This window comes from Phoenix dactylifera, chromosome 12, assembly GCF_051530095.1.
Source record: "Phoenix dactylifera cultivar Ajwa chromosome 12, Ajwa_hap1_PhDact_Kaust_v1.1, whole genome shotgun sequence".
Taxonomy (NCBI): domain Eukaryota; kingdom Viridiplantae; phylum Streptophyta; class Magnoliopsida; order Arecales; family Arecaceae; genus Phoenix; species Phoenix dactylifera.
This window is the reverse complement of record NC_143201.1, coordinates 5,387,217-5,504,248: the sequence shown is the minus strand read 5'-3', so window position 1 is coordinate 5,504,248 and position 117,032 is coordinate 5,387,217. Positions and strand designations below refer to the sequence as shown.

General features: G+C 39.8%; 5 protein-coding genes across 5 annotated transcripts; 3 read left to right on the top strand and 2 right to left on the bottom strand.

Annotated features, from left to right (window-relative positions):
• Positions 1-7,397: 7,397 nt before the first annotated feature.
• Positions 7,398-9,274, top strand: LOC103720368 (EID1-like F-box protein 3). The gene has a single exon (XM_039115882.3). It carries the CDS (start codon positions 7,845-7,847, stop codon positions 8,760-8,762), a length of 918 nt encoding a protein of 305 aa, XP_038971810.3. The 5' UTR covers positions 7,398-7,844; the 3' UTR covers positions 8,763-9,274.
• Positions 9,275-13,722: 4,448 nt separating this feature from the next.
• LOC103720361 (hyperosmolality-gated Ca2+ permeable channel 1.7-like) lies at positions 13,723-106,319 on the bottom strand. The gene is made up of 12 exons (XM_088708347.2): positions 106,006-106,319; positions 87,945-88,329; positions 87,273-87,419; positions 55,082-55,217; positions 33,381-33,482; positions 28,462-28,581; positions 28,246-28,326; positions 27,440-27,780; positions 26,524-26,772; positions 17,258-17,582; positions 14,876-15,109; positions 13,723-14,212 (listed from the first exon to the last, which is right to left on the bottom strand). Exons 2-12 carry the CDS (start codon positions 88,256-88,258, stop codon positions 13,982-13,984), a joined length of 2,280 nt encoding a protein of 759 aa, XP_088564473.1. The 5' UTR covers positions 88,259-88,329; positions 106,006-106,319; the 3' UTR covers positions 13,723-13,981.
• Positions 35,611-37,899, top strand: LOC120111851 (uncharacterized). Its single transcript, XM_089926574.1, has 2 exons — positions 35,611-36,418; positions 36,878-37,899. The coding sequence occupies exons 1-2, from the start codon at positions 35,611-35,613 to the stop codon at positions 37,168-37,170; spliced, it is 1,101 nt and encodes a 366-aa protein (XP_089782700.1). The 3' UTR covers positions 37,171-37,899.
• On the top strand, positions 47,388-51,667 carry LOC120113100 (uncharacterized). Its single transcript, XM_088708366.2, has 4 exons — positions 47,388-49,736; positions 49,813-49,943; positions 50,022-50,097; positions 50,196-51,667. Exons 1-4 carry the CDS (start codon positions 48,005-48,007, stop codon positions 51,437-51,439), a joined length of 3,183 nt encoding a protein of 1,060 aa, XP_088564492.2. The 5' UTR covers positions 47,388-48,004; the 3' UTR covers positions 51,440-51,667.
• On the bottom strand, positions 61,968-68,009 carry LOC148700364 (protein FAR1-RELATED SEQUENCE 5-like). Its single transcript, XM_089926549.1, has 6 exons — positions 67,746-68,009; positions 67,331-67,408; positions 66,074-67,245; positions 65,275-66,001; positions 64,520-64,993; positions 61,968-64,417 (listed from the first exon to the last, which is right to left on the bottom strand). Exons 1-6 carry the CDS (start codon positions 67,788-67,790, stop codon positions 64,250-64,252), a joined length of 2,664 nt encoding a protein of 887 aa, XP_089782675.1. The 5' UTR covers positions 67,791-68,009; the 3' UTR covers positions 61,968-64,249.
• Positions 106,320-117,032: the final 10,713 nt, after the last annotated feature.

The following is a 117,032-nucleotide window of genomic DNA, read 5'->3' as shown; positions in this document are numbered from 1 at the left end:
CTAACTTTTACGCTGTTTGGATGTGAATTTATGCCATACTGTGCTTTGCTTGGATGGGAGCAATGCATCGAAAAAAGCAGTATCTTCTACTACAGTGTGAAGAACTATACCATCATGAACAGTCTGTTTTTTTCCAGAAAAACAATGTTGCTGTAGATATATTTTGCAGTTTGAGTGGTCTCACTCAAATTAATTTTTTTTTAAAAAAATAAAAATTCTAACTTTGAATCCATAAGCTTCAGTAATCACAAAAACACCTTAGACATGCAATATAATCTCCGCCTCTAACACAGGTATTTGCACAGAGACTTTTTAGCAACTACAGGTCTAGATCGAGCATCAAGTTTGTTGGTGCAAACCGAACCTAATTGAGTCCTAACCAAATCAACAAAATCAAATTATGTAGCACAAGATCTAGAGGTGATTTAATGCAAATTGTGGACATCCATATGGAAACCTATGGAGATGATCTTCTCCTTTTCCATTTATTCTTTATTTAGAGGGACTAGTGAAGATCAAGCATTCCTCTGATATGTTGGCACAAATTATCCATAACAATTCACCATCATTGGTCTTAAGATAACAATGCATTCAAATGTTTTACAAGGAGCAGGATGACAAAACTCATGGTATCACTAATTTTGCACTGCTTTCTATATTAAAAAGAAGGATCATTGCATTGTGATTCCCCTCATTTGGTGATGCCATTGCCTTCCAAATGAGGAAGTTGGTGAGAGTTATTTGTCAAAAATGTAGATCATTAAAGCTCTGGTCCAATAAAGTTTTGATGCACTCTTTTCTGACATCAATTCAAGGGTGATAATTTTTTCTGAAACTGTGGTCCTCGGGAGCACTGCATGTGCAATAAGGGAATAAATAAAAGAAGCATGGTCGGTGCCCCTGCTTTGCCATTTCTTCTTTTATAATAATTTTTTTCTCCACTAATTATTTGAACTCTTGAAAGCTGACGGGATGGACCACATGGCTTGCAACACGTTACACATGGCAGCCCATTATCAGCTGACACGTACCCCCTCATGGTGGGGCCCTCAAATTGTACACTTTTATACTTTGATAATGCGAGAATGCATACGGGCTCGAACTTTCTATTTTTAGAATGAGGTATTTACGACATTCTCGTGAATGAATCAAATTTTATTCTATATTATTTATTTGATAAATTTTAAGTATTTATAAAGGATCAAAAAAATTAAATAATATCTTTGGATTAATTTTTTTTTTTAAGTTCTGAGTTGATACAAAGGATATCAAAATCAACTTGGCTCATAGGCCCATCGTGATATTTGTGGCTAAATTTAAATTATTAATCAGATGAGAGTTGGGGCTTAAAAAAATAATATTTTTTTTGCTATCTTTTTTGAGGTAGGTCGTGGATTGTTATCGATGATTTGATGTAACTGCTTCCTTATGCTCAACTGTGGACTAAATACAAACCTCAAATTTGAACTATGTTTCAAAAGCTTAAGAACTAGACATGTATACTAGCTTAGGCTTTACCCCACACCTAAAATGACCTTTACATAAAACCAAAAGAACTTGACCCATAAGTGAATGACACACATATCTAGTTTGCCAGAGGCCCAATCTAGCTTGACCAATTGATTGATGGTAACAATTCATCTTTCAAAGGAGATATGAATTCCACAAATATCTCACTTTAATGGGCGCATGTTTTCTTATATATATCACTGGTCTGGATGAACAAGAAGAATCCAACACCTCACTCCCACGGAAGGAACAGAAAGAAAAGGAAGTGATGCGGAGGCAAAGGTCGAGAATTCAATGGCTGAAATATGGAGACCTAATATTGAATTCTTCCATGCTTATGCCTATGCAAGAAAAGAAAATATTAGCAGTGTTCGCTATCAAGGCTGAACTTTCGATGAAAGAGACTTTTTGTTCGTTTCTATTTAGATTCTATTTAGATCTATTCAATGTAAAAAAATATAAAATATATAAATAAATCTATCTCATTCTATTGGCTTAAGCTTTTGAGACTAGTGGTGATTTTAATATGGTATCAGAGCAGAGATCCTGACTTCGAACTCTGTTTCTGCACTCTTTAATTCTATTATTAAAAATTTCATATGTTGGGCTCACTGGAACAAGTGATGTTTTAACATTCAGGATCACCCCTCAGCTAGAGTTAGATTTATATTGGTCAGCTCTCTATGAAGGAGATTAATTGAACCTGTTTGAGCTTATAAGCCTTTCTTAGAGGAGGTAATCAAAAGAGCAGCTTTCAGTTTGGGCAGAGATAAGGCACTTAGACCTAACGGTTTCCCAGTATACTTTATCAATGATATTGAGCTTTAATTAAGGAAGATATTATCAAATTATCTGAAGAGCTTCACAATGGATTTGCTGACCTTACCGACTAAACTACACCTATCTGACTTTGATCTCTAAAAAGCAAGATTGTACAACAGTAAGCGACTACAGGTCTGTAAGTCTGGTTCATGGTGTTTTGAAATTTCTCTCCAAAATCCTATGCACCAGGCTTGCTAACTTCATCAACATCTTGATCTCCCATTCTCACTCGACATACATTAAAGGAAGACAAATAGGAGACTGCTTCATCACACAGCTGCTGAGCTTGTCACTCACTGCAAGAAATCAAACCACCAAGGAGGACGTTCGACCACCTCAACTGGGATTTCCTCCTAAGCCTCGTAAAAGCAGGAGGTTTTAGCACTACTTGGTATTCTTCGCTGCAGAAGTCGCTTCATTCCACCGAACTATCTCTGCTTATCAAGGGGCTCCTCACAGATCTCTAGAGGTATCATCTGCCTCCAATATCCAGATGACACTTTGTTTTTTTGCAAAGCCTTGAAGGAGTTCATCAAGAGTTTGAAGTTTGCTATTTATTCTTTTGAGAAAGCATCTGGATTAAAGGTAAGCTTTGATAAAAATTCACTCATTTGTCTGAACATAGATGATAAAAGAAGTCAGCTTTAAGCCGAAATTCTTGGCTGCTCTACCTTCTCACCGCCCATCAAATACCTAGGTTTCCCTCTTCATTTCAACAAAGCCTAGAAGATTTGACTGGAGATTCTTGGAAGAGAAAATAAGAAAAAAAAATGGCACGACTCTTGGATGCATGACAAGCCTTTGAAGATGGTATTCTCTATCTCATTCCTCATCTCTTAGAACCAAGATACTTCGGTGGCCGACCTCATTCACGGGTCAGTAGATTGGTTTTCAGCAACCTCAATCACTTTTAACTCAAGCCAAAGGAGAACGGATGCAGCTGCATAATATTCTGAACAGGTTTTTGCTAACACATGAAGAGGACAAAGTGAAATGAAAGTGGAGTTCCTCAAATTCCTTTACTGTTAAAAACTGCTATAGATTCTTATGTCGTGGCGGCATTACATCTGAGTTCGCTGGCATCGACTGGAAGCTTCCAATCCCGGAAAAAATACAATGCTTCAACTGGCTGTGCTTTTGCAACAAGATATTGACCTCAGAGAACTTAAAATGGAATGCATCTATGGCATGTCTTTTATGTAGGAACGAAGAAAAAACGACCGATCACCTGCTGCTATAAACTGTACCTACACGACCACAGCATGGCAAAAAATTCTTGAAAAATCACCTGATGATCTACTTCCACAAAGAGAGCGCTAGTATGCTTGGAGAGCAAAAATAAAAAAAAAGGGAAGAAGATAGCGTGGGACTGCTTGTTCTCTACAGTGAGCTAGTGCCTGTGGATGGAAAGAAAGAAACCAGTGTTTCAACTCGAAGCTTTCACACCAAAACCGCATAACTTTTAAGGAAGCTTCCTTCCTTTTAGACTGGACATCGTCTTTTCATGGCGCAGCAATGAAGCAGATCCGTGATGTTTGCTGTAGCATCACAAGGTACCTAAACTCGTTTGGTGTACCGAACGCACTTGGGAGTTCAACTTGGCCTGCTTAGGACCTGGCCTGTTGGTTAAAGAAAACTAACCTCGAAAGAGTTTAGCCTCTCTAGGCTGGCAACTGTTCAGTCGAACGCCACTTTTCCCCCACAATTCAATCTTCTTCACCATCTCTCATTAGTCTTATCTACAAATAAGGATGGTACTTTGCTAGTTCATTTGAGCTGACAATTAATCCATCGTCTCTGTACATATTCTTAAAATAAATAAAATTCAGAGCGATACTATGTCACGCCCCGAACTTAAAGCATAGCAGGCACTGCATAACTGCAGAGCGGACCATACAAGCATGTATGGTTATAGATCAAATCATAATAATCCCAAAATAATAATGATAATTTTTTGATTCTCAAAAATTAATTTAATCAAAATCTAAATAAATTATTTTTATAATCTATTGTCCTAAAGTAATATAAAACAAAATATGCTTACTAATTATTATTATTCAGATCAAATAAAACGTTCACACTAAATTGAACGAGTCTATCTAAACTAAACTAAAAATCCAAATAATCACGAATATCTTTAGAAGAACTAGCGCAATTTCCCAAGTCTCAAACAATCATGACTCAGGATCTGAAAAATAAAAAAAAAGAATAATGAGCTACACCAGCCTAGCAAGCAACATAACACATCAAGTGGGGTCTAAGCAGGTCAAACAAATAAATAATCAAATAGCATAATACTAACCGAAAATAAATCAAATATTGAATAATATATATTTTTGTTTTAATTTATTATTTTTATTAACTAATACTAGACCCAACATCAGACTATGGCTATGTAACTTGGTGCATCGGTCAGATAGCAGATAATAAAGTGCACCAAGTGTTAGATAATATATACTACTATTCTAATCACCGATAACATATACCACATATACAAGGCTAAACTAGTTTCTCATATTACAGGTCGTCAGGGCCAATAAACAATTCTTATTGGCAGGACAGATCATAGTTGTGCTGAGAATATATATATAAAATAAATTTCATCAATTATCAAGTCATAATTTCCAAATTATAAGAGTATTAAAATGCATATTCTAGAATTATTGGAACAGTAATACTAACATGCTTGATCTATTTAATCAAATATATAATAGAGTTTATAATCATATTTTAATAAACTACTTATAATTTTTTAAAGACCATTAGAAATTACACTTTAAAGCATTAGGTTACTTACCTCTTCTTGCTTCAAAATCCTACTTTAGTTAGATAGTTCTATTTCACCTATTCAAACTCATTAAAATCCAACGTCAACAACCTCGAAACCCAAGAGAACTAAGAACAAGTTAAAATTGGGCAAAGCGATCCAATTTGGGGCACTGTAGCTAGGGTATATAGGTTCATACCCAAATTAGGGTGAAGAAAGGATAAGGCCGGCCAGGCAGTAGTGTCCGACTGCTCGAGATGGTCCGAACAAAGTGAACTTAATTAGTCAAGATCGGATATGATTTAAGTGACTCAACGAAGATCAACAGTGACCGAATTTTTGAGAAACTCGATAAGGATCGAGATAATGGGTTGGCCTACCGTCCGTGTATCAGGACGGTTCAGGGCCTTCACATTGGGGATGACTTGGATCCGAGCAAGGGGAGATAGGATCTTAAACCAGGATCCCTAGGACTGCTTAAAGAGAGAAAGATAGAGAAGAGGGAGAAATAAATAAAGAAAAATAAAAAAGAGAAAAAGAAGAAGAAAAAAAGAGAAAGAAGAAGAGGAGGAGGAGGAGGAGGAGGAAGAAGGAGAGGAAGGAGAGAGAAGGCCATAGCTTGGTGGCCATCAGTCATATGACTTGCGACAAGGGACAACTAATGGTCGGTGGTAGACAGTTGGCGATGGGGACCAGCCTGCGAGAATCGAAGGAAAAAAGCCTGAAAAATAGGAGAACTAGAGCTTTTCCCTATTTTTTGGCCATTGGCCGCTCATCAGTAGCCATGGCTCCTATGGGACGGGTCGATGGGGGCCAGAGGAGTCGACCAGGATTCCGGCATCAAGAGGCCGCGATGCAGGTGGCCCAAAAAAAAGAGAAAAGAGTTTAGAGAAAAAGAAAAAGAAAGAGGAAGAAGAATCGAGGCTCACCTCAAGTTCCGACGACGTCTCCGACTCTGGTTTTCGATGAGCACTGTGCTAGAAATCGACGAAGTAGAAGGAACAAAGGGGAAGAAAGAGAGAGAAAGAGGGAAAGCTCTTGGTGGTGGAATGCTGTGGAGGAGAGGAAGACCTTAATATAGAACAAACGAGAGGACAAAAGGATGCATGCTTTTCAAGTTTTGCCTTCAATGCGAATGTGCTCTCCACCATTCAAGACAAACCTATCTATCAACTTTCATTTGGCATGTGTTGCACATCAAAACTACGACTAATGCATGTGATATCAATCCATGGTTGCATGCATGTGACCAACTCCAAAAAAGAAGGCTCAATTAACCATTCGAAGAGCTGAACAAGGCGGGTGAACAACATGGGAGGCCATATATGGATGTGAGAGGCAAAGTTGCCTAGTGCTCTCTGGAATATATTGTTTTTTAATTTTTTTAGTTATAGCTATATACGTTATGTTTGATATTTCTGTCTCAAAAAAAATAATAACAATGACGACGACGACAACAACAAGGGAGAAAGAATAAGCGATACCATCCAATGAGAAAAATAAACCTGCCTTAGTGAAATCCTTAAAAGCGGGAACCACGCGGTGCCCATAGAACTATAAAATCCTTAAAAGCGCGTCACAAAAAGTAAAAATCCTTATTTTTTAAAAGCAAAAACGGATCACTTTAAAGCCTTAAAAAAACAAAAAATCATCCATTAAATTATGGAGACGTTGGGGGGGGGGGGGGGGGGGGGGGGAGCCTCCACTCATACGTGTACGCCCGCGATGCACCCACGTTGCAGGATTGATCACAATAACCTCGTCAGACTCCTGAGGCTCCGATTGAATGGCACGTGTACACCACCAACCAGAAGGGAACACGTATGACTGTAGATATTTCGGGGCCGGGAAAGAGACGTTGGAATCCCGGTTCTGGATTACACGTGTCGGGAGTGGAGCATCTGGGAAGGACGTGACGTGGTTGGTCCCGGTGATGGAACACCGGAGAAAGCAAGGAAATGTGATCGAGACACGCGTCATTCATCGAGGGGAATCAGACACATGGTAGCTGCTGGATAGATCTGAGCCGAGGACCTTGTTGCCGACTGGGCCTCTGACACGTGTCCCGTTTCTCTGGCATCTGGACAAAAGCTCCTCCGCCCCCCCCCCCCCCCCCCCCCCCCGCGTTCGCTTTGTCCTTTTCCTCCCCCTCCTTCCAACCGGGTTCGGTTTTAGTCTTCTTTGGTCAACCGGGACCGGTTCAAAAGTTTGCATCCCCAGAAGAAATAGCTGGGAAACGGCATTTCACAATTCATATAGACTCCATATTATCAAGATAACCAGTAGAGAGTTGCTTAGATTTCCCAACTTATACGCAGAGATATCTATTCTATGGGACCCGAGTTTCCTGGGTTCTCTCCAAAATAAATTACACACAAGGGTGTTATATGGAAAAGCATTTCTAGATAATTCATACATTCTTTTCTAGATTTCCATGCCATTTCTCATCATTTAGTACCCGTTATTTATTTATTTATTTATTGTTTTTCTGTTTTATTTCAAAAGTATGAGTATGTCCCAGCTATAAAAGTCCAAGCGGATTGAAAGGTCTTGGATCCGGTTTAGGGGCAGGAAGCATTTGTGACTGGGTGACCGGGAACCGCGCTGATCCGACCCCTTAGTTTTTCAAAACGAATCAAATCCAAGAAAGAAACCGGAGTCCGCGAAGCGCCGGACACGGAGCCAAGCGCTTTAAATATCCTGACCAAACCGCCCGCAGACCCACCCCGATCCACAACTCCCGGCCATGATCGACAACATCCGAAACCCCGAATCCACGTGCAACGACCCCAGCTGCAGCGGCGGCGGCGGCGGCGGCAATGCGGCAGGGGTGGCGATCCCTGGAGGCGGCGCCCGAGGCGGCGGAGGCGACGAGAACACGGGGCTCCAGGACGAGCGGGTGCTAATGCTGGTTTTCCGGTCTCTTAACTGGGACCCCCACCTGGTGTGCATCGCCGCCTGCGTCTCCCGCCGCCTCCGCGCCGTCGCCAACCGCGTCCTCTGGCGAGAGCTCTGCATCTCCCGTGCCCCACGCATGGTCTCCGCCCTCACTGCCGGCGGCGGCGCCACCCGTATCGGCGGCGGGTGGCACGCCCTCGCGAAGCTCCTCTTCTTCTGCTGCGGCTGCGCCGCCTCCACCCGCTTCTTCCCCCTCCCGGAGAGCCGCCTCCCGACCCCCGGCCACTTCGCCCCCGTCTCCCGCTTCTCCAAGACCTCCGGCCGCTCCTTCCTTTCCCGCCGCTGCTGGGGCGACCTCCTCTACGTCTCCGACCCCTGCGAGCACGCCGCCACTTCCCCGTCGGACGAGGCCGACCTCGGCGCTTACCGCGGGGTCTTCCGGGGGTTCATGCGCTCGAGGACCCGGGCCTGTCTCATCGGCCGGCAGGTGGAGCTGGAGTCCCGGGTGCGCTGCCCCTACTGCGGCGCCCGTGTCTGGAGCATGACCGCCGCCGGGCTCGTCCCTCGCAGCGCTTCCCGCCGCCTCGGCTCCCACGAGGGCGACCTCGAGTACTTCGTCTGCGTCAACGGCCACCTCCATGGCTTCTGCTGGCTTGCCCATTTATCCTCCACTGACGACGACGACGACGAAGATCATGACGACGACGACGACGACGACGAAGAAGATCATGACGACGACGACGACGACGGTCATGTTGCATGTTGAAACAGAGACAGAGATGTGTGCGTGTGTGTGTGTGTGAGAGAGAGAGAGAGAGAGAGAGAGAGAGAGAGAGAGGGAGGTAGGTTTAGGTGTTGATGCGTTTGGTTGTTTGTTTGGGAAGAGGCACAGTAGGTAGCCTGTTGTGTTTTTTTTTTTTTTTTTTTGGTTGGTCCACTGTTTCACTTGATCCATCCCCTGCTTCTCTCCTTCCGATTTCAAAATAAAAGGAGTATCCTGTACGCTCCCTGCCATGTTTACCGTACTATTTTGTACTGTATTCTAGCCTGAGCTTTGTCCAGTATGCCGAATCCGTGATCGTTGGCCTTTAGTTCGTTTTTTTGTCAAGACTTGGGAGGAACAGGGGATGCCCCTGTTCTCTCGGTTTAGAATTTGGAATTTTGGATTGGATACGGGGAGTGTTGTGCTGCTGCCGCGTGGGTTGATGTGATGGTTATGTTATCTGTGAGTTTTAGGAGCTAAAAGCTGAACATTATTACGAAATGAATCTTAAGAGTTTGAATCTGATTCCAGACTTTGTTACTATAGAACTACTGTTTCTTGTCGCCGTGGGCCGACAACAAACAAACTGGTAAGGAAACATTCATCCCTGAAAATCTTCGCAATGTACATGTGTCCACAGAATAATTTTTTGGATACTGCGTGCAAAGAAGTTCTTCAACTTATATTTCATTACCCTACAGAATAATATAGGCGAACAACTCGGCTTCATAGGCTGGAGCCCTGCAATCTCCGTCGCAATGAGATAATATCCTGATCCATAGTGTCAAGTCTGTGTGTTGGACTGCAACTTGACTGATTAGTGACTATATGCAAATATTAAATTCATTGAACACTTGTGTGCCGAGTGCCACCTCATTTATTTTCTACATCAAGCTTTAAGGAGGTAGGGTGGCAGACTTGGCCCTCAAGCTAGAAGTTGATGACTTCCTCTCGGTTTTGATAACTTCAATCTAGAAGTTGTTATAATAGAATCTAGTATCGAATAACCATGGGGTTGAGGATTTTCGGCCAGCATCAAGAAAGCATCGAAACCACTGAACCAGCTCCATGATCCTTGGCTCTCTCCTTTCATCGATTCATGGGTGCTACTTGGCATCATCTCAACTTTGTTTTTTTATTTTTTTTTAAAAAAAAATCAAACTTCATGATTGATTCCTCCCTCCTCCTCTATTAGTAGACTTTGGAGGAGAGGATTGAGCCTCTACTTTGCACGCACAACTTTTGGAACTATAGCTTAAAATCTGTTAGTTTTAGCTCCTCCCGCTCTTCCTCTCTTCTCCTTCCTATTTTCTCTTAGACCTAGATCGCCCAACCCAAAGAGTAGACTCATTTGAGATTCAAAAAAGCCTAAAGTAATGAAGAGTTCAAGTTAGGAACTTCTCCGAGGGGTCTCCTCCATGGGGAAGCATGCTTGATAATCTTGAAGCTAACATTTTAATATATGTTTGATCAACAAAAAATTCTTGCTCTCGATGATAGATCGGCTTGTTCTTTCGTTCTTTTACTTATTTTAGCTTAATCTGTCTACTTGCTTACGAGCTAGTAGATCTTTGATTTCACTTCATTTTTGAGCATCTATATGGGTGGATAGGGTCATGGCCAAAAAAAACATGTTAATTATCAAATTAGCTTAGCTTATGCATCCAATAATTAAAAAATATGTATTATTTTATGTTATTTAAACTATCCATTTTTGACCACTAGATGCATAGACAATGTATAGGGTAGAGATCTTCAAATCATAGGATTTATTGATATCATATACTTGAGAAATAGTACGACACTAATGCTTAGGTCATTAGTGTCAGCTTCATAACCTAAGACTTCATCTAAAAAGACTAGCCATAAGGTATTATTTTGGTTTCTTAGCTCTGTATAAGTACCCAAATCTATCCAACAAATAATCGATGTAGGATAAAACATACGCCTGCACAGATCCTCACATAACCCTCCTCCCGAATTAAAGCTTTAGCATATTCGCCAGACTAAGAATCCAAATCCATTCAAATTCAACCACAAACACCACCATCAGCTCGTGATCAGCTTTAATATATTTGTGCTGCAGTGTCCTTTAATTCATATAGGTCATAAGCCGAGTCCGCTCTGATACCATATTAATTGTTATGCCTCCGACCCGAGTTTGCGAGCCAGAGGGTGCAGCAACTGCCGCTTATTCATAAGAAACTCTCTCTACAAGCATGGAAGACATCTCATCACGATATCATAAAGGAAACGACGAAATAAACTTAAATAACTAATGTTCAAACTTTCATTTTAATAACTAAAATAAAATTTTAATATCTCACAAAACCAACAATATTAAAAAGATCTTAAATCAAACTCAAGTTAAATTCTGATCTAAATTAAATATTATCAAATTCAACCTCTAGTCACTCTCTCAATTATAACCCCATCAATCTTAGGTCTCAAAATCAGTAAAAATAATAAGATATGGAATAATAAACTAGACAAACTAGTAAGTAATGAACACTTTAACCAAACTAATCAGACAATAAATTAAACAAAATCAGTAAAAATAATAAGATATGGAATAATAAACTAGACAAACTAGTAAGTAATGAACACTTTAACCAAACTAATCAGACAATAAATTAAATAATTATTTAAAATGAACACTTTAACCAAACTAATCAGACAATAAATTAAACAAAATCAGTAAAAATAATAAGATATGGAATAATAAACTAGACAAACTAGTAAGTAATGAACACTTTAACCAAACTAATCAGACAATAAATTAAATAATTATATATAAAAAATATACATATGGAATTCATTAGTTCAAAACAAAATCTGAATATGCAGCATTATCAAAATATTATGCATATCAAATTCAATCTTTCTCAAAATCAAATTTCGTTCACAAAACCAAATTATTTCAAATCATCAAGTTCATCTCGTCAACCATAAGCTATGACTATAATTTTTTTATGGCAGGGTGATTATACCTTGTAACTTTTTACGGTGTGTCGTGCATCATCTTACAACAAAGTTCTTCAAGACTGTGTATTTACTTGCAGTATATCGTGCATCTTCTTGCGACAAATTTTTAGGACTAATCAAGTGCCAACGTATTGGCCTCCATTGGCGGGATTCTTAACATAGTCAGGCTGAGAGTTTAAAATAATCATGCAGTTCATATCTCAATTCAACAAAAATATAAAAAATCATGCGATATCGAAATTAATTAAACGAGTTCAATATTTCTGACCATGCATCATCGTATTTTAAAATAAAATATATTCAATAATAAAATATTATTCATCAAATTTATACATCATAATTGGTACGATTCAAATTTATTAATATAATAATCTTATAATTTGCCGATAAATCTAGAAAAAGGAATACATTTTCCACCTTGCGAGTGAAATCAAACCATAGATCCAACTAATTTTCAAAATCCCTCTCAGACTTTAAAACTCCGGCGAGCGCTCAACTAAAATCTCTAGTGAGCACCATGAGCCAAGGCCGCTGGAAGTTAAGAGGAGAAGAAGAAAGAAATTGACGGTGGTCTAGCAATGATGATCGACAAAACTAATCAGCGGTGAGGAGAAGAGGGTATGGGGGTTTTTACATAGTCGATTGGGGCTAGGTTTCCTAGCTCCTATAGAAAATCTGGATGAAGGAGGAGTTTATCTCTTACTCAAGTCGAATAGGACTCTTAACCCCTTTTTTTCTCCGTCTCCTTCTCCAACTCTTATATTTGAGCCGGTCAAATGGGCCAGACTCAATTCCTTATTAGATGGGCTGGATGTTACAGTCAACCCCTTAATCATCCAGTGAGAATCAACCTTATTAGGGCAATTGTGTGGACATCTATATATTAGCTCTACTATATATCAAAAAAATATTTGATTTGGAGATTCTTAGCCTATGCATCTAGTGGTCATATGACTCCTCAATATTTAAACAATATGTTGGTGCCCTCACAACCTAATAAGGTTCGCTTTGAATGGATGCCTATAAGCTTAATATTAATTATTTGAGTTATTGGATATGATCTACTATCTCTAAACTACTTTTTGTCAAAAAATCATATAATTTGGAAATCATTCATTCATGCATCTTGTACTAGAAGTCAAAAATATATATTATTCATATTATTAAATTTATCCATTCTTGACCATTGGATGCATTAGTGATTGATAGACTAGGGAATTCTAAATCATTTAATTTTTTGGATAATAAGCAGTTTGGAGATAATAAAACACATCAAATGATTTGGATCTACGATGCTGGGCCCTCGGTAGTCTGATTAGGACCGACCTTTTATAGGTTGTTGTATGGGCACCATATATTAGCTCGTCCCATGCACACACATATATACGCATAAATATATAGACATATAAATATATATAATATATAAATATACATACATATTCATATACATTACACATATTCATATACATACATGCGCGCGCACATATATGTGCAGATTATACCAGATGATGTTTCACATCAAACTCATGAAAAAAAATGAAAGATAATCATGCCAAAAGATTTCATTGGAGCTCTTTCCTTGCACTAAATTCTCTCAAAATGGTGACCATATCCTTTTCAAATGGGAACGAAAAGAACCCTCCCCATTGTTATATAGTGAAGGATGAGATAGGATTATATAGAGTCAGAATCCTATCAAAGATTGTTACATGAACATGACAGATCAACAACACTGGTGTTGACTATTGTTTTGGTTAGGTCTCGCAACATACAATGCACTGTTGAGCCTATTTAAGGGGCAAGTTATAACATTCTTTACGGATAAGCTTCGACATGCGTTCAATTCCCATTTTACAACAGAGCAAACCATTTATTTTGGTTATCATTACCAAATAAAACAGGTTAGGTCAAGCCATGCATAACTCAACAAGCATATTAATAAATCGAGAGTGCAGGAATTAGCTTGAAAATATGATTTGTAAGACCGTTGCAGTAGAGTTGCATAAACTGAGATAAGCATAACCGAATCTCACAGGATTTTAGCTCAAAGGCATTACTGAGGACAAGCAATTCCAGAATCAATTTTGGTGCTGATATCAGGATTTTGTTTACATTCTCTAGTTGTACTTGCATAAGGGCTTTGGTTCTTTTACAGAATCATTTAATAGAGTCAGCATAACTGACAGGTCTTAGAAGAGAATATGACTACAAGATAAGGTGTGACAAGTTGATTCTTACTATTCGATCTCGGACCCAGCCTCAGAACCATATTTGCTTCCTCCAGGCGTACTCCTATTAGAATTCCGTTTGGTGGGCACAAGTGGGTTGTTTTCTTCCTCATCAATGGCTACTAGCCGTTCGATATCTTTGCTATGAAAGACTGGGTGAACATATGCATCTTGGAGGTAACTTCTCAAATTTAGGTTTGGATCTTTAGCTCGCTCTAGCGTGTCCTTCACCACTGCTTCCTGCAAAATGAGTTCACCATATAAATTCAAAAACCACTTATTGGGTCGTATTCTAGCTCCAGCATAAACATGATGGATTAAATAAAAAGCAATCTGCTATAGATACAATTTTAGTTATATCCATGTTTGAAGGTCATTAAACTAATGTTTTGGTAATGTAACAAATTTGGCTCATAGATCTTATGATCATTCATCTGCAAGATTTTCTGTGGAGTATTAGATTGTAAAATGAAGGGAAGCTGAATGAAGTTCTTTTATTCCTCAATTGAATGTCAAATATAATTTCTGACAAAAATAACATGTCAAACTTTTCATAGGCAAACTAATGGAACTTCTAAAGATAGAGATCTTCCCCACAGGATCTAGTAGTTTTCTTGGATAAATCATAGTTTTCTTGGATAAATCAGGTGTTTATAATTTCAGATGATTTTGTATTGGAGCTTCGCTTTTAATAAGTGGCTCTTGCAATTATGCTTGATTCGGGACACTTTAGGACTATTGCATTCATTTTTCTGATGGGCAAGAAGCATAACAACCCCCCCCCCCCCCCCCCCCAACCAATCCCCAGGGATATCCTCTTTCTTGCTTTAATAAAATCTCCCTCCTACAATGGATGTTTGATTTTTCAAAAAAGTTATTGTAAATTATGGACTTCGGATATACCTGTAGTGGGAATTTCACAAAAGCAGGCTCAAATCGACTCTTGCAATATTTATGAAACCATATGGTCAATATAGGAAGAGCAATGAGTACTGGTGTAGCATGCTTAGGGTCTTTTGTAGACATCAAGCCCATAAGTGTAAGCTGTGATATTATCATTGCAATAATCAACCGTCTATGTACATCTGGCCAAAATGCTGCTCCGCTCTCATATTCTTGGTCGTATACATTTATGATCTTGCAGCAAGAAACATGAGAAGTGAACAAACAAGAATGGAAAAGAGAAAGAACACAAAAGTAAGACCCAGTATAATCATCATCAGTATAAGCCATGTTCTTGTAAGTTGTAATCAAATGTCAAGCACTGTAATGAAGCAAAAGAAGCATCCCAAAGAACCATATAAAAGCTAAAAGAGTTTACGAGTTATTCAACAACTATATCTACAATTCATAATTATTGAAAAGAATTTTCAGAATCAGAGCAAAGATGCCTTTGGAATCAAAGTAGACAATAATCAGTTTTCAATTAGAATGCATCTCTTCCTTCTAACCACAAAGAAAATTTGCAGTATTGATTTTAACTCCTTTTCTTTACAGGACCAGTGTTCTATGATTCAGTATTTAAACAGCTTAGTAATGTGTTGACTACACCTAAGCTTTCCCACCTTTTTTACCAAGGCAAAAAGTTTCCCCCCTTCCAATCTGGCAGCACTCACTGCCACATAAAACTATGTAGTAGATGGAAGATTGCTAAACATAAAGTTCATAACATCCTCAATTTATAACATATAAACATTAAAATGATTAATCTACTGGTCGTACCACATAGTGCATACTTTACTAGCCATTTTAGCAGTACCCAGAACCCCCTTGGGGCTGAATCATGGGCAAACTGACCTGAACCACCCCAAACTGGCCCCTCGGGGATTTAACATCATACCCTTTTGTCTCATTACTGGTCGGTACCATGTTTCAGTAATGCATATGCTGCATTAAATACCATGCAAGCCAGTGAGCATGAGGGGGGGTTCTGCGTCTGATTTTTAAAATCTTACATAGAAGGCAACTAATTTTCATTCATGCTTGTGGACAGAAAAGCTTTGGATGCATCTTAGCTCAGTGAGCATGCAATCATTTGGCTTCCCAGAGAACATAAAGCATCCCATCTCGAGGCCTTCATTGCAAGATGGAGTGGCAATTAGCAGGAAGATGGAGAAGTTTTCAATTGATGGATTTGGTTCAAAGCAAGGACTCTTGAGTCCCCATGGGACAGCGGGGTGTTACACCATCCCAAGTGTCAAGATGGGACAGGAAATCCCCTGTCCCAAGTGTTGGGACCCGGCACACCCTATTCTATGGAAAACCCGGGACAGTCCCATCTCACGTGATTTGAATCCTTGGGTTCAAAGCAAGTAATGAATGGAATTTATATGGTCATATTTTAAAAAACATAATTCTTGTTCTATTTCTACTTCTGGTGAGAAAGGCCTGCAACTCTGCTTGACTAGGTGGCTGTTGAATTGTTAACTTCCTTGCAAACAAAAGCTATCTAATATTTATGGCCTTGAATGGAGGATGATATGGCAATTAGCTACAAGATGGAGAAAATATCACCTACTGGAAATGTTGAAATTTCAATAGTGTTCATAAAATGGCGTGTTTGGTATTCTTGGACATTCATCTCATTCATACATGTGGAAACTTTTCAATAATCGATTTTGGGCATGAATAGAAAAGTTAGCTCACACTTAAAGTGTTCTGTTTTTTCTTTACTACTATGTTTTATCAAACAATAAAATATCATTTTGAGTTACGTGGGAGTGAATTAGATTCATATTCTTTTAATTATTCAGAGTTTAAATTTTCTGATGCCAAGATATGACACAGGTTCTGTTGTTTACAACTTTGATTGAACTTTATGTTCCTTTCCATTTTGTCTAATATCTGATACTTGACCAATTCTGGCCTTTCAGGTTAATTTAGCATATTGTCTCTGATCTGGGCCCCGGTTTTACATGTGGAATCCTTTTGTAAGAAATCACATTTCTAAGTAATTTGAGGTGAACATTACCTAATGAAGTATGTACTCCAACTCTTTCTCTCTCTTTGAAAACTTGTTAATTGTTAAGTTACATGAAAATCCATGTATCATGGGATGCAATGCAATTTCCTGGATTTCAAATTCTTCACTTTAGAATAATCAATATATGTCACAAAATCAATGCAATATAGCTAATAAAGGTAATACACATTACAATATTACATAGATCTCTTCATCAAAAAGAAATCAAATTTCAACAAGCATCAACTAGAAGTGATCTTTGAAAAGCTCAAGAAAGGTGACAGAGTAAGAAAAACTTGTTAAATCCATAATAAGCAACGTACCTGGTGACGAAAAACAACATAGGACAAACTGAAGAAGACAACTATGAAAGGAAGAAAAATCGGTGTGACAACAGAATAAACAAGGCCAAGCAAAAAGTACAGTTGTATTCTAGGTTCTGAGGAGGCAAAATCTAAGCTCCCAGGATCCATAGCCTGCTCCCGGTCTTGCTCAGTTTTAACCAAAAATGCATTCTTCAAATGGTAAATGATTAGCGGTTTCAATCTAACAATCTCTGAAGCAACACCAGCCCAGCCATCAAGCATTATATAAGTAATGAAAAATGTTGCTTTCGCTGGAATAGCCGTCCCAACAATAACTGGATATCTGCATAAGAGTCGAAAATCTGATATCAGAACTTCATGAGGCACAGAATGCTTTAATATGTAGTACATAAGCAGTTCCTTTTTTTCTAATTTCAAGGAAAATAAAAAGCATAATGTGCTGATAAGGGTGTTTATCTGATGACAAAAAAATATTTATGTAAACTTTGGTAGTTTTAAGTAGATGCTGAACTGGAAAATTTTGGTTGGAAAATTATTTCCAAATCCTGCAAACAAGATAAACTCCTTACTCCTAGCGAGGAAGTATTATCCAAAAACCCATTTTCTTCCTAAACTAACCGTAGACAAACATATTTTGAAAAATTGGTCTCCTGTTTCTGTCTCCCTAATCCCTAATGCCACCAGTCAAAACCTATCTCTCTCTGTATTAGGCTTTTAGTTTTGAGTGGAGAATTCAAATACTTTTCTGTGAAGATTTGTCCAAGAATGACTTGGAAAGATATTTTTTATCCAAGAACAAATTTATTAAGATTTGAACTTATATGGGAGGCAAGTTAAAAAGGAAAGTGCTAATCTGAATAAACACCATGAAGTTACTCATAATGTGGTGTGGAATGCATAAGAGTTCACTATAACCAAACTTACATCTCACGAGTATCCATCTACTAATGAACTTTCTCTAGTCAGGGCTGGGTGAAAGTATCAAGCTTTTGTATTTAACTCCATTGTACAAAACTTTAGTGGAAATCAAGGTACGCCATCTCAATATCAGGCCCCATACCAGTGCCACCCTATTATTATGTCGGTATGATGGTACAAAGGACCATTCGGCGTACCGAGTGTCGGTATATCTCCCGTATCGCATATCGATACTGAACCGGTATGGTATGATACGCCTCATACCGTCTGGTTCGGTACGGTATGGCATACCTTGGTACAAACTCTTTTTGTTATTTGATTCTTCTCCTTTCGGCATTTTGATGATAATAAAACAAAGTCTATGCCCATAGTCATGATCACCTGACAAAACAGCATACTAATATGTTGTTGTATCTAATTCTTTATTAATTGTTCCTTGAAGTTTTTATTTAGAAAGTTCTTTCTTTCTAATGCTTCCTCGCAACTCTAAGAGACAATCTCTACTAGAGCCCTACTTCAGTCTTTATTGCAAACGGTAGTAGTATCAGATAAATATTCATAATTTGACTAATTATTGGTGCAATTTTTAAACTTTTTTAGATTAGATATTTCTAACTCTGCAAGTTTTAGCTTTAAGAAACAACCATCTTATTCAAGGTAATCTCAGTATCAGATCTTGTACTGTTGCACAATCAATACACCTTGTACCAAGGTCCGCCGAACTAGTATCGGGATCTGTACCAGTCGGCGGACGGTTTGGTACGGTAACTGGTACCGTACCAACACACGGGATGTCAAGGCGTGCCGGTTTGGAACCAACAAGCCAATTTTTTTTCAATGCACTTTAGTTTTGATTTATTGATAATCAATTTTTTTAACTTTTTCAATGATTTTAAATATACTTTGATATTTTTTAATGTTTCTTATCCCAATATAACCTAAATCAAGAACTTTCGAACTGGGCCGAACTGTCCTGTTCCGGCCATACCGAGCCGACCCGACAGGACCAGGTCGATTCACCTGTGCAGTTCAGAACCAAACCGATCAGAATCAGTCCTGAACTGCACAGAATCGGTCCAAATCGACCAATTCCTCATGGAACCGGTGCGAATTGGCCGGTTCGCACCAGTTTGGATCGGTTTCGAATTGGTTCTCCCCCTCTCTCCTTTTCGTTTTAAAATTCCATCGTTGGAAAGGCTTGAGAAACTTCTCAGCTCCTCCCAGCATACTTCTTCACCCCTCCGGAAAAAAATGCGAAGATTCAAGACGATCAAGAATAATCCAACCTAAAATAAGTTATGCTTCCTTGCCTCTAACTCATTTCCTCCTCTCTTTTTTTCGACGATGAAAAATGCCTCAAAATTTGCAAAATGAAGGAAAATCATGCCAAAATTTTCATTTGGCATAATTTCATTATGTTGTAGATCTATGGATGATCTACACAATCCTACAAAAAAATTTTTAATGTTTGGATTATATATAATTTTAAAATTAAAAATATATTTTTGGATTAAAAAATAAAATTAAATAAAAAAATAAAAAAATAGAGGTGTATTTAGGGGCTTTCAAGCTACTCTTCAGCTAAATTTGATATTCATTTATTTAAATTTTAATGTAATCATGCGCATAGTGACCTAGGCTTAAATTTTAAAAAAATTAAGAAATAAATAGCCTTTGATGTATGACTACAGGTCTAGAAAAATATATGCAGCGTTCATATAGAATTCTACATATATCTGAGCTCAATAATTTTTTGAAATATTGATATTTAAAAATTATTTTTTAATTTAAAAAATGATTAAAAATATAAAATTAATACCAAAAATTATAACAAATTAATAGTACATATTATATATTTCTCAAGTAAAAAATATATTTTTCAAAATTTATGGCATTTAAACATATTTCTAAATTTTAAAATTATTAAAAAATATTTTTTTAATCATAATAAAATTTTACTATTTTTAGATAATTGATAGATCGGTATATTTGATAAACCTGCAGGAATGGAACCATTAAAAAAAAAGGCCCATAGCATGATATTGGTTAGGATCATGGGCAATTGCTCTCGGGTCGGCACTACTGAAAGTACAACTGGTGCAACATAGAGTTCAAGAAAAGAGGGCTAACTAGGTTGAAGTAGCACTTAGCTAGTGATTATCCCGACGTATCTATCTACCAAAAATGGCCACAGAAGTTCCGACAGCTGATGAAGAAGCACTTTGCTGATTTTAGAGCAACAAAAAAGAGGACAACAAAGAAGAAGGTGGTGGACTGCCGAGCGGCAGAGCCATCCTATCACTTCAGAGAGTCAGAGGCGGCATCCGCTCCAGATAACGAGAAGGCATAGATCCAAATTGTCATTCAAGCAAGCCTGGATGATCATGGCAACAGGATGAGGTGGCCAAACATAGGGCTCGATTTGGACTCTCACACTACGAGTCGAATTTTGGTTCTGCGACTGGTAGGGAAGATCCAGAGTTTAGGACTTTCTCAGTTAGGGAGGTCGTCAGTAGAGGCAAGCCGTATTGAATCTATGTTGAGGCTTTTGGTAGCATAAAGAAGTCCTCTAAAGAGATTCCACCATAAGCGACCATCTATGATTTAGATCTACATGTCTTTCCCCGCAAGGATTCGAAGCAACAGAGGGTTGACACAATGCTAAAGAAGGATAAGAAGAAAGATATATGGTGAGCTATTAAATCTTGGTTTTACTTCAGCCACATCCCAGTGAATGTGGCAGACAATACATACTATAGATCTATCATTTTCTCCATACAGGTTGCTGGTCTCGGTGTAGATCTTTCATGACCGAAGGACATCTATGGTGAGCTTCTTGACAACAAGTGGATTGCCTTATACTCTGCAAGTGGCCCACATATGGACTGACAGTGATGTGTGATGGTTAGACCGATCCTACCGAGTAGAGCATCATTAATTTTTTGACATATTGTGATACGAAGACTTTCTTCCATAAGTCGGTTGATGCTTCTAATCAGGTGCACGATGCCATGTATATCCTCACATTGATGGAGGAGCTGATTAATCAAGTAGGAGAAAAGAATGTTGTGCAGGTCATCACTGATAATGGGCCACAATATAAAGCCGCTAGAAAGATCTTGATAGAGCAGAAGCCATATATTTTTTGGACCCCATATGCTACACATTGTATCGACTTCATATTGATGGACATTGCAAAGATTCGTAGCGTATAACAGACAATGGAGACAGCTCAAACCATCACCAGATTATTTATAACCATATATGGGTCCTATCACTATTGAGGAGGTATGTAAGAAGAGAGATCTTAAGACTAGGCGTGACACGGTTTACTACCAACTACATTGCACTTTATAACCTTCTTGAGAGAAAAGCCGCCCAACGTCAGATGTTTGTCAATCCTGAGTGGCAGAAAAGCAGATTTGCGAGGGTCGGCACTGAAGGAAGCACTGTCGAGGACTTGATGACGAGGCAGACATTCTGGCGGCGGGCCGAGAAAATAGTGAAGGCTATCAAGCCATTGTAAACATGCTTCAGGTTGTGGACAGCAAGAGGTACCCTCAGATGGGCTTCTTGTATCATATGATTGAGAGGGCAAAGAATCAGATCAGGAAGGCAGATCCAACGCATGCCTAAGAGTACATCAATATCATTGAGCGATGGTGAGATTACTAAATGGGTAGAAACTTGCATCTAGTAAGAAAGCAAGAATATTGAAAATTAGATTGCTCTTGTACTAGTACAATTTTACTAAAATAATTACAAACTCTATATGCAGCTTACTACCTGAACCCGAGGTTCTAGTATACCATACCTGAAATCGATATAGATGACAAACTTCTAGCCGCTCTATATTATATGATTTACAAGATGGAACCTGATCTAGAAGTCACGACCCTATGTTTAGAAGAGGTAAATTAACTTAAGTAAAATGCATAACTTAACTCGTGTCTTCAACGATTAATATATTACAATACGGTTCTTTTTTACATACGAAAATATTTAGAGAGGGCACTGACAACTTTGGAGTCTCGATAGCTATTGTAAGTAAGAAAAGTATGAATCCAGGTATATTACATATCAACGATAACTATTACTTGACGTTAGATGGTTACTAGTATGATACTATCTTATATGTAATTTTCTTTAATGTTTTTACAACTGAATGGTGGATTCATTTTGATTTGTCCACGAAAAATCTTAAGCGGCTATCTATCTGAATTCTCTTCCAGACAGTTTCCTCGAGTGGCTATAAGTACAACTAGTCCACCTTTGCCTTCATCCACAGCAAGCAGAGGAACCATCTGACACGAAAGCGCCTCAACGACCTTACTACAATCTAAGGTTGAGGTTGAAGTGCATTCAGGAAGAAGTGGAGCTATAATACACAGCTCATTAACGATGAGGATGATCCTATGATCGGATGTCTTATCGATCAGCAGGAGGATCCAGAGCCTGATGAGCTAGGATCGCCTCAATGACCGACAAATTTCATAGCCAGCAAGTTGAGAGTCGATGTAGGGCAATGGGCAGATCACAACATTTCACGCATCTTTTCAGCTGACCGGCCACAACCATAGGGGTCACTAAGGAGCCGATCATCACATGACTCCTTGTTCGAGGCATACTCCTAGAGATATGATCCAGAGTTGCTTAAACAAAGCCACTATGCTACCCGGTCAACTCAGTCAGGAGGGCGACATTCATCCTTCCAGCTTAGCTAGGTAGAAAGAGGCACGAAGGGTAAGCAGACAGCTGCTTAGCACAATAAAAAAGAAAAAGAAAAGGCAGATGCAGCCCCGATAGAGAGTATGGAGTCAGTTCACTTAAATTTAGAGACCAGAAACAGCAACGATGATAGCACTGGTGGTCATAGATCTGCTGGCCAGGGAGAGAGTGGAGGACATGGACCACCGTTTATGAGATAAATTACAAGGTGATCTTCGATTCACCGGTGAGTCTAAATTTACGTATGCTACATAAGATAGTGACCACAGTGCACGATTTGGTAGATCCCACGAGGATACAATTGCACATAGGAGGCAGGCTCCTTGAGATTATTCAAGAGGACACGATGCAGCTACAGATAACCTTGCACGTGGAGTAGGATCTATAGATATATTAGGTTCCGAATTGTATACTGGATTTTATTACTCGTAGCCACATATAGTCTATGACCCATATGGATATGAATATGAATGTGTTTGAGGTATCGTCTTCCGGTGGCTACTATCCTACGCAGTTTGGAGCATCTTATGAGTCGGATTTTGCTGTCGACATATGTGGATGGGCCCTCCACAGCTGTATTATCAGTCAGAGGATACTCTCACAGCTAGAGCTTTAACGAGAAATCCAAGAGTAGTTATAACCCAGAGTGCGTTCCTTATGGGATGAGCATACAGAACTACAGAGCTGCTTGGTTAGACGGTTAGGTTGATGAGCCTCCTGATTATGCTAATGATCTGAATATCTACAAGAGGCATCACCACTCGATGAGATTTTAGATATCGGTATGTATGTTGTACTTTATACATATATAATTAATTATATCATTTTATATTTTGTATCTTACTAATTGATTTTAGAATATTTCATGTTGTTTTTTGTAGTATGCAATATCTTACTAATTATTTTATATTTTGTATCACTTTAAAATAACAAAATGTATTTCATCAGCTACTGAACCACCTATGGGCATTTCCGACACATAAATACGTCGGAATAACCACCAGCTAGGTTCTACTTCAACCTGGTTAGCCCCCTCTCTTGAACTCTATGTTGCACCAGTTGCTCTTCCAATGGTGTCAATCTGAAAGCATTTACAATCAATGTCATCCTCTGGATTTTTTTTCTTGATGATTTCATTCCTGCAGGTTTACTAAGTACGTCAGTTTATCAATTATTTAAAAATAAAAAATTTTATTACGATAAAAAAATATTTTTACTCAGAAATACATCTGATTTATCTAATATATATTACTAAATTTTTATGTTTTTGATTTATTTATATATTTTTAATAATTTTTAAATTTAAAAATATGTTTAAATATCACAAATTCAGAAAAATATTTTTTTACTTCAGAAAAGTTTTATGAAATATGTAATACGCACTACTAATTTTTCATATTTTTTTAATTATATATATTTTTTAAAACATAAATATTTTAAAAAATTAATTTTAGCTCAGATTTATATAGAACTTACCATGAATGCTATATATATTTTTCTAGACCTGTGGGCATGCATCAAAGGCTACTTATTTCTCTAATTTTTTTTCAAATTTAGGTTTAGGCCACTATGCACATGATAGCATCAAATATTAAATAAATGAATACTAAATTTAACTAGGGAGTATTTTGCATGCCCCTAAATAATCTTCTAATTTTACAGTCTTTTTTTGAATTTTATTTTATTTTTTTATTTTTAATCTAAAAATATATTTTTTAATTTTAAAAATTATATATAATCCAAAAATTAAATTTTTTTGTGGGATTGTGTAGATCATCCATAGATCTATAACATATCATAGAATCATGCCAAAATCAAAAATTTTGGCATGATCTTTCCTCATTTTGCAATTTTTGAGGTATTTTTCGGCTTTAAAAAAAGGAAGAAATGAGGTAGAAAAGGAGAAGCATACCTTATTTTGGGTTGGATCCTCTTTTAATCATCACATTTTTGGCTGTTGGAGGGGGGGCAGGGTGGTTGAAGAAGAATTGAACGAAGGCCAAGCCTTCTCAACAGTTCTCCAATCATATAAAAAGTGAGAAAAAGATGGAAAACCAGTTTGGACTGATCCACCGGTTCCACGCGGAACCGGCCAGTTCGCAATCCATCCTGACTGATTCAGGTTCGGTTTCGAACCCCACAAGCGAACCAACCCGGCCTCGTGCCGGGTCAGCTTCGTATGTGCCGAAGAGGGTAGTTCGGCCTAGTTCGGCGGACACTGCCTTGTACCAAGTGTTGGTACGAACCTCAATATTAACATGATATTAGGAGGGAGCACACAAATCTTGGTACCATGGTCTGCCGTACCGGTCCGGCCTGGGACCGGTATCGGATCAGCATGGAATCCGGTACCGGTAGTTTATTGTTGGAGAACTGGTTCGGACCGGTACGGGACCGGTTCGTACCGGTCCGGGCCACCACCGATACGCCGACCGGTACCGGTACGGCGGACCTTACTTCGTACACTACTGATACGATCTGGTACACCCTATATTGGGTAGTATGGTGCAAGATTACTAACCTTGGTCGTATTAATCATATTTACAAAGCTCCTCTTTATTGACCAATATTTGGACCTTAGTAGCTGGAATCTTGTACCTCGGATGATGCATCCACTTCAGAACCTTACTAGAATCTCAAACCAACACTTGCTTTCTAAGAGCTTCCTTACTAAAAGTGTTTCTAAAGTATGTGCTTCCCTACACCTGCAACACCACCCGCTCATGCGCCTACTCCTAACTCTGGCAACTAAAATTTGAACCATAAAGCATTAATAGAATCATGTTGTCACATAATATCCTCATTAATTTTTTCTACTGTAGAAATCACCTGAAAATTATGTTTCTTAAAAACAAGTATAGTTCCTTTTATAGTTTTATTAATCCTTTTTCACCTTCACTCTTTGTTTAGACTGTCACCAAGTCTAGAAGAATTTCAGGGGTTTGCAGTAGTTATAAACAAAACACTTGAACATACATCCCAATCTGATTATTAAGAGATAATGAAGCATGGTTCCAGCTTATATGCATAATAAATTTATCAGGTTAGGCTCTGATTTTGTATTTGTGATTTAATTCTTTATTGGCTGGATTTGGATATGGGTGTATCTGGACTTAGCAATATGACAACCTGAATAGTTAATCTAGATGATGGCTTAGTATTAACTGCAACCAAACTGTTTCTTCTCATAAAGTTGCAATTTTCAACTCTAAGCCTACTGTTCTAACACAACACCTCCTATTTCAATTCCCAATAATATCATCTTAAATTTCAGTCCAATCAAATATATATGCACATAAAAAAGTTATTAATCTGTAAAATAGCTTCCAGCATGCTAAAATCAATATTAATACAAAATGTATATCTATTATGATTATTCAATAAAAGAGTGGGGATATTGTTGATTGTCTCCTTATCTTTCCCTTATAACAAGAATTGGCATTACACGAGACAAAAAGGTCAAAACATTCTTGAGTAAATATTCTAAGTTTCTAACTTATCCAGAAATTATTTTGTCAACATCTGAGCCCAATATTCTAATTTAATAATTCATTTAGGTACTGAATTAGATATTTAGGATGTAAAATGTTAGAAAAGAAATAAAGAAACAAACATACTTGTTAGGTGTTTCCTTATTCACGAATGTGTCGAGCTGTTCAAATGCTGCTCCAGCAATTACATTCGCAAGAAACACATTAACCAGTATAAAAAGATAGTACTTTGCGGCTGATCTCCTCTCCAATGCCGATACTGATCCATAACCTTCTATCTTAGACATAGTCATAAGTATCGTCGGGAGAAAGATCAGGAAGATCTTTAATACAATTCCTGATAGAAAGCCCTTTATAAATGAACTTGCAACTTCCCTGCAAAATCATATACAACTGAGATCTTGATGAAAAAGCATAATGTTTCATCATGAATAATTAAAAAAGGATGTCTATTAGTACATAAAGCAAGCTGTTTAACCCTTAGTTGGTTAGCTAAGCATTGCAGACTGGCTACAATATCTCCTTGTATGAGTGTTGGTCTTGATAATTGGTAATTGAATACTTGAACATGTGCTATAGAATGAAATATGATATATGTACCAATAAAATTACAGATCAAAGCAGAGAATTTAGAAAGCAGGCACCAGGCTATTAGTGTTAAGAGATTTTGCACATAGTCTTATATCAGAGCAACTTTTTGCGGTGACATTTGTCAGGTGTGAGTCCTATGTTAACAGTTTAAAATTATTTCTACGACACATTGAGATCATATTCACTCTAGCAATTGCTTCTCAAACTTCAGAAAGCATATTCTATCCAAAAAAATTTCCCAGACTCCCATACATATAATATGTATTTTTCGATGGAATCAACTTGGTATAATAGTAAGACTGTAAGAGTATGTACTCTGAAAATTTTCATGTGGTCCTGTTATATATCAGTTGAACTATGGTTACAATGAATTTTGACTATCTGAAAGGATGTATCACAAGCGAACCAAGATTTTTGAGAAATTTTAAAAGCCAAACTAATAGATACTCACTTTTCTATTATAGGTTTTAGGAAAGGCGCAACTTTCTCAATGCCCTCAATGTTTGCTAGGGACTGCACAAATGCAATTGGAATCATAAAGAAAAATGTAAGGAGGAAAAATGCAACAGCCATCATCAACCTTCGCATTGTCTGCTCAACAAATGGGATTGCAAGATTGGACCAATAAACATCACGTGGCTCAGGAGCCCACTCAGTTAACCACAATGTTGGATTACTTGATTGCTGAGTTTGAGCACAAACAGCTGCCCCCCATCGAGTTCGGAAGGAGACAAATGCTGTTGGCATTATAGCTTTAGGATCACTGACTAATCTTTCTCTTTCTGTAGCTTCCTGCACCAACATTAGAATAACTGTAAACAATTGAATGTATAACAATGCTTCACAGGTTTGATGCACTTATTCAACAACCATACAACTGATGAGATCTGAAATTCTGCAAATCTGTGAATGGAAAAATGACCATGTTACAACCAAGCTGTCATCCCTCTTACAAAGTTGCAATTTTACTGAGAATACTGACCTGCCTATGTAAAAGAAATATCATAAAAGAGAGAACCAAGATAGTTTGCATATAGTATGTATCGGTTAATTTAGTTCATTTTAATTTGGTGTGTTCCTCGAAAACTTTTCATTTGGTGCATACTGCATACCAACCATAAAAGGGTTGTTTAGGCCCTTAATGTAGTTTCTCTGTGTATCTCCAAAAAGGTTAGTGGTTTAATAGTTTAATGGAAATAGCATAGAAAGTTAACAAAACTACACAATTTAATAATTTAAAGGATAATTAATTCGTACCTCTTTCGATAGCTTCTCAATCTCAGCAGTGTAATAGTCTATAGCATCCACAGTTTTTCCCCATAGACCTAAAAATCCTGTCTATTTATGGGGTCATACAAGTTAATATTTCCATCAAATACGGAAGTTATTTAATATTCTTAAGATAAAAATGTAAAACATAAAAACTGAAACTGAAAGAGTTAATGGGTAAATGAACTCATAATGTACAATTACCTTTGTTATTGGCCTCTTTTCGGGATTTCTAGTCTTCTTGTTCTCATAGTAGACCAGCCAATTTTGCAAACTTTTCCTTCGATCAACCAATTTTGCAAGATTATTTGCATTATATACAACCTGCCAATCAAAACAAGACAACAAATACGATTTATATCGAACAACATACGAATGAACATCAGAATTATTCTGTAAATAATATAAGACAAACAATTAAACAAGCATATGGTTAAGTAGCAAAAGTCTGCATAGAATCAGAAATTAACATAGTCACTGATAACCGTCTCTTGGCATATCAAAGCTCCCATAGTGATCAAGGATAATATTATAGGTCTCCAACTAATATTTTCTGGTTATGCAAAGGCCAAACAAGCATTATATATTCAAACTGGAATGATCAAGAGTCCTTTAACATCAATCTAGGGGCATATTCGACATCATTTTTATTTCTTATTCTATTTTTAAAAATAAAATTATAGAAATCAAGGCAAAAAGCATGTTCGGTGCCCTTGTTGTTTTTTTATATTTTTCAAAAAATATTTTTATTATTTCTATAAAATGAACGTAAGAAATCCTCACTATCAAAATTTTCAATAACAAGAAACGTATAATTTTTTACCACCACCACCACCACCATTTTTGCCTCCGCCATTACCACAATCATCACCTCTGTCACCATCACCACTTCTGCCGCCATTACCGCCTCCACTACCATCATCGACTTCACCATATTGCCAGCATCTCCACCACTATTGTTTCTGCTGCCGCCCCACCACCATCACCATCATCTATTTTCCCCACATAGCTGACACCCTGCCACCATTATTTTCGCCATCGCCTCCACTACACCACCAGCACCATCATTGCAGCCTTTGCCATATTGCTGGTGGTCCTGCTGCTACCACCACCACCATTATCATCACCACCTTGGCTACCACCATCACCGTCCATACCACCAACATCACCAATGCCTCTACTGCCTCAATTGCTACTGCCATCACCTCCACCACCATTGCCATATTTATGTAATTAAATAAGTATATTTTTTAAAAATTTAAAATATAGAAATGGAAGTTTTATTTTTCTATTTTTGCAAATAGAGAAAATAAAAGTGATGCCAAATGACACCTAAGTTGAAGACTTGAAGAGAATCCTAATGCAGCAATAATTCGAACATTCTTGGTGATGCACATGCCATGGACCTAGTAAATGCATGCTTCATTTGGTGCATGTCAAAAGAAATAAATCTTGTAGAATAGATGAAATAAAGCTGATATTAATCAATCTAACTAGAGAAAATAAAATATTGTTCGTGATAGGCATATAAGAATGAACTAGAGATGCTAATAACCATGATTTCAGAATTAAATCATGAAAAGATAAAATAAAATATTCCTTGTGAGAAGCATACGAGAATGAATAGAGATGCTGTCATGAAGAGATTATTTCTACCTTTGCTTTACACATCTTAGATATTTTTCTACAATTTATTTCTATATTTGAAAAACATCTCCTTTCTATTTAGCTAGAAGTGAATGTAGAGGAAGGTTTCAATGGAACAGTATGGTACCACTACGGTACCAATATAGATGTTAAGCACAGAAATTAATAGCTTCCAATAAATTGAAAATTTATCAATATTGATTGATATAGTTGACAAGGTACCTTTGATACACACTTGTACGGATCGATAAAAACTAGTATGGTTGGTCATGGTATGCCGTACTGGCCCGAATCGGACGACACAGAGTGTACCATACCATACCAATTCGGTACCGGTACTCGGTACGGGCGGTGTACCAACACTCGGTATGCCAAAAATATTCGTATCGTACCGTACCGACATTGTGCTAGCGGGGCACTAGTACAGGATCCGATACCTAGATGGCGAACCTTGTGGTTGGTACATATTAGTACAGCTATTTCAGCATCCTGGCACCTGTATTGGTGCTAATTTCGTACTGGAATGGTACAATACCAGTCATATCATCCTATTATGGGGGATTTTGAAACCATGATATAGATACATTCAAGGGTAGAATGGGGCTTCTATATCTCTATATAGGGATCCATGTCCAAAGTAAAGTGCATCTTGAGTTGAATTTAATCCTGGGTTCTTCTCCATCTCTTTTTGAGTCGTGAGTTATTCTTTATTGCTTCTTATTCCTCCTATCTTACTAATCCAACAGAGTGGGTAGATCTTCCTTTCCTAAAAGATAGCCACATGCACAAAGTGGGCCCCTAGAAGAAAAGCAACATACAAATGCAGCCATTTGAGTAGCAAATTTACTAATTAAAGAGGTCATTTGATGTTCCTCATAACTCTTAATGAAACAAGTTGATGTTTTTTCTTGAATGGTGTCTTGACCCTAAAACATTTCATTGTAATCTAAGATTGTTCATAAAAAAGCTTATTTACTTACTCATTGTTTCACTATATATTGTGGTGTTAATAATGATGATGCATTTGCACCTATGGTGATGCTATCTGGTTCACATGAACATGAAGAGTCCCCTTTTTTCTTAAGAAAGGTTTCAAATTTTGAGTTTAGGGTCCAAGGTTGTCAAAACACCAAGTAGTCCTAGGTGGTGGCTCCTTGAGTGGAAACCCTAAGCAGCCAGGTGGGCACCTAGAGTTACAAAAAAAATCTCCAAAAACTAATAAAGTTCATATTATAGCTTTGCATAATCAAGTTATCGCAGATCCATATAGTTGGATCATAGGAAACACATGAAAAAACATCACATTCATAAATTGTAGGTCATTAACTACTTAAGATATGCATAATATTATATAACAACAATCATTATCTTTGAGAGTAAGCAATATGGATGACCATGATCTAAAAGTGAAATGATCTTCAAAATACATTAACAAGTACACTTGAAACCTCATTAAATATAAACCAAACTATTAGGCAGTACATAAATTTTATAGTATATGTGAAGAAACATATCTGGAACTTAAATTGATAAATAATATCATAAATAGGTGCCTACTTTACAAAAAAAGCAGCCAGGCACCTACCTAGGACCAACATAGGTTCTTGAATGACAGCCCTATCCGATGCTTGTGGCAGCTAGAAAGCACCAGGAGCCTAGGAGCTGGGGTTGCCCAGGCACCTAGATCGCCAACTATGACAACCTTCATAGGGTTGTACTGATCCCTGGTCAATACAGTACATATTATAATGCATATTATACCAAGTTACCAACATTGTACCGATCAACATGGCTTGGGCTAGCTGATACACTCTTGGAAATTGGAATAGCTTATTTTGGGCACTCTCTTTTTTTTTTTTGCTTCCATTGTTTTAATGCCGAGTTTTTACAAAAATATAGAAAGTTCATTGATTTAAATGCTTGAATTGTCCTGTTTTATGAATATTGATACTTTCTCATTTCTATTTGACATGTTTGATTATGTAATACATTTATCAAACTGAATTTGACTTGAAATGTTGATAAAGAAAAGAAATTTAAAGTGCACATAGCAATTAACCCTAGGTGCAGGCGCAGCCTGCCCTAATCTGGTGAAATTTGTGCAGTTTGGAGACAATTCGCTAAAATTGAGGTATATTGAGCCCCCTTGCCGGTTTACTAACTGTACAGGACAGTACACATGGCACCCCAAACCTTGCTTCATATCAATCGGTCTGAGGAAAATTTCATGCATCTTCCTACTAACATTCTGCATCCTCCATATAGTATTTATTTCTTTCACCTTGAGGCTATGAATATATATGTCCACCTAGATATTCAACTCCAATGCCACTAACCAACATAAGATGCCTAAGTCCTCTAGAGTTGCAGAATCCCATTTGCCCTGATCTTATTAAATGTGCTATTCAAATTATTAAATACTTATCATCCAGCATAGATCCATTATACTTTCATACTCTTACATGTGTAACCTTGAAACTTGGGAAATTTAAATTTTATTGGTCAACATTTTGCTTTTAGTTTGATTACAAATATCAATATTTGTTCTTGATATTTGCATAATTAACATGCATGGACAAAATTCACAAAATCATCTATGTTTTTGTTTAGAAGAAAGAAATAACAAATAAGAGAACTTTTACAACAAAATCAATAGAATTCACAATAGAACTCTCCGCTACTTTTCGTGGGCTGGGCTCAGTGGGTACTTTTTTACCAAAAATATTGTTAGGGGATACCTCCAGTGTTGTTGAAGCTTTTCCAAGTGCTTTCTCATGGCTTCCATTAATGTGAGCTTAGACCTATTTTGAGCACCTTTCCATCTAGATCCTCCTTAATTCTTAAACACGCATGCCCTAACCAAAACGATTGATTCCTCCTCACTTTATCTTCAATTTTATGCAACTCTGCACTTCTCTACTAATAATTTTTCCTCACACTCACCATCTTAACTTTTTACCATAAATAATCTCAACATTCTCATTTCTATCATATTCATCTTATTTGCTTGTAAACTTCATTTTCTAACATCCAAAAACACAAAAATGTAGGTTTTATTCATAATTTATAAAATTCACCTTCAAATTACCAATAAATATGAGAGTCAAATAAAGTTTCCTCACATACAAGTATATTCCAGATTCATACTTTTGAATTTCAAAAACTAGAAAGAAAATTCTTGAAAAAATTGAAATAAATGGCATGGAGACACAAGTACTAAATTTCCTATTGTTTAAGTATTAATATCGATATTTTTATAGAGAAACATAATGCATTATTGAACCATTTCATACAAGTTGACTGATAATGAGATAAACATATATACATATCTCCAACCATGGAAAAAATGATAGAAAATTAGCTTCATTTGATGTAATATGTAGACTAGATTTCTTAATAAAATAGAAAGCATCTTTATTAATTGCAATATATAATAATAGACCCAGTGGCAGCATTCAAATCTTACAGATCCAAACCTGATGTGTTAGATAATGATCCTGATGATTCACAGAAAAGAAATGCTCAACATGCTCGCTAACAGATTCATCAGGATCTGGTGGAACATTTCTTAGAAGAACCTAATATCATAGGAAAAAGGGGAAACATGTAAGGGTGGAGTGAAAACAAAAAACATTATTGAAGATGCAAAGATAGTAATTTGGTACCTTAGGTAGAGCATACTAAAGAGCAAAGATAACTAAAATTTACTGATCAGATAAACATAAAAACAAATATTCAAGCAAACATCTTGGCAAAAGAAAGTTTCAAAGATACATCTAATATGTAAAACTTCAATATATAAAGAACACTTTGTTTGTAATAGCCATAATATACTTAGACAAATATGTATAGATGTGTATAAGATTGAAATATAGACCTTCTAAGGACAAAGGACCCAGTCTATTTCAGCCATGGTCTGCTGAACTGATCTGTACCGGTCGGTTCAGCCCGTACCGGACTGGTGCCGACTGGCACGGGTCCGGTACAAGGGTAGAAAACGGTTCCGACCCAACCGGCCGGTTTATGCCTCGTACCGGTGCGGACCGGCTCGGTCCGCACCGGTACATGTTCGGACCGGTGAGAACCGAGCGGTTCGCACCGGTATGAGCTCGCATCGGTATGAGCTCGAACCGGTGCGAATCGAGCCGGTTCGCACCGGTACCCCTCTAAAATTGAGTGCCAGCACTGTGGCACTTCAAAGTGCCACAGCGCTGGCCAGAGGCACTTTCAAAAGTGCCAGTGCGACACTTTGTGCGGCATTTCAAAGTGCCGGTGCGGCACTTCGAAAATGCCGCGCTGTGGCAAAATGTGGCAAACAGCAGTGCTACAGTGCCTCAACGGTTGGCTATAAAAGCCGAACAAATGCTAAAGCCAAATCCAGAATTAAGGTGAAGGAAAGGCAGAGAGAAAGGAGGAAAAGAAGAGAGAAAAAGACAAAGGCGTGAAAAAAATTTAGAAGGATTAGAGAGCGTCGTTTTTCTTCAAAAAAAATCCAGCAAAAACTAAATAAGGTAAAATTTCTTTCCCCTACATTGTTTTTTTAATATTTCATTTAAATTGCTTAAAAAAATAAGTCAAAAATTACCAAAAAATAGGAAATGATTCCATGATTCCATTTCGTCTTGAATTTTTTATATGTTGTCGATATATGGACCATGTTAATGAGAACATTAACTTTTGTTTTTACAGAATTTATATAATTTATAATTTAATTAAAAATTTAAAAATTAATTTTTAATTACAAAAAATTAGAAATCGAAAAAAATTAATGTGGTCGTAGGAATGGAGCCATCAAAGAGAGGGCAACCCCAAAAGCGTAATATTGGCTGGAAGCATGAAAAGATGCTCAGTGAACGATACCAGTTTCAGTGCAATTATTGCCACAAGTGCTTCAAGGGAGGAGGGGTAACCAGATTAAAGCAGCACTTAGCCGGTAATTCTCGTGAGATATCTACGTGCTCGGAGTGCCCACCGAACGTCCGTCAGCTGATGAGGAAAAACCTCGCTGAGATCAAAGCAACCAAGGAGAGGGCTGCCAAGCAGAAAGCAGAGATGGAACGCCAAACTGCAGAAGCACCGTCCTATCACTTGATGGAGTCACAGGAGGTCGAGGGTCCAGATGTGGAGGAGGCACAGATCCAGGCTGCCATGCGGGTGAGTCTGGATGATCGGTGGCAGCAGGAGGAGGTGGCGAGGCATCGGGCTCGATTTGGGCCCTTGTTTTTCGAGTCGGGCGCCGGTTCTGGTTGAAGCAGACAAGATCCAGAGTTTCAAAGGACAACCTCAGCCAGGAAGGGTGAGGATAGAGGACGTAGCCGGATTGCATCTATCCTGGATGGTTTTGGTGGCCGAAAGAAGTCTTCCGGAGGGATTCCACCAGGTGCGTCAATCCATGATGTAGATCCGCATGCCTTCCCCAGGAGAGATTTGAAGCAGCAAAGGGTAGACACAATGTGGAAGAAGGAGAAGAAGAAGGATATGTGGCGAGCTATTGGATCCTGGTCCCACTTCAGCCACATTCCATCGAATACTGCAAACAATACATACTACAAGTCAGCCATTTCTGCTATACAGTCTGCCGGTCCCGGTGTCGATCCTCCAGGCTCGAAGGACATTTACGGTAAGCTTCTTGACAACAATAAGGAGGAGCTACAGAATTGGATTGGCTCATATAAGAGCAAGTGGCCCACATATGGGCTCACTCTGATGTGTGATGGTTGGACCGGTCCGACAAAGCGGGCCATCATCAACTTTCTGACATACTGTGATACGAAAATCTTCTTCCACAAGTCAGTTGATGCTTTGGATAAGGTGCACAACGCCACATACATCCTCAAACTTATGGAGAAGGTGATTGATCATATTGGAGAGGAGAATATCGTACAGGTCGTCACTGATAACGGGCCGCAATATAAGTTGGCCGGGCAGGTCTTGATGGAGCGGCGACCACAAATTTTCTGGACCCCATGTGCTGCACATTGCATCGGCCTCATCCTGATGGACATTGAAAAGATCCGTAGGGTGCAACATACGGTGGAGATAGCCCAACGCATCACCAGGTATATTTATAGCCATACTTGGGTTCTTTCATTAATGAGAAAGTATACAGGAAGAGAAATTCTTAGACCAGGAGTCACACGGTTTGCTACGAATTACATTGCACTTGATAGCCTTATTGAGAAGAAAGGAGCCCTACGTCAGATGTTTGTCAGTCCCGAGTGGCAGGAAAGTAGATATGCCCAGGCCGGCACTGAAGGAAGCAGGATGGAAAACTTGGTAAGCAGACAGTCATTCTGGCAGCAGGCCAATGCGAGAGTCAAGACTATCAAACCATTATATAAAGTGCTGTGGGCCGTGGATAGCGAGAGGTACCCCCAGATGGGCTTTTTGTATCACATGATGGAGAAGGCAAAGGCTCAGATCATGGAGGCAGATGTAGCCCATGCCCAGGAGTACATCGACATCATTGAGCGGCGATGGGGATCCCAAATGGGTAGGAAATTGCATCTAGCAGGTAAGCGATAATATTGATAATTATACTGATTGATATATTTGTATAATTATACTAAGATGGTGTCATCTATGTGCAGTACACTATCTGAATCTCCGATTTCAGTACGAGAGTGGAATTAGTATGGATGATGAACTTCTTCATGCTCTGCGTAATGTTATTTATAAGATGGAGCCTGATCCAGAAGTCGCTGCGTCTTGTATAGAAGAGGTAACTATGATTTTGTAACATATGTAAATATATCGGATCTTATATTATTGATATACTACAACAAGCTTCTTTTCCCAGACCAAATTATTTAGAGAGGGCAGCCACAGCTTTGGACAGCGACCAGCTGTCATGAGCAAGACAACTATGAATCCAGGTACAATACAAATCTGTAAGACATTTTTGCATCTGAATTATTTTCAACTATGAGGCCATCATATATGTAAAATGTAATTATCTTCAATATTTTTGCAGCTAAATGGTGGATTCATTTTGGCGGATCTGCAAAAAATCTTAAGCGGATAGCTATCCAGATCCTCTCTCAAACAGTCTCCTCGAGTGGCTGTGAGCGCAACTGGTCCACCTTCGGCCTCATCCATAGCAAACAGAGGAACCATTTGACACAAAAGCGCCTCAACGACCTAGTTTATGTGCACTACAATCTGCGGTTGAGGCTAAAATACATTCAGGAGGAAGTGGAGCTCAAGTATGCAGATCCCATCTATAGGACTTTTACAGATGATGATGATAATCCTATGCTCGACTAGCTTGCGGCCCAGCAGCAGAAGCCCGAGCTTGATGAGCCAGGATCGCCTCGACGACCAGCCAGCATCATAGCTACCGAGGCTATGGTCGATCCACAGCAATGGGCTGAGCGCAACATTCCACGCACTCCTACAGCTGATAGGACATGGCTAGAGGGGAGCCAGTCACCGCATGACTGGTACGACGCTCCCGTTCAGAAAGATGATCCTCTCATGCGAGGACGAGGACGCTCTAATACCCAGTCGACTCGATCAGGAGGGCGTCAATCCCAGCAAACGAGGAAAGGAAAGGAAAGGTCCCCAATGGAGAATGTCGAGGAGGAGATTTGGACCAGCAGCGATGAAGGTTCTGGTGGTGATGGATCTACTAGCCATGGAGAAAGTGGAGGACAGTATGGTACTACTTATGAGACACAGCCGGAGGGAGGTTTTCGATACACCGGTGAGTCTCAGTTTACGCATGCTACATAAGATACGGACTAAGGTAGGCTGTCTGATATAGGCCGGTCGGATACCATTGCATATCGAAGAAGAGCTCCTCGAGGTCATTCAGGAGGCCAGGATGCAACTGCAGATGACCTCCCATGTGGAGTCGGATCCATTGATGTATCAAGTTTCGGGTCTTCCTATTATCCGCGGCCTCAGCCAGCTTATGGATATGGTGCATCGGAGTCATCTTCCGGTGGCTACTACCCTGCGTAGCCCGGAGGGTCTTACGGGTCGGATTTTGGTGCCGGCATATTCGGATGGGCTCCTTATCAAGACAGCTCTCAGAGCCAGAGCTTCAGCGAGAGATCTGAGAGTTCTTATGATCCGATGCGCATTCCTTGAGGATTGAGCATACAAGACTACAATGCCGCTTGGTTAGAGGGATGGGTTGATCTGCCTCCATATTATGCTGATGATCCGGATATTGACGAGAAGCATCGCCACTCGACCCGATTTTAGATATCCGAGAGTGCTTTAAATATATGTAATTGATTGTATCTTAATTTGAAGATATTTTATGTTCTTCATCTCATTATTTGAATCATTTGGAAGTAATAAGTTGCATCATCTAGTTTTAACCTTAAACCTAAACATAAAAACATCAAAAAATATCCAAAAGTGAAAAAACTCCAAAAAAAAAAAACGACGATGGAGTCGAAACCAGGCCGAATGTGCCCTATCGGTTCGGTATCGGTTCGGCACCGGTACCGTACCGTTACCGGAGCCGACCGCTATGTCGGTACGCTCGGTACCGCGAATCTTGATTTCAGCCCTAGTGGTACATACCAGACTGGAGAGAGACCAGATCCTAGGATTATCCAAGACGTAGGATCTCTTCAGACCAAGACCGTTGCAACCCAACACTCAGGGGCGGCCCAATACATCTGGGGGCCTAAGGCGAATTCAGTAAATGAGGCCTCTTTTTTTTAAATAATAATTTTTTTTAATAAATATAAAATACCTAAAAAAATGTTATGGAAATAGATTGCTGTCAAGTACACTATTTCAACAAAGATGCATGAATCTAATAAAGGTAGACAAAAAGTCTCTTCAGTTTAATATAATTTTTGAATGAAAATATTAAAAAAAAATACTTAAAAAAAAGGCCCATAAAACTGTTCTTGGCAATACTGTTTATCCTGTGAAGCAAGAGCAGAATAGGAAAAGGTCATCCCATGGCGCTTCACGGTCAAAGAATTTGTCCAGAAAGGAACCTCTCTGTAAGAGAAAGTAGGACCATTGTGAAAAATTCACTCTATCTAATTAGTAAAAGTCCCATCCCACCATCTCCCCTTCAAGTGAGTACCCAAGCAGCCACTGCAACATCACGGCACAGCAGCCATTCAACCCCCCCCTCCCTCCTTCTCTTTCTCTACCCTCCTTTTCTTTTGCTAAGGACCATCTCCCCCTTCAAGTGAGCACCGAAGCTGCAACTGCAACATCACGGCACAGCAGCCATTCAACCCCCTCCCTCCTTTTCTCTCTCTACCACCCAAGAGGGGAGAAGAAACCGAGAGGAGAAAATTAAAAGAATCTCCACCCTCCAAGAAGTCCATCTCCAATCCCCCTATCTTTCTTCCTGATGGCCCAGCTGGATCAGGAGTAATGACTTGTGAGGGAAGGAAAACCAAGACCAAAACCAAAAAAGAGAAGGGATGAAAGATAAGAGTGGCTTCAGGCGTGTATCAAGCCAACCAAATCCCTCCTCTCTCTCTCTCTCCACCCAAAACAAAACTATCGTCCCCAACTTCCCCAGTTGCCCCTCTGCAGGCCAGGAAACCCTCCACCTCCCTTCCATCAAGGGGGAAGACTCGTAGCCAACTTCTGCTCCCGGAGGCCTTCCATTGGCCCGAGGCCTTAGGCGACCGCCTCAGTCGCCTAGGGCTCGGGCCGGCCCTGCCAACACTTTGAACAGCATGTCATTCCGCTATGCCAATTTTTAATTTATTTTACATTTTTCTCTTCATTCTTAATTTCTTATTGTTAATGATTATTCTACTCCTTCCTTTGCATCCTAGTATTGTATTGACCCAACTTCGAATAGGGATCAGCCCCAGTAACGAGGATCAAGGTCGCCGTCTCGATACCGGATACCATACTGGTGCCATATTAGCACTGCCGGTACAATACGGTATGAGATTTTTTCAACATACCAAGTGTCAGTAAGCCACCCATACTGAGTATTGGTACCGAACCAGTACGGTACGGTAAGCTCTATACTGCCCGAGTCGGGCCGGTATGGAAACCATGACGAGGATTTAAACTCTTGCTTCTATCAATCAATAAGCATTGAATAGAAGTGAAATAGATGGTATGCCTCGGAAACTAATTTATAAGCAACCAAACTTGTAGGATTTAGCAATATCTGGATATAAAAAAATCTGTAAGATTTTTTAAGATTTAAAAGATAGCATTTTAAAGTTGAAATTTTCACCTGATGCCAAAAATTGGAACTTGAAAACTGAAAAATCAACTTTTTATTCCTATTTTCTTTCAAGTATTTTTGTTGACATGGAATGATATTTACTTGAATGATATTCATATAAATAAGCATTTTCTCTGAGGCCCCTGTTGCTAGGCTACATATTGAGCCATGAAACTATTTGACCACTTACCCCAACTGACCTACTTACTTTACCTAAGGAATCATCCTACTTAGGCAACCAGCCTAAGTAGGCGAATTCACCTAGCGGGCCTTACCTGCTTGGCCATCCTACTTTGCTTATAAAAAGGAGCAAGGATGATCAACCATGGGGAAAAGGAAAGAAAAAGAACGGGAAGAAGAGGAAGAAGGAAAAGAAGAACGTGGGCAAGGAGCTTAAGAGTCCTATTAGGTTTAAGCTATGATTTTTCCTTATTTATTTGAATTTAATTGTTGTTTTGAAAGTTTTGAAGTTCTTTTCAAGTTTAGGAGGATTTTCCAATCTAGACACAAATTTCTAATTCTAGTGTATCCCACATGCCAATCCAGCTACACCTCTTGAAATTTGAATAGGTTTTATTCTTTCTGAATTTTGTGTTCAATTTTTAAGCCTAGAGATACCTTTAAAACCCTGAACTTGGCAAACTCTAAGAGCTCCTTTGAAACTCTAGAACTCATATTTACTTTAGCCAACAAATTTGATGAAATTTGTGTTTTGAATATTTCCAAATCAACTATGAATTTGAAAACCTAAAAAATGAGTTAGTTCTCAAAAACTTAGGCTTTCATAAATGTTTTTGGATTTAGTATACTTATGCATTTTAAAATTTATAACTTATTTTGAACATCCTACCTTGTTGTTATTTAGAAATTGATACTTGGTTAACTTCAACTATGATTTTGTTAGTGTAGAAATGCTAAAATCAAATGAATCTTCCTAGTGATGTTTATATATGTGTGCATATCTACTTGAGAATTTGTTTATCTGCGAATCCCTTATAGATCTATTGCTTACATTAGGAGCTTTGTAATAAATATTTTGTATTACATTTTTCAAATCTTCTTTGAAACTATAATTAATATTATACCCAAAAGACATTATGTGGGCCCATGGTATGTCATACCATATCAAATCGGGCAGTACGGGGCATACTGTATCATACCAATTCGATTCTAGTACATGGTATGGGGAGTGTACCAACACTCGGTAGGCCGAACCAGCCCCGCACTAGGCATACCGACACAGTAATAGGGTGGCACCAGTACGGAGCCAGGTATTGAGACAACATACCTTGTGTGGGCCTCTACCAAAATGGTATATGTGGTCTTACGTGAATTATCAATGAGGATTTCATACGACCCCTAGTTAAGTGGTGTATGTGGTGTAATTCAAATGCTTGATCAGGATTGTGTGAATCCTTGGCCAAGTTGCATATGTGGACCTCAAGGATTTTTGTGGTCTCATCTGGTTTACTTGTGAAGATTCTATATACCCTCATCTACATTAGTAAGGACTAGGGAGGATTTATATAGCCTTGAAGTAAAAGGAATAAAATATGGATTTTCTTATAAGAGAATGTGATTTGTATGAATCAATAACACCTTCGTCTTAAGTGTTCGATTTTTTTTATATTACCTAAAATCTTTGATCAGAATATTTTAGCCTCAATATTTTGTTTAATATGGTTTTGTTGAATCTTTGTTTGAACCAAGGTTTGCCATACAGGTCGAAACCATACCATACCGGGGCGTACCATATCGGTACCAAACCAATACATAGTCTCAAACCATACCAACATTCGATTCATCTCACCATCTCGTACCATACCACATAGTGACACTATAATAAGATAGTACCGGTATAGGGTCCAGTACTGAGATGGCAAACCTTGTTTGAACATTTCTATAGATCATATTCATAAAATAGTTACTTAAAACTACTTGTTTTCAACTGACACTTATATTCTTTATATAGTGCCCAATCGATGCACAAAAAAAAAGAAAAAGAAAAAAATAGAAGTGTATGTTTGCAAAATTTGAAAAATGGCCCAGCCTATGGAAGCAGCTAGGTGTTGTTATGCATCATTTTATGTGGCAAGCTATGTTGATTAATTTTTAGGATTTTTCTAACCAGATTTTTGGATTTTAGTAACATTTTGATATTATAAAATTATGAGATTTTACTATTTGAGAAATTCGTTGATATTAAAAGTTGAAATTTTGACACAAGATCCATAATTTGAAATTTGAACTAAACTTGTTAAAATAAGCTTATTATTCTTAAGGAAGTTGAATTTTTAGTATTTCTCTTGAATTCAAATTGGAGGTACTTCCTGATTTACATGTAATATCTTAAAAAAATGGAAAATAAAAATATAAAGAAATAAGAGGACATTTATGTAAATAAGTTTGTCTATTTGTCTTTATAACAGAAAGCATGTTGCCTTGAGAATTGAATCAACAAAGACTAATAGCCAACCTACTTAACAACTTAAGGGGCCAACCCATTCAACCAACTTAGTAGGCCCCACATGTATGACCCACCCTCCCTTAACTATAAATAGAAGCAACAAAAGGAAGCATGGGGGAAATGGCAAAAGGTTCATGAGTCTAAGGGGAGAAGTAGCAAGAGAAGACAAGGAAGACAAACAAGAAAGGAATTTTGGATAAGGATTTTCTAGATTCAATATAAGCAACTTCCCCATTTGTCCTAGATTGAAGTTTTATTATATTTGAATCTTATAATCATTCTCCAGCCCTTGTGTTTTGTAAAATCTCTAAACTATATAGCTCTTTAAAGCAAGGTTTGCCGAATCAGTACTAGGGCTCATACTAGCCAGGGACCAGATCAGTACGTATTGTATTGAGCCAAGCCTACCAAACTATAGGGAGGGAGAGGGAGGAAGAGAGTGGGAGAAAGAGGGAGAGAGAGGGGGAGGCTTACCTCAATAGTGGGTGGCGTGTCGCAATGTCAAAGAGAGGGGGGAGAGCAAATGAGTGAGCGTTCGACAGAGAGAGTGGGGGGAGAGAGGCTTACCTTGAGGCCAACAAATGGCATCGCTGCATTAAAGAGGGAGGGGAGAAAGCACAAGCATCTACCAAAGAGAGATAGAGAGAGGGATTGAGAGAGAGAGAACAGGAAGAGGCTTTCCGAGCAAATGAACATCCGGTGGAGAGAGTGCAAGCGAGAGAACCCTTGAAAGCTCTTGGATGTTCGATGTTTCGAACCAAGAGGGGGGAGGGGTTTTATAACCTAACCGACCCGAGTTGCAGAACCATCCAACTTGGTGTCAATTCGGCTCGATACAGTTCGAACTTCGAACCATCTGGTTCGAGTCAATTTAGCAATCGTTGCTTTAAATTCTAGGGGTACCTAACATGGCTGGGGTACTGGATCGGTATGCCGCCTGGATATCAAAGCGGTGCAGGGCCTCTACCCTGGGTCAACTTAGATCCGAGCAAAAGGGAGTCATGGCTTTGAACTAAGATCCCTGGGATTGGTTAAAGAGAGAAAGAGAGGAGAGAGAAGAGAAAGAATCTCAGTCTCGGTTCAATCAGGAGTCTGGTCTTGGTTGTCAATGGCACGAGTCATCCTCGCATCTAATCCACAGGCCAAAGAGGAAATAATAGCTAGAAAAGTAAATCATTTATTTAATAATTTATTTTGAAATAAATAAATAAGAATAAGATGAGAGGAAAAGAAGAAATAAGAAAAGGAAGAAGGAAACGGGAAGGAAAAGAGAGAAGAGGAGAGAAAAGGAGAGAGGGAAGAGGAGAGAAAGTCCGACAATGGGTCACGAGGGAGCCAGCAGCGGCTGCAGTAGCGGCCGGTGGAGGTGGCAAGACTGAGAAGTCCCGGTTTGGCGCAAAAACAAGGGAAATGGCTCAACATAAGGAAGAATAGAGGAGGGAAGGGAAGCTCACTGTGCACAACAGAGATGGTGGATCTCAGCCGAAGACAGTTAGGTCTGGTGGGATATGTGGTGGCGCCGCTCGAAAAAAGGAAAAGCAGGGAAAATACGGTAGTCGGGGCACTAGAGAGAGGAGGAAGGGAGTTCGGTGGCAGCGCTCGATTGATGTGGTGCGGTGGCTATCGGAGGAGGAAAAGGAAGAAGAGCTTCTGGTGAATAGAACAAATGGGACTCGGGGTATTTATAGAGGATTTTTGGAAGAGACGATAAGCTCGAATCGGGTCGGTCATTCGCCGGTTGCAGCGGCCACCAACGGCCACTGGTCGTTCACACTGGTCCGACGAATCCTCAGCGGCCATGGCTAGGGTGGCCTTATCCCAACAAGCCAAGGATCGGGCAAAGGAGGAACGCATCCTCCTTTGTTTCAATCCCAATTTTTTTTTTTTGAATTTTTCCGATTGAAGTCAGAGGGCACTGCCGACTTCAATCTGGGATGGGCCTAATTAATCCGATTCTCACATTCTCCCCCTCCTTAAAAAAATTTCATCCTCGAAATTTAACATACCTAGGCTTTCAAATTTTATAATTACATAGTCCTATACTCGAGCATCTTACTTATCAAAGTGATTTCATCATTAAGTCTTATTGCAACGAAAAAGTTCAATAGTTTAATTCAAGTTAAGAGTACCAAGATTCTTGTCAAAATATCAACTGATGTTAATTTAATTGATCTATCACAAGACCATAGGCTACTGCATTTTATCCATAGTAGAATATTTGAGCATAAAATATTCTGCAAGATTGATAACTAATCTCGAATTCTTTTGAAAGCATCAGCTACAAATCTAAGAGAAAAAAGATCCATGCTGAAACATTTCAAATCCAAGATTAACATTCCACTAATCCTAGACTCGAGATGCTAGAAATTTTCTTTACACAACAGATAGGAGAAACTACTAATGAAAATGAATAATGACAACCAATTCAGTCAAGAATCAGAAACACTATCCTTTTTTTTGACAACAAAATTCTCCATAACAAGGAAAACCATCAAAACTTTTCCAAATCAAAGAGATACTATTTCTAACCAGCCCAAAATAATTCAAACCACCATACTTATGTTGCACACTCTGATTTAAACCACCAACATTCTTAGAATTTACTAGTTGACTTTCAATCAAAATACCAATCTGTAATGTAAACTGAAAATATCTAAAATTTTAAATTCCAGGAAAAACTAAGGAAAAGCTCTTGAATCTCATCCCCAAATACATTTTCCTTCCACATAACAGTTTCATGCATGATCCACATACAAGTTTCAACCTCGAAGAATATTTCAATGAATATAATAAAATCTTTCCTAGCCCAAACCTGAAACAACTTTTTATGAATAAACCCTAACTTGCCACCAAAATAATTAACTTCAAGCTAGAAGTAATATCACAATACCCCATATCAAATTAAGCTTCCAAATTCACTTAAATAACAAATAAGCAAATAATTACAATGCACAATAATATTTCATAGCCAATATCTCTGCACTTAATTTTTGTCAACATTTCAATTAATTATAATCTGAAATACAAATTGCTCCACCGTGAGGACTTCCAACCATCTTATCCACACCTTGGCTACAAGCACAGTCAGCTGGCATTATGATTTTATTGAAAATAAAATAAGCATCACAAATATGATTTAGATAAAATAACACAAATTTATCAATAACAAAAGCAAACAGAGATATTTGTTTCATTACCTAATTTCTACCCAATTCTCAAACTTTTCGATTAACCCTAAGGATCCTAAAAGCTAAGCTTTGATATGACTATTTCGGTCGTGACCTATCACAATCCCTAATGATCTTAAAGCTGAGCTCTGATACCACTTAATCTATCATGCCCCGAACCAAGAGGCAACAAACGCTGCATACCTAAATGGCGGACCATACAAACATGTAAGGCTACAAATCATATAATCTCAAAGCAATAATAGTAATTCTTCAACTCTTAATCAATTTAAATCAAGATCTAAATAAATAATTCTCATAATCCATTATCCATAAATCAAATTATGCTAACTAATCATTATAATTCATTTCAAATAAAATGTTCAACTAAACTAGTCTAAACCAGAGGTCTAATAATTACGAATATCTTCAGAAGATCTAGCGCACCCCCCCAAGTTCCAAGCAATCATTGGTCAGAATCTGAAAAATAGAAAAAGATAGAATAATGAGCTATACCAGCCCAGTAAGCAACATGACACAATAAAGTGGGGTCTAAGCATGCCAAATAAATAGCACAATACTGACTAAAAATAAATCAAATTTTGTAATACATACATCTTTTTAAAATTTATTATTATTACTTTCATAAACTAATACTAGAGATCCAACATCAGGCTATGGCCATGTAACCTAGTGGCATGGGTCAGATAGCAGATAAAAGATGCATAAAGTGCTAGATAACAGATACCACCAAGGTTCATCGTCTCGGTATCAGACCCCATACCAATGCCACACTAGCATAGTATCCATACGGTATTGTACGGAGTTTTTGTGACATACTGAGTGTCAGTATGCCACCCATACCGGATACCGATACCGAACCTGTACGGTACAGTATGCCTTATATTATTTGATTCGGGCTGGTAAGACATACCATGGATACCACTATTCTAATCACCGATGGCTCAATGTCGAAACTAATTTTTTATATTACAAATCGACAAGGCAATGAATCATCTCCATTGGTAGTGCCAGATCATAGCCGTGCTGAAAATACAAATATATAAAATAAATTTTATAATTTACACAATCATATTTTTTAAATTACATAATATATTTTAAAACAATTATTATCATAATAATAACATGCCTTACCCATTTAATCAGGTATAAAATAAATATCATGATCAAATTTAATAAACTAATTATCACTTTACCAAAGATCGGAAAACACACTTTGAAGCAGGGTCTGCTGAACCGACCTGAACCGGTCGGTTCAGCCCGAACCGGACCGGTACCGACTGGAACCGGTCCGGTTCCAGTGTGGAAATCGGTTCCGACCCAATATGGGTCGGAACCGATGGTTTCGATCACGTACAGGTGCGAACCGAGGCGGTTCGCACCGGTACATGCCCATACCGGTGCGAACCGCTCGGTTCGCACCGGTACGTGATCGAACCGATGCGAACCGAGCCGGTTCGCACCGGTTCGGTGCTGGCAATGAGGTGCCAGCGCTGTGGCACTATGATAGTGCCACAGCACTGGTTCAAAGTGCCTCTGAGGCACTTTGAAAGTGCCACACTGTGGCACTTTCAAAGTGCCGTTTTGTGCGGCACTTTGAGTTTTCAAAGTGCCGTTTTGTGCGGCACTTTGAAAACTCGATGTTTAAATTGCTGTTTAGAACGGTAATGCGGCCGAAAGTGCCGCTTTGTGCGGCACTTCGCGCGGCACTTCGAAAGTGCCGCGCTGTGGCTCACAGTGGCACTTTTCAAAGTGCCACAGTGACCCAACGGTTGGCTATAAAAGCCAACCGAATGCTGAAGGCTGAAGCCACAAGTGCATGAGCTTAAGAGTTAAGACTAAGTGAAGGAAAGGCAAAGAGAAAGGAGGAGGAAAAGAAGAGAAAGGAAAAGACAAAGGCATGAAAAAAAATTAGAAAGGTCGGAGAGCATCGTTTTTCTTGAAGGAAAATCCAGCAAAAACAAAATAAGGTAAAATTCCCCTACATTGTTTTTTTAATATTTCATTTAAATTGCTTAAAAAAATTAAGTCAAAAATTGCCAAAAATTAGGAAATAATTCAATGATTCCATTTCGTTTTGAAATTTTTATATGTTGTTGATATATAATTTAATTTAATTGCCAAAAATTAGGAAATGATTCAATGATTCAATGACATTAACTGTTTTTTTACAGAATTTATATAATTTATAATTTAATTAATAAATTTAAAAATTAATTTTTAATTACAAAAAAATAAAAATTGAAAAAAATTAATGTGGTCGTAGGAATGGAGCCATCAAGGAGAGGGCAACCCCAAGAGCGTAATATTGGCTGGGAGCATGGGAAGATGCTCGGTGAACGTCACCAGTTTCAGTGCAATTATTGCCACAAGTGCTTCAAAGGAGGAGGAGTAACCAGATTAAAGCAGCACTTAGCCGGTAATTCTCGTGAGATATCTGCATGCTCGGAGTGCCCACCGACGACCCGTCAGCTGATGAGGAAAAACCTCGCTGAGATCAAAGCAGCCAAGGAGAGGGCTGCCAAGCAGAAAGCGGAGGTGGAACGCCAAGCTGCAGAAGCACCTTCCTATCACTTGATGGAGTCACAGGAGGCCGAGGGTCCAGATGAGGAGGAGGCACAGATCCAGGCTGCCATGCGGGCGAGTCTGGATGATCGATGGCAGCAGGAGGAGGTGGCGAGGCATCGGGCTCGATTTGGGCCCTCGTTTTTTGAGTCGGACGCCGGTTCTGGTGGAAGCAGACAAGATCCAGAGTTTCAAAGGACAACATCAGTCAGGGAGGGCGAGGGCAGAGGACGTAGCCGGATTGCATCTATCCTGGGTGGTTTTGGTAGCCGAAAGAAGTCTTTCGGAGGGATTCCACCAGGTGCGTCAATCCATGATGTAGATCCGCATGCCTTCCCCAGAAGAGATTCGAAGCAGCAAAGAGTAGACACAATGTGGAAGAAGGAGAAGAAGAAGGATATGTGGCGAGCTATTGGATCCTGGTTCCACTTCAGCCACATTCCAGTAAATGCTGCAGACAATACATACTACAAGTCTGCCATTTCTGCCATACAGACTGCCGGTCCCGGTGTTGATCCTCCAGGTCCGAGGGACATCTACGGTGAGCTTCTTGACAACAATAAGGAAGAGCTAGAGAATTGGATTGGTTCATATAAAAGCAAGTGGCCCACATATGGGCTCACTCTGATGTGTGATGGTTGGACCGGTCCGACAAAGCGGGCCATCATCAACTTTCTGACATACTGTGATACGAAGACCTTCTTCCACAAGTCAGTTGATGCTTCGGATAAGGTGCACAACGCCTCATACATCCTCAGACTTATGGAGGAGGTGATTGATCAGATTGGAGAGGAGAATATCGTGCAGGTCGTCACTGATAACGGACCGCAATATAAGTTGGCCGGGCAGGTCTTGATGGAGCGGCGACCACAAATTTTCTGGACCCCATGTGCTGCACATTGCATCGACCTCATCCTGATGGATATTGGAAAGATCCGTAGGGTGCAACATACGGTGGAGATAGCCCAACGCATCACCAGGTATATTTATAGCTATACTTGGGTTCTTTCATTAATGAGAAGGTATGCAGGGGGAGAAATTCTTAGACCAGGAGTCACACGGTTTGCTACGAATTACATTGCACTTGATAGCCTTATCGAGAAGAAAGGAGCCCTACGTCAGATGTTTGTTAGTCCCGAGTGGCAGGAAAGTAGATATGCCCAGGCCGGCACTGAAGGAAGCAGGATGGAAGACTTGGTAAGCAGGCAGTCATTCTGGCAGCGGGCCAATGCGATAGTCAAGGCTATCAAACCATTATATGAAGTGCTGCGGGCCGTGGATAGCGAGAGGTATCCCCAGATGGACTTTTTGTATCACATGATGGAGAAGGCAAAGGCTCAGATCATGGAGGCAGATGTAGCCCATGCCCAGGAGTACATCGACATCATTGAGCGGCGGTGGGGAGCCCAAATGGGTAGGGATTTGCATCTAGCAGGTAAGCGATAATATTGATAATTATACTGATTGATATATTTGTATAGTTATACTAAGATGGTGTCATCTATGTGCAGCATACTATCTGAATCCCCGGTTTCAGTACGAGAGTGGAATTGGTATGGATGATGAACTTCTTCATGCTTTGCGTAATGTTATTTATAAGATGGAGCCTGATCCAGAAGTCGCCGCGTTATGTATAGAAGAGGTAACTATGATTTAGTAACATATGTAAATATATCAGATCTTATATTATTGACATACTACAACAAGCTTCTTTCCACAGACCAAATTATTTAGAGAGGGTAGCCACAGCTTTGGACAACGACCAGCTGTCGTGAGCAAGACAACTATGAATCCAGGTACAATACAAATCTGCAAGACATTTTTGCATCTGAATTATCTTCAACTATGAGGCCATCATATATATAAAATGTAATTATCTTCAATATTTTTGCAGCTGAATGGTGGATTCATTTTGGCGGATCCGCAAAAAATCTTAAGCGGATAGCTATCCGGATTCTCTCCCAAACGGTCTCCTCGACTGGCTGTGAGCGCAACTGGTCCACCTTCGGCATCATCCACAGCAAACAAAGGAACCGTTTGACACAAAAGCGCCTCAACGACTTAGTTTATGTGCACTACAATCTACGGTTGAGGCTAAAATGCATTCAAGAGGAAGTGGAGCTCAAGTATGCAGATCCCATCTATAGAACTTTTACAGATGATGATGATAATCCTATGCTCGACTGGCTTGCGGCCCAGCAGCAGAAGCCCGAGCTTGATGAGCCGGGATCACCTCCACGACCAGCCAGTATCATAGCCACCGAGGCTATGGTCGATCCACAGCAATGGGCTGAGCGCAACATTCCACGCACTCCTACAGCTGATATGACGTGGCTAGAGGGGAGCCAGTCACCGCATGACTGGTCCGATGCTCCGGTTCAGAGAGATGATCCTCTCATGCGAGGACGAGGACGAGGACGCTCTACTACCCAGTCGACTCGATCAGGAGGGCGTCAATCCCAACAAACAAGAAAAGGAAAGGAAAGGGCCCCAATGGAGAGTGTCGAGGAGGAGACTTGGACCAGCAGCGATGAAGATTCTGGTGGTGATAGATCTACTAGCCATGGAGGAAGTGGAGGACAGTATGGTACTAGTTATGAGACACAGCCGGAGGGAGGTTTTCGATACACCGGTGAGTCTCAGTTTACACATGCTACACAAGATACGGACCACGGTAGGCCGTCTGATATAGGCCGGTCAGATACCATTGCATATCGAAGAAGAGCTCCTCGAGGTCGTTCAAGAGGCCAGGATGCCGCTGCAGATGACCTTCCATATGGAGTCGAATCCATTGATGTATCAAGTTCCGAGTCTTCCTATTATCCGCGGCCTCAGCCAGCCTATGGATATGGTGCATCAGAGTCATCTTCCGGTAGCTACTATCCTGCGCAGCCCGGAGGATCTTACGGATCGGATTTTAGTGCCGGCATATTCGGATGGGCCCCTTATCAAGACACCTCTCAGAGCCAGAGCTTCAGCGAGAGATCCGAGAGTTCTTATGATCCAACGCGCATTCCTCGAGGATTGAGCATACAAGACTACAATGCTGCTTGGTTAGAGGGATGGGTTGATCTGCCTCCATATTATGCTGATGATCCAGATATTGACGAGAAGCATCGCCATTCGACCCGATTTTAGATATTCGAGAGTGATTTAAACGTATGTAATTGATTGCATCTTAATTTGAAAATTTTTTATGTTCTTCATCTCATTATTTGAATCATTTGGAAGTAAAAACATCCAAAAAAACTCCAAAAAAAAAAAAAGACGATGGGTCGCTAAATGTACCCTATCGGTACGGCCTCGGTTCGGCTCGGTTCGGCAACGATACCGTACCGATACCGGAGCCGACCGGTACGTCGGTACCATCGGTACCGCGAACCTTGCTTTGAAGCATTAGGTCACTTATCACTTCTCGCTTCAAAATCCCACTTCAGTAGGCGGGTCAGGTTCACCTAGTTTAATATCATTAAAATACCATTAATTTAATCATTATTTCAAAATCCAAGCAAAGTCAAAAATTAAAAAACTATTGAAAATACGGCCTCATGCCCAAATCAGATTGGTCAGGTGGCGATGCCCAACTGCCCAGATCGATCTGAACAAGGTGAACTAAAATGATCAAGATGAGCTATAATTTAAGTGGCTCAATAAAGATTAATAGTAACCAAATTTTAGGAGTATCTGATAAGGCTAGGGTACTGGTTCGGTATCAAGAATTGCTAAACTGAGCCGAACATGCCGGTTCAGCCCGAACCAAGCCGACCCGATTTCTCCAATGAAAAACGGTTCCGGCCCCTAAACTAGGGTACTGGTTCGGTATCAAGAATTGCTAAACTGAGCCGAATAGGCCAGTTCAGCCCGAACCGAGCCGACCCGATTTCTCCAATGAGAAACGGTTCCGGCCTCCTAGGGGCCGGAACCTAATTGGATGTGGCCGAAACCGAGGCCGAAACCGGACCGTCCAATTCGACTCAGATTCCGTGCGAACTAGTCAATTCGCACCGAATCCGAGGCCCCCCTGTGGGGCTGTGGCAATGACATGGATTGGTTCGAACCGGTACCGAACCATACCGATGGTATGGTTTCGATACTGGTTCGATGAACCTTGGTCAGTATGCCGCCTAGGTTTGGCTTAGAGAGAAAGAGAGAGGAGAGAGAATTTCAGTCTAGGTTCAATTAGGGGTATGGTCTTGGTTATCAATGGTACAGGTCATCCTCATATCTAATTCATAGGCCAAAGAAAAAATAATAGCTAGAAAAGTAAATCATTTATTTATATATTTATTTTAAGATAAATAAATAAGAATAAGATGGGATGAAGAAAAGAAGAAATAAGAAGAGGAAGAAGGAAACGGGAAGGAAGAGAGGGAAGAGGAGAGAAAAGGAGAGAGGGAAGAGGAGAGAAGGTCCGGCGGTGGGTGTCGAGGATCCGGTGGTGGGTGTTGGGGATCCGGCGGTGGATCACGAGGGAGCCAGCGGCACTGCGGTAGCAGCCGGTGGAGGTGCCAAGACCGAGAAGTAAGTCTCGGTTTGACCCAAGAACAAGGGAAATGACTCAACATAAGGAAGAAAATAGGAGGAGGGAAGGAAAGCTCACCTGCACAGCGGAGATGGTGGATCTCGGCCGAAGACAGTAGGGTCCTATGGGATCTGTGGCGACGACGCTCGGAATAGGAGAAAGCAGGGAAAACATGGCAGTCGGAGCACTAGAGAGGAAGAAGGGAGTTTGGTAGCGGCACTCGGCTAAGGTGGTGCGGTGGCCACCGGAGAAAAAGAAAAAGGGAGGAAAGCTTTTGGTGAATCGAACAGAGCGGACTCAGGGTATTTATAGTGGATTTTTGGGAGAGATAAGCTCGAATAGGGCCGGTCGTTCGCCGGTTGCAATGGCCCCCAATAGACATCGGCCGTTTGCATCGGCCCGACAAATTCTTAATAGCCACGGCTGGGGTGGCCTTATCCTAACGCATCCTCCTCTATTTCGATCCCAATTTTTTTTTTTTGAATTTTTCCGATTGAAGTCAGTGGGCATTGCCGACTTCAATCTAGGATGGGCCCAATTGGGCCGATTCTCACAGTTATAACTCGAGATTTGAGTGAGTTCCAACTTGGGTCATGACTATGTTGAAGTAGGGTGTAGGTGGACCTTGCATTAGTAATGTTGAGGTCAGTTAGAAATTCATTGTTAATTAGGGGCTAAACTCTTAAGACTAAAATTAACTCATGAAAGAAAAGGATGAAAAATGAAAATATAAGCTTTTGCTTGAAATCTATTAGTTTCAACTAAAAATAACTAAAACTACCAAAACCTAGCCAAAACTCAGTTTAGGAGAAAAGCCGAAAATCAAGTAGGCCTAACAATCTTGGCTAAAAGCAATTCATTTTGACTAAATTCCAAACCTTAGCTCACTCTCCCAAATACCTCTGACACAATCAATTTTGGCTTTGGGTTAAGATGCTGTTGCTGGTCTGACGCTGTTCACAAAAATTGTAGTCTATACCAGGTTCACATCTCTAGTTGCTAGTCTTAATTTGCAAGTGCTTTGCAGCTCATCCTTCCATTTTGCATATGGAGTTCTTGCTTGCATTGATATGAGTGTTGTTTTGGGGCTTCAATCATAAAGAAAAGAGCTATAGATGCACTGATTGTACTACATATGCGCTGATTGTACTACATGCCACATGAATGTCATTGTCTTCAAGCATCGTCTCAGATGTGCTCTTCCTAGTGCTATTTTCCTTCTACCACACACTTCGTAAAGTCAACTTTCACTAACCATGGAATATAAATAATGCCGCATAAATTAATATAGAAAACATCATGAATAGCACTTAACTATTCCCCCGAAGATATTAGAATTTGGAAGTTTTACCTCTTGCAAATGGCATCGTCAATAAATTAATGTTTCTCTAATTTAGAAAAAGGAAAATGAAATATGTGAACTAGTTGGGCCTTATAACAAAGTCCAAGCTCATTTTTAGGAGAGTATTTGCTGTAAATGTCAACCACATATAGGATGTGTCCTTTGCTGTCCCAGTTTTCTCATGGAATGGGATGTGCTATTATCCCGCCCTATCCCAACACTTGGGACAGGGGATGTCCCAAGATGTGCCAATTAGAATGCTAGGACAATGGTGGGATGGTCCTGTCCCGACACTCGGGATGGTACCCCATCCTAGTGTCCTGCGGGACATCCCACTGGGACTTAAGTCATTGCTAGCTTGTCTTGTAAATATCTAGATGCATATATCATTCCACCTCTTTTAAACTATGTTCTATTAAATTGCTTAGGTTGCACCCAGGTGACAGTTTTTTTGGTTAGTATGGCAAGTTCAGCTTTACCCATGTTCAGGACCTACAGCACATCCTCAGCTAAGTTGGCTACATGCCCATGTTTGAGCTTCTGCAGGGTGGCTTAGGTTATAGGGTACGCTAAAAGCTGACACCTCTCCTGCATACAAACATATCCATCCAATCTCCATCAACAAAGAACGCAGTGTATAAGCTTATATTTCATCAACACACGATAATAGATATCAAGATAATTCATCATTATTTCGTGACAAGAAAACAAGAAGAAAGTGAGCAGAAAGTGAATGATTACAGGGGAAGCAGAAATCTTAAAACTCTATAGATATGTCAAGCTTCTAAATTGACACAACACATAGTGGTTCCCTGCATACAAGCACCCTCACAGATACATTTACTTGACATGAATAAAGAATAAGAATTTAGCATCTTGATTGAGGAATGAGAGATGATTAAACTAGAGAACTCACCGTAAATTGATCTGCTCGACGATTTTCAGATGCAAGAAAATGCAACCTCATTGTTGTTATGATCTTATATTCTTTGTATAATGCATAGTAAATCCAAAATGTAAAGACGTATGCCATTACCAGATGTGTCCAAAGCCTGAAGAGCAAAGAAAAATGTTAGAAAAATATAAATAACATAGGATTCAAATTTGTATGTGCAAAGAAATTATGCTATGAATATAAAGAACTTGTGCACAACATTATCAAGGTGAGGTCATTCCAAAATAAATTAGTAATGATATTTAAGAAGTCATGACAGGGGAAAAACTTATATAAGAGAATTCTTAAACAATAAGATATAAGAATGATAGGTAAATAAAACATCCAAATAAAATAAAATTCATGATTAAATGTGCTGAGAGCAAGAGGTAAGTCACAAGTTATATATTTGAAAAATAAAACTCAGTTCATCCATATGAGGAAATAGTCAACTGCTGAGAGTTCGTATATGCAGAAAGCTCTATTCTGTTACTTGGATGGGATATTTCAAAGTTTAAACATCAAATAGACAACATGCTGGAAGATGATATTTCAGGAAAACATGTACAAATATTGCATTAACACACAAGCGTGCAACCCCATACAGACATCTATATACATGAGTACATACATATATACATGTACATATGCATACATGCACACATACATGAATATATTTTGCAAGGTTTTAAAAACTGGTGCCAAGCTTGGTACAAATTTTGGTTTGGACTAGTATATTACCAGGCCGACCCGTATGACACATGGTACAGGGCTTTGTTCCGGTCCCGTATTTTATGCATGATACCTATCACCACAGCCTGGATATTGTCCCAATCCCTGTTGGTCATAAGATGTCGTATAATGACCTGGCCATGGTTCTAGATGCCATGGATGTGTATATCTCTGGTACTTGTTGAAGCCTGGACATCCCAGTTCAAGGTAGTAGGAAGCAACACTATACTTTGATCACTGGCTATACTCATATTCATAGGATGGATAAATATACAAAGTCAAATCTCACAGGATATGACCAGTGGAAGAAACCAAATGGATTGTACATAGATGGAGCATTATGTCCCCTTCAGCTATCCGATGCATTAGGAGATCCACCTCTAGCATACGATTAGATCCACTATCTAGTATAGCTATCTATGTGCTAGCAGATCTGTTATTAATGATAACTCCCTCCAATCTACGTAACAACTCTCGAGTCTCCCGATACTATTCCTCATCTTCTTTTATCCTGTCTAATCTTTTCCATCAACTCGGTTTCTAATGTACCAAGTACCATAAAAATTGTAGCATGTGCATACTATAAATGCAACCATGCTACATTTTTTTCAAATTAAATTTTCATATATTTATTTTTATTAAAGTATTAATATAAATAAAAAATTCATAAAAATTAAAATATTTGTCAAAGAAAAAATAAAAATCACCATGGTGTTGTCCACCCTACAACATATCCAAAATTCAAATACAAAAATCTATATAGATTTCTCCAATTTGATTTTTCCAACTTTGGGCCAAACATAAGAGATCCAAGGGCTACCTAAATGGAGTGCCCTCTCTTGCAAATCTACTAGCACCCCCTCCTTGGTGAGATCAAAAACCCCTTTTCCTTCTCCACTTCTTCATCTCTTTCTCTCTCTTATGGATCAAAAGGGGCCTTGGGAGTCCCTCACGAGATGCCTAAAGGCATCAAAGTACCCGACTGCCCCATTATACCTCATTTTCAATTTTTTTTAAAAAAATCAAGGGTGTTCTGGTTGGGACAACTTCGAACTGGTAATATCGGGTTCGGTATCGGATGGTATCCACCTGATTCAGCCAAGATGAGGAATGCCCCATTTTAGCAATGTTTTAGCAACCCAGTCTCTATCCTAGTGCCGAAATCCTATCGAAGCGATATTATACCGGTGGTACCATCCCATTCTCCAAGTTTTTAAGAAATTATATTCATGTATGCATGCATGCATCATGGATGTACGCATGCTTGCATGCATGAGCATGCTGAGCCATACTGGCAGCAAACTGGGATAGTTCCGACAAGCAAAACAAAAATAGGCAATGAAGGAGAGAGAGAAGGAAAGAGAGGAAAAAAGAGGGAGGAGGGGGGAGAGAGAATTGTTGGGAGGGAGGGGAAGAGAGAGAAATGCTGGGAGGGGGAGAGTAAGGGGGCTCAAAAGCCCTCCTCTCCTCCGATTGTCCACACATCTACCGAGCCTACTTCACTCTCCCTTTCTCTCCCTCCCTCCCTCCCTTTCTCTTGTTCTCTCTTTCCTTCTCCATCTTCTCTAGTTTTTCTCTCTCTTGTTCTGCCGACCATGCATAACTGGATGCATGCATGTCTATATACAAGCATGCATGTATTTATGCATATGTGCTTGCATGTATGTACATGTGCATGTGTGTATCAAGATAGTGTCTCTTGAGACGTCCACAACAAAAATGAAATTTACATGATGATCAATGGCTGCAACCAAGGATCGCCGAACTGGTACCAATCGGCGTACCGGTCGGCGCCGATATCAATTCAGACTGGTCTGAACTGGCCAAAAACAGCGTGCGGCGCCCGTGGCGCACTATGGCCAAAAAGGACATAGCGTGCCGTAGCAATGCCACAGTCGTGGCATTTAATGCCACATATTGATCCGGACTCAGTGCAGGTTCGTACCAAGTCCTGGCCGGATCGGACTCAGTGCAGGTTCTTTTTGTTGTGACCGAACCGGACCGATCGGCGCCGGTACTGATTCGGTACGAGCTAAACCAGCTGGTATGGATCGATTCAACATTCCTTGGTTGCAACACAAAGAACAAAAGATATAGATACACCTTATAGCCTACTTCCAGAACACTCGGCTATTAATGGTTACATGCATCAAAACTCACAAGACCCTAGTTGATTAGTTACAATGAGACAGTGCTATGTCCTCCTACCAAGATGCAAGCAGTCTGGACATGTCTGAATCGTATCATTGAGATTCTTTAAGCACATGATATCTTAAAAGGTATTTAACAAATATCTTGAATCAACCAATACCAGCCAGCTTGGAGGATTTCCACCTTGCTTGCTGGATATATAGGCCATCTCCAAAAGCTTTTCCTCCTTTTGGGTATGACATTCCTTTGCCAAGCCAATCAGGCCTCAGATTATCTTACTAACATTTGCTTCACTGGAACACCCAAGACTACATGGACAGAAGATTTTCCTACCCACTCTATGACCTCTGCTTTTTCTGATTCCATTGGATGACTATATACTAGAGTGATATATTAGCCTACTTTCAGCAAAAAAGTGAAAAAGAAAAAGTAATGCTACATGGCGCTGAAGTCATCTGTTGTCTCACTTCATCTGACACTTGAAACTCCCTTACCAGAAATCCACAATAGACCAAAGCTTTATCTTTCGGATGGATTCTAGATCTTATGTCACATAATCCGATTAACACTAGAATCAACAAATCAAGCTTTTGAATTTCCACCTAGTAAATAAATTTTGACATATATTAACCTTTTTGACACACACTGTGGGCTATGAAGACCTAGACCAGTCCAAAGAGTGGTTTGAAATCTCCCACTTCAACGTACACCCATTGTCTTTCATGGAGATTCGGCACTAAATATTTTGCATTTCATCCAAGTTACTTTATTTCTTTCCAATACTTGATTTGGTCCCTTTCCATCATAAACCTTGGATATATTTTTCAGTATTCATGAGGTTGTTCCATAGAACTTCATTCAATTTTTCTTGAATTTTGATGATCATCCACAAGAAACTTTATCTGTTTCAATTACATTGGCAACTGTTGTTATTCATATCTTTCATTTTTCAAGTGCTTTCAAACCATTGCACTATTTCATCTAGTTGTGTTTTGTTTGATTTTTGGTACTCTTCTGTTATGAATTATGGATTCCTGTAAATGGATCTTTGTTTTTCCTTTTTAAATACATCTTCTGTTCCCATGGCTTGATATCCCCATTGAATTAAGATCTCAATCCCCTTAGACTGTAAATTCATTATTAATCATTTCTTTTGTGTTTTAGAACCTTTTTTGCATCCACCTAAGCTCTTTTTTCCTCTAAATTGCTTTGTCATTTTCTGCTGCTCATGCAATGCTAGTGTGTCTTGCGCTCCACTAGTATTCAGCTTATCAGCATATAACGAGCTTGTGCAGGTGTTCATGATTCATACATCTCAAAGGACATGACTTATATAGCCATTTGATTGTTCAACTGATCCCCTCAGTTGCATCATATTGAATTTTTTTATTTCTTTTGTGATTTATCATCTAACATGAAATATCATATTGGTTCAAGGATTCAATTTTACTTGATGAACCCAGTGTAGCATCTTCAGATGATAAATATCAAACAGCTAACTGAAATTTTCTACAAATCTACAGGCTCTGCATGCAGTTTATAGTCCGCAGGTAGTAAATTTGATGAAATAATATCAGCTGGTAGTCCCAATGTTTACAGCCTAATGTTCATCTAGTTGGACAACTTTTGAGAAATAAAAGAAGATATGATCAAGACAGATAGCTATTAGAAATGAAGTTGTAAGGACAACCAGTGATCTATCAATTCTTGATGCTCCTATGCCATGAATTCAAGCCAATTAAAGGCTAGTAACTTCATTGAGATCGGTCTCCTTCATTTATCACAATTCTTTTAGTCCTTAATAATGAATCTAACACAAACGCTAAGATAACCTAAAAGAAGCCAGCTCAAAGTGACTGAAGCAGAACCTCAACCAAAGGTCATCCGCTGTTGTAGTTGTACCTTACAATGACCACCCCCAGCTCTCAAGATCCTTTTCAAACCCCACATTATTCAACCTATCACACTTTCTAAGGCAAGCAGATGTAGTAAATTTCTCAACTCTTCACTAACTCCAATGATACATATCATCGTCTGCCGACCCATCTCGAACCAGCTGGGTTACAGGACATACTGAACCGGATCAATCAGTTACCAGCATGGTTCATTACCTTGGTTCGAAACAAAGGGTGAGGGAGAAGGAGAGAGAGGAAGGGAGGGAGCAGGGGAGGAAGGAAGGGAGGCAGGAAGAAGGAGGGAGAGAGAGAGAGGCCGAGAGAGAGCCCTCTGAGCTCGGAAGCACTAATCAAAACCGGGAGTCAAGGATCCTCTGTTTCATTTCGAAACATGGAATCCCTTTTTATTTTTGCTGATTTCGAAGTGAAGTCAGCAACCTATCTACCAACTTCACTTCGAAATTGGTAAAAATAAAAAGAGATCCCTTGTTTCAAAACAAAGCAATGGATCCCTATTTCAATTAGGGTTTCCGAGCTCGAAAAGCTATCTCTCGGTCTCTCTCCCCCCCTCCCTCTCCCTCCCTCTCCCTCCCTTACTCCCTCCCTTCCTCCCTCTTCCTCTCCCTCCCTCCCCCCTTTCCTCCCTCTTCCTCACCCTCCCTCCTCTCTCTCTTTCTCCCTCTCCCCCTCCCTTTCTAGCACTCCCTTTGATCGTACACCCTGCAACGGCTGAAGGAAATTCGAGCATCGTATGCGCCGAGGATTCACCGATTAAGGTGAAAGTATGCAATTTGAAAACAATTTTCAGCGGAATAAAACAGGGCTGTTCAAAACAACCCATTGCAAACTTTGGATCTGATCCAATCCTACGAAATTCCCAGATGAATCCGCAGGATATGTGATAGAAATATTCATGCATGGATCACATCGTATGTGTTCTTGAATTGAGATCAAATCTCAACTCCAAAAACTGAAAACAGAACACTAACCTTTTAGCAGGTTGGTTCTAGCTTGCTGCTCCGCAACTGCACAAGCGTCCGGCCTCTACAAGTAATCCACGCGAGGCCTCTGGATCAACCGGCATCCCGGGGAGTGCTAGCTCGCAGGGATGCAGCAGGTGGCCGAGAGAGAGGGAGAGAACTAGGAGGAAGAGGACTAGCTACCCTTTCCTTCAATCTTTTCTTTTTCCTTTCTTTTTCTTACAACATGAACTCTCAAAGCTCACTTCACTCTTTCCCAACCGGTGTCAAAACACCAAATACTCTAAGCCAGATCTTTTTTTTCTCTACAAAGATGGCAGCCATCTCCCCTATTTATAGAGGGAAAGGAAGTCCAACAAAGGGTAGTTCTAAATACACCCCCCCGATTGCTCAGGACACCCCCCAAAAATTAAAAAAAAATTAAATACTCTCTACACCCCCCCATTTGCTAAGGACACCCCTAAAAAATTAAAAAATCCTAAATTACCCTTCACCCTCCCCACCCCCTCACCTAAATTGCTCTCTACACCCCCCAAACCCCCCCCCCAAAACCCCGCTCTTCCCCTCCAAAACTCCACTCCAGCCGGCTTCTCCCTTCCGCCCAAAAAACTTCGCCTCAAGCACCTCAAGCACCTCGCCGGCGGCCAAACCCCCTCCGTCTCCCCCTTCTCCCTCGCCCAAAACCCCCCCGTTCCCCCTTCTCCCTCTCGTCGCCGGCATTCTCCCCTTCTCCCTCTCGTCGCCGGCATTCTCCCGGAACCACCTCCCCGGCCATCTCCCGAGCAACGAGCACCTCGCCGGCGCCTCCACGACCACGTCGAGGTAGCTCCCCGCCCCCCCCGCCTCCAGTGCTCCGTTCGGCACTGGATCGCCGAACAGAACCCTTCTGTTCGGCTGAACAGTGCCGAACAGAAGCCCTCTGTTCGGCAACACTCAACCGAACAGAAGCCTTCTGTTCGGCTGCACGGTGCCGAACAGAAGCCTTCTGTTCGGCTGCACAGTGCCGAACAGAATGGTTCTGTCCGGCTCTGAGCAGCCGAACAGAAGCCTTCTGTTCGGCTCTGTGCAGCCGAACAGAAGCCTTCTGTTCGGCACTGTGCAGCCGAACAGAAGGCTTCTGGTGCCAAATCGCGTGCCGTGCTGAATTTTGTGCCGAACATTTATGTATGCAATTGAATTATTTTCTTTGATATAGCCTAACATTGAATTTCTATATTTTCAGACATGGATCCCCGTCCCGCCAGAGTTAGACCTACGGCGTCAGCTAGGAGACGTCGTGCTAGGATTGCTTCTCCCGAGCCTGCTCATATGCCATCGGACTCTCCTGAGTCAGAGCATGATGATATGCCCGCTAGGGGCGAAGACGATGAGTCCGTTGGACCATGTCCAGGAGGTCCAGAGGATGAGTCCGTCCTGATCAGTTTCAGGACGCATATAGCAGCTTCCATCTGGAGGCAACAGGTATTGTTTATTTGTTATAGCATTATATTTTGTTTATTGATGTTTTATAAAGTAGTAGTAATTATACATTTATATTACAGGAACGAGCTCCACTAAAGTGCATGAACCATACTGCCAAGGTTGGTGAATGGAAGTGGTGGTCTTCAAACCAACCAAATACCAGGTTCAGAGCACTATTGAGGCAGTCGGGCCTCGTAGAGTTAGTACAGTGCTCTTATCGATTCATCGATAAGATTCTGATTTCGGGCTTCGTAGAGAGATGGCAGCCCGAGACGAACACCTTCCATATACCATTTGGCGAGATCACTATCACGTTGGATGATGTATCCGCCATTTTAGGGATTCCTGTCGCAGGTTCCTCAGTATCAGTTTCTCCTGAGAGGATGAGTGATCGGGATGCTGAGGAGCTACTTGTGGAGTTGTTGGGGGTGTCAGCTGGAGACGCGCGTCAGGAGGTACTGTCATCGCGCGGTCAGTCTGTGAGGATGGAGTGGCTGAGGACTCAGTTTCACTCTGTATCTGATAGAGACAGGCAGCAGAGGATAGAGTGTGCAGCACGAGCCTATTTGTTATTTTTGTTAGGCTGCACACTCTTTGCTGATAAGAGTGGGACCAGGGTGCCTATAGCGTATCTGTGTTTACTGCGGGATCTGGATAGGGTGAGCACATATGCCTGGGGTACAGCTGCCTTAGCATATTTGTATCGGCAGTTGGGGATTGCGTCGAGGTCATCAGTGAGACAGATCAGTGGTTATATGACGCTTCTGCAGGCATGGATTTATGAGCATTTTCCAGCACTCAGTCCTCACCCGTCGCTCGAGTATACTGATGCCAGTCCCCGCGTGCACCGCTGGATGCCCGGTACTCCATCCCGTACCACGATGGACCATTTAGTGGTTCTACGTGAGTCATTGGACCTTTTGAGCATCGATGAGGTACGTATCATATTACCATTTGCTTGTGTTTGTCAGTACTTTTAATATGCGATATAGTATTAAACTGAAATGGACCTTTTGTTTTACAGGTTATTTGGGATCCCCATCATCGGCTTCGGGGAGATCGCCCATATATACCCGTCGCATTTTTTAGTGGCTCCATCAAGTGCCTTGATATCGTAGAACCCTATCATCCAGAAAGGGTTCTTAGACAGTTTGGTCGTATTCAGACCATCCCTCGAGCGCCACTAGCCCCTACGCGAGCCAACAGAGGTTCCACAGCAGGCTCGTACCGGATACATTACTCCTATATGGATCAGCTTTGGGAGCGGTGGGAGGACCACGTGCTGAGCCAGGCGAGCAGGAGCCACCCAGTTACCCGGCCATCAGACAGCGTACCGGGATACATGGAGTGGTATCTCCGTATCACGCACGTTGCAGTTCAGCCTCCTCATCTGCGCTCGAGTACTCATTCTGGAGCTAGGGGAGGTCATGATGATGCTGACATGCACCGGCGGCGTAATGCAGCTGCACTCGGTATCAGTACCGACATTGTACGGATGGGTCCCTCAGAGGCTACGTCACTAGGTGCCGGGCACCTATATGATGCTATTTCTCAGATGCATCAGGTACTTCTGGGTGATGAGCCTGGCCCGAGTACAGCACCCTCTCATTCGGATCCAGGACCCTCTCATTCGGACGTACAGCAGTACACGCGTCGACGATGGCGTCATAGGGATTGATGATGGAGCCTTTGTAATCTTTGTAAAGCCTTTGATATTAATGAAAAATATATATTTTTGGTACATTTACGTGTAATCTTTGTAAAGCCTGGCCCGTTCTATTTTACACAAATATAACAGTGCACATAACAATCAATCTAACAATGCGAAGACAGATATTTTTTGATTTATATTGATGATGGAGTTTCACAGTACATGACTCTAAGAGGCCAAAAAAATTTACAACTTTCAAAAATTGTACATATATAAATAATCAATCTAACTCTACTGTCTCGCTAATTATAACATTAGGTGAGATGCTCTCTTTGAACTGTTGAATCCGTGCTTCATATGAATTTTCCCATCCGGTAGCACAAGGAAGATGATATTTTCGCCAGTTGGTCGCTACTGGCGGAACGGGATGTCCCGGCAACAAGAACACCTTCAAAATTAGAAATAAGAAAATATTAATAGCTACAAAATTATAAATAAGCAAAATTAAATAAGCAAAATTAAATATTCGCAAGTGTTGTGAACGTAGTACCTCAACAAAATGATTTCCATTTACGAATCCGATAGCGATATCTTTGCGGGATAGAAGAGGTACTGGCACAGAACGGAGAGGTAGGAAGGTCAGACATTGTTGCAACGAGAGATGGTATAGGACAACATTATAGCAGGATGCTATAAGATGACCCATGTCCGGCATAGTCATCCATCTGTCATATGGTGGACAATCATCATAATATGATAATGCATGAGTGATCTCAGCAATCGTCCCTTCCACACCATATAATGTGCGATAGTGGTCCGAATGACATTGCAACTCTTGCAATAAATCCTTCCTAACACGCACCCAGTCATCTTCTCCAAATCCCAGTAAGTCAGCTATTGCCCTAAATCCGCAATTCCCATCAGCTTTTACATCCTTGATATGCTGGATGTATGGTCTCAAGGCAGAAGGAATAGCATCAATATAGATAATGGGCGTATGTGACTGGGCTCTAGTACGAAAAACCTGCAAATAATATCAAATGATAGAAAATATGTAACAATGGCAGAACATGTCCCGTATCGGCACATCTCGGCACGGCACATCCCGTATCGGCACATCTCGGCACGGCACATCCCGTATCGGCACATCTCGGCACGGCACGTCCCGACATGTCCCGTATCGGCACATCTCGGCACGGCACGTCCCGACATGTCCCGTATCGGCACATGACATACCGGCACGGCACGGACCGTCCCGTAGACGTTGTGATACCTATTGTAAGGAAATAAATATTTGGTACTTACCTTTTGCTTGGGCCGTCTCTTTTGAATCTGAGTAGATGGATTGCGGATGGTAACTTTCTCAACACCAGGTGAATAACTATCCTGTCCAGATAGAACCAACTCAAACGCAGACGGGTCACGTCGAGTAGACGTATCAACCTTCAGTGAAGCGCGCCCACGTGAACCGGTCTTCCGTTTTGCAGGCTCTAAAAGAGGTGTACTATCTGGACTTGCAATCTCTCGTAACTTCTTGATCATCTGCAATTGAGAAGCCCCATCTAACTTCTTGAATCGTAGCGCAATCAAATCTAACTCTGCATCACAACTCAACTGAATTGGCTGCACGGGGGGGGTAGGCAGAATATCAAGTTTCCTCCAATGAGGATCTATGCAGTCGAGAGGAATGGGCCGACCTTCCGCCCTGTACCGCGCAATCTGGTGAGCACATGGTATACCATGTGTGCGTCGAATAGCGCACCCACAATTTGAATCATCAAACCCAACTGAATTGGCTCGTTTCGATTGGGCGAGGACATGATTTAACGCACTTATAGATATGAAACCTCGCAACTCTTTGAATTCAGCTGGCTTGAAGTTGTGCTGCACTACCAATAAACTCTTCTCCAATGAGGCTTTAACGGAGCTGTGCTGCAACTCAATCAATCCATGTATTCTAGTCCAAGATGACTCGAAACTTCCTTGGCTTGATCCAAGCTGCTTTTTGAGCTTTGCATGTGCACTCTCGACCCTAGTAAACAAATGAAAGTTAGATATAAGAATTGAGATAAATTAAAATTAAATGAGTCTTTATTTGTGATACCTATTTGTCGTCACATTTCCGTAGTGCCTGCATGTATCAGTCCACGCCGCAACAAATCTTTCCTTGTATTTGCTCAGCCAAGTATCTGACACATACTGTAGTGCATCTGGATAGGTACCGAACTCTCTCTGCAGTGCACTCCAGCGATCATTATACTCGTCTTCCGTGGAGGACAGCACTAGTACATTCCAACTCATAATAAATTTATCCCATTTCTCCTTCAATTCGAAAAATTTTTTGCACTTGGCCAAAACATTCCTACTAATATGCCATCTACATAATAAATGTCTAGCAGTAGGAAATACTCTATGAATTGCATTCATCAAAGCCAAGTCTCTATCTATAACAATCAACTCAGGCAAAACATCATCAGCTATGACACTGCGCAATCTCTCTAATGCCCAAGTATAGCTTTCTTCCCCCTCAGAATTTAAGTATACAAAAGCAACTGAAAATGTCATGTCAGTAGATGTCACCCCCACAATCTCTAAGAGCGGAAGACGATACCTATTCGTCTTGTACGTGCAATCCATTATCAACACACGGGAAAATGCACGGAACAAATCAATGCTGCCAGGGTGTGCCCAAAATAAGTCATGCACAACATCCGTATTAGTACAATTCCTATGCCACTCAATATATTTAGCCTCTGATAATTTACCTAATAGATGTTGCATTTCAGACCTCCCGGCTTTCTCTGCAACCTTAAACCGTTGACGTACATTGTAGATAGTCTTGATAGTCGTAACATTGAGAGCATCTCTTTCCTTCAATGTGGATAATATGTCCTTTGGACGAACCAAACTCTTCGACATATCCACTAACAATTCCGTCTCCTGCTCAGATAATCTCCCTGCATATGAGTGCCCCTCCAGATTCTCTGCAGCGGGATGATTGTGCACTCCACATACGACCAGTAATATCCAATCATCCGCAGTATCCAATTTCTTTCCTCTTAATGCAAAAGGGCATCCACACTTCTTTGTCCCACAGGCAGTCTTTATTCGCTTTTCTTTTGTGGTTCGGTACGTCCCACCCCTCTCACAACCTAACGTAATTCTGGGTTTCTTAGAAATGGTACCTGCATCGGATGATTTGATTACAACAACAAAACCATTTCGCCTCCCAGCTTCACGACACCAATTACACAAGTCCTCTCTACTCTTGAAGATCTATACATTAAACAATTTATGTAAGTACACAGTTGTAAAAATAGCTCGCTAAACTAATACAAAATTGCACAATATATTATAATACCTCGTAAGTTGTAAATTCGCTTGTGTAATCCAGTACAAATTCTGATCCAATTATACTCGATTCGGTTGTAGCATAGCCCTCCATATAAAATAATTTATCACCAAGAATTAATGAATCAGAGGATCTGTTCGGCACAAAATTCAGCACGGCACGCGATTTGGCACGAGAAGGCTTCTGTTCGGCTGCAGAGTGCCGAACAGAAGCCTTCTGTTCGGCTGCAGTGTGCCGGACAGAAGCCTTATGTTCGGCACTGTGCAGCCGAACAGAAGCCTTCTGTTCGGTAGAGCGTTGCCGAACAGAAGGCTTCTGTTCGGCACTATGCAGCCGAACAGAAGCCTTTTGTTCGGCGATCCAGTGCCGAACGGAGCACGAACCGTGAAAAAAAAAAACTTTCGAAACAAGGTGGAACACGTACCTTTGCGGCCGATTCTTCGTCCCAAATCACTAGTTGCTTGTCCATGCTTCGAATGGGGCTTAAATCTCCTTCAAAGATCGCCTAAACGATGTAAATGGATCGAGGGGTTTAAGGGGGGTTTGAGGGGTGGTTTTTTTTTTCCTTTTCAAAACGAAACGGAGGAGGAGACGGAGGAGGAGGAAGGGGGGTGTACTGAGAAAATTTCAAGGGCAATATGGTAATTACACTAAAGGTTAGTTTGGGTATTTTATTTTTGGTTTTTGGGGGGTGTCCTGAGCAATCGGGGGGGTGTATTTAGAACTAGCCTCCAACAAAGGGGCTCACTTGCCACATGTCAAACATGCATGATGCCACGTGTCCTGGTGCTCATGATGGCCTATAAAGCTCTCATGAAGTGTGATTGGATGGCTATGAGAAAAAATCTCAGTCTAGGGGGTGAGGTGCCCTGGAGGGTGGAGGTGGCACACATGCACTGTGCCACATGTCCAGGACACGGGCCCCGCAGGCTGGATGGATAAGCCAATCCAAGGTGTGAGGTGTCCTATAGGGTGGAGGTGGCACACATGCACTGTGCCACATGTCCAGGACGCGGGCCCTGCAAGCTGGATGGATAAGCCAATTCAAGGTGTGAGGTGTCCTGTAGGGTGGAGGTGGCACACATGCACTGTGCCACATGTCCAGAACGCGGGCCCCGCAGGCTGGATGGATAAGCTCAAAGCCAATCCAAGGTGTGAGGTGTCCTATAAAGAGTACAAATCTAATTTGAACTCTACCACAGGGCTAGGATCAGGGCCGGCCCGAGCCCTAGGCGACCGCGGCGGTCGCCTAAGGCCCCGGGCCAATGAAAGGCCCCAGGAGGTTGACCAAAAGGAAGCAAAGGCCCCCTATAAAACGGGATCAGGAGCTGGCTACGAGTCTTTCCCCTTGATGGAAGGGAGGTGGAGAGTTTCCTAGCCTGCAGAGGGGCAATTTGGGATGTTGGGGACCAATGTTCGCTGTACCGGTCGGTACCGAGCATACCGTACGGGGTTCAGTACTGATACGGCGAACCTTGTTGGGGACAATAGTTTTGTTTTGGGTGGGGGGAGAGAGAGAGAGAGGAGGGATTTGGTTGGCTTGATAGACGCCTGAAGCCACTCTTATCTTTCATCCCTTCTCTTTTTTGGTTTTGGTCTTGGTTTTCCTTCCCTCACATTACTCCTGATCTAGCTGGGCCATCCGGAAGAAAGATAGGGGGATTGGAGATGGACTTCTTGGAGGGTGGAGATTCTTTTAGTTTTCTCCTCTCGGTTTCTTCTCCCCTCTTGGGTGGTAGAGAGAGAAAAGGAGGGAGGGGGTTGAATGGCTGCTGTGCTATGATGTTGCAGTTGCTGCTTGGGTACTCACTTGAAGGGGAGATGGTGGGACGGGACTTTTATTAATTAAAATGGAGTGAATTTCCCATAATGGCCCTACTTTCTCTTATAGAGAGGTTCCTTTTATGGACAAATTCTTTTCTTTACCTTGACCATGAAGTGCCATGGGATGACCTTTTCCTATTCGGCTCTTGCTTGACATGGTAAACAGTATTGCCAAGCATTATCTCAGTTATTTAATCAGTTTCATGGCCCTTCATTTAGAGTAATTACTTTTATGTGCTTCCATTCAAGAATTATATTAAATTGAAAAGGCTTCTTGTCTATCTTCGTTAGATTCATGTATCTTTGTTAAAATAGTGTACTTGATAGCTATCTATTTTCATATATTTTTTTAAGTATTTTATATTTATTAAAAAAATAATTATTAAAAAAAAGGCCTCGTTCATTGGATTCGCCTTAGGCCCCGGAATGTATTGAGCCGCCCCTGGCTAGGATGCATCCAGTATGCAGTCCTCACACGCATCACGAGGTGTGGGTCCCACTCAAGCAAGATGTGGGGCCCACAAGGATATAAGGTGGGACCTACGCAAAAGGGCAAAAGGGGAAAAGAAGATGGTCCCAACCCTATATAAAGAAAAAGGGTTCTAATCAACCTTTTAGCTAGTCAAATCTGATTTGACTCGAACCCAAGGAAATTGAACATCGAATCACATTCAATGTCAATTGTGGTTTGACCTAACTTTCTCCACTCAATCTAATTGAGTCTAATTGGTGATCCAATCACCAATTGGTCTCTCCAATATGAGCAACAATTTGCTCAGGGTATAACGGTTAATCACATTGATCATTTTACCCTTTCATGATTCTCAGCCAGAAATGATCAATCCAGAAAAGGCCTCAAAGCGTGTGACCTCACAGGTTCGAACTTAAGCTGGTAGCATAGGAACACTTTCTGTACCAATCGATGTAACCATCTAGCAATGGGACCCGACGTCCAGATAAGCCGAAATAGATGCAGAGCAACATTCTAGAACCTATGGACTATGGTTACCGCATAATTCATCCTCTTGACTAGAAAATGCCCAGGGTGGGTTCAGAGTCTGTCTACCCTGAAACGATCCATCCGGAAATATGTTTCAATTCAATAAGTCAAGTGATAGTGATTTGACTTTTTCTGGCCAGGGTACTACTTAATTGAAAACACAAGGCATTCACACTTATTTCTAAGGAAGGTCAATCCCATCTTGATCTGCAACTGACTACCACAAGTACTTGACTGGACCCAGAAACCTTCCGTCGCTGGATTATAAATTCAGGTAGTCCAACACCAAAGTACCGTGAGTTGCTTGCAAGCCACCGGTTGCAATCTCAGGTCTAAAGGATACATATACCCATATCCACTCGGAACAACTCTTGACAAGAGAGAGTCCGTCAATTGGTCACGTTCAGTGAACGTACACTACCATTCACCTGTATACCATACTAGTATCTCTATATTCTTTGGTTTGGAAAACAACCAACAAATATGATACACAATGACCTATGCCCGATAATACTATCGTCCTATTAATAGTATATCATACAGTCATGAACATTTAAGGACCTGTGTGACAAAATCATATTTCATTACACAAAGCAGTCCTAAAGACTTCATCACATCGGAGTTTGTGAAGATGTTCTGGTGATGAATAAATACTATGTTATTTATAATTGATTCAAATACATTTACAATCAACAATTGATTGGATTTAGGACACAATTCCCAACAACGGCACCGTACAGACTCATACAATGCCGAACCGATCACCGGCCGGTAAGCCCTCCAGTACCGGTTCGGCAAACCTTGATACAGATTTTACTTAGGCTTGCTATCTGTAATGCATTTTCATCCTCTTGGACATTAAAATCAGTTGTTTATCATATAACTAATTGCAATTATCATTACAACTATCCACCTCATGTCCTATGTCTATTTAATCTTCCTGGCATTCTTGCTTATATGAAGACGTGGTTCCTCTAGCCCTCGTAAACTCTTAGGCCATGTTTTATTATCCAAAACAAAGATCAAAAATGGAATACCTATTCCCCTTTTTCCAAGAATCATCGGGTAGTGACTAATTCCTATTCCTAGATTTGGATAAGGGGTTGTTTGGTTTCCTCCAATTGGGCAGCCTGCAAGTCAATTGCTGTGAAAGACTTGCAGTTGTTTGGCTTCCTGCAAGTCACTCTAGGTGCAAGCAACTAATGTCAACTTTTGGGGCTTTAGCTAGGAAAGCACTTGCAGCCAAACTGGTTGTGAGCATTTTAGCATCCTTCGCTCGCAACCTTGTTAGGAGTAACTTCCTATCTTCCACCCCATTAGGCTAGCATTAGACCTCGACCCTCAATAATATAATGTTAACATATTAACTATCAATCAATTATTATACTAATATATATTATAAATGATATATTATAATAATAATATATATGGATTATAATATCAAAAAAATAAAATGTGATTATTGTCCATAACGATTATTATATTAACTATAATATTGGGTGAGGCTTCCTTCCCTTTTGCACAAAGTAAAATGCACTTTGAAAATATCTCTAAAATACACTACTATGAAGATCTTAAAATCCACGATCTAGATTTTATAGTTCAAATCAAAATGACCATAAACAATCTTGATCTTGTCCTTGCATCCAGATTAATTAGTACCATAAGTTCTAGGTTCATAATATAGATTCTCCATTCCCTTCAATCATAAGATCCAACTTGACCATATTATTCACATATTTGAAAAACCATGAAGAAAGTCTATATTCTATGCTTCATTTGACTTTTTGATTTTTACAATGAATTATTATCTTGCCAAGGCATTAGGTTTGTGGAGCACAGCCAGTGCCCAAGAAAACTATCTGTTGGTTTGCTCTTGGTTCCTTTTCTTGATAAGTAAGACAACACCTTGGATCTGAAAAAAGAGGGTAATATACATGCTAGGTTCTTATATAAGCAAATATTAGTATTGTAATATATTATTGTATTAGCACTAATGTTAATAATATTATTAATGTAGATTACATCATTCTAATTATATAGATCAAATTGTTATAAATCATATAATTTTATATATAATATATTTCATTATATTATTTTGGTAGCCATTATCACGATACTGTTGGTATTAATCATGGTTTGCTGAACCGGCCCGTACTGAGCGGTACCGGCCAGTTCAGCACGTACCGAACTAATACCGGAGCTCACTAGTATGCCGGTTCGGTTGGCTCGGCGGACACTGTGTGGAGTGATTGATTAAAACCCCATTTGATTTTGATGAGCTCAAAGCATTTGAGTATATCTTTTAATTACTAATGAATTCAATTGAGTGTTTCAGTGAAAATCCTGTCTAAGTGTCCCAAGACTTGGTTCATAATTGTTGGATAAGTTAAGGAGTCTGTTTGAACCAATGTCTGAGACTCGAGTCGACTCCCGAGTATCACGAGTCGACTCCAAGCGTATCAAGTTCACTGGCACGAGCTCGAGTCAACTCCAGATGAGTACGAGTCGACTCCGACTGAGAACAGACAGAAGAACAGAAAGGATCAACTCAGAACCTGTCAACGAGTCGACTCCTGAAGTGCGCGAGTCGACTCCAATGTTCACCAAGTCGACTCCAGGGAAGTAAGAGTCGACTCCAAGCAGTCACAGGCAGAAAAGTCAGAGAGCAGTTTTCGGGTCTGAGATTCGAGTCGACTCCAGTGGAACGCGAGTCGACTCCAAAGAAAGCAAGAGTCGACTCTCAGCGGTACACAAAGAAAGTCAGAGACCATTTTATGGACTCTGAGATTCGAGTCGACTCCCGCAATACGCGAGTCGACTCCAAGACACCGCGACCCCAAGACAGACAGAAAACCAAGTTACTGCCTCTGAGATTCGAGTCGACTCCCAGACAGCTCGAGTCGACTCCAAGACAGCTTCACGTCAAAAGGCAGAAGACCAACTTTCGGAAACTGAGAGCCAAGTCGACTCCAAGGAAGTTCGAGTCGACTCCAAGACTGGATGAGCCAAAAGACAGAGGATCGGGAGTTCGGGCTCTGAGATTCGAGTCGACTCCCAGGACAATCGAGTCGACTCGAGTGGACAAAATTCAAAATTGGATCCACGGACTTCAGTGGATGAGCCGACTCCAAAATTGCCAAGTCAGCTCCAGAAGTTGACGAGTCGACTCCAGGTCAAGACGAGTCGACTCCCAGTCGTGAAGGCAACTTTAATTCAAATTTGGAACAGTTGCCGAGTCGACTCCGGAAAAGCTTGAGTCGACTCCCGCTACAGCCGAGTCGACTCCTGATCGCGCGAGTCGACTCCAACCCACCAACGGTCATATTGTCAGGCTGCGCAGAGTGTTCAGAACGGGCAGAAAAAGCACTCTAACGGCTAGTTTCCGTGGGGGTTGGCTTAAATAGCCACAGAGGACTGTAGCAAGGCAGAGAACAGCCATTCCACTCCAACTAATCAAGCATTCAAGCTCTGCAAGGTGCTCATCAACGAAAAAGGGAAGATCTGCATTTACTGCTCCACCTACATCTTCCCAGCAATTAAAGCCTTCTCCTCCAGCATTCAAGTCGACTACACATTCAAGAGGAGACCGGAGTTCAAGAAGCCTTACCTCTTCTTCAGCTTAAAAGCGTTTGAGGGCTTCTAAACTCCTCTTTGATTATATTGTTTTATATCTGCTTTTGAGAAGCTTATTTTCTGTTTTCTCTCTACTACTTGTATTTACTTGGTTCAATCGGGGGATTGAATCAAGGGGATTAAGGTTTGTTGGTGAGCCAAGATAAAACCAACGTGTGTAAGGGGTTGATTGTGATCCCGGGAAAACAATCAGGGTTGGTTCTAGTCGGTGAGCCTGGGAAAACCGACCGAGTTCGTTGTGAGCTCGTAAAACAACAAGTTTGGTTGTGAGCTTGCAAAACAACCGACTGTAATCCAAGGGGGTTATAGTGAATTCCCAAGTGAGACTTGGGGAGTGGACGTAGGAGCAAGGGTTAGCTCCGAACCACTATAAAACTTGGTGTTTGTGTTGGATTGTCTCTTCTTCTTCCCCTCACATCACTCACAGCACTTAGCATAAATTAAATAACTTGCAAAAGTTTTTAATTAATCAACCACATCGTTTTAAATATCTAAATTAATTTAAAAACCCAATTCACCCCCCCCCCCTCTTGGGTTGTCTATCTGGGCAACAAGTGGTATCAGAGCCTAAACTCTTCCACCCAAGAGTAAAAGATCGAAATGACAACCCCATTTGGATCTTCCCACATTGAGGGTCAGTCCACCCAAAGACCCCCATTCTTTAATGGGTCTGACTACTCATATTGGAAGGCTAGGATGAGAATATTCATCCAAGCCCAAGACTATGAGATGTGGACTATTGTAGTAAATGAGCCATACATCCCATCCATATATGTAGAGGGTGTCAAGGTACCCAAACTAGAAACGGATTGGGATGAACATGACATGAGGAAGGCACAACTTAATTCCAAAGCTATGAATGTACTCTATTGTGCCTTAGATAGAAATGAATTCAATAGGGTTTCAACTTGCAATTCTGCAAAAGAAATTTGGGACAGACTTGAAGTGACCCATGAGGGCACGAATCAAGTCAAGGAATCCAAAATAAACATCTTGGTTCATAAATATGAACTATTTAAAATGGATTCAAATGAAACAATCACATGCATGTTCACTAGGTTTACTGATATTGTCAATGGCCTAAAAAGCCTTGGCAAGAACTATACTAACAGTGAGCTTGTCAGGAAAATCCTTCGGTGTCTACCAAGGTCGTGGGAAGCTAAAGTGACGGCAATCCAAGAAGCCAAGGACTTGAACAAGTTACCACTTGAGGAGCTTCTTGGATCCCTTATGACGCACGAGCTCACCATGAAACAACACAACGAGGAAGAGTTCTCCCATAAGAAAAAGGTAATAGCTTTAAAATCTACTTCATCTAACAAAGACTTATCTTGCAGTAGCAGCAGTGAAGAAGAAGAACATGAGGAAGATGATGGTGAGACGCTTCTTGTGCGTAAGTTCAAGAAATTCATCAACCACAAGAAGGCGTATCATCAAAGGAGAGGCCCCTCAAATTCCTATCGAAAGGATAAGGGTAAGGAAAGGGAAAATGAGGGGATAGGATGTTACGAGTGCAAGAAGCCGGGTCACATAAGAGCAGAGTGCCCCTTACTGAAGAAGGGGAGTAAGTACAAGAAGAAGAAGGCTCTTGTCACTACACTATCCGACTCCGACTCATCATCCTCCTCATTAGATGATGAACAAGAAGAGAAGGCCAATTTCTGCTTCATGGCCAACGAAAACGAGGTAACTTTCGATACGCATCTTGATTTTTCTTTTGATGAACTTTATGATGCTTTTAATGAATTAATGGTAGAATATAAGGCTATAAATCTTAAGAATAAAGAACTAAAAATAGCTAATCAATCACACCTACATAAATACGATAAATTAGTTAAGGATAAGGATTTAATCACCAAAGAAAATATAGAACTTAAAACAAGCAACCAACTTTTAACTCAAAAGACTAACACCTTAACTAAAGATAATGAAAAACTAACTAAGGAATTTTCAGAACTTAAAAAATATAAACAAACCTTAGATAAGGATCTTACAAAAGAACTTAATGATCTAAAAGCTGAAAATCAAACACTAACTAAAGAACTTAACAAATACAAACCCTTAGTTGAAAAATTTACATATAGTTCTGAAAAATTAAACATGATACTAAATAGTCAACGAGCCGTATTTAATAAAGCGGGTTTAGGGTATAAACCAAGAAATAAACAAAAACTTCTTAGTAACTTCTTTGTTAAAGCTGGAGAAACTAAAACTAAGAAAATAACTTGCTTTTGCTGTGGTACAGTAGGTCATAAAGCAAATGTGTGTAATTTTAGGAAAAGTATAACTAAAAGAAAAGTTAAAAGGGTATGGGTTCCAAAAGGAACCAACTTGACTAACCATGAAGGACCCAAGAAAACTTGGGTACCTAAGATGACATGATTTGTTTGTGTAGGAGTGTCTTGCAGCCAAGGTCAACAAAAACTGCTGGTATTTGGATAGTGGCTGCTCAAGGCACATGACGGGTGATAAAGATCAATTTTTCACCCTTGAAGCTAAGAAGGGAGGTGCTGTGACTTTTGGAGACAACAACCAAGGTCACATCATTGGTATTGGTAAAGTTCAAATCACCCCTTCTACTTTTATAGATAATGTTAGATATGTTGATGGTCTTAAGCATAACTTGTTAAGCATTAGTCAATTATGTGATAAAGGATATGATGTTATGTTTAAACCATCACTATGCATTATAACAAATCCTAATGATAATAGTTTAGTTTTTAAAGGGATTAGGCGTGGAAATGTATATGTTGTAGACCTAGAAGATCTTGCAAAACATAACCAATGTTTAGTTGTTAATGAAACTAAAGAAAATGATGCTAGTTGGTTATGGCACCGTAAGTTAGGTCATGCAAGCATGGACACAATAACTAAACTAGTTAAAAGAGACTCCGTGATAGGTTTGCCAAAATTAAAATTTGAAAAGAACAAAATATGTGAAGCATGTCAATTTGGCAAACAATCTAGGAACTCATTTAAATCCATAAAATGTGTCTCTACTTCTAGACCTTTAGAATTATTACACATGGATCTATTCGGTCCAACTAGAACAACAAGCCTAGGTGGAAATAAATATGGTCTAGTCATTGTAGATGATTATTCTAGGTACACATGGGTCATGTTCCTAGCACATAAGGATCAAGCATTTTCTGTCTTTAAGAAATTCCATAAAGAAGTAACCAATGCTAGAGATAACTCAGTAATAGCTATTAGAAGTGACCATGGTACCGAATTCGAAAATCAGTCATTTGAGGAGTTTTGTAGTAAAAAGGGGATAACCCATAATTTTTCAGCACCTAGGACACCACAACAAAATGGAGTTGTGGAAAGAAAAAATAGAACACTAGAAGAAATGGCTAGAACTATGTTATGTGAAAGTAACCTCCTTAAGTACTTTTGGGGAGAAGCCATTAATACCTCTTGCCATATATTAAATAGAGTTTTGTTAAGACCCATTATAAAGAAAACACTTTATGAACTTTGGAAAAACAGAAAACCAAAGTTAATTACTTTCATGTTTTTGGATGTAGGTGTTTTGTTCATAATAATGGGAAAGATAATCTAGGTAAATTTGACTCTAAATCGGATGAAGGAATATTCTTAGGTTATTCTACAACTAGTAAAGCCTATAGAGTCTTTAATAAAAGAACCTTAGTTATAGAAGAATCTATACATGTTGTTTTTGATGACTCTAGTGACATCTCGTCTAGTAAGAAGATTAATTTTGATGATGATGTTGAAATACTTGAAGAAAAGATAGATGAGATGGGATTTCAAGATAAAAATCAAAAGTTGATTGAAGGAGAATCATCAAGCCAAGAGGGTATTGTGGATCATGGGCTAACTAAAGCTTGGAGGTATGCTCATGGGCATCCTAAGGAACTAATTCTAGATGATCCATCTCAACCCGTTAGGACTAGAGCATCCCTTAGGAATTTGAATAACCATCTAGCTTTTGTTTCACACTTTGAGCCCAAACATATAGAAGAAGCCGAAAATGATGTAAATTGGATAAATGCAATGCAAGAAGAACTAAACCAATTTACTAGAAACAAAGTGTGGAATCTAGTAGAGAGACCTTCTGAATATCCAATTATAGGTACTAAATGGATATATAAAAATAAGCTAGATGAAAATAGAATTGTTATAAGGAATAAGGCTAGACTAGTAGCAAAGGGTTATAATCAAGAAGAAGGCATAGATTTTGATGAAACCTTTGCTCCCGTAGCTAGACTTGAGGCTATTAGATTATTATTAGCATATGCATGCTCTAAGGACTTCAAACTATATCAAATGGATGTAAAAAGTGCTTTTTTAAATGGGTATATTAATGAGGAGGTATATGTAGAACAACCTCCTGGTTTTGAAAATCATCAATATCCCAATCATGTATATAAACTAGACAAAGCACTTTATGGTTTAAAACAAGCACCTAGAGCATGGTATGAGAGGCTTAGCAAATTCCTATTAGAACATGAATTCTCTAGGGGAAATGTAGATACAACATTATTTCTGAAAAAACAAAATAAGGATATGTTATTAGTACAGATTTATGTTGATGATATCATTTTCGGTGCTACTAACAATCGCCTCTGCGAAGAGTTTGCTGATTTGATGCAGAGTGAGTTTGAGATGAGCATGATGGGAGAGCTGAACTACTTCCTCGGGCTTCAAATCAAACAGTCTGAAGGAGGCATCTTCATCAATCAAGCTAAATATATCAAGGAGATGCTCAAGAAGTTTGATATGGAGGGAAACAAATCAATCAGCACCCCCATGAGCTCATCATGCAAATTAGACCAAGATGAATCAGGTAAATCTGTAGATCAAAAACTTTATAGAGGTATGATAGGATCTTTACTGTATCTTACTGCAAGTAGACCTGATATTATGTTTAGTGTGTGCATGTGTGCTAGATATCAGGCTAATCCTAAAGAAACACACCTAGCTGCAGTTAAGAGAATTTTTAAATACTTAATAGGAACTAAGAACATAGGGCTATGGTACTCTAAAGAATCTAGCCTAAACTTAATAGGATACACAGATTCAGACTTCGCTGGATGTAAGCTTGATAGAAAAAGTACCAGCGGGTCGTGTCAATTTCTAGGAGAAAACCTTATCTCATGGTTTAGCAAGAAACAAAACTCGGTTGCATTATCCACTGCAGAAGCTGAATATGTTGCAGCCGGGAGTTGTTGTGCTCAAATCTTATGGATTAAACAACAGTTAGAAGATTATGGCATTAAACAAGATAAAATTTCCATTAATTGTGATAATACAAGTGCCATAAATCTAACTAAAAATCCAATTCAACATTCAAGAACTAAACACATTGAGATAAGACATCACTTCATAAGAGATCATGTATTGAATGGTGATGTGACACTCCAATTTGTTTGTACTGATAATCAATTAGCAGATATTTTTACAAAACCCCTAAGTGAAGAGAGGTTTAGTGTGCTTAGGAGGGGATTAGGAGTGATTGATCCATCCTAGTGGTAGTTTCAACTAGATTCATTGATTTTTGATGATTACAATATGGTTAAAATAGAGTTCCTTTTCAATGATCATCAAATCAGATCTTAATTAGGTGATTTTCCCTCATTTGGCACGATTATAGCATGATTTTTAGGTGCGTGCCAAGGTTAGAGACGACTCGAGTAAGTTACAGAGCCGGCTCCTAAGGGGGAGTCGACTCGCGCATTGGCGGGAGTCGACTCGCAAAGATGGCAGCAGAGGGGGAGTCGACTCGCATATTGTCGGGAGTCGACTCGAGGCCTACAGGCGCATAAGGAGAGTCGACTCGCGCATATTCTGGAGTCGACTCGAGGTTGAGTCGACTCGCGACTCAGTGGAGTCGACTCGCAGTCGGGATCCGACTTTTTAACCCTAGATTTGTCGTTTCGAAAACACTTTTCTCTCAAGCCGCCACTGTTCAAAAAGCCCTAGAGGCGACTCCTAGGTCGTCCCCGATCGTCTCCAACCCTTTTTCCGTCGATTTTTCACCGGTTCTTAGGGTTTTCGTCCGTTCCTAGGTCGTCTCCGGTCCGTCCCAAGCTTCCTCCGTCGACCCTTCTCCGTCCTTTAGGTTCTTCATTCCATTTTAGGTCAAAATGCCACGTAAGACCGTGGTTAGGAAGAGGTCCCGTCCCGAGGCCGGTCCCGAGCGGCGCTCCAAGGCGCGGCACGATCCCGCGAGGCAACCACCTCCGGCTCGTTTCCCGCCTAGGGCGGTTCCCGCGAGGCCATTGGCCGGGAAGGTCGTCTCCACCGGGAGGTATGTCGATTTCGACTTCCTCTCCCGGGAAGGTTTCACCATAGGTGAAAGACTTAGGGTCCAGGGCTTAGAGTTCTTCCTTACATTGGACCTCCCCACATATCCAGGGCTCGTTAGAGAGTTTTACGGTACCGTCCATCGGGGAGATGGGGGTATCGAGGGCACAGTAGCCGGTGTCCCTGTGTTTGTCACGGAGGATCTTATTGGCCACATCCTCCACCTTCCACTAGTAGGGGTGGCTCCCACACATCCCGAGGACAGAGTTGAGGCCCTTACGGCCGTTCTCGGGCATCCACCCCAGTCACCCGTAGACGAGGTATCCGCCAGCTCACTACCGATTGAGATGCGGATCCTCTTGAGTATACTGTCTAGGTCCATCTTCCCTAAGACAGGGAGATTTGATTTTGTAAATGAGAGGGACCTAGCTCTTATGTTCTATATGCTTCACGACACCCCAATCAACTTCCCTAAAATCATATATCGATACATGTGTGAGCCCCTAGATAGACCTAGGCTCACCCTCCCATATGGCATGATATTCACCCTTCTGTTTAGGGAGTACGAGGTTCCCATTCCTGAGGGGGAGCCCTTTCGCGCTTTGCGATGGACTGATCGCACGCGTGCGGGGACCCTACACAGGATGGGGTTTCGGAAGAGAGAGGGGGTATGGGTTAGGAAGTCTACCCTCACCGCTCAGACCACCAGACCTTCACCCAGTCCTGAGCCCGATTCAGACTACCCAGACCTTCCAGACCATCCAGACCTTCCATCCACTCCTCCTGCTCCTACCACCTCCGCCGGACCTTCCTCCTCGGCACCACCCTCTATGGCGGTCCGGATTGATCCTGAGCAGCTCCGGGAGCTGCGACAGGAGATAGTCAGAGAGGTGAGGGATGAGCTGCTTCGGGAGCTCCGGGGTGCGGTGCCTGCTCCCACTCCTGCACCCGTATCTTCTCAGTTGGTTCCTTCCTTGACAGCCGTGACTGACATGACGGCTCATGTACGGGAAGAGATCTACAATGTCCGGAGTTTGGTCCAGGCCCAGTTCCAGAGCATGAGTGAGGTCACGAGCACCACTCGACAGATGCGAGAGGACATAGGTCGTGACATGCACACCACCACCGAGGGGGCCGAGCGCTTGTCGAATGTACTCATCGACAAGCTGGATGCACTTCAGACGTCAGTGACTGGGCTTCAGACGTCGGTGACTGAGCTCTCCACTACACATAGCAGAGCCACTACGTCTATTATCACGCAGCTCGGACATGTTACAGATGCAGTCACCCTCCTCATGGAGCAGAGCCGATTGAGAGGAGGAGCACCATCCTCGAGAGGAGGAGCCACCTCATCGAGAGGGGGAGATACATCCTCGAGGGGGGGATCTTCATCCTCGAGGAGACCATAGATGCTCTTTTTGTTTTGCTTTGTATTGTTTTGCTTTACTTATTGTATGCTCAAATGTATTCACATTCATATCAATACAATGAGTAGACATCTTATCTTCATTTCTGTGCCATGTGATGATTGGTTGTGCCATTTGTGCCATTGATTGTGTGTGATTACCTCCTTTTTGATATGATGACAAAAAGGGGGAGAAATATGTAAAAGGTGGGGGAGAAACATGGATAAAATATGTAAAAGAAATCAATAAAAAGATAAACTCTTAAAAACTTAAATCAATAAAAAGATAAACTCTTAAAAACACACACAAATTTGTTCTAAGTGGATTCGGTACCTCGAGGCTCATTATCTCTCTTTTGGGGCTCCTAATGGAGTAATCTCCAGAATCTATTCAAGGGATATTCGGAGATTAGCTGAATCTTACTCATGAACAAATTGACAGATTTTTCCCTCTAAAAACCAAAAAATTCAGTTCAAAAACTTCAAAGCATTAAAAGAAAATTCAGAGAATCAAAACATAGTTGAATGCATATGTTGAGGGGGAGAATCTGAATTTTAATCAAACTAAATCATTAATGACATATAAGCCAAACAATTGATTGCATAATATGAAGGCTTATATAATTCCAAATGAAAGGGGGAGCTTTAACTCCGAAATTTAATGTTTCACTCCTTTCAAGCTTGGACAAATTGAATTACCAGACATTTGAATTCATTTATGGATTTTATTTCATTATTTATTGAGCAACTCATTTTACATATACTCAATGTTTTGTCATCATCAAAAAGGGGGAGATTGTGGAGTGATTGATTAAAACCCCATTTGATTTTGATGAGCTCAAAGCATTTGAGTATATCTTTTAATTACTAATGAATTCAATTGAGTGTTTCAGTGAAAATCCTGTCTAAGTGTCCCAAGACTTGGTTCATAATTGTTGGATAAGTTAAGGAGTCTGTTTGAACCAATGTCTGAGACTCGAGTCGACTCCCGAGTATCACGAGTCGACTCCAAGCGTATCAAGTTCACTGGCACGAGCTCGAGTCGACTCCAGATGAGTACGAGTCGACTCCGACTGAGAACAGACAGAAGAACAGAAAGGATCAACTCAGAACCTGTCAACGAGTCGACTCCTGAAGTGCGCGAGTCGACTCCAATGTTCACCAAGTCGACTCCAGGGAAGTAAGAGTCGACTCCAAGCAGTCACAGGCAGAAAAGTCAGAGAGCAGTTTTCGGGTCTGAGATTCGAGTCGACTCCAGTGGAACGCGAGTCGACTCCAAAGAAAGCAAGAGTCGACTCTCAGCGGTACACAAAGAAAGTCAGAGACCATTTTATGGACTCTGAGATTCGAATCGACTCCCGCAATACGCGAGTCGACTCCAAGACACCGCGACCCCAAGACAGACAGAAAACCAAGTTACTGCCTCTGAGATTCGAGTCGACTCCCAGACAGCTCGAGTCGACTCCAAGACAGCTTCACGTCAAAAGGCAGAAGACCAACTTTCGGAAACTGAGAGCCGAGTCGACTCCAAGGAAGTTCGAGTCGACTCCAAGACTAGATGAGCCAAAAGACAGAGGATCGGGAGTTCGGGCTCTGAGATTCGAGTCGACTCCCAGGACAGTCGAGTCGACTCGAGTGGACAAAATTCAAAATTGGATCCACGGACTTCAGTGGATGAGCCGACTCCAAAATTGCCAAGTCAGCTCCAGAAGTTGACGAGTCGACTCCAGGTCAAGACGAGTCGACTCCCAGTCGTGAAGGCAACTTTAATTCAAATTTGGAACAGTTGCCGAGTCGACTCCGGAAAAGCTTGAGTCGACTCCCGCTACAGCCGAGTCGACTCCTGATCGCGCGAGTCGACTCCAACCCACCAACGGTCATATTGTCAGGCTGCGCAGAGTGTTCAGAACGGGCAGAAAAAGCACTCTAACGGCTAGTTTCCGTGGGGGTTGGCTTAAATAGCCACAGAGGACTGTAGCAAGGCAGAGAACAGCCATTCCACTCCAACTAATCAAGCATTCAAGCTCTGCAAGGTGCTCATCAACGAAAAAGGGAAGATCTGCATTTACTGCTCCACCTACATCTTCCCAGCAATTAAAGCCTTCTCCTCCAGCATTCAAGTCGACTACACATTCAAGAGGAGACCGGAGTTCAAGAAGCCTTACCTCTTCTTCAACTTAAAAGCGTTTGAGGGCTTCTAAACTCCTCTTTGATTATATTGTTTTATATCTGCTTTTGAGAAGCTTATTTTCTGTTTTCTCTCTACTACTTGTATTTACTTGGTTCAATCGGGGGATTGAATCAAGGGGATTAAGGTTTGTTGGTGAGCCAAGATAAAACCAACGTGTGTAAGGGGTTGATTGTGATCCCGGGAAAACAATCAGGGTTGGTTCTAGTCGGTGAGCCTGGGAAAACCGACCGAGTTCGTTGTGAGCTCGTAAAACAACAAGTTTGGTTGTGAGCTTGCAAAACAACCGACTGTAATCCAAGGGGGTTATAGTGAATTCCCAAGTGAGACTTGGGGAGTGGACGTAGGAGCAAGGGTTAGCTCCGAACCACTATAAAACTTGGTGTTTGTGTTGGATTGTCTCTTCTTCTTCCCCTCACATCACTCACAGCACTTAGCATAAATTAAATAACTTGCAAAAGTTTTTAATTAATCAACCACATCGTTTTAAATATCTAAATTAATTTAAAAACCCAATTCACCCCCCCTCTTGGGTTGTCTATCTGGGCAACACACTGGTATTAATATTATATTAGATTATGACTAACAATAGAAATATCTTTGTTATGAACAATGATATTATTAATATTAGTAATGTTAATAATATTTTAACATATTATATTATATGCTACCAAATATACTTTATTCTTTTGAGATTATCTATGTTTATCCACATAGAGGAATCAAAATCGATCATTCCTAATAGTTCCTAGGAATAGGAAAGCCATTCCAAATTTTCACGTCTGATAAGGGCTTCCAGTCCTTTCTAGGAATGACAAGGGCATACCGTATCATACCGATACTCTGTACGAATGGCGTGCCGACACTCGGTACGCCAAAAAAATCTGTATCATACTGTACCAAGTCTACCAACACTGTGCTAGTGTGGCACCGGTACGAGGTCCAATACCAAGACGACGAACCTTGCTCCTACCCTTCCTCTCTCCTCCCTCTCCCTCCCTCCCTCCCTCCCTCTCTCTCTCGTTTCCTTCCTCTCTTTCTCCCTCTCCCCCTCCCTCTCCGGATTTCTCAAACCAAGGGGCGGAACCATGCTGATCCACCCTCCGTACGGTTCAATATGCCCTGAACCGGGTAGTTCAAGACAATATTGCCTTTTTTGGAAGCATCAAACAAGTGCAAAAATGAAAGGTTCCAATCAAGGTACGCGGTTCCGACGTACCGGTGGGCATCGGTACCGGTACGGTACCGAACCAAACCGAGCCGAACCGGTACTGTACCGATGGGGCTAAAAGCCAAAAAAAATTTGGAGCCAGTACGGACGGATCGGTTCGGTCCAGTACCGGATCGGTACGCGTCGGTACGCATCGGTACCGGTCGATACAGGCCGGTACGCATCGGTACCGGCCGGTACGATTCGGTACCGAAATATGTAACTGTACCGTACCGGTAGGGTCCGGTACCGGTATGTACCGGCCGGTACGGCAAACCATGGTTCCAATAATATGAGACCATATTTTGCTATGATGTAGATATCAACATCTATCAATTTTCAATCTATATATGTTTTAACATATGTAGATCACCATCAATTAGTGAATACTCAATTTAAATGTCCTAATATATATTTTGACACACTAGCACAATAGGAGCTATCCATTTTTGCATCCATATGATGCAAGGGATAGAGATCTCCAAAACATACAATTATTTTTGCTTTTAGGTATATTTGCAAATTTAATCATAATCAGTAGTGTGGATCTTTGATTTGGTTGTCTCTACATTGATTTTAGGATCTTTATATTTTCCAAGGATTTAATATATAGTATGTAGTCCAAATCTTTGTGCCCTATGCAGTGATGGAAACTAAACTTCTTGCATTTATGTAAGTTTTTTTAGTTTTTCACAACTATCTCATGAGTCCAACTTTTCACTTCTTACATTTTATTTTTTAACAAGGAATTAAAAAAACACTTATAATCTTTTATTTGATCCATGAGCCCATTCAATCTGACCCCATTCACGATTCATGACTTGGTCCTAATCTTGACAACATTGGTGAAACAAGAGAGGGAAATCAATAGTGGACTTTCTCTATTAATAAATTAACATGACAAGGGTAATATTCATAAATTTGTTGGACTAAAGACATCAAAAACTTACAACCATCAATAACTTGGGCCCATTTAGTGTTGCTCTTGTATCTTGTATCATGTTTTTGTTTTCAAAAACCTGAAAAGAAAAAATGAACTAAACTGAACAACATGGGCGATGCAACCTTTTTGTTCTTTCAAATTGTTTGCATAAACTTTATAGCTTTTGAAGCAAAGACTTATTGTTTTCAAAAAATAGTCAAAATAAAGGCAAGGGATAGGAGAAGTTTTCTATCTTAAACATCATTCTTCATGTGTCACTACTCTTAAACAAAAACACAAAAAAAATAATTATGCCAAACAAGCCCTCATATTAGGTGATCAATAAGCCAAAATAACCACAGAGACTGCTTTATCAATTCATCAACTCTTTCTTATCGAGAGCTCTATATTCAATCAACAGAACATTTCCATGTTGTTTGTCATATATTCCGTTGAGTTTGTAAAGTAAAATAAGCCCACTCCTCGATCATCTTGGAAACAAATAACTGTATCACTTCTACCAATACCATGTTCACACATGCCCAACATGTCAGCTTCTTCATGTAAATTCATTCTAAATCATACTTTCTCAATTTACCATGCATAAATATCAGCATTTTAACATTCCTCTCAATGATCTTTTGAGCCGGCACCCTCTACATATTGAAGGTTATCAGCCATATAAGATATAACATTTAGCAGCATAATCGCTCTCACAAAAATTTTCACTTTTTAAAATTCATTTGCATGCTAGACTTAATCCATCCAATTCTAGTTCTAGTAAAAGTGTCATATCTCATATATATACCTAACTCTGTATCCAAGATCAAGACATACTCATGCAGCAGAGTTTCATTTTGATTAGCTTTGATCAGAAACTTCCATACATTTCTACTAAAATATATTTATAAAACTACATATTTTAACTTTTAACAATTGTAAATAATGCATATCATCATAGATCCAACATTTTCGTTACACCATTAATGAATAGAACCACATATTCCTGATGAGCAACAAGCAAAACATATATGCAGGTGCAAACGACCATATTAAGGGCCACAAGAATAGAGCAACTACAAGTAATCAAATCAGAAGGATGCTATTAGTATATCGTAAAGACAAAAATGTGGCATCACAAGAAATTGTCATATGGTGCTATCAGCTATGTATTAATTCCAATTTTTGGTAACTGATAGAAATTGATATATGAAATTGAACAAGTATATGTTTTAGTGTCTCTATCCATCAAATCAAAAGCAAGTTATTTCTACATCATAAAGTCATAAATATTGTGGCATCACAAGAAATTGTCATATGGTGCTATACTGCTATGTATGAATTTCCATTTTTGGTAACTGATAGAAATCGATATATGAAATGAAAAAGTATATGCTTTAGCGTCTCCATCTTCACAAAATCCTCCCTTATTCCTTAGGTTTGACTAGCAAACACTGCCTTGATAAAATTTTAAATAAATCAAAAGGTTATACCTTTTTGATTCTTTTGCAATATTCGATATTGAGAACTTGTCAATGTCACTAAATTCTACATCTAAATGCTCCAAAGTATCACCAGTCCAATTAACAGGAATCAGGACACCAAAAGCAAGAATGGTTAAAGGCACAAATATCTTTAACCTGCAAAAGCACAATGTATGATAGGTTAATCCATCTAATCAAGAAACATGAATAAACACTAAAGGAGTCAATATACAAAGTAATATAGATGTAAAGTAGGAGAGATCTAGTTGCTATAAAGATAGCAAAAGGCATTCTAATTAATTGATTGTACGCATATCTCTAAAAATCTAGTTCATATAGTATAATAGTAGAGTGATTGAATTGCCTCGAACCTAACTGACAGCGGTTCTCCGGATGCAGTTCAAGTAGATCTTCCATGAAAAGCAATAGAGATGTTAAACAGATGAACGGTAGAAAGATCCCTAAAATTCCTCAAAATCAGATTGAGAAGTAAATACAAGCCCCAAAGGTGAATGTGGGGTGCATGTAGAGTTGGTAAGGTCAAAAAAATTGCGAAAAAAGATGCATATGTTTATCATTTTAGTTAGGTTCATTTTAGCATTCTACTTCAAAATAGAGAAATAAAATTATTTTTAAAAATAAATAAATAAATAATAAGATCAATGGCACCATTGGACTCACCCAAGAAGATAAATCCTGATATATGCAGCAGAATCAAGTCCAGCATGATCAATTAATTCAGGTTCTGGCATTCTCAGTGCAGCTGGCATCCAACTCAAAAACCTTAAATATGTTCTCCAATCCAAGTTAATAAACTTGGTTACAGAGTTTCCTGAAAGTCTTGGGCTGCTTCTTATCCCTTTGAGATGCCATTTAGGAAAATATACTCTATCATTGAATGGCTGAAGCCGTAATATAGCAAATGCCACAAAAAATGCAAATGCAGATAGAATATTTATAAATGCCGACAGAGCAATATCTTGTAGTGATGCCATATCTTCTTAAAAACTCTTCCACAATTTTACTGGCTAGTGAAGTGTGGATCCAAAGAATACAGCACAGAGAACTGCAGGAAATGAAAAAAAACATTATAAGCATTTGTTGAAGGAAACAGTAAAGAGTTAATGACACCAATTGTCCACTACAACTAAAGTTCATCGTACTGTTTGGTACCGTACATACACTCGGTATGCCTCGCCATCTCGTACCGTACCACATACCAACACTGTAATAAGATGGTACCGATATGAGGTCTGGTACCAAGATGGAGATCCTTAACTACAACTATGTAAGAACTATATTGAAAGGTCATATAACTTGATTTAGGTACACTTTAATAATGTAAACATTGTAAAGTAATAAAAGTAAGAAGATACAAGTTTTTTAGCTTTTTTACTTTAAAGGGGATATCTATTTTCAAAGTCAATCCATCAAAAAGACAACTGTCAACAAAATGAAAGTATGTGTATGCATATAATCCTCAGAAAATTAGAGTTGGATGCATCACTGTCATTAAAATCATTAGATTTCATTCTCATTTAGGAAGCCTGTGACTGGAAGGTGCTATCCATTTAAAATCCCAAACATTTAAAGTTTTATCAGCATACATGGAGGCTACAATTAAAGTAAAAGAATCTGCTAAAAATGGAGCTGCCATAATGCTATGACAAGCATTTTGTGCAGAAAGGTTGCTATAAGACTTCCCACTAGCACCACAGGAAGTAAAAGAGGATATGTGCACCTGCAATCCCATGTGCGGTGGTGTAAAATCCCCATGTGCATCAAAACCAACATCTATTTAAAATATATACGTGTGTAAAATCTTAAAATAAATCTCTTCCTGTTAAGTCATAGCTTGATGATTGGCACTAGTCTGAATGAAAACATTTCGAAAACTAAGATAAAAAGCTTTTCCTACAGGAAACATTAGATTCCATTAATGTTTGAATATTGTTAAACTTGAGTTTTTGAGATCCAAGAAAAACCTTAGCATTTGAAAGTCAGTGATGCGACCCAGCCCTAATAGTTGGATTTTTGTTCTTGACCCAGAAAATTCATCTTTTGTTTCGATAAATTTTTTTAGTGTTTCAATCAAGGTCCGCCATATTGGTACCGGTCGGCGTACCTATACAGGTTGGCGTACCAGTAGCGGCCCGGACCGGTACGAATCGGTCCCGTATCGGTCCGAACCGGTTCCGCACCGGGCCGAACCGGTCCCATATCGGTTCTCCAACAATAAACTACCGGTACCGGATTCCACACTGATCCGGTACCGGTTCCAGGCCGGACCGGTACGGACCGGTATGGCAGACCATGGTTTCAATCAAGGTTCGCCGTACCGGTACCGAATCCCGTACCGGTGTCGCGCTAGTATAGACGTACCGAGTGTCGGTACGGTATGGTATGCAGTACGCCAGGCGTACCGACATTAGCATATCGATACCGGTATCCATCGGTACGGGTACGGTACGCCCAGTACCGATCGGTACAGCATACCATGGTTTCAATAATCTTCAAATGGGGTGTAGGACCATATTTATAAGTAATATCTCATAAATGGAAACAAATATGCAAAGAAGGCTTGTTCATATGACCTAGTCAAAAATTGCCTGTCTAGTAGGTCAGAATGCTAAACCAACCATCATGACTGACCTGTTACAAGAACCAACTGGGCTAACCAACCTTTAATGCCTTTAAGTGAAGGATATTGATAGTAAGCTGGTGAAGAAAAGAAGGAAATAGTAGGCCTATCGCATATGGAAATCAAATTCCCATATAAAAAAAATGAACTTCATTCTCGATTATATTATTCCAATTTCCAAGTCTAGGTATCATTTTGAAATTCTAAAACCTTAGTCAGATTAAGAATTTAGGGTTTTCTTTTGAAATACCAAACTCTAACACTGGATTTTTTTTTTGATGTTGTATATAACATTTAAAAGATCTGGACTTATTCTTCTTAACTATGTTAGTTTTAGGTTATCTTTCAATTTCAATTTGGAAACTTTGAAACAATATGAGATTTAAGCTGATATTTGATCTGTATCTGTGTTTTGAGTTAAAATTATTTCCCTATTTGAGTCTTCTACGCTTCAACAGTGAAGCGGAGTGTTTGTTCCAACTAGGTCCTTTTAAATGGCATTTATTGTGAGTTTATGGTTAATTTCAAAAAGAAATACCATGCCATGGAGATATTTGTGGAACTCTTGCCAAGTGATATATTTGGACCTCATCTGAAAGATATGTGGGACCCCATATAAATTAGAAACAAGGATATGTAAGGCCTCGAGAAGCAAGTTTCTCAATGATGTTGCAATATCTTATCTCATATGTGACAGGAATTTATAGTTTATGTTGAAATGTCATTTATTTGAAGTATAAACTTAAAATTCTTTTCTCAAAGTTAGAAAGTTCCATACTAACTTGTGTAGCTCACTCCAATTATAAAACACTTGAGTGATTAACCACAAACATGGTGGAACTTCTAGAAAAAGGTTTTGGAGTTACTTTTTGTGTCTAGATATTACCGAGGCAATAAGAGACAGAATAACATAAAAGTTTCACATTATGTTATTTTATACCTTAGAAAAGATATAATAATGTGCATAACAGATTATGTAACACTTTGGGCCACCTACGGCCCATAGGCGCCCAACCTAACTCGGCTTTAGCTAAGTCCTGGAGTTTCTTTTAGTCTCTAGTGATTGTTGAGGCAACAAGGGTGATATAAACGTTTCACATTATGTTGTTTTGTATCTCAAAAAATGTAAAATGATGCAGATAATAGATTAGATAACAGCTCAGGCCACCCATAGGCGTCTAGCCTAACTTGGCTTGGGCTTAGACCTAAGTGGACCCTCCCAAGCCCTCTCTTTTCCTTTTCATGCGACCTCCCCCCAGCCCCGCCCCACGCACCCCTAGTTGTTCTTTTCTTTTGTGTGCAACCCCAGCCCCGCCGACCCCCTTTTGTCCTACTCTTCTTCATTCGCCTAAGCACCATGGTTTCAATATTGGAAATCTCTTCGATATTGTGATTTTCTAGAACTCGTTGGAACTTAGAGAATTTAAGTTGTTTTGTTGGTTTGTTTATAAATTGTTTTAATTTTTAGTCATGATATTGCTAATTGTCATTTTTGGGTTTGGCTGGTGGCCAATTCAATTTTTGGAAACCTAGTTAGTTTTGGAAAATTTTATCCTGCCTGTGTTATTGAATTATTGTTATCTTGGTTTATATTTGTTATTTGATAGGTTGTTGCTTGCATGCTCAAGGGCCAAGCCCTATGCCTATGAGGTGGGTTACCATGTCTGTTGGCAAGTCTTTGGGTCGAGGCATGACAGATTATCTTCTAAGTTTTGTATGGTTGTGTTTTATATATTTTAGTTTGGCTCTATTTAGTTATTTTGTTTATGGGCATCCTAATCTTGAATTTACCTTGGGCACCAGGATTGACTGACTAAAATGGTCACACCTTAGGGCTTGGAATTTGAATAAGTTGGAGTCTCGAGGTATGACAATGTGGTTGGAGCATAAATAAATGCTAAAAAAGGATAAATCCTGATATTAGTTTGTATCAGTATTAGTTTGGGCACTCACCATTCACCCATATGGCATAACTAATATCGGAGCCCTTATTTTTCTTGGCCAATACAAATGATAAATCCTGTATATTGGATATAAAATATTCAAATATAGATTAATATTTTGGCTAATCATTCCATTACAATTTTAACTTAACTTTTTTTATTAGAAAATTCAAATTAATGACTTAAAATACTTGTTAATTTTGAGCTTGTTATATTGGTTAAGATTCTAATATCTCGAATCCAATAATATCAGTCAAGATTCCAGAATTCTAGGACTTTTTCCATGCTTATGGGCTTAATATACTGGCCAAAATAAACTGAGATCTCAATCCATATTGATACTCACTGTGATGGCTAAGATTCTCGATTAAAAACCTTGCATGATAAGCACTAAGACAGCAAATATTGAACAATAAGATTGGTCAAACCAAGGTATGCTAAACTGGCCAGAACTAATCAGTTCAACCTGTACCGAACCAGTGCCGACAGGCACTAGTACGGTACAGCATATAAAAACAGTCAAATGTGGACAAGCACCGAGCCTTACCTTTAGAAGATAATTAAATGGATATAACAGGATATTGACACAAATTAGGGAGCAGTCCACCCAAATGTGGACAAGTACAAGCAATTTAACTTTAAAGGAGTCCTACAATTAAAAAGGTCTGGATAGAGGTTTCACCTCAAAACCTGATCGAAGGTCAAGCATTGTATACACCAGACGAAGCAGTGGTTTATCAAAATTTTAAGAATCAATATATTTCTAAAATAGAAAAAAATAAGTAGAAGATGGAAGAGCCCAGATTCCAAATGAACAAATTCAAACTCGAAAGAGATCTTTCTGATTCTCGAAGAATGAGGGGCATAAGATTCCTCTTTCTTATTCTTAAGCAAGCCCCCTGTTGCCCAAGGTGACAATCCAAGAGGGGGGGGTGAATTGGTTTCTTCTAATTTTGGTGCTTTTAAAAACTTTCGTAATTAAGTGCGGTGGATGCTTACTTAGATTATTTGAGTGAGTTAAACTAATGCAAGAATAGAAGATAATGCAAGAGAAAATGAAAGCACAAACACAACGCAAACACAACAATATATAGTGGTTCGGTGCTCTCCTTAGCACCTACGTCCACTCCCCAAGCGTCCCCTTGGGAATTCACTATAATCTCGCGGATTACAGTTGGATTGTTTTCCGGGGTCACAATCCAAAAACCTTTGTTGGTTTTGCGGGCTCACCAACGAACCTATACACTTGGTTTTCCGGGTTCACCAAAAACCTTTGTTGGTTTTGCGGGCTCACCAACGAACCTATACACTTGGTTTTCCGGGTTCACCAAAAACCTTTGTTGGTTTTGCGGGCTCACCAACGAACCTTTACAAAGTGTTTAACAAATAAAAAGAAAAGATTCAAACTCCTAAATGAGCATATAAAACAATATGAACTACAAAGAAGAGTTAGAAAGTATTTATCGCTTTGAAGTCGCTTTGCTCTTCTTTGTCAAGGATGCTTCACTCTTCAAGGAAGGATGGAGCTCTTGATGCCTCTTTGAATCTGCTCAATCCCTTTCCTTGATTCTTGAATGAAGCTCTTGATGAAGGAGATTAGGGCTCTTTTGTTTTCTTGTGTATTCTTTGATATCCCTCTCAAAAGTTCTTCTCTCTGATGAATAGTGCCCCTTTAAATAGTTTCCAACCTTCCTTGGACAAGCCCCAATGGTCAGATTTGAAAAACTAGCCGTTACTCACCTTGGGAAGGACAAAAAGTACATCTGCAGAACTAGCCGTTACTGTTCAGCCCGTGTTTGGGTCGGCTCAACCTGTCCTTGGGTCGACCCAACTTTGCCTTAGGTCGACTCAAACATTCCTTGGGTCGACCCTCTCAGAAACCACAGAAACCTCAATTTCAGCCTTCCTTCCCATGGGTCGACCCAACCATTCTTTGGGTCGACTCAAAGTTCACTTGGGTCGACTCAACTTCTTCTTGGGTCGACCCTCTCAGTAATTCCAGAGAACCATTTTCTGTCTGTCTTTCTGTCTTGCCTTTGGGTCGACGCTCTCAGGGTTTGGGTCGACTCAAGCTTGGGTCGACTCAACCACTGTGTGGGTCGACCCTCTCAGTAAATCCAGAGAGCATTCTTCTGTTGTGTTTTGAGGTTCTTTGGAGGTTGGGTCGACTCATGCTTACCTTGGGTCGACCCACCTCACTGTTCATTTGTGCCATTTTTGCAGGAGTGTGCCAGATGACTTCTTGATGTACCGGGGTTGACCCAATCAACCTGTGGGTCGACTCAAACCACACTTTGCTGCATTCTCAAGGTTAGATTCATCCAAATGAACAAGGCCATTTATCCATTTTCAATTAAACAAATATACTGAGAGTAATGAACTTATAAATGAAGTATCAATTTAACTTATAGCATGCTCTAGATAATTGCTTGTTAATCATCAAAATAACACTATCATCCTCAATCTCCCCCTTTTTGATGATTACAAAATAAAGAGTATAAGCCTATTGATACTTGTCTTTAAAATCAGTTTATAAAAGGGATTAAACTGCTGAATTTCAGCTTTTCATATATACTTGTGAAATCTCCCCCTATATCATTTAAATGTTGCCAATTTGATTCTTTGAATTGCTCCCCCTTTCATTTATAATTCATTAGCGATGAAACTTCAAAAATTTGAGATAATATGAGTTTCAGGCTATGTATCGGGGTGCGAGAGGTGCGTGCCAAATTCTGAATTTATATGTGACAAATTCTGAATTGTGATATAAATTTTTGATTTGATCAATTTCATTGTTACAAATTGCTCCCCCTTAGATGTATAAACTTTCTTATATGATTTTCAATTTGTTTGCCCATTCATTTCTCTTTTCTTTACATAACTTCTTTATTCACTTTTTCTCCCAAAATTAATACTCTTTCTTTATTCACTTTCTTTACATACTCTAAACACTATCTTTACTTCTCCCCTTTTTGTTATACATATCTTTACTTCTCCCAAAATTAATACTCTTTCTTTACTTCTCAAATAAAATACTCTTTCTTTTCTTAAATTGATATACTCTTTCTTTTCTTCTCCCCCTTTTTGTTATCATCAAAAAAAATATATATATGGGGAAGAATGCAATAAATAACAAACTTCAAATTTCATTGATCAAAATAGGAACATTTTCATACATGAATGTCAAAAACAAAAGCAGATACAATGTTCCTTAATCAAGATTTAAAGATACATATCATAAAAGCAAAATACATATGAGAACTAGATATTTAGCCTAGGCTCTAAACATAGATGCTAAGATCAGCCTAGGGGGAATCTAATGGCTGGGATCTAGTCCTCATCCTCCTAGCATACGTGGCGAGGGGAGGTCGAGCCTGGTGAGACTGTGTCTGGCGTGGAGCACGACGAGCTGGATGACTCTGTGCCGATATCTCTGACTCAGCAGCCTGTGGCACAGATGGTCCATGTGTCTCTCTCTCTCTCCGGAGTGCTCCAATCTGCTGCCTCAGATCACTGATATCAGCAGACATGACATCCAACCGGGCGTCCAATCGGCTCGTGAGCCCGTCAGTAATAGTCCTCGCCTGAGCTGACATGAGCTCTGTCATCCTGCTCCAGAAGTCATCTGTATCTGTCGGAGGAGCGGATGACGATGGTCCAGCCTCTGAGGGTGCAGTAGGATGATCCATAGGCTCCTCATCCTCATCCTCTGGTGCCTCTCCCTCTGGTGCCTCACCCTGAATGCCTGCACCGGTGTGAATCCACTGCCCGTTCACTTTCGCATATCCCATGCGTATGAGTGTCCGTGCAGTGTACGTGTCCGTGTGATGCAGACTCTTGGATGCCTCCTCCTCGAGAGGTAAACCATGCTGACGGAAGATCAATGTAAGTATCATACCATAAGGTAGTGATACCCTATTGCTGCACATCACCTTCCTCATCTGCCTCACTATCATAGCCGGAAGATTTAGAGGAGTCCCCCGAATCATACACTCCATAACTGCTAGATCTCGCTCTGAGATGAGATCAAATCTCCCGGTCTTCGGAAATAAAATCCTATTTATCATATTGAGCAATAACCTCATCTCAGCGGAAAGAGAACTAGCTATTACCTTCTGAGAAAAATCGAAGTTCTCATTTTCCATGATCAATTGTAGAGCTCTCATTTTATCTTCTGGCCTCTCCGGAGTGGCTCCTATGCAGGGTAGGTGTAGTAGCTCACTCAAGCTCTCCTCGGATACACGGATCCGAACCCCTCGAACTTCCGACACAAGCCCTCCCATACCAGTCTTGAAGAAGGCATAAAACTCTTGTACCAACCCGGGGTAGATGACCACATCTAGGGAGCAAAGATACTCCCAACCTTGCCTTTGGATCCATTCCCAAATCTGAAACCCTTCTTGATTGAAAAACTCGGAATGGATCCTTCTCCCCGTAGTAACCGGCCTCCCCGCAAATCTTGCAAGAATCACTGAGGGGGAAGGAGGAGGAGGGACCTCCGCACGTGCCTCACGTCGTGGAGACACGGGAGAAGGCTCGGTAGGGTGCCTTTCCTCTTGTTGGACCCGGGTCACTCTTCCGGATCTCTTGGCTACGGCTCGTTTGGGTCCCATTTCTCCAAGATTTTGAGGAAATCTACTGTTTGGAGGAGTTTAGTGGAGATTGGAGAGTGGGGACTAGGCTTTTCGGAAGAAGACAAAGGGCAAACAGTGCCCTAGATGTGCTCTCGGGCCCCCTTTTAACAGTGGGGTCCCGACGTTGGGTCGACTCAAGGATTTTCTTGGGTCGACTCAACGTTGGGTCGACCCATGTTCTGGGTTGGGTCGACCCAAGTGCAGAAATTTTGTTTTCTCTTCCTTGTTGCTTCTAAAAAGTTTTTCTTACTTTCAATCCTTATAAACTCTTTATGGGACATTGATATATGAGTAAGAAATCTATAGATAACAAATTTGACTCATGTTTCATGGGATTTTTGAAGTTAGAGGAATGTATCATGAGACTACTAGCTCCCTTTTTATATTTATTCAATAAAAGGATCACATATGCCTAATTCCCTCCTTAGCATGCAGAATCTATCTTCACTCAATGGTTTTGTAAATATGTCGGCTAATTATTTTTCCGTGCATATATGCTCAATACATACATTTCCATTTTGCACATGATCCCTAATAAAATGGTACCTTATTTCTATGTGTTTGGCTTTAGAGTGCTGAACTGGATTTTTAGTAAGATTAATAGCACTGGTATTATCACACTTAATAGGAATATTATCTAGTTTAACTCCATAGTCCTCTAGTTGTTGCTTGAGCCATAATACTTGAGCACAACAACTACCAGCAGCTATGTATTCAGCTTCAGCTGTGGACAGTGCCACTGAGTTCTGCTTTTTACTAAACCATGATACTAAGTTATTTCCTAAGAATTGACATGTGCCACTTGTGCTCTTTCTATCTAATTTGCATCCGGCAAAATCTGCATCTGAGTATGCAAGCAAATCTAGACAGGAGTCTCTCGAGTACCATAATCCAATGGTGGTAGTTCCTCTTAAATATCTAAGAATTCTCTTAACAGCACTTAAATGTGACTCCTTAGGATCCGATTGGTATCTAGCACATATCCCTACACTAAATACAATGTCGGGTCTACTAGCAATAAGATAGAGCAAGGATCCAATTAGTCCTCTATAGAGCTTAATATTAACACTCTTCCCTTTTTCATCTTTGTCTAGCTTACTAGTAGGATTCATTGGAGTGCCAATTCCCTTATGATTTTCATTCCCAAACTTCTTCAGTATTTCCTTTGTATACTTAGTTTGATGAATGAAAATGCCTTCTTTGGTTTGTTTGATTTGTAATCCTAAAAAGAAGCTTAGTTCTCCCATCAAACTCAACTCAAATTCTCCATGCATTAAATCAGCGAAATCTTTGCATAGAGTATCATTGGTGGCACCAAAGATTATGTCATCTACATATATTTGTACCACTAATAGATTTTTGTCCTTTCTTTTGAGAAATAACGTTTTATCTACATTTCCTCTACAAAAATCATTTTCAAGCAGAAATTTACTTAGTCGATCATACCAAGCCCTAGGTGCTTGCTTTAATCCATATAATGCCTTATGCAGTTTAAACACATGATTTGGCAATTCATGATTTTCAAATCCCGGAGGTTGTTCTACATATACTTCTTCCTCAATAATACCGTTTAAGAAAGCACTCTTCACATCCATTTGATATAATTTGAAGTCCATAAAACATGCAAATGCTAGAAGTAATCTAATAGCCTCTAATCTAGCTACAGGAGCAAATGTCTCATCATAATCTATTCCTTCTTCTTGATTGTATCCCTTAGCTACAGCCTACAAGTCTGGCCTTATTTCTTATAACTACTCCATTTTCATCTAATTTATTTCTAAATACCCATTTTGTTCCAATTACTGAATTATGCTTTGGTCTTTCAGTTAATGTCCATACATTACTTCTTTTGAATTGATTTAATTCCTCTTGCATGGCATTTATCCAGTTAGTATCTTTTTCAGGCTCTTCATAAGTCTTAGGTTCTAATTGTGAAACGAAAGCAAGATAATCATTTAAATTTCTAAGAGATGATCGAGTTCTTACTCCTTGAGATGGATCACCAATAATTAAGTCTTTAGGATGTCCATGTGCATACCTCCATTCTTTTGGCACGTCTTGGGGTTGTGGTGGCACGCAATCATCTCCCTTATCTTGATTTGGCACGTCATCAATTTTCAACTTTTCAAAGTCGATAATTCCTGTATCATCATCAATAGTATTTTCTTTCCTAGCATACTCACTATCAGACTCATCAAATATAATATTGACTGACTCTTCCACTACTAAGGTTCTTTTGTTGAATACTCTGATGCCTTGCTAGATGTGGAGTATCCTAAAAAGATACCTTCATCTGACTTGGCATCAAATTTACTTAAGTCCTCCTTGCCATTATTTAAGATAAAACATCTACATCCAAACACTTTAAAATATTTTGCAGTTGGTTTCTTATTCTTCCAAAGTTCATAAGGAGTTTTTTTAGTTATAGGTCGTATTAAAACTCGATTTAGAATATGGCAAGAAGTGTTTATAGCTTCAGCCCAAAAGTACTTTGGAAGATTTGACTCGCACAACATTGTGCGTGCCATTTCTGCCAATGTCCTATTTTTCCTTTCAACAACCCCATTTTGTTGAGGCGTTCTAGGTGCTGAAAATTGATGTGATATTCCATTTTTAGTGCAAAATTCCTCGAAGTGTTGATTTTCAAATTCAGTACCATGATCACTTCGAATGGCTACTAAGGTGAGTTTCTTTTCATTTATGATTTTATTATATAGTTTCAAAAATTCTGAAAATGCTTCATTCTTATGTGCCAAAAATGAAACCCATGTATACCTTAAAAAATCATCAACAATGACTAGTCCATATTTCTTTCCTCCTAGACTTGTAGTTCTAGTAGGTCCAAATAAATCCATATGTATGAGTTCAAATGGTCTAGTTGTTGATACTACATTTTTCGATTTGAAAGATGATCTAGTTTGTTTTCCTAATGAACATGGTCCACATATTTTGTCCTTTTCAAAAATCAATTTTGGCACATCCTTTATTAACTCCTTCTTAACTAGTTTTGATATTAATTCCATACTAGCATGTCCTAGTCTTCGATGCCAAAGCCAACTAGTTTCATTCTTCTTATCTTCATTAGTAATTAAGCATAAACCATTCTTCTTGCCTAACTCATGAAGATCTACTAAATAAATATTTCTTTGCCTTTGTCCTACAAGTACAATACTATTGTCTTTAGGATTTGTGATTATACATACAGATGCTTCAAATGTAACTTTAAATCCTTTATCACAAAATTGACTTATGCTAAGAAGATTATGTTTCAAACCTTTAACTAATAAGACATTTTCTATAAAAACAGATGGAGCAATGAAAATTTTACCCTTTCCAATGATATACCCCTTACCATTGTCTCCATAGGTTACTACTCCACCTTTCTTTGGTTCCAAGGTGACAAATTGATCTTCGTCACCGGTCATGTGTCTTGAACAGCCGCTATCTAGATACCAACGTTTTTCAACTTTATCAGCTGCAAGACACACCTGCAATCAAAATCAAGAAGAAACTTTAGGTACCCAAACTAAGTTGGGTCCTTTAGGGTTAGTACTCCATGTTCCTTTTGGAACCCAAACTTTCTTGAATTTTATCTTTTGATTATTACTTGATTTGTTTTGACTAGACTTTCTAAAGTTACATTCATATGCTCTATGTCCTATCTTATTGCAACAATAACAAGTAACATTTCCATTTTTAGCTTTTACAAAAATATTCTTTAAGAATTTTTGTTTCCTATTTGTTCTATAACCTAAACCAGCCTTATCATATACAGCTCTTTGACTATCAAGAATCATATTTAATTTGGTAGAACTAAGAGTAAATTTATCTACCAAGGATTTATATTTTTCAGCATCTTCTTTTAACTTAATATTTTCAGCAATTAGATTCTTGGTTTCATTTTCAAGTTTCCTACTTAATGCTTCATAGTTATGAGACAGTTTTATCTTATCTTTAATGAGAGATTGATTTTCTTCTTTTAGAGCTTTATTTTTATTAATTACTTTCTTATGTTCTTCCATGAGTTCTAAAAATGCATCATGTAATTCATCAATAGTAAAATCACAGTCAAGTTCAGAATCTACCTCATCGTCATTGGCCATATGACATATTTGGGCCGTGTCTTGATGATCTTCGTCCTCCGAACTTGATTCCTCACTCTCACTCCAATCGGCCATAAAATTCTTCTTTTTCAACTTTCTTGCCATCCACTTCAAATCTGGGCAATCTATCTTATAATGCCCGGGTTTGTTACACTCATAGCAAATGGGAGTTTCTTTCTCCTTTTCTTTGTCCTTACCCTTTTCTTTGCTTGAGTTACCTTTAGGGAAGGGCTTCTTTTTATGGAATCTATTCTTACCTCTCATGAATTTTCTGAATTTCCTCCCAAGCACTGCCATCCCTTCCTCATCAATATCTTCATCATCATCTGAATCTTCCGATTCAGTTTGTTGTCTAGGGGTGGTAGTCTTTAGGGCAATAGGCTTTCTTCTCTTGACCTCATCTTCTGAATTTTGCCTCATTGTCAACTCATGGGTCATGAGTGATCCTAGAAGCTCCTCTAACTGCAGTGTGTTGAGGTCCTTCGCTTTTTGTATGGCGGTTACCTTGGCCTCCCAATTCCTTGGTAGAGACCTGAGAATTTTTCGCACCAAATCAGAATTAGAATAAGATTTTCCTAAACTTTTAAGCCCATTTATAATATCAGTAAAACGAGTAAACATATCAGTTATGGACTCGGTAGAATCCATTTTAAACAATTCATACTTATGTACTAATATGTTTATCTTTGACTCCTTAACTTGATTGGTCCCTTCATGTGTGACCTCAAGTCTATCCCAAATTTCTTTGGCAGTGGTGCAAGTGGATATTCTATTAAATTCATTTACATCTAAAGAGCAATAAAGTATATTTATAGCTTTTGCATTTAACTGTGCTAGTCTTCTATCATTTTCATTCCAATCCATTTCTGGTTTGGGTATGATAGTGCCCTCTATATTGAGTGTGGGTGTGTGAGGTCCTCTAGTTATGATTTGCCAAAGTTCATAGTCCGAAGCTTGAATGAATATCCTCATCCTAGCTTTTCAATATGTGTAGTTTGTGCCATTAAATAGAGGTGGTCTATTTGTGGATTGCCCCTCACTCATAGAGCATCCTACTTGGGTTGTCATGGTCTTTAACTCTTGATTGTTAGATCAATGAGCACTATTAGAGCACCTAGCTCTGATACCACTTGTTGCCCAAGGTGACAATCCAAGAGGGGGGGGTGAATTGGTTTCTTCTAATTTTGGTGCTTTTAAAAACTTTCGTAATTAAGTGCGGTGGATGCTTACTTAGATTATTTGAGTGAGTTAAACTAATGCAAGAATAGAAGATAATGCAAGAGAAAATGAAAGCACAAACACAACGCAAACACAACAATATATAGGGGTTCGGTGCTCTCCTTAGCACCTACGTCCACTCCCCAAGCGTCCCCTTGGGAATTCACTATAATCTCGCGGATTACAATTGGATTGTTTTCCGGGGTCACAATCCAAAAACCTTTGTTGGTTTTGCGGGCTCACCAACGAACCTATACACTTGGTTTTCCGGGTTCACCAAAAACCTTTGTTGGTTTTGCGGGCTCACCAACGAACCTATACACTTGGTTTTCCGGGTTCACCAAAAACCTTTGTTGGTTTTGCGGGCTCACCAACGAACCTTTACAAAGTGTTTAACAAATAAAAAGAAAAGATTCAAACTCCTAAATGAGCATATAAAACAATATGAACTACAAAGAAGAGTTAGAAAGTATTTATCGCTTTGAAGTCGCTTTGCTCTTCTTTGTCAAGGATGCTTCACTCTTCAAGGGAGGATGGAGCTCTTGATGCCTCTTTGAATCTGCTCAATCCCTTTCCTTGATTCTTGAATGAAGCTCTTGATGAAGGAGATTAGGGCTCTTTTGTTTTCTTGTGTATTCTTTGATATCCCTCTCAAAAGTTCTTCTCTCTGATGAATAGTGCCCCTTTAAATAGTTTCCAACCTTTCTTGGACAAGCCCCAATGGTCAGATTTGAAAAACTAGCCGTTACTCACCTTGGGAAGGACAAAAAGTACATCTGCAGAACTAGCCGTTACTGTTCAGCCCGTGTTTGGGTCGGCTCAACCTGTCCTTGGGTCGACCCAACTTTGCCTTGGGTCGACTCAAACATTCCTTGGGTCGACCCTCTCAGAAACCACAGAAACCTCAATTTCAGCCTTCCTTCCCATGGGTCGACCCAACCATTCTTTGGGTCGACTCAAAGTTCACTTGGGTCGACTCAACTTCTTCTTGGGTCGACCCTCTCAGTAATTCCAGAGAACCATTTTCTGTCTGTCTTTCTGTCTTGCCTTTGGGTCGACCCTCTCAGGGTTTGGGTCGACTCAAGCTTGGGTCGACTCAACCACTGTGTGGGTCGACCCTCTCAGTAAATCCAGAGAGCATTCTTCTGTTGTGTTTTGAGGTTCTTTGGAGGTTGGGTCGACTCATGCTTACCTTGGGTCGACCCAACTCACTGTTCATTTGTGCCATTTTTGCAGGAGTGTGCCAGATGACTTCTTGATGTACCAGGGTCGACCCAATCAATCTGTGGGTCGACTCAAACCACACTTTGCTGCATTCTCAAGGTTAGATTCATCCAAATGAACAAGGCCATTTATCCATTTTCAATTAAACAAATATACTGAGAGTAATGAACTTATAAATGAAGTATCAATTTAACTTATAGCATGCTCTAGATAATTGCTTGTTAATCATCAAAATAACACTATCATCCTCACCCCCGAGAGGGCTTAGTTGATCATGATTTATGTTTCATCTTTCTTTTCCTTTTTGTTTGATCTAACTTTTCGATTGGATATGCATCATTTTTCTAGCTGGGTTTTCCAATCATGGCCTTGTCCACTCAACTATTCATCATCTTCGGTCTCCATGATTGTCATCATCCTGATTTCTCATTTTCCGCTACCTTAATAATTGCCCATGCTTCAATTCCTTTTAGGGGGCACTTGATAAATAGACTATTGGGTTGTTATATTCTCAAATCTTGTTGCTATCATAAGGAGTAGACCATGTAGAACAATTGCATCTAGCAACAAGATAGTTTACTTTGAAGTTTGAACAGAAGTTTAAAGAACAAGAACATTCTCACCTAATTTTAAGAAATTTGAAAATGCTACATCACCCCACAACCCATTACCACTCTCTCTCACATCATTCAATTATTCAATAGAATCTGTCAGTCTTAGTTGTTTGATCGTAAAGTATAATGTGTTGAACACGTTTCTATGTGGCCCACATGGTTTAGTTGTTGGATAACTTTGAGTGGTAGGCAGGGTCTACCGAACCGGGCCGAACCTCCCGGTTCAAGCAGTACCAAGCCGACCCGGTGCAAAACCGAGTCGGTTCGGCAATCCTATTCAATTTCAGCTGGAATCGCTATTTGACCGGCCGAAACCAATCCTTTACTGATCGGAATCGGCCTGAACCGGTCTGTTCGGTGCCGACTCAGTGCAAACCGGCCAGTTCGCATCGATTCAACCCAGTTTAGAACCGAGTTGGGTATGGTATTATTGCCACTACCACTTGATGCCTTTTATAGACATCAGGTGGCATTGGGAAGGCTCGAGAAGGCCTTTCGAAAGCAATTTGAAAGTAGTTTCGCCACTTCCTCTTTCCAAAAAATCCATAAACAACACCGATTCAGGCTATGAAAATAAAAATTCAAAGCTAAATAAGGTGTGCTTCCTCTCTCCTATCTCTTTTTCTCTCTTTTTTTAGGCGGAGGCTTGAAAAAATAACTCAAAAATTGTAAAATAAAGAGAGATCATACCAAAATTTTTGATTTGGGCTTGTTTTTTTGCATGTTGTAGATCTATGGACGATGTACACGCTGACATAAAAATTTTTAATATTTAGATATATATTTTTTAAAAATTAAAAATATATTTTTGGATTTAAAAAATATTTTTAAAAAATAAATAAAAAATTTGGATAATTTTTAGAGTATCTTATGGGTCGGATTTTGTTGCCAGCATATTCGAATGGGCCCCTCCACAATCGTATTATCAACCAGAGGATATCTTTCAGAGCTAAAGCTTTAACAAGAAATCTGAGAGTGCTTATAATCCGGTGCATGTTCCTTATGGGATGAACGTACAAGATTGTAACGCTGCTTGGTTAGTGGGGTGGGTTAATGTGCCTTTTGACTATGCTGATGTTTCGGATATCTATGAGAGGCATTGCCACTCGATCTGATTTTAGATATCGGTATGTATGTTAGATTTTAAATGTATATAATTGATTGTATTATTTTTTAATTTTCACGTCATTACTTGATTTGAGAATATTTTATATTATTTATTTTATGATTTGTATTATTTTAAATCAATAAGATACATTATTTAGGTTAAACCGAGACCATAGAAACATCAAAAAATATAAAAAAAATCAAAAAAATATCAAAAAAACATCAAATTAGACTTAAATTTATTGAAAAAGTTTGAAAACAGTGATTACCAATTAAATTTTTTTGAGAACTCCATAAAAAATTGGGTGTGTCGGTCCGTGAACCGGCACGCCCTACTGATTCGGTATGGTACCATATCGGTACCGAGTACCATATCGGTACCGGGCGCTGACCGATACCGATTCAGGTACCGGTTCGACGTACATTAGTGCTAGGTAACTATCCACTATATGTAGTTATGCCTAAGGTAGTTTTTTTTATGGAAGAAAATTGACGAGGTTTTGGTTATCTGATAAGGGTCCCTAACCTAGCCTATTTTTAAGCATGTGATATCTATCGGCTTTATGGCTTTTACGGAGGCATAGGTTAGAAAACTCCTACTTCAAGTATCTTGTGGATACTCTAATCAAATACTTGAACAATTATGGATAGAGGTACGTATCACCAATATTATCCCTGCATAAAATTATTTTGCTTGAGATAGTTTCTCACATAACGAGCACAAACTTACATGTCAAAAACAAATTTTGGCTGCCAATCATTGGCGTTAAGAAATCCATTTTCCCTAACCACAAAGATAGAAAAACAACCAAAGCTCTCTTTCTGATCTCATGCCATCCTTTTCCCAGTCCAACTAAATTCCCAAGGAGGTATTCCTCCTCTACATCTCCAAACATTTCCAAACTAGTCCCTGATGTTGTCACCCTTCTTGCATATGCCTTTTGCTTCTTGCACACAACCCACATTTCAAATATCAAGATATCCAAAATAAGGAGAAAAGAACTACTTTGAACATTCAGTTCGAAATCTTTTGAACAACGATGAATTCTCACTCTCTTGAAGCCAGATTTCCATATTTCAACAAACTCATTTAAAACCAAAAAGCAATAAAAACTAGAGAGAAAGATGGGTTCCAGGAAGAACCATGACAAAAAAGAACCCCATGAACAGAAATCAAAGCTCTACAACAACACAATGGTACAGAAATAACAAACGAATGAGATTAAAACAAACAAGAAAGAGAGAGAAGGAAAAATACCTCGGGGAGGCAATCTCCTCGGCTTCGTTTAGCAATTGTTACCCTTTTTTTTTGGCTTTTTTCCCTTGTGAAGTGCGATTGGATTTTTTTTTTTTTTTTTTTTGTGGGGCGGGGGCTCTCGAAGGCGTCAAATTTTTTTATTTTTTTTCCAGGAAATGTTGATCCGGCTGTGGAGGGACTGAGAGAGCGGCAGCAAGCGCGGAACCGTCTCTTCCACTTCCAGGCTCCAGCGCGATCCTTTCAAGGGGTTTTTTTTGGCCTGGCGTTTTGTCCGTTATCGCGATCACCTGCCTCTGGTCCCACCAGTTGGCCCCTAAGAAATGGAAACTTTTGTTTTTCCTTTTGCATTTTATGCCGGACAAACCCCCCATACCTGCGGTGCGACATTTGCTACAATGTCACGGTGTTTGATGTTTCCCATGTTGGATGGATGGCTATTGCATGCATGCATGCGTCTGACGTACGTGCCCACCATCTAAATACGCTCTCTCTCTCTCCATTTGGGATGTGGGTGTAATTCTAAGGATGTGGCAAGTGATGATCTTGAAGCATGGGTGAATGGTGGATTCAAGCACCCACAGGTTTTCCATCGCAAGCATCTGAACATGATTTTGGTCCACAGAATCATGCTCTGCACATGATGCTATGCTGATCCATTGCAGGAAAGGAAAGGTAGGAAGCAATTCCGCATGCCAATTGCATGACCAACATTGATATATCCAAATATTTATACTTTATTTAGCTCTATATTTTAGTTTTCTTGTTAGTATTGTACTCATGATCTCAATGAAATGGTAATGCGTTAGAATTGTACTTTATATTTTTTTTCTTTTTTGGTACCCAAAAAAATGGGGATGCATTCAACCTATCTTTTCCTCGGAAAAATTAGAAAAAAGGTTAAATGTGGGACAGATTGTGCCCAATTTTCATACCTAAATATAGCCAAAGTGTAACATCAAGGTGGATATTTTCCCTGACGAGCACATATATTAATTCTCGCATGCTATATAACAGAACTAGTAAAAATATGCCAGCTGATTTGGGTGATAAGATAGCAATGACATGTGATATAGCATAGCTAGCAAACAAAAATTTCAATATCCAATTAAGGACTACTCAAGTGACAAATTTCTGTGCTTTTAAATGTTAGAAATGGAAGAAATGTTCATACAAACACCTCTTCCCTTTGATTTCTTTCATAGCTTTTTTCTCTATCAAAACTTCCAAATCTTTCGCAAGAATATCCAATATTATTTTAATAAAATCTTTTCCATAAGCGTATTCATTTTTTAGTGATTACTTAGAAAATGACATTATTGAGTTGGCAAAGTGAGAAATTCCCACATTTTTTACCTCCTTAAAAAAGAAGGGTATCTTCTCTCCTCTTTATTTATTTGTCCCAATCAACCTTCATATAATTAATCTTTTAAGTACTAGCTGACTATAGGTACCAACTGGCCCATTCATAATATGTCTTAGCAGGTATGCCCTATTTTTGGTAATGTTGGAGAGTTGTAGGGGTATTCGAGAAAGGCCACCTTCTTCATAGTGCCAATATTACGTAAAGCCTTTTATTTATTTCTCAAATTAACAAATAAAAAAATAGAAAATACACTTGGCATTCTTTTTACCATCTTTGTTTGGTCCCAAGCGCCAATTTCTAATGAGTTAAAAATAGATCTTTTTGCATATATTTTCCTACAAATAGGGCTTATTGCATGTGTACCTTCCAAAGATCACTATTTGTACATATACCTCTCAAATTATCTTATTTTTACAACACTAACCCTCCCCTTAGGTTTTTGATCGATGATATTATGAATAAATATTTTAAATATGAAATAAAAATATTATTATTTTGTAGTAAATATTTTTAAATATTAGCAACGGAAGTAATCTTCATAGAAACACCTCTTCCCCTAGCTAATTGATTTCTTTAATAGTTTCTTTCTCTATCAAAACTTCCAAAGCTTTTGCAAGAATATCCAATATCATTTTAATAAAATATTTTCTATAAGTGTATTCATTTATAATTTTCTAATGATTACTTAAAACATGACATCATTCAGTCCGTAAAGAGAGAAATTCCCACCTTTTTTACCTCCTTAAAAAGGAAGGGTAACTTTTCTCCTCTTTATTTATTTCTTCCAATGAATCTTCATATAATTAATCTTTTAAGCACCAGCTGATTATAAGTACTAATTGGCCCATTCATAATATGTCTTAGTAGGTATGCCCTATTTTTGGTAATGTTGGAAATCTCTAGGTGTATTCGAGAAAGGCTGCCCTATTCATAGTGCCAATATTACATAAAGCCTTTTATTTATTCATCAAATTAACAAATAAAAAAGAAACTAGAAAATACAAATGGCATTCTTTTTACCATCTTTGTTTGGTCTGAAGTGCTAATTTCTGGTAAGTTAAAAATAGATCCTTTTGCATATATATCCCTGCAAATAGGGCTTAATGCATATGTACCTTCCAAAGATCACTATTTGTATATATACCTCTCAAATTATCTTATTTTTACAACAATAACCCTCTCATTAGGTTTTTGATCGATGATATTATGAATAAATATTTTAAATATAAAATAAAAGTATTATTATTACATTAACTCACCTAGCAGAAAATTAATATTTAGTTTATGCTACAAAAGAGTTTTTTTGTATATATTCTAGGGGTATTAATGCAAAATGTAATCAACTTATTTAATGCTTAAAATAGTTATTCATTAGTGTCATTAGCAAAAAATGTAAAGGGAGGGGGTTGCAAAAACAAAATTATTTGAGGGATAAAGGGTAAACATGCAATAAGCCAGGTTACAAGGATATATATACCAAAAAACCAAAAGAATATATCCAAAGTAACACTTTGTTGGCCATTGAATTCTTTATTGGGAGGGAAGAATAACATATGTATCCCTGACAGGTTCATGCAAGTGCACGGGCATATCACCAATGTCAATAATAAGAAAGAAGAGAAGATGAAAGTTGGTAGCATGGGCCTTGGCTGTCAAACACTTTTGCTACCATAATATTGCATGCTCGAAAAAAAAGATAGATTGTAGCCAAGGCTATGATTTTACTATAAGATTGAAAAATAAACTAGGATAACTAAGATAAATAAATTAAAGATAAATGCAAGGAAAAAATAAAGATAGTTACATGTGCTTGATTAGTAAAATGATTTTTTCTTCGAGTTACATCCCATCCGATAACCTTCCATCTCAAGTGTTGACACCTATCCACATTCGGTCTTCCACTTTTTCAATAATTATAGTACCTAATGCTAACCACCCTCCGCTCTTTATGTTCTGACAACCATCAAATCTCGTACCATATCATGATTCCTTTGCAAGGCTGATAGAGGAACCACACATATTATTGTATCTGCTTGGCCTTAAATTCGGCGTAGCTAGTCCTAATTTAGTCTATCTTTAATGGTTATCCAACATGTACCTGACGATGTTCTCCTTATTCAGTCTGTGGGGCATTATAAAGGTCCTATGAAGCACTCCTAAGCTTACTCGATTTGCTCTCCAAAAAGAGTCAAATAGGGTGCTAAGGCTTTGGCCTTTGGATTACCATCTTAGCCTATCAATTTGAGGGTGCTTGGCTCAAGACCCCTCCATCATGATTTTGGCATGGCTCGTCCATATGGTTGAATATGTGTATGCCTTTTGGATGCCATCATTATGTAAAATATGGCGTAAACATATATAATCCTGAATTTATTTCTTGAAAACAGTAACATAAGTAAAAACTTTATGTTGCATCTTATAATAATTTAGAAAATCTCTTTTTTTTATAGAGGAAGGAAATATTGGGTTGTTTTCTCTCCATTTAGCTCTCACTAACTAATGCTACTGAATAACAAATTAAGAGTAAAAAGCAATTTTACTATCGTTGTTTTATGCTATCCTAGATTTTTTATTTTTATTTTTCTTACCATCTATGGTATAACTAGGAGAAGAGAGAGAATATGGGAGGAGGGAGAGAAATTTGGCTCCTTTTAACCCAACAAATAAGAAAAAGGAGAATCATCTACTCTATTCTAAATACCTACTGTGCTATTTCATAAACTTATTTATTCTTAATCTTTTAGAACTACATAAATAATGTCGTAACTTCCCTCTTTGAAATTTCAAAATTAAAAAAATCTTTTATTTCCATATCTCTCTATGTATTTAGCCCACCTGAGCCATCGTCTATCAGCCATTTAATTACTATGTAATCTAGATTGGCCCCCCTCCCCACTCTCACCCGCCTTCTTTACTCCCTCAATCTTTAATACACTTCTTTCCAAAATAAAAAAGATAAAAAAGATCACAATCTCTTTTTCGGTATCAAACATTCTCTTCTCAATTTTTGATGGATTGACCTTAATATTTTTTATATTATGTCAACTATTATATTTGACTTTGTGACAATAATCAGAGGCAGAAAAATTAAAGTGAAGGATAAGTAGCACGTATAATAACATTATTTTTCGTATAATAAAAAATGAGAGTTCTAAAGGGGGTCAATTCTTTAGGGATATTGACATTGTTGAAACTTGATGGATTATCTAGCAACAACAACAAGAAAAAAAATCTTGACTACATCTGAGAAATTATTTTTTAGTACAAAAAGCAATATTTGTGACAATTTGCAATAGAGTTGCAAATAACAACTTGTAATCATTCTCTATTTTATTCAATTGTATAAGATATAAGAGATATAAGCCATTGCTTTGATGTGAAAAAGAAGGGATCTTGCTTGAAAATGCATAGTTGATGTAAGGCCAATAAGATCTTTTTTTATAATTATTCAAAAATTATATTATAACATAGCTGAATCATGGTTGTTGCATATTCAAAGTTTATAAAAAAAGATAGCTAATAATAACCATCATTGCAAACTGGCTTGTGGCCGCTTGGTTGTAGCCTCCTTCATTTGGAGAAGGTTCTAAATTTTGGCTTAAAAGTATTTCCTCAAGTGTTTGATGGACTCGCCTTGATAATTTTCATATTATGACAACTATTATTCTTCATTGTGTTTATCATCATGGATAGAAAAAATTAAGGATGAAATATATGGATAATAGCAATTATTTTTATTATAATAAAAATGGTAGTTCTAGGGGGTGGGGGTCAATTGTTGGATATATTGATATTTTTAAAAATTGTATAATTTTCCAGCAACAACAAAAAATATTGACTATATATGAGAAATTAATTTTTAGTACTAAAAGTAGCATTTGTGATAATTTGCAATATGGAGAGTTCCAAATAATATACGGGCATTATCTGTTTTGTTATTTTTTTAAGATATAAGCCATTGGCTTGATGTGACAAGAAAGGGATCTTGCTTAAAAATTCATAGTTGAAGTAATGTTAATAAGAGCTTATTTGTAATTATTGAAAAATAATATTATATAATATAGAGAATCCTAGGCGGTGCATATTCAATGTTTTTAAAAAGTAGCTAATAATGACAGTGCTACTGAAGATTGAACGGCTACTTCAAGGCTTCTTATGGAGCTCGCATAGAGGTGGTCAGGGGGAGCATTTGGTGGCATGGGAGAGCATTTGCCTCCCATTCAGTATCTCTCCCGGAGAGACGGGAGGTGCTCATTGCCCAGCATGCAGTCCGGTTCCTTCTAGAGCCGCAGGTGATCTGGAGCCGAACCATGGCAGCCCGCTATGGAAGGGTGGGCTCTGAGGCATTGGCCCGAGGAGGGCGGAAATATTCCTTTCTTTGGCGAGAGAATGCGAGATACCTGGCTACCGCGCTGGTACACACTAGATGACTAATAGGTGATGAGCGCAGTAATGATGTGGCTGAGGACGCATGGGTAGATGCCCTCCCCTTGTGGCACTGGTCGACTATAGTTAGTGTCGAGGCTGCAGAGAGATTGCATGTCTGCGATCTTCTTATCCCCGGGGGGGCTGCATGGGGCGAGACTAGGCTTGATCAGCTTTTTGGGGGGCAGCTGGCGGAGAGGGTCCGATCCCTCCTGTTACTATAGTGTATAGGCCCTGATGTGCGGCTTTGGAGCACTTCTACCACGTCCAATGTCAGGGTGGGCGACCTTTCCCGCATCCTTTGGCGGCAGTACAAGCTTGGGCTAGACTGCGCTTGGATCTGACGCTTGGGACTCCACCTGAGGGTAGCTCTATTTCTCTGGAAGGTGGTCTAGGACCATCTTCTGATGCGAGCAGTACTGAGTGGACGAGGACTGCGGATTTCCTCGGTGTGTGGGGATTGTGGTGTGGACGAAACTGTGGACCATGTCTTATTTTAGTGCATATGGGCTAGGGCGACTTGGTGACTTGCTGGGATCCCGTGGGAGATTTGGGGCTGGAGGGACCTATTCTTACAGACCTTGGGTCGATGCTCGGAGTTCCCATTGCTTCGCCAGGAGGCGGCTCGAGTGACCTGCATGTCCTACCAGATTTGGATGGCTAGGAATGCTCAAACGTTTGACAAACGCAGTATGTCGCCGAGACTTGTGGTGGAGAGTGCCTGCGTGCAGACAACGAAGCTCAGTCTTATCATACTAGTTGAAGGGACCTTAATAGCTCGGGACATCTAGAGTTCCTATTTTGCTTCGACAGCATCCCGCACGATGTTTTTCTGAGAGCCCCCACCCCCTAGTTTCCTCAAGGTTAGACTTGGGCATCGGGCCGTGCCGGGCCGGCCCGGCCCAGGCCCACCGGGCCCGAGGTCTAAACGGGCCGTGCCTGGCCCGGCCCGTTCAGCACAGAACGGAAGCCCGGCCCGGCCCCAGGCCCGTCTATTGGCGGGCCGGGCCGGGCACGGCACGAGACGGACGGGCCCGTCTGGAGAGGGGGGGGAGAAAAATAGCCGTTTCCAACGGCTATTTTGGGAAATTTCCAAAATTGCCCCTCCCAACAGTCCAAAAATGGCTAAATTGAGGGGTATTTTGGGAAAAAATTTTTTTTGGGCTTCTATAAATAGCCCTTTCCTCCCTCATTCTCACCACACCAAACCAACTATTCTCTCCTTCTCTACTACTATTATTTCTCTCTTCTAAAGTGCTCTTCTAGCAATTTAATTTTTAGTTTGCATTTAGCAAGTGTTCAAGTGCTACACAAGAGGAGGTTCCTGTTGAGAAGAGAAGGTCACTCCTGTTGAGAGCACAAGAGGAAGCTCAGAATCTCGGCTCTGCCTCTGCCCTCCGACCCTCTACTCAATTCCTCCTTGTGGTTAGTTTTTATTTTTTGAATTCATCAATTTAGATATGTCATCTTTTGAGAAAAGTCATTTTGGCATTCCTCCTGTTTCTGAAGGAGAAGAAACTAATCCCCAACCCCATGTTCCTAGTTCCTCTAGAACTAGTGAACCGAGTGAAGATCAAACCTCTTCTCGTAAGAGGACTAGTGCTGTATGGAATGAATTTGATAGAGTTATGGTTGATGGAGTCTGGAAAGCTAAATGTAAAAAATGTGCCAAACTTTATAGTTGTAGTAGTAGTGGGGGAACAGGGCATTTAAAAAGACATCAAGAGAGTCATAGGATGCATGATTCTTATGCTCAAACTCAAAGTACCCTTAATATACAAGGGGGATTACTTGTAGGTAATTTTGCATATAATCATGAAAATCAAAGAAAAGCACTTGTAAAATGGATAGTTAAGGATGAATTACCTTTTAGTTTATGTGAATCTTTTAATTTTGAAGAATATGTTCAATTAAACCTACAACCTGTTTACAAAAGAACTAGTAGGCGTACATTTAGAAGAGTAGCTATGACTAACTTTTTAGCAATGAGACAAAGTTTAATTGAAACACTTTCTACTTTAAATGTAAAAATTTCATTAACTTCTGATATTTGGTCAGCATCTGTAGGTAGTAATTATTTTATTGCCATTACTGCTCATTATATTGATAATGATTGGCAATTAAATAAACGTATTCTTGCTTTTCGTGCTTTTGATTTTCCACATTTTGGGCAACAAATTTTAAATGTCATTTATCAAACTGCATGTTCATATAATATTAATGATAAAATTATGTCTATTACTTTTGATAATGCATCTAATAATAATTCTGCTGTTGCATTATTAAAAGACTCATTGCATCCCATGTTAGATGGAAATTTATTGCATATTAGATGTGCATGTCATATCTTAAATCTTTCTGTTCAAGCTGGCATGGGCATGATTGATGCGGGATGAATGCGAGGGATTTAAACATAAGGATTATCAATAAGTTATGTTGATTAACTAGCCTAATAGCAGCAGGAAATTCAGTCACATATGGGATAAGAAAACATTAACATGAGCATAGTAATTTCAAGACTAGTTACCCGCATGTACTAATTCATTTAGGACTTAGAAGAATGGACCGTTGTGGTTGAGAAACCACTTGATTAGGACACTTCCTTCAATAAATCAGACCTAGAGTTGAGGTTTACCAAACATTGAACTTCTGGATTTTTTTTGGAGGAGGATCCTTGATCTCACTCTTGAAGGTTGATGATTGGATGACCAAGCTTCATCTTCCGTTGCAACAGGGCCCTTTTGCTATTGGTTTGGAAGGATAATTGACCCAATGACATGGAGTACTTTAAGGACCTGCAAAGAAACAGGGATTAGAACTTTGGCGTGAGAGGGGAATGGAAATCACAAAAGAAAAAGGAGGCGAGAGGAGGTAGGGCAATGGTGGATGTGGTTGTAGCTTTAGGGCCTCACGCCCAACTTGGAACAAGGGCCTCACGCCCAACCTTCTCTCAAGGTGACAAAGCAAAATTGCTAAGGAAGAAAGAAACTCTTTTTATTCATTCATCAACTGAAATTACAAGATATCATGAGGAGGTATTTATAGACTTTCCTCATGATTTGAAATTTAAACACATAATGAATGGCGCTCCACATTTGAAGGCTTGGTTGCTAGAGAAAAGGAAAGAAAGTTGGCCGGCTTTAAGGGGGAGGATTTGAAAAGTTGTTGGCTCCCATTTGAAATTTTCTTGCATTTAAATTGTGGCCGACCTCTTGGACTTTGAATTTGGGTGACGTGTCAACTTGTATGAGGTGGCATGGTGATTGGTTCTTCTGATGAGGTGGCATGACGTTGCATTGGTTTCTTTGATGAGATGATGTGGTCGGCTCCTTATGCTTGACTTCATCCTGGTTGGCGTGCTTCCATTGGTTGGAGTGGTGGTGAGGTGGCCAGCTGATGTTGATGTGGATGCCGAGGTGGTGCTCCAAGGGTGTGCAAAGGTGGTGGTAGAAACATGCAACATGTCCTGACTTGGCTTGCTTTCTGACTTATTGAGGCTTGCTTTCTGACTTATTGAATTTATTTACAGGACTCGATCAAAGCCACAGTGACCTTGAGTTAATTGATTGGAGTCTTTTCTGGATTCTGGTGCCCGCACCAATTCTCCCGGGGTGGGAAGAATTCGACTCTGTCGAACAGGGGTTGGTTTGGCTGTGGTACTTTTCTAGGAGATCTGGGTTAAGTCTCTGTAGGTCCTCTCGAGTAATCCATGAATCATCAGATTTTGGTCGACCCTCCCAGTGAACCAAATAGCGTTGGTACCCTTTGTTCCGGGTGGTGATAGCTTGATCATCCAAAACATGTTCAACCCTATCTCTCGATTCTGGAAATGTGGCTGGAGGGCACTCAGGTGTGGGTTCACTCTCAATGGGAGCATGATCAAAAGGCTCACTAGGTATCAATGTTGGTCCCTTATACTCTATAAGGTCTGAGATGTTGAAGGTCGAGCTAATACCAAAATCAAGGGGTAAGTCAACCACATAAGCGTTAGGTTCAATTTTCTTTAATATCCTAAATGGACCTGCACTGCGGGCATGCAATTTTTTCATAGTTCCCGGGGGAAACCTTTCAGGTTTTAGTCTAATCATTACATAGTCTCCTTCAATGAATTCCTTAGCCCGTTTGTGACGATTAGCTGCTTGCGCATAAGCTTTGTTACTCATGTCAATTTTCTTACTGATTTCATTATGTAAATCCCTGACATGTTGTGCATATGATTCTGCTGTCTCTGAGACTCGTGCATGTGAGGGTAATGGAATAAGATCTACAGGTTTCCTAGGTTTATATCCATGGACAATCTCAAAGGGACTCTTTCCTGTGGATCTATTGACTGAGCTGTTATAAGCGAATTCAGCGCGTGATAATAGGAGATCCCAGTTTCCTAGGTTGTCACCGACAAGGCATCTCAATAAGTTCCCTAGACTCCGATTAACGACTTCGGTCTGACCATCAGTTTGAGGGTGGTAGGCAGTGGAGAATTTGAGTTTGGTTCCTAGCATATGCCAAAGGGTCTTCCAGAAATAGCTAGTGAACTTAACGTCTCTATCTGATACGATGGTCTTGGGTAAACCATGTAGCCTAACCACTTCATTTAGAAAAAGTTTAGCTATTTTTGAGGCATCATAAGTCTGGGAACAAGGTATGAAATGTGCCATTTTGGAGAATCGGTCTACCACGACATATACTGAATCATGTTTTCTCAGGGTTTTGGGTAATCCTAACACAAAGTCCATGCTAATATCTTGCTAAGGGCATTCGGGGACTGGTAGGGGAGTGTATAGACCGGTGTTTTGTCGTTGTTGCTTTGCTGTGGTGCAGGTTCGACATCGGGCTACTATTTGGGCAACGTTTTTCTTTAGACCTGGCCAAAAGAACTGGTCTTCAACTTCTAAGATGGTTTTGTTCCTACCAAAATGACCAGCTAGGCCTCCTGCGTGGATTTCCCAAACTAGAAAGTCTCGGGTGGAGGTACGGGGAATGCACAACTTATTTCCTTTGAAGAGGAATCCGTCGTGAATGGTAAAATCGGAAAATTGGCTCGAGGGTCCTTGACGGATTGATTGGTAGGTTTTCTTAAAGTCGGGGCAATGTTCATACTCCTCCTTGAGCCTTTCAAAACCTATGACTTCGGTACTAACAGAAGTGAGGAGCATAGATCGTCTACTAAGGGCGTCGGCAACACGATTTTCTTTTCCAGCCTTATGTTTCAGGACGAAGGTATAGGCCTGGATGTACTCTA

Bases quoted from the DNA above. Each gene is read 5' to 3' on its own strand.
- LOC103720368 (XM_039115882.3), top strand. From the start codon at position 7,845: ATGATCGACAACATCCGAAACCCCGAATCCACGTGCAACGACCCCAGC.
- LOC120111851 (XM_089926574.1), top strand. From the start codon at position 35,611: ATGTGTGATGGTTGGACCGGTCCGACAAAGCGGGCCATCATCAACTTT. The intron at 36,419-36,877 runs GTAAGCGATAAT...ATATTTTTGCAG, and splicing joins TAGGAAATTGCATCTAGCAG to CTAAATGGTGGATTCATTTT.
- LOC120113100 (XM_088708366.2), top strand. From the start codon at position 48,005: ATGGAGCCATCAAGGAGAGGGCAACCCCAAGAGCGTAATATTGGCTGG. The intron at 49,737-49,812 runs GTAAGCGATAAT...ATCTATGTGCAG, and splicing joins TAGGGATTTGCATCTAGCAG to CATACTATCTGAATCCCCGG. The intron at 49,944-50,021 runs GTAACTATGATT...TTCTTTCCACAG, and splicing joins CCGCGTTATGTATAGAAGAG to ACCAAATTATTTAGAGAGGG.
- LOC148700364 (XM_089926549.1), bottom strand. From the start codon at position 67,790: ATGGACAAGCAACTAGTGATTTGGGACGAAGAATCGGCCGCAAAG. The intron at 67,246-67,330 runs GTATTATAATAT...TTTAATGTATAG, and splicing joins GCGAATTTACAACTTACGAG to ATCTTCAAGAGTAGAGAGGA. The intron at 66,002-66,073 runs GTATCACAAATA...TTTGTTTACTAG, and splicing joins GGAAATGTGACGACAAATAG to GGTCGAGAGTGCACATGCAA.
- LOC103720361 (XM_088708347.2), bottom strand. From the start codon at position 88,258: ATGGCATCACTACAAGATATTGCTCTGTCGGCATTTATAAATATTCTA. The intron at 27,781-28,245 runs GTACGAATTAAT...ATGTTGGTGCAG, and splicing joins TTGAGAAGCTATCGAAAGAG to GAAGCTACAGAAAGAGAAAG. The intron at 14,213-14,875 runs GTATATCCGAAG...CTCATTTTGCAG, and splicing joins TTGTGAAATTCCCACTACAG to GAAGCAGTGGTGAAGGACAC.